Source organism: Muntiacus reevesi, chromosome 13 (genome assembly GCF_963930625.1).
Source record: "Muntiacus reevesi chromosome 13, mMunRee1.1, whole genome shotgun sequence".
Taxonomy (NCBI): domain Eukaryota; kingdom Metazoa; phylum Chordata; class Mammalia; order Artiodactyla; family Cervidae; genus Muntiacus; species Muntiacus reevesi.
Genome location: NC_089261.1, coordinates 7,364,365 through 7,479,103, shown reverse-complemented (window position 1 = coordinate 7,479,103; position 114,739 = coordinate 7,364,365). Strand labels below are relative to the sequence as shown.

Genomic DNA, 114,739 nt, shown 5'->3' with positions numbered 1-114,739 from the left:
CCTTCTCCTCCCGCCTTCAATCCTTCCCAGCATCAGGGTCTTTTCCAATGAATCAGTTCTTTGCATCAGGTGGCCCAAAGTATTGGAGTTTCAGCTTCAGCATCAGTCCTTCCAATGAATATTCAGGAATGATTTCCTTTAGGACAGACTGGTTGGATCTCCTTGCTGTTCAAGAGACTCTCAAGATCTTCTCCAACACCACAGTTCAAAAGCATCAATTCTTCAGCGCTCAGCTTTCTTTATAGTCCAACTCTCACATCCATACACGACTACTAGAAAAATCATAGCTTTGGCTAGATGGGCCTTTGTTGGCAAAGTAATGTCTCTGCTTTTTAATATGCTGTCTAGGTTGGTCATAACTTTTCTTCTAAGGAGCAAGCATCTTTTAATTTTATGGCTTCAGTCACCATAAACCGTGATTTTGGAGCCCAAAAAAATAAAGTCTGTCACTATTTCCATTGTTTCTCCACCTACTTGCCATGAAGTGATGGGACTGGATGCCAAGATCTTAGTTTTCTGAATGTTGAGTTTTAAGCCAACTTTTTCACTCTCCTCTTTCACTTTCATCAAGAGGCTCTTTGGTTCTTCTTCACTTTCTGCCATAAGGGAGGTATCATCTTCATATCTGAGGTTGTTGATATTTCTCCCAGCAGATTCCAGCTTGTGTTTCATCCAGCCCAGCATTTCTCATGATGTACTCTGCATATAAGTTAAATAAGCAGGGTGACAATATATAGCTTTGATGTACTCCTTTCCCGATTTGGAACCAGTCTCTTGTTCCATGTCTAGTTCTGTTTCTTCTTGACCTGCATATAGATTTCTCAGGAGGCAGGTCAGGTGATCTGGTATTCCCATCTCTTGAAGAATTTTCCACAGTTTGTTGTGACCCACACAGTCAAAGGCTTTGGTACAGTCAATAAAGCAGAAGTAGATATTTTTCTGGAACTCTTTTGCTTTTTCAATGATCCAACAGATGTTGGCCATTTGATCTCTGGTTCCTCTGCCTTTTCTAAAACCAGTTTGAACATCTGGAAGTTCACTGCTCATGTATTGTTGAAGCCTGACTTGGAGAATTTTGAGCATTACTTTGCTGGCGTGTGAGATGAGTTCAATTGTGCAGTAGTTGGAACATTCTTTGGCATTGCCTTTCTTAGGGATTGGAATGAAAACCAACCTTTTCCAGTCCTGTGGTCACTGCTGAGTTTTCCAAATTTGTTAGCATATTGAGTACAGCACTTTAACAGCATCATCTTTTAGCATTTGAAATAACTCAAGTGGAATTGCATCACCTCCATTAGCTTTGTTCATAGAAATGCTTCCTAAAGCCCACTTGACTTCACATTCCAGGATGTCTGGCTCTAGGTGAGTGATCACACCATCGTGTTAATCTGGGTCATTAAGATCTTTTTTGTACAGTTCTTCTGTGTATTCTTACCACCTCTTCTTAATATCTTCTGCTTCCATTAGGTCCACACCATTTCTGTCCTTTATTGAGCCCATCTTTGCATGAAATGTTCCCTTGATATCTCTAATTTTCTTGAAGAGATATCTAATCTTTCCCATTCTATTGTTTTCCTCTATTTCTTTGCACTGATCCCTGAGGAAGGCTTTCTTACCTCTCCTTCCTATTCTTTGGAACTCTGCATTCAGATGGGTTTATCTTTCCTTTTTTCCATTGCCTTTCGCTTTTCTTCTTTCCATAGCTGTTTGTAAGGCCTCCTCAGACAACCATTTTGCTTTTTTGCATTTCTTTTTCTTGCGGATGGGCTTGATCACTACCTCCTGTAGAATGTCACAAACCTCCATCCATAATTCTTCAGGCACTCTATCAGATCTAATCCCTTGAATCTATTTGTCACTTCCACTGTATAATCATAAGGGATTTGATTTAGGTCATACCTCAATGCTAGTGGTTTTCCCTACTTTCTTCTATTTAAGTCTGAATTTGGCAATAAGGAATTCATGATCTGAGCCACAGTCAGCTCCCGGTCTTGTTTTTGCTGATTGTATAGAGCTTCTCCATCTTTGGATGCAAAGAATATAATCCATCGGATTTCGGTGTTGACCATCTGGTGATGTCCATGTGTAGAGTCTTCTCTTGTGTTGTTGGAAGAGGGTGTTTGCTATGACCAGTGCGTTCTCTTGGCAAAACTTTATTAGCCTCTGCCCTGCTTCATTCTGTACTCCAAGGCCAAATTTGCCTGTTACTCCAGGTGTTTCTTGACTTACTACTTTTGCATTTCAGTCCCCTATAATGAAAAGGACATCTTTTGGGGGTGTTAGTTCTAGAACGTCTTGTAGGTCTTCATAGAACTGTTCAACTTCAGCTTCGGCATTAGTGGTCAGGGCATAGACTTGGATTACTGTGATATTGAATGGTTTGCCTTGGAAACAAACAGAGATCATTCTGTTGTTTTTGAGATTGCATCCAAGTACTGCATTTCGGACTCTTTTGTTGACTATGATGGCTACTCCTTTTCTTCTAAGGGATTCTTGCCCACAATAGTAGATATAATGGTCATCTGGGTTAAATTCACCCATTCCAGTCCATTTTAGTTCGCTGATTCCTAAAATGTCGATGTTCACTCTTGCCATCTCCTGTTTGACCACTTCCAATTTGCCTCGATTCATGGACCTAACATTCCAGGTTCCTATGCAATATTCCTCTTTACAGCATCAGACCTTGCTTCTATCACCAGTCACATCCACAACTGGGTGGTGTTTTTGCTTTGGCTCCATCCCTTCATTCTTTCTGGAGTTATTTCTCCACTGATCTCCAGTAGCATATTGGGCACCTATCGACCTGGGGAGTTCATCTTTCAGTATCCTATCTTTTTGCCATTTCATACTGTTTATGGTGTTCTCAAGGCAAGAATACTGAAGTGGCTTGCCATTCCCTTCTCCAGTAAATACCCAAGAGGCATTGTTAATGTATACACAGAACAATGGCCTTAGAGTCAAAAGATGTGGGTCTGAATTCCCACGGTCCTGAATTAAACGAGAACCCATAGGAAGCCAATTACTTGGGCAAGGGGTCTGTGTCTCTGTATCCCCAGTGACATGTCTTGTCCATGTGCCTGACAGATAGATACCACATAGTATGCACTCAGGAAAGGATCTAGAAAGTGAGGTTTTAGTAGAGGAGAAGGCCAGAAGGAGCAAGTCTTAGAGACTGAAGGTCCACTATGGAGTAGAGTGAGGGAAACACGGAGACAAGATAAACCATTTTGAGCCTGGGTCTGAAGACGTACGTGCCTCTGTTTATAGGTCAAAGCCAAAAATAAACTTAAGCCCGGCTTCTCTGTAGCCATGCCCATCGCTTTACAGCATGAAATGAATGTGTGAATCTGTAGTTCTTTGAATCTGTAGTTACTTTGATCTCAAGGGATTGAAGCTAGTTGATTTACTTCAACAAATGGACCCTACCTCGTGGCTTCTGGAGAAGGAAACTTTGTGGATGGTCGTGGGGTCAATTGAGAATACAGGCTCTGATCAAGTGATCAGAGTGTGTGTGTCCCTTAGAATGGGGCAAATGGAAATCTTCAATAGGATGTCCTGAGAAGATCGAAGCATCAACCCTGTGATTTCTGCCAAGGTGCATAACCTCAATGGACCCATGAGGATACGTAAGACAAACTCCAGTAAGGGGATTTGTATAAAACAACGGGTCTGGGGCTTCCCTGGTGGTCCAGTGGTAAAGCATCCGCCTGCCAATGCAGGAGACACTGGTTCGATCCCTAGTCCTGATCCAGGAAGATCCCCCGTGTCGTGGAGCAACTAAGCCCTTCCTTGGCATCACAACTGCTCAGCCTGGGCTCTCGAGCCTGGGAGCCACAACCACTTAAGCCCACGATCCCCAGAGCCTGTGCTCCAGAACAAGAGAAGTCATGGAAAGCAGAAGCCAGCGCGCCTCAGAGTAGCCCCCACTCTCTACAACATGAGAAAAGCCCTTGCAGCAAAGACCCAGCACAGTCAAAAGTAAATAAATTTTTGATAAAAACTGGTCTGCAATCTCCAAAAGTGCCAAGGCAGTGGAAGGTAAAGAAAAACCCTAGAATGTTCCAGACCAAAGGAGACTGAAGAGACATGACTACTGAAGGCAACAGATGATTCTGAACTGGATCTTTTTGTGATAAAGGAAGTTACCGGGTCAGCTGTCAGAACCTCAGTGGGGTCTGAGGGTTCCACGGTGGTGATGTGTCCATGTTCATTTCTTGTGATGATTGTCCTCTGGTTACCGTGGAGAATGTCTTTGTTATCTGGACATACTAGAGTATTTAGGGAGTGATAGGACATCACGTAGGCAACTTATTCTCAAACGATGAAAAAAAATGTTTTATCCCTGAATATTCATTGGAAGGACTGGTGCTGAAGCTCTAATATTTTGGCAACCTGATGGGAAGAGCCAACTCAAAGGAAAAGACCTTGATGCTGGGAAAGATGGAGGGCAGGAGAAGGGGGTGACAGAGGACGAGATGGTTGGATGGCATCATCGACTCAATGGACATGAGTCTGAGCAAAATCCGGGAGATGGTGAAGGACAGGGAAGCCTGGCGCGCTGCAGTCCATGGGGTCGCGAAGAGTCGGACACGACTGACTGACTGAACAACAATGCACTTAGAATTTTTTTTTAACTGAAGGTTCTGGAGTAAAACTTCAAGGACCCAAGTAATATCCACTTTGCTTCTTCTTAGACCTGGGCAGGTTGTTTCACTTCTCTACACCTGTTTCCCATCTCTATTGGCATATTATTTTTGTTTGGCTGGATAGCAAGTAGGATCTTAGTTCCTTGACCAGGGATCGAACCCGCACCCACTGCAGTGTAAGCACAAAGTCTTAATCACTGGACTACCAGGGAAGTCCCTCCCATCTCTAAAATAGGGATAAAGCCAGTACTACTCTGAAAGGCGGTCCCAGGGCCAAAATAAAAAGCGGGAGGGAGCAAATTAATGCATGTAAAAAGCTCCTGGCTCAGTCAGATCTACTTTGATTTAGAAGACTCTGTCTCGTATCTCTGCATGGAAGGTCTCGAGCCTCAAGGACGAGTGGTTTTTCCAGATTTTTGGACTCAAGTGCACAGCCTTCGGAAAAGCCAGGAGGGAGGTGGCCAGAGGTTCAGTTTCACGATTCTCAGACCCAGCCTGGTCTCCCAGAATTCCCCAGATAAAACCCTTCATTTGGGACCCAGGGGCCTCCAGGCCCATGTCTAGATTCCCAATGAGGTGCTCAGACACGTAGCCTTCCCAGGAGGGGTTGCCAGGCAACAAGGTTCCCCAGCAGAAGCCTGGCAGGGCTCTCGGACACTCATTGGTCCATTTCTTCCCTTTTCACAGAAGAGGCGGCCACGCCGCAGGGGAGGTACCAGGGTCACGCAGGGCGTTTAAGGGCGGTGCCGCACGAGTGCTTTCTCCGCTACACCATGCCTGCCCCATCCCACATCAATTCTGTCCACTTACTTGAGCAAATAACGTATAGAGTGACTCCCGTCTGCTCAGGGTCACAAAGAAAAAAAGGTCTGCATATGTCATCTCTTCAATTCCTCAACCTTCCATGGTAGTTTCTGTAATACTTCCCCGGGGTCCACACTCCTGCTCACCCGCTTAGGCCCCTCACACCACACAGCACTGTTTCTGTATTGCCTTCAAAAGATTTGGTGGGGAAAAAAATCCCGAGTTATAACTTTAAATAGGTTGGTACCATAGAAACAATCTGTAAGCGGCATTTCAAAGATGATATATTTAAAGTCTAGCACAAGTCCTTTTTCTGGGACACTGACATTCTACAGTGGCACATGGCTGAGTCTTAATTTGAGTTCTGTCACAAAAATATATGTCATGTCCTGAGCTTGGCAGAACCGAAGACCCAGATGAGCTGAGACTAGCAAATATGGTTTCCTTTTAAGTGTCTCTTACAGATGGTTTCTCCCCTACTTATCTTTCAAGAATCTGTGAACACTGTCCTTAGATAGCTGAGAGGAGGTTCTGCAGGCCTGGGGCGTTCCTGTATAGCAAGCATCCTCAAAAGGTGATACAGGTGAGGTGAGGGGACATGGCACTGCTCCAGTTCCAGTTATGTCCCTCAAGTGCGTGGCACCTGCTGGCGGAGGTAGGGGGTGGAGGCAGCTGTCATGTAAGAAGTCCGGCTATTCTGAGACCACCATGCCCCAAGGAAGCCCAGGCTGGCACGTGGAGAGGGTATCTGATAGTGACGCCTGCAGATGATCCAAACACCTGAGCCCAGGCACCAGGCTCTCTAATGCAGGAGCCTACAGTGGACCATCTGACAAGGGTGACAAGCCCCAGCCACCATTGGGCTATGAGGACCACCGGGGTCACTCTAGTTGACCCCCAGAACTGAGAGGTTGCACAAGGCATGGTTTTAAGTCCCGAAGCCGGGGGCCGGTTAGTCACACAGGGATGGATGGGTGGAACCATGAACGAGCCTGGATGCCTTCCGGGATGCTGACACTCCACAGCGGCACATGGCTTAGTCTTATTTTTGGTTTTTGTCACAACACGTATCATGGCCTGAGCTTGCCAGAACGGAAGATCCAGACCAGCCTGAGATGAGCAAAAAGGAGCTGAGATCACGCCCCTCGAGGGTCATGAGCTTCCTGCGTCTACGATTCCGGCAGCAGCCCATTCCACTGCCGTTTCAAGACCAGGAAGACCAGAAGCTTCCCTCTGCGAGCTCATCACTCACCAGGCAACACACCCACCTCACCCACCAGCCCCTCCCAATCAACCCAGGAAGTTCTAACTTCCCCCTTTTACAGATGAAGAAACAGGGGCACAAGCCACATAGCTGGTACTCTGGCCTGACTCCAAAAAGCCATCCCCCACGCCACCGTGAGTCACTGCCTTCCCGAAGCCTCACTACCATCATGGGAATGAAGGCAAGGGGGTGTGGGTAAAATATGTAACCCTTAAAGATAAGAAAGTATTCTAAGCCTGGCTGATCCCTAAGCATCTGGGGGGGATTGCCGAGCCAAGGACCAACTCAGCAGGTTTGGAGAGAGTTCCAACGCTGCAGATGACAAAGGACGGGACCAACTCCTGGGAGCTCGCCTCCTGGCATGTCCTTTACTAAAAGGAGTGTCTTTGGATACCTAAGACCCCAGCCCACAGCAGCCCGGAGAGTCTATGTTAATCCTGTGATCTATGGGGGAGGGTCTTGGGTCATGCTGTTATCATTTGGCCTCTGGAAGGGCTGGAGACAAGAGTAACTAAAGGTCAGTTGCCCCGTACCCTCGTGACTGACGCTCAGTAAAAAACAGCTGGCCACCGAGGTTCGGGTGAGCCTTCCTGGCCGGCAACACTTCACACATGCCACCACATATCCTTGGAGGGAGGAGTGAGCGCGTTCGCTACGACTCCACTAGGAGACGGCATCTGAGAGCTTGTGTGTAGGCTCTCCTGGACTCCGACCTCTGCGCCTTTTCCCCCTTTGCTGATTTTAGTTTTGAGTATTTATTTGGCCGTGTCAGGCCTTCATTGCAGAGTGCAGGATCTTTCATTGCAGTGCCAGGCTCTAGAGCACGCAGGCTCAGTAGCTGCTCTGAGATATGTGGGATCTTGAGTTCTGAGGGATCCAACCTGCCTTCCCTGCATCCCAAGGCAGATTCCTAACCACTGGACCACCAGGGAAGTCCCTCCCTTACTGACTTTAATCCACATCCTTTTACTGTAATAAACCGGTAACTGTGAGCCGACCAGGTTTGCTGAATTCCCTGAGTCCTTCTAGCCAACTGCGGAACCCGAGGGTGGCCGTGGGATCCCCTGACACGGGAGTCCAGCTGTGCCCTTGCGTGGACCTATTCTCGAGCTTTTGCTCTTCATCAATGCACCTGACAAAACTCAGAGGGGAAAAAAAATCTGTTCACTCTGTAAAGTAAGTGTTAAAGTCGCTCAGTCATGTCCGACTCTTTGCGACCCCATGGAGGTAGCCCGCCAGGCTCCTCTGTCCATGGGATTTCCCAGGCAAGAATACTCGAGTGGGTCTCCATTCCCTTCTCCATGGGACCTTCCCGACCCAGGGAGGGAAGGCGGGTCCCCTGCATTGGCAGGCGGATTCCTGACCACCAGAGCCACGAGGGAAGCTCGCTGTAAATAGGGCACAGACAGATGAGTCCTTGTTCAGTTTATTCAAATAATATATATATATATAATCTTTTTTCCTCTGTGAAACTGAGTAGAACCAAGGAAGGATAAAAGAAAGCCTCATATATTAAAATTCTTAAATAGATTCTTTGACTTCAAAAGTAAGGGTCAACAGGAGAGGCACAGGCGGTAGGCCCCGACCCAGACACAAGCCACCACAGCCGTCCTGCAAATTGAGGAGGACGGCAAATCCATTTCTTAAAAAACAAAAAAAGTTCTCGAGGGGAAAAATATAAAATAACCTAAGTTTCAAAAGCAGGACCACTTTCACACTCTTGGTTCTCTACCCCGCACTGTCCTAAGACAGAGTATCTCAAGGTTAAGTTTCCAATGACTCAGCTTTTGCAAACATATATGCAAAGACGTTCCTCGTGAGCAGTCCTGTTTTGGCGGTTAATAGCAAGCAATATGCTTGGATTAGAGGTCCGATTTCCACTCGAATGCAGTTTCTCCTCTTCTGGCAAACAAAGCCATGTGCCGAGATCTGAAAGAGGAAAAACAAAAAAACGGGCATTAGGCCCCAGAGTCACGATTCCAAAATAGCTCTTGTATATTTACACGTGTGACGGCTGGACGGATGGTCTGCGTGTACTCACATAAGCCTGTGGGATTTTCCAATAGCATCCCAGATGGCCGGAGAGAATCTACATTTAAAAATGTATCCTGGGTTCTTACGCACAGCTCAGCCTGCTGCCTCTCGACCTCGAAGGTACACTTTCCTGACTTAATGAAGAGCAAATGGCAGCAATGAAAAGTGCCAGTGAATTTCTGGAGGCCAGGGAGGCCTGTATTTAAGGGCAACTCCCTCCCGGGAATTAGCTAAAGCACCCTGTCTCTGGTACCTCTTCTGAACAGTAAAGCGGGGGAACGGATCTGCCTTTTATCAAAGGTTCAGGATTCTACTAAGGAACCCGCAGAAAGAGAGTGAGGGGAATCGAGTTAGGGAGAAACACGGAAAAGGCTGCTTTTAACTTGAGGCTTCTTAGGAATGAAGCGCAAGTCCTGGATTTAGCACAGCTCAAAATGGGAACCCTGGTAACGATGGGGACTTAAGTGTCTCTCCAGCCTTGGGGGCTGGTGCAAAGGGGACTTCAAGAAAAACAAAAAAATATGCTGATTATTTAAAAAGAAGGCAAGGACTAAAAATAGGCTTGAGGCTAGAAGCTCTGTTACAGTTTAAAAGCAGTAGCAGAATAAATACCCAGGCAACTTGGTCCTGGCCTCCCTGAGACCCTAGGTCTCCTTGAGCCTGATCAGAGAAGCTGAGCCATGTAAGGAAGCGAGTTCAGTGGCTGGAGCCTTAGCGCCAGGGCCTAGCATTCCCACCGGGGCCAGCTCACGTCAACTCACAACCACCCTTGGAAGAGGAACAGGGGCCAATCCCCATTCTCCAGATAGGGAAAACAGAGGCCGGCAGGAGTCCAACCTGGAGTGAGTTCTGAGATATTTAGATATTTAGATAAATATCTTCCTAAGATCAGAACCTGTTTTCCCGCCCCTCTGGGCAAAACACGGATGGATAAAAATGCACTTAAAATCATCTGTTAAAAACAAACTCTGAAAAAAAAAAAACAAAACACAAACTCTGGGGGAGATGACTTTTGGTGGCTGTGTGACCTTGAGCAAGTCAAAGCCCTTCTCTGGGCTTTGGTTTTTCTCCTCCGTAAAATCCGGGACCTACCTCCCAGGGATGCTAAGAGTAAGAGGAGTAATGGCCAGGACCACTTGGGCCAGTGCAATGGGGGCTAATGTTAGACCAGAGCCCCCGGTGCCTGTTATTAGAACCTTAATTGCTTTGGGCCAACCTGATGCTGTTTATAGAAGCCAGGCCTGTCCAAATCAGTCTAGAGTCCCCCCATCACACTGGTACTCTGTACCCCCTTGCCCAACGACAGAGCAACCTGTTTCTTTTTGGTTCACCATTGATGCCTACCCCCACCCAGATCCAGAGCGAGGAGACCAAGCCTTGATTCTATAAATAGCTCCCCAAGCCATCACCATGGAAACCTAGAGGGCTGGGTCAGTCCACCTTGGTAGCCTCTCCCCCACCCAGGGAGGCTCAGGAAGGAGCAAGCTTTTCAGAGAAGTGGCTCCTGGTCTCAGAAGTGGTGGGAGGCCCCAGGGAAGTCCAGAGGCCTACCTGGAAATCACGAGCTTCCTAGGTGGGAGGAGGTGCTGTTCGGGTTCACCTGGAAGAAGACAACACACAGGAAGGTCACGGCCAGGCAGGGGTGCCAGGGGCTCGCGACACACCCCCTCACTGAGCTGCTGTCAACAGGACCGGTTGTTCGGCCGCTCAGTCATGTCCAACTCTTTGGGACCCCATGGGCCGCAGCACGCCAGGCTCCCCTGTCCTTCACCATCTCCAGAAGGTGGCTCAAACTCATGTCCATTTAGCTGGTGATGCCATCCAACCATCTCGTTTCCTGTCGTCCCCTTCTCCTCCTGCCTTCAGTCTTCCCCAGCATCACAGAACACGACATGACAGACCCCCTTCTATTCCCCTGCGCCTCACATTCTAGTCTGTAAGGAATTAAGTCCAGGCAACACAGCGGGCTGATATGAGTGACGGGTGCTGAGGCACCTTCAAAGTGATTCACAGAGGCCCCTGCAGAGGGATGACGTTTAAGGCGTAGTGTAATGAAAGATCTGGGCTTCCCAGGCAGTGCTAGTGATAAAGAACATGCAAGCAGGCATGAGAGACACGGGTTCCATCCCTGGGTGGGGAAGATCCCCTGGAGGAGGGCACCGCAACGCACTGCAGTATCCTTGCCTGGAGAATCCCATGGACAGAGGAGCCTGGCGGGCACGGAGTAGGACACCACTAAAGCGACTTAGCAGGTGTGTACATAATAACAAACTTACATCTGATCTTTACCCTGGTCCAGACAGCAAGCCCGAGAATCTTGCAATCTCCCTAGTGATAAAAAGCATCTTTTGTCTGCAAATGAGACGCCTGGGTGGCTGGGGCCCCCGAGCTTCAGGATGGGGGCTTGGTCACCCATGATTAAGGGGCTGGAAATTTCAGTGCCCGCCACCCCTACCCAAACCTCTGGAGAGCAATGAATAACAAACAGTCAACGATTTAATCAACCATGCCTACTTAATGCATGCATGTTCAGTTGTGTCTGACTCTTTGCAACCTCATAGACTGTAGCCCTCCAAGCTCCTTTGTCCATGGAATTTTTCAGGCAAGAATACTGGAGTGGGTTGCCATTTCCTCCGCCAGGGGAATCTTCCCGACCTAGGGATGAAACCCACATCTCCCATGTCTCCTGCACTGGCAGGTAGATTTCTTACCCCTGCGCCACCTGGGGAGCCCACGTGCCTACTGCTTAATAAAACCTCAGAAACATCCCTAAAGGATGAGGCTCAGAGAGCTTCAGGGCTGGTGGACAAGTGACAGAAAGGTGGGTCGTCTGGGCATCTGAAGAGGGGGCACTCCTGTGGGGCGAGGGCCCTTAACCTGGGGGGTTAGAGGCTATGTCTGGAAATCAGTGTCAGAATTGAACTGCATTGTGCAACAGCTAGCTGGCATCTGGACAGTCAGGTTGTTGGTGTTGGAAATCACCCTGTGAGCAAAGATCTAGATGATGAAACGAGGCCAGCCATGCACGGGCGTGGGTAGCAGAGCATTTCCGGCAGAGGGAACAGTGAAGCCCTGGGAAGGAGAGGGTGTGTGAACTTCAGGAACTGTGGACTCATTTTTTTGCAGGAGCTACAATTCTGATGTGTGAGCTGCTTTGGTTTGCTGGCTTCCTATTTTCCCATTTTTTCTGTTGCACAAGGACATTCTGGATGGCTACATAGTATTCTAGTGTTCAGTATAATGCACACACCACACTGTTGCCTAAGATTGTTTCCAAGTGTTACAGTATGCTGCATGAGGTCATGTGTGTATGGGTGCAGGGACCGTGGAGGAGAAGAGGGCAGGAGGTAGGAATTTGAAATAACTCGCGGAGTAGCTCTCCTGAGGGCGGGACTGCTCATGATGACAAAGCATATGCCATCCCTTCATTTTTGTTCCTAATAGAGCAAAAATAGTCCCACACAGTGCAAGTAAACTGGTCCAGCCCTTTTGTAAGACAATTTCAGCCTTGTGGTTCAATAGTCTTAAAAGGACCCTCCCAGGGTCCTCAACCCTGGCAGTCCAGTGGTTAAGACTTCGCCTTCCAATGGTGCAGGTTTCATCACTGGTTGAGGAGCTAACATCAAATGCCTTGCAGCCAAAAAAAACCCTAACCATAAAAGAGAAGCAACATTGTAACAAAATTCAATAAAGACTCTAAAAACGGTCCACCCATTCCACTCCCTAAAAATGTATTCTAAGGGAATGAGTCCATAGAGCCCTGCACCACTCACCCCACAGGACAGAGGCAAAACCAGGCGGACAGGTGCATGACACCACTCAAAATATTACAAAAATTACAAACCATCTTAGGGCAACAGTTAAGTAATTGGCGGCAGAGAATGCCTTCCAGAGGAAAATATGGAGTCACCCAAAATGGCCACAGTGAAAACCCCAGGATGGAAAAACACTAAGACAGCAAAACAAAGCAGCTCATCCCATGCAATCGCAAGGAATACAAAAACAAATATCCTGGTGGGCCAAAAAAAAAACACAACACTATATGTAAAAACGGAAAGAGTTCAGATTGTGGTTAATCCCCCTCAGCCCACTTCTGTGTGTTGTTCTTGTTACATCTTCTTTGGGTTAAAACAAATAACAAATTAGTACTGACTAATTCTGGCAACATTTCTTTTCACAGTGGCATGAGATGGCTTTCTGGTTCCCATGCAGGGAGCATCGGACTCAACGCCAGAGGGTCAACATGTGCGGGACCCGGGCAGTGAGAATGTGTGAGTTTGATAACTGAAGTGGAAATTGGTACAGGGTGTTTCACCTTTTATTGGCCAACACACACATACACACGCACCAACTAAAACTACTGATTTTAGCATCAGGACAATTCATTAAAGAAAGAAGCACTTTTGGGACGTCCCTGGCATTCCCACGGTTAACACTCCGCACTCTCATGGCAGAAGGCTCAGGTTAGATCCCTGGTCTAGGAACTGAGATCTCACATGTGTTGGCACAACCAAGAATCAATTAATTAAAAAAAAATTTTTTTCTTTTTAAAGGAACACCTGAGCACCAAAAGGAGAATGGCTTAACGTCAGTCCCAGGAGTGGTTTTTTCTGACAAGGTCCAGGGACAGACTCCCCGGACAGATGTAGGGAAGGCCAGGTATGGGGGACGCGTGTGGGGACCCAGGACTGTATCACGTCCACATCTGCACACACACCCGCATCATGGGACTCTCGTTTTTGGGCAGACTGATGAAATTTTTGCTCTGGGTTGTGGCTGTGTTTGGAAAAGGCCACTTAAAATTAAGCTGAATTTAAGACTGGAGGCATTAAGTTTGACAGAAAGTCCCCACCAAATCCCTTTAGCTGCATTCAAGCCAGGGGGGCAAGGGGAAGGGCAGGGCTCAGGTAGAAGGGCTGCTGAGATGTGGCCCGGGGTGGGTCAGACACTCAAGCGCCCCTGAGCGGCTCCCCACCTCCACCCAGCTACTTGAGGGGAAAACCATCGGCTGTACGAGAGCAGTGATGTGTCTGAGGACACAGAGCAAGCAGGTGGGGCTGCAGAATTCCCCCTGGGGTTTCTGACCTGAAAATAGCCTTTCAGATTGGCTGGTGTTTTATAGTCCCCTTTCAAGACCTAGAAAAGAGAAAAAAAAATCACTGTTGTTAGAAATGATCAAAAAATAAAATTTAGCCCATCACTTCCACACCCACCCACCTACCCACCCACCCTCCCAACTAACCATTTTTCCATCCTTTCAGCCTTTCCATCCATCGATTCATCCATCCACCCACCCCCCCAGCCACCCATCCACCCTCTCATGCATATACCTATCCATCCACCTACCCTCCACCCCCATCCACCTACCACCCATCCAACCATCTATCCACCAAACGCACCCATCCACTTATTCACCTGCTCATCTATGCACCCCTCCAACAAACATTTATTAATAGGCTTCTCCTAAGCATTTATTAACAATCCTCCGGACATTAGTCTAAGCTCTGGGGTTGGCGGTGGGGCTGTGCAGGGGTTTTACACCATTAACAAGACAAATTAAAATCCCCATTCTCCTGCAGCTTCCATTCTAGACTAGGGAAGGCCAGAGAATCCACAAGTAACAACAGAACACAAGGAAAGAACAGATCAAACCATGGGAAGCGCCACGTGGAAGGCAGGAGGGGTGACTGCGAGTGCCCGGGGGGCTTCTCCTGAGGGAGTGGTCCAACAGGGCCTCTCGGGACAGAGGGCCTCTGAGCTGAGCCCGGCGTTCCAAGGAAGCCCTGCCAGGCTAAGCTCTGAAGGAGAAGCTTTCAGACGGAGTACACAGCAGGGCAGAGGCCCTGCGGTGGGAACCAGAAAGTTCCAGGCCTTCCCACTGCTCTCTGGAAATACAAGGCACTGGAGAGACCAGCGCTGTAAAATAGAACAGAATGTGCACAACCCTGTAATTTTAAATATTTCAGTAGCCACAGTAGTTAAATGAAAAAAAAAAAAAAGTGAAATTATTTCCAGTGGGTTTTTTTTGGGGGGGTGGTGGTGGCAGGGGCCAGGGTTTGTGGGATCGCAGTCCCCTGACCAGGAATCGAAGTCACACCCTCAGCAGGGACAGCGCAAATTCCTAACCTCTGGGCTGCCAGGGAATTCCCTCTAGTGGTGTTTTTGTTTTTTTTTTAACTTAACCGGATACATCCAAAAATTAATACTTCAGCATGTAATTGATGAGGTTCAGGTTAGGTCTCCCCCAAATGCACCACTCTGGCATATTCACTGTTTTGAATTAAAATTATTTAAGAAACAGTCATGCTGGAGAAGACTCTTCAGAGTCCCTAGTACTGCGAGGAGATGAAACCAGTCAACCCTAAAGGAAATCAACCCTGAATATTCATTGGAAGGACTGATGCTGAAGCTCCAATACTTTGGCTGCCTGGTGCGAAGAGCTGGCTCATTGGAAAATAACCCGACGCTGGGAAAGACTGAAGGCAGGAGGATGAGATGGTTCGATGGCATCACTGATTCAACAGACATGAGTCTGAGCAAGCTCTAGGAGACAGTGAAGGAGAGGGAAGCCTGGCGTGCTGTGGTCCACGGGGTTGCAAAGAGCCGGACACGACTGAGGGACTAAACGGCAACAACAGTGGCAGAAGGACACTCTGACCCTCCTCTGAGCCCCTGGGAGCAGGAAATAAATCTCGCAAGTGAAAGATGCCCTCCTATCCCCAGGAGGTACAGAGACATCTTTATCACCAGACAAGGAGAATCTGGGGCCCAGAAGGCTGTGTGAACAAACCTTGTTTCTTCTTCGCTAACTTACTCCCCCAAGCCCAAGTGTCTCTGCCTTGTCAGTTCTCCACAAATGTATTGTTTCTTTGCCTAAAAGGAATGAAGGACGCCTGCTATGGCCCCTTCCTGTGAATCTCCTATTTTTATGAGCCCTTGTATGTATGATATTAAATTTGTTTTCTCTCCTATTAATCTGTCTTATGTCAATTTCATTATCAGGCCAGCCAAAGAGCCTAGAAGAGAAAAAGGGAAAAGTTTTCCTCCCCTACATAGTCAATATAAAAATGATTAGTGAGAAATTCTACATGCTTTGTGGAGGGGGGTATGAGTCCGTCTAGTCAAGGCTATGGTTTTTCCAGTGGTCATGTACAGCTGTGAGAGTTGGACTATAAGGAAAGCTGAGCGCCGAAGAATTGGTGGTTTTGAACTGTAGTGTTGGAGAAGACTCTTGAGAATCCCTTGCACTGCAAGGAGAGCCAACCAGTCCATCCTAAAGGAGATCAGTCCTGGGTGTTCACTGGAAGGACTGATGCTAAAGCTGAAACTCCAATACTTTGGCCATCTGATGCAAAGAACCAACTCACTGGAAAAGACCCTGATGCTGGGAAAGATTGAAGGCAGGAGGAGAAGGGGGGCGACAGAGGATGAGATGGTTGGACGGCATCACCAACTTGATGGACATGAGTTTGAGCAAGCTTTGGGACTTGGTGATGGACAGGGAGGCCTGGCGTGCTGCAGTCCATGGGGTTGCAAAGAGGTGGACATGATTGAGCAACTGAACTGAACTGATGAGGACCTCAAATCCAGTGTGAGTTTCACACTTACATAGCACCCTTTCCATATGGACTTGTCACATTTCAATGGCCACACAAGCCTAGCGGCTGTAATGGACGGCACAGATATAGATGGTCTCATTAGCACTGGGGTCCTTTCAGAACTGAGTGTACTGCCAGATCCCAGGACAGGAACATTCTGTGCCTTCAGTATCCACACACGCGCACACATACACACACACACACACACACACACACACACACACACACACACACACACACACGGCTTTCAACGACCGGATTTATCTTCACAGCCACAGAAAAACCACTCTAAGGACTAAATGAGGTGTCTGGCACTGGTCAAGACTTATGAAACCCCAAGGAGTAATGGGCTTCCCTGGTGGCTCAGATGGTAAAGAATCTGCCTGCAATGCAGGAGACCCGGGTTCAATCCCTGGGTTGGGAAGATGCCCTGGAGAAGGGCATGGCAACCCACTCCAGTATTCTTGCCTGGAGAATTCTACGGACAGAGGAGCCTGGTGGGCTACAGGCCATGGGGTCGCCAAGAGTCGGACATGACTCAGCTACGAACACGGTCAACATGTTCGGGGAATACACCTCTTTGTGTTTTTGTTTTTAGCCATCTTGATTATATTTTAAAAGTACACAAGGTCACAAGACTAGAGCAAGATTTTGGCTTTTTTAATTTTTTTAACCTAATTCTGTTCTTACATCAAAATCTGCACCATTAGATATGTAAGTCAGAAACTTAAAAAAAAAAAATTTGAAACTGACCCATTCAACTCTCTACTTGCATATGTGAAGGGTCAAAATATTTCTTCTTAGAAGCACAAATGTATCTGTCACAAAAATTGACATTACAAATGAGGTGAAGTCAATCAGTGAATTGTGGTTTTCGTAACACTTGTGTCATTAACTAAGTTCATAGAAAACAAGAGTTCTTCTTTGGGGAGTCAACCTCTTTGGAAGAGATCTAGAGAACCTTCTCTATTTTAAACACACAAACAGCAGAGCTCCAAAGAGCTGATCTTAACCATCACTGCTCATCAACATCTTTTTATACAACACCCAAGGTCAGGTTTGACTCTGGGAGCTTCTGGCCCACAGTCTGGGACCTGCCAGGGGGCTCTGCCTTCTAAAGAGACTCCAGAGAAGCTGCTGCTGCGCCCCTGGCTAAGAATGCAAAAAAGGAGGGGCCAGCTTTCTCTGAGGCCCTCGTCCCATCCCGCCACCTCTCCCTCCGGAGAAGCACTTGGGGGCTGGATTTCAAGGTCACCACCAGCTTCTTTTTAATCCCTTAATGACTTCTGTATTATGAAATATACATATATACAGGAAAGTATCTAAAATACCTAAGTACAGTGTAAAGCATAATAACTATGGTTAAATAGTAAACGTTAAAATGAATAATAAATATCAAACCAAAAATAATAACATAGTGATAATCAGCCGTATCCAGGTTGCCAACGCCCACTCTCTCCATGCAGTCTGGGTGTCTACCTCGGATCTCTGAGTGTTTCCACAAGTTTACAGAATCAGCCGATGTCAGGGGATGAAGAAGTAAGGAAATCAATAGATGGGCTTACACTTCAAGGACAAGGGCAGAGCTGCCAACTCGCAGTGAGAGGAAATTCTCTCTCTTCCCCAGTTGGGAAACTAAGGTCCTGCATGCCACACAGCACAACCGGAAATGAATGAATAAACAGAAACGAAAACTACGGGTGCAATAAAGGGACCCATCCTTGGTTTACTCACACCCCGCCTCAGCAAAGACTTGAAGGGCTTTACAAAGAGATGAACTGCCAGCCAGGGAAGGAGAGGGGAAAGGACAAGGCCGAGCGGAGAAACAGGATGAAATCAGCACAGACGGACCCGCCAGGAGATGCCACGGAGTGAGAGGCAGAATACCCACTGGCTTTGAGCTTCCTGGTGGCCCAAGCGAAAATGCGAATGCAAGCAGCCATTTGAAGACAGACACAAGCCAGCTGCCCAGGAATCAAGGGACTGAGTGTCCTCCCGGGCAGCAGGAGCCCCCGCCCCGGCCGCGTCTCCCCGTGAGCAGTGCACTCACCCGGTGTGTGTTGTTGATGACAATGGGGTCGGGGTTGCCGTAGTTGGGCGGGTTTGCATAGGGGTCATAGCCGAGCCGGGCCAGCATGGGGGCGATCTGGGCCATGTCCCTCAGCACATCCCCAGGGATGTGGCCAGTCCACTTGGAGAGAGCTTCCAGGTTCACGGGCTTGATGACCTGGTCTGTGGATCGTTCAATCCTGGGGAGAGAGGGCGGGCTGGATGGGGTGTGGGCAGACCCGGGTGGCACTGGGGCAGCAGGGAAGGTGGCGGGGGGGGGGGGGGGGGCGGACCTGGTACTTGGGACCCACTCGGCTCCCCTCAACTGTAAGAAGGTGGGCGAGTCATCTGGCCTCAGCATACCTGCTCTGTACAGTGGGTTTACGGGTACAGAGTGGAAAGCTGGCAGAGAAGTGCTAGGCAGTGTACAGCATTTCAGCACTCAGATGCTGCTTCCTTGACCTCATCACTTTTTAAAGATGATTTTTTATTTACGTGACTAAGATGGACTAAGATTTTGTTCTTGAGGAGTAATTATAAAACACTAACAGTAAGGCGAAGCGTCCCTGTGCTCACCACTCCAGGTGCATCCGCCGCCTGCAGGGACCGGACCATAGCATTCTGGAGGGCACCTCTTCATTCGATCTTAAACGTAGAGTGGCCAGAGGGCCAAACGGCCTGGGGCGGGTGCCAGCTGTGTGACCCTGGCAGAGTGACTGAACCCCTCTGGGCTCGGTGTCCTCACTTGTCAAAAGGGAGTCATTAACAGTACCGACCTTGCTGGGCTGTTCTGAGAATAAGGAGGTGAATAATGAGAGTGTCGGGGACATTTTAAGGTCTCAGTGTTAGCATGCACTCTCTCTCTCCCACGTATATACATAGAAAATCTATGGTTTTGCTTGCAGATTTAAAAACAGAAGTTGTATGCTATATATAGTACTGCTTTGCAGGCTTTTCTTTTTTTCCACTCACTCAATACCTCCTTCTTTTTCCATTCCCCCAAAGATGAACCTGTAGGTTGTTTTCAGTTTGCTGTTAGGATGAAAATGCCATCGTCTTACAGTGCTTTCTCGGTCTCCGAGATAACAGGGTTATCACTTCATCCAATCATGATGGTCTTACTGATTATAGCTGAGGGGCTTCACAAGATGTAGGGTGGGGAAGGATCAGGACCTATTTCTAGATGCTTCCACCCCAACCAAGAGATAACTTGGGAACGAAGAACACTACAAAAAGATGGAGCAAAAGGAACTGGGATGGGGAGGGAGGGAAGCACTGTGGGCTGGCTGGGGGCGGGGGTGTGGAGCTGGAGGCTGCAGACCCGGATTGAAGTCTCAACTCTAGCCAGGCTGTCAAAGATCTCAAACACCATATAAACATCTCTGCCGCAAGCAGTCTCGCCCCATGACGATCACCCACAAGGCTGTTTTACCATAAAAGATAAAATCACAGGCTGATAGTTACATGACAAGAGAAAATGACAACGTATTAGTTTCTGCAGGTCCTTCCTTGGGTGAGCTAATCTAAGCCAGATTCCGTTAGAATTTTCACTGTGTTCAAGACATATCAGGAATCAAGTAACCATCCCTTTTTTGGGGATAAAAGGAGCCTGATTCTTCTTTTGCCTCTTTTTTTTTTTCTAATTGAAGTATAGTTGATTTACAATGTTGTGTTAGTTTCTGGCATACAGCAAAGTGATTCACTTATATGTATATGTTATGTAATATTCTTTTTCATATTCTTTTACTATGGTTTACTACAGGATATTGAATATAGTTCCCTGTGCTATACAGTAGATATATACTACAGGTATAAGGCCTGTTGCTTATTTTATATATAGTAGTTTGTTTCTGCTAATCCCAAACTCTTAAGTTATCCTTCCCGTTTCCCTTTTGGTAATCATGCTTATTTTCTACGACTGTGAGTCTGTTTCTGTTTCCCAGGTTCATCTGTGTCATAGTTTAGATTCCACATACACGTGATATCCTACGATGTTTGTCTTTCTCTGTCTGACTTACTTCACTTACTATGATCATATCTACGTCTAACTGGGTTGCTGCAAATGGCATCATTTCATTCTTTTTTATGGCTGAGTAGTATTCCACTGTATACATGTACCACATCTTTTTCATCCATCCATCTATTGACGGACACTTAAGTTGCCTGCACGTCTTGGCTACTGTGAACGGCGCTACTGTGAACGTGTCCCCCAGTGTCCAATACTATGATAAATCTGGTAAAGATGGCAGGAGGAAGCAAACCACTGTATCTAAACTAGCTAAAGACCCATCGTTAACGCTCTCAAAGGCTGCTATGAATCAGCAGCTGCCGCTTTCCTATGAGCCATGGCTCAGTACCCTTTTGGTTTTGACAGGTGGGAGGGACGACTGCTCAAGAGGATCTGCAGAAACTGATATGTTATCATTTCCTAGTATAATGAAACCAAAACTGTCAATCAACCAGTTATTTCATCTTTTACAGCAGAATACTTGCTGCAGAGATGTTTATGGCAAAGAAACCCAACCTGATTAAACATGTGTCTGGCCTCTGCCACAACCCTCGTGCCTCCAGGACTTTATGGGACAATCACATAGATGTATCCCAGAACAGGGATGGGAGCCATGCTTAACACGAGTCAGTAAGCAAAGTGTCCCAGAATGGGAGATGTTAAACAGAGTATGGTGACTTTGTGGTGGAATATTATACAGCCATCCAAAGTGATGTTACTGCAGAGTGCTGGGGGCTCATGGCCAAGCGTCCCAGATACAAGGTGAAAAAAGTTTTCAAAGGAACCTGCCGAGCAGGCCTCTGGTTTTATTGCCTGACCAAGCAGGCCACAGATCCAAACCTGGGGTGGAGGGGTGGGGGGGTGGATTATGGGTGGCTTTCCTTTCCTGTTTTAGGTATGTTCCCAACTTCCTGCCATTAGGATGTGTTCCTTCGGTCATCTGATGTTGTGTCAGGATGATGTACAAAATCCCAGCTCCAGCACCAGCTGGCCAGGGTATCCAGTCTGTGGGCACTTCGCTGCCAGGGAGAGAGCTGCTGAGCTCTGCTCAGGGCTCCGGAGCTCCTGGGGACAGGGCCTGGGAGGGCCCGGAAGTCAGAGAAACAGGAGGCGTCGTCCCAGGAAGAACCGCTCTTCCACTGGGCTTTTATGGATGCTTGCACCTGAGCAGGATAGAGGCATGGGAATGGCACACTCTGGCCCTGCTCTGTCCCAGGGTCTCAGGAGACGGAAGAGGGTCCCAGTCACAGAGAGCTTGAGAGAACGCCCTGGAGTCCAACCGGCGTGACTCTGAACCCTGGCATCACCTCTTGCTGGGCCAGTAACTTTCCTGAGATTCCGCTGCTTGATCTACGAAATGCAGTTAAGAGCAGTTCCTATGTCTGAGTTTGCTGTGAAGATGAGGGCGATAGTGATGGCTGGGGGCTTAACTCAGTGTTGGCCACACAGCAGGTGCTCAATAAGAGAGCAAAGGCGAGGCCAGTGGGGATGCCACAAAAGCGAGATCAACACTAAAAGGAAGATGATGGGGATAACAGCACCTAAGAGGTACCACCCCATCTGATGTTCACACTGAACATAGGTGGACGGATTCTGTCTGCCCCCACTACCGACGAGGAAATGGAAGCACAGAGGTTGAATCCCCTGCTCAAGGCCACACAGCTAAAAAGGCTTGAACCCAGACGGCCCGGGCCCAGAATCTGTCCTCTCAACCTTTACCGACAATAGCTGACTACACAAAGCCCATGGACATGGGGAGGAGGGACTGCCCCCTTTTGGAGGGGGGATAATAAAACTGAGGTTTCAGAGAGGACCAGCAACTTGCTCAACGCAACAGAGCTACCGGGAGGGAGATGGAGTTCAAAGCTCTGCTCTTAACCACTGGTCGTCTCAGATCTCTGTTACAACAGAGAAGGCTCAGAGAGGCATAGCGACCAGCCCCAGGCCACACAGCAGAAGTCAGGGGCTCCACTCACTTGGACAGAGAGACGCCGCCCGGCTTGCCGATGAGGTCCTCATGGTGGAGGACAGCGTCACTCCAGGCGATGCCCAGGAAGTCGAGGATGAGCTTGAGGGAGCGCCGGGGGTGCAGCACCAGCTGCTCGTAGTACACGGGCAGGCACTTCTCCTTGCCCACCTCCATGCACTGCGCGTACATCACCTCGATGGCCTTGTTCCACTTGGTGAGGCAGTCGCGGTAGCTGCTGAGGTCGAAGCCAGCGATGGTGACCTTGCGGGTGATCATGGAGTGCACGGAGGCCCGGCCATCGCGCACCATGAGCAGGAACTTGGAGTTGGGGAAGAGGCGCGACAGGTAGACGGAAGACTTGAGCGTGAAGGGGTCCTTGTTGCAGAGGACGCGGGCCGGCTCCCCGTGCTTGGCGATCACCTCCAGGATGAAGGCCTGCATGGCGGCGTCCAGCACCTCGTCCGTCACGCCCGCCTCGTCCAGCCGCAGCTTCTCCCGGCCCGACTTGGACCAGGCCTGGCGCATGGCCAGCACGCGCGGGATGATGCGGGTCTCCTCGCCGCAGCGCACCTCGGGGTGCGCGTCCAGCATGGCCCGCATCAGCGTGGTGCCGCTCCGGGGCACGCCCCCGACGAAGATGAGCGGCATGGCCTTGCCGTAGCGGTACTCCACGTGGTCCGCGCCCACCATCACCAGGTCCTCCTGCTCCGGCCGCATGGTCCGCCGGGGGCCCCGCGGGCCCCCCAGCACGGCCCGGCACTCCAGCACCCGCTGCCCCAGGTGGACGGCCAGCACCAGGGCCAGGGCCAGGCCGGCTGCCAGCAGCGCCCTCCGCACGGACAGGCGCATGCTGGGCCCGGGGCGGGGGGCGCGCTTCAGGGGCAGGCGGGCGGGAGCCGCGCGGAGCTCACATCTGCGGAGACAGAGGGACACGGGGGGCTGGGGTGCCGGCGCTTCGCCATCCAGACCCCGGCAACAGCCCGCGAGGATGCCGACACCCACAGCGGGGCAGTCTGATGAGCCCGGCACTGCGCCGGCAGGCCCTCCCTCTTAACTCCCGAGATCCAACAACCCTCAGGGGAGTCTCTATTATTACCCCAACCCGAGTCCTGGGTTCAAATCCCTCCTCCCCACTTCCTAGCTGGGGGACCCTGCCCAGTCCCGGTAACCATTCAAGGGCCTCAGTTTCCCCATCTGATAAGTGGCAAGTGAGTGACAGTCGCTGGGTCCTACCGGACTCTTTGCAACCCCACCTACTATAGCCTGGCAGGTTCCTCTGTCCATGGGATTCTCCGGGCAAGAACAAATGGAAAGAGGAATCATTCTTTTAAAAATGGACTTTCTTGAAAGACATTTACATGAAATTCTTCAAAATGTGAAAATAATAAAAGCACTAGAATATCACATTTCAGGAGCACAGTCATTTGATAAGGAAGATTCCGGGTTTGCCTGTTTTTACTCACAGCTGTCTTCTCAGCCCCTAGAGCAGTGCCTGGCTCCTAGTGGGTGCCCAGTAAGTATTCATGGAACGTGCCTGGGTGGAATGAGCAGGGCCGGAGTAGAGTGAGTGATAGGAAGCGGTATCAGTAGAGACAGGAGGAAGCCAAGGTACGGAGGGGTTATTCACAGACACCCGGCTGCGAAGCGGCCAAGCTGCAGCCCATGATCGAGACCCAGGGCAGGGGTTAGGAGCCGGGTCTGTGTCTGCTCTGAGCGACCGCGTCTGCCTGTGCAGGAGATGCTTTTCAGAAGCTGCAAAATATCCTGGGGCCTGGGCTTCTTCCAGAATCGCTGTCCATTCACTCAGCCTTCCCTCAGTCAATGCTTAGGAAACAATGAAAGGTGCCAGGCTAGAGGCCGGAGACAGGACAGTGGACGAGAAGGCAGGGCCTCTGGCCTCAAGGGGCCTATGTCCTAGCTGTGGATGGAGATGATTCACAAGCTCCAGCCAGACTATGATACCGGCTTGCAAGGAAGTGAGCTGGACACCATGAGAGGGATCAAGAAGGGGCAGGAGGAGGAGGTCAAGGAGGACTTCTTGGAGGAAGTGACATTCAAGCTGAGACCCAGATGAGCAGCTGGCTATGTGAAGATGTGGGGGTGGGGAGGCTCCAGGCAGAGGGAACAGAGAGAGCAAAACTCCAGGATGGGGGAGGATTTAGGGTGCTCAAGAACCTATGAGAGGAGGCTGCTGGGGCCGGAGGGGAAGGAGGGAGGAGATGGGGAAGGAGCTGGACTTACTCTCAGGGCAACCCCTGCGGAGAGGACCTGCAGGGGTGAGAACGGAGACTGGGAGGTCAGTCAGGAGGGCCCTGTCCGCATTCCGGGGAGACTCAGGGACGTGTAGACTGTGGGGCTGATGTGGGAACAGGGGTAGGGAATGATATGGGACCTGAACCTAGCTCCTTACCCCTTGTAAATGTCACTATGAAAGTTGATCAGACCCAGTGCCGACTCTTTAGGTTAGGCACTGGTCTTGAGAAGAAGGGGTCCACCCAGCCCAGTCCCTCCCCCTTCTCCAGCCACTCAAATGTCACATCTACCCTCCTCCCCCGTTCACTCTCAAGGTCCTTTGATTATGCAACCTCAGCAAAAAAGGTGCAGACTCAGATGCTGGAGAGACAGCCTTTCTCCAGCCAGCCCAGCTCTTCTCTGCATCGCCCCCACTGGGTTTCAGAGCCTCTGTTTCCTCCCTCACCTCTTTCTAGAATCCAAGTGAAGCTGGAGGCCTCTGGGCATTCGAGGAATCAGACAGACCTGGGTTCAGATCCCAGCTCTGCCACTTCCCCTGTGGCTGTGTGAGCTTGGGCAACAGACTCCACCTCTCTGAGCCTCATCTGTAAAATGGGTCTAAGAGCGTCCACCTCGAAGGGCTGAACACTAAACAGCCTCTAAGAACTTAAGAATGTGCCCAGCACACAGGGAGCATTTGAAAGCGTATTAGCCATGATCACTGGTTATTCATTCATTCCAACATTTCATGAGTTCCTACTGTGTGCAGGAGTCGGGCTACGGAGCCAAGAGACACAGACCCAGCTCTTCAAGTCTACTTGGACTACGGACTCACATCAGGTAGGGGGTGATGGGTGTAGGTGTGGGAGGGCTGCCTATAGGAGGCAGCCTTCCTGCCGAGTTAAGAGCAGTGGACAGGTGGTGTTTTGAATAGCTGGGTGGAGAAGAGAGAGAAAGGAGCAGCTAGGGCAAAGTCACAGGCAGGAGAGAATCTGCTATGACGGGAGGTGGGGTGGGGTTTGGGGCGGGTGCTCAGCCAAAACCACTGAAGGCCCGGTGTGCAGCTGGACCAATCCTCCCACAAGGGCTTGGATTACCTGGGGCCCCTCAGGCCGGAGCAGGTGGAAAACAAACATCAAAACTGAAAAAAAAACACACCATTTCAGGCCTGGGGTCGAAACTGCTGAGAGGCCCTGGCATTTCCTGGCCATGTGGCTTTGGGAGAGTCACTTCCCCCATCTAAGCCACAGTTTCCTCAGCTGCAGAGAGGGGTGGGTCCGCTGACCTCAAAGGCTGCCGTGAGGTTCTAGAAGCAACTGACAAAGTGAAGATGAGTCTCATCTGGGGGTCACTGGCTTCACTGAGCACTGGAAAATAGCTGGGGACCCTCTTCCAAGAAACATGAGCCTGCCGGAAATTGCTGGCAGTTCATGGGTACACTGGATTCAGAGTTGGGGTAGGGAAATCTAATGCCAGGGCTACTTTCTGGGCAGATGCAGGCTGGATAGGACACAAAGTCACTCAGAAATCCCTCCGAGGTGCCCTCAGCTTCATTAAGTGCTCAGTGAAATTCTCCCTGTAGCCCTGAGACTAGAAATCTGCCAGAGATGATTACTTCAGTGTCAATCACATTTTAGCTAGAATTAGTGCAACCACTTTTTCTTCCCGACACTTGGTGGGGAGGGACAGACTGAAGCTTTGGGGAACAGAAGAGGGGGCGATTTAGGAAAGTGGTTTCCAGAAAAGACAGACACAGTGTGCCTGCCACTGTGAGTGTGTGTTTGTGTGTGTGCATGCATGCATATGTGTGCATGTGTGTCCTCTTGAGCTTACGGGTGGAGTTGGAAGTGATCTGGATACTAAATACCAGGGAGGAAGCCTGTATGAAGGGACAGACAGAATTTTTAAATTGTTATCAACTCCCAAGCTTTGCTTAATGCTGAGCATTCATCCGGCTATAGTGCTTTAAAACAAAGCCCTGAGTTGTGTATTTTTTACACTTACTGAGCACATCCTCAGCTAAAGTTTATTCCATGCATCACCTAGAGGGATCCCCTCTGCCACCTCTGGGCTGAGCAAGCCTCCTGCTCGGCAAGCAGCTCAGAAAGGGGAGGCCACTTGCCTGAGACGGGTCAGGGTCAGATCAGGCGCTGAGGCCGAGCTGTTCACGGTCCTCAGAGAGGACCCAGCAAGGGGCTCGTCTCTGGGCTCGTCTCTGCCACCGGGAGAAAACAGCTCAAAGCAGGCAGGTTAGACATGAGCAGGAGACAGCAAAGACCAGCCGGGCAGCTTGAGAAGCAAAGGCAGGGCGACTTGGCAGAAAGAAAGTCGCTGGGAACCTAAGAGCAGGAGGTAGCTTCCTAACCACCCAGAACCACAGACCCCATCCACTCCAGGAGGGGCCAGGAGGCCCAGCCCAGGGACCCAGGCCTGCCCTCCACCCCCCACCACGCAGCCAAACTCCATCGAGGGCAGTGAAGTTGGTGGCTAAGAGCCTCAGACTTGGAGTCCTGCAGCCCCGGGTTCAAATCCAGCCCCTGCCACTTGGAGCTGGACAGCCGGATGAGGGACCTCAGCCCTCTGAGCTTCGGCTTTCTCCTCCAGCAAAGGCAGGCTGATAAGAACCTTTTCTCGGGGAGCTATTATGAGATGTGGGGAGCTTTTGTGTGAGGGGGTGAGAAAGCACGCCAAGAATGCTGGTGGGGTGCAGTGGGTGGGTGTTTAGATTCTGGCCGTGCCGTGAACTGGCTCAGTGATGCCGGGTAAGTCCCGGCCCGCCCAGCAGTAAAAAGTTCCCTAAGCAATGAGGCCTGCCCTCTCCACTCTGCCTGGTCAGGCACTGGGTTTCTGACAGACAGTGACCTGGTGGAGTCTGATCAGCTGCCCGATCATGGAGGCTGGGCTGTGGGGGTGGCCGAGGGTTTTCTCAGGGGAAGCCGGGACTCTGGGGGCCCTTGGGGGAGCACTCACCTTCCCTGGACACACTCATCCCTGGGCTCTGCTGCTCGTGGCTGCTCGCCAGGAGGGTCCACCAGCTGAGCCCTGTGGAAGCAGAGGAGATGCTGCATTAGGCGTGTGTGCTACGGGGAGGGGCTGGGCCCCCCAGAGGGGCGGAGGAAGGGTGCTGGGCTTCACCCCACAGTGATCTGGGGCAGCGGGGAAGTACCCTGGCAAATGAGCAGTAGAGCAGGGACAGGCCCCCTTAGGCCAAGATGTTGAAGGTGTCTAAATTCACCAATTCAGCTAGGGAATGAACTGGCCCACTTCTCAGGCAGCAAGGTGTGGGCTGAGAATCTGAGCAGCAGTGGGTCTCTGCCTATCAGGCCCTCCCTTCTTCCGGCCCAGGGGCCTTGGACTTCAGGAAAAGTAGATGTCACAAGATGCAACCACTGACACCACTATCCTACCTCTAATCACCACGTGGGGCTGCTGGGTACGGTCGAACAGGTTGTGCACTGCCCAACTCCACAGGGCACTGCGTGCCCAGGCTACGATGCGGCGCCCCCTGGAGTTGAACAATGCTTTGCTCTCTTGTGCCCAACTCTGCGATCCTGTGATCCTACGCGGTACCTTGTGCCATTTAATCCCCCAACGAGGGGGGATTGATGCTCCCAAACAAATCATGCTCCCAGAGTTGGGAAGATGATGCTCCCAACTTTGTAAAGTGAGAAAATGACAGCCAGAGCAAGAGCAACTGACTCGGGGAAACAGGGTCACCATCCAGGTCTCTGAGACTCTGACGCCCAGCTCTTAACTACATTAAAGGAATAGGGCCATGAACTCCATGGGGGTCTGGGGTGAAGCCTGGCTGACATGGAAACAGGGGAAGCCTGTTTTACAACTCACTGCTGTATCATTTGGGGGGGCAGGGGGGAGGCAGATTGTTAGTCCAATTCTCACCTCCTCCCATTTTACAGATGGGAAAACTGAGGCTTGGGAGCAGCTATTACTTCATAGACTCACTTCTCTCCACTTAGTCCCATCCCAGGAGGCGGGGGCGGAGGGAAGAGGGTTGGTAGTGGTTAAGGACCCAGCTCTGGAGTTGGATGACTCTCTGACTAGGTAGACTGCTGTTTTTCTGAGCCTCAGTTTTCCTTTTCTGTAAAATGGGCTGTTCGGAGGTTCAAACAGGGTAATAGCAAATACTCAAAAACCTCAGCAATTATTAAAACACTGGGAGTAGGCTGTTACTCTGTTCTAGGGGTCCTATCTCTCTTCCTATTCACTTACACTTTGGTTCTACATTTTTTTTTTCTTATCCCTGAAACACCAACCTGATTAGTGTATCTAAACCCAGGAGGAGGGTTCCCAGCCCTTGCCCCTCCTCCCAGCTACTGAACACACAGGCCTGGTGTTCCCGAGGCATGGAGGGTCAGTGAAGAGAGGCCTGGCTCTTGGAACAACAACAACAAAAACACCATTAGGGACCAGGGCCCTTGAAGCTCTTCCGGAGACCAGATGGCTCCGGCCCAGCTGCCCTCAGGCAGCCCTTGAAATGCCAAGAGAGCTTGAGAGACCTGCCGGGAGGGCAGCTCCCACGGCCCCCTTCAGGGTGGGGGGACGGGCCGTCAGGGCCTGAAGAGCTGCGGCTCCAACATGACGCTCTAGCCACGGGTCAGGATTTAAGTTAAAATTAAATAAAATTTAAAATTCAGCTCCTTATTGACACTGATCACATTTCCAGAGCCCAGAGGCCCCCTGGGGGCTACCGTACTGGCCACAGCGATTTAGGATGGGGTCAACACGTGGTGACCCTTGAGCCAAATCTACCCATCAGCCTGTTTTGTGAGGCCTGTGAGCAAGGAGTGGATTTTGACTTTTTTTTTTTAAGGGAAAGAGGAGGAAGAGGATGAGTTAGGAGGGAAAAGCAGCAGCAGCAGCAACAAGAAAAACTGTTCTGCAAAACCTGGAATACTTACTATCTGGTCATTTTTAAAAAAGGGCTTCCCAGGTGGTGCAAGTGGTAAGGAACCCGCCTGCCAAGGCAGAAGACCTAAGAGACGTGTGTTCGATCCCTGGGTTGGGAAGAGCCCCTGGAGGAGGGCAAGGCAACCCACTCCAGTATTCTTGCCTGGAGAATCCCATGGACAGGGAGCCTGGGGGGCTACAGTCCATGGAGCTGCAAAGAGCTGGACACGACTGAAGTGACTTGCACGCACGCACACACGCATTTATAGAAACAGCTTGCAGGTCCCTGAGCTAGACTACTCTTATCATTCACCCAAAGTCAGTCCCCTACCCATAAATGAGTTCCATTCCCAGTATGCAATCAAAAGCCCAACAAAGTTAGCCTAGGTATCCCAACTCACAATCAGCTATACCACTGCTGCTTTTCTGCTTGCGTCCAGACACCCTGGGCTTGAAATAAAGATGCTGCACCCGTGTACTCCGGACAGTACTGAACAGTGAAGTAAACATAAGCACCACCACTCCTAAAGGATGCACACACGCGTCAACGTGCGCCAGACACCAACTTAAGCAGCTGGATACGCGAACACAGATCACATCGCTGAAAGCGTGCAGCGTGGAAGTTCGGCTGTAGCGGACTTGCCGTTGGAATGCAGACTCAGGGGACACAGTGAGGGCTTCCTTGGTGGCTCAGCGGTAAAGAATCCGCCCGCCAGTGCAGGAGACAGAGGTTCTGATCCCGGAAGATCCCACATGCTGCGGAGCAACTAAGTCCGTGGGCCACAACTACTGAGCCTGTGCTCTAGGGCCCACGTGCTGCAACTACGGAGGTCGTGTGTCTAGAGCCTGTGCTCCTCAACAAAAAAGCCACCGTGATGAGAAGCCTGCGCCCCGCAAGGAAGGGTGGCCCCCGCTCACCGCAACTAAAGAAAAGCCCTCGCAGCAGCAAAGACCCAGCAGAGCCAAAGATAAATAAATAAAATTATATATATATATAAAGAAGACACATGAGAGGGATGGGGAGGAGTCAATGAGCCCTCCTTTTCTTGTAGGAAGAACATCAGAATTTATTGAGCGCCACTGTATACCTAACACCAGACCAAGGGCTTTCCACGCCTCTACCTCATTTTGGCCTCACAACAGCTCAGTGGCAGGGTGGAGCGGGGAGGGGGTTCTCCAATTTATGATGCCAAAGGCCCATGGGGGCGCAAGGTAAGTGCAACCACAGCAAAAAGCAAATCCGCCAAATCAATCGAACCAATGAGCAAACACCAACTCCGGGTAAGAACACGGGGGTGGTAGGCGATCCTGTCTTTCCCCGAACACACACTTCCATGGTCTTGTTCTATGGTCTTGATCTACAGAATAATAAAACAACCAGTGTTTTCTTGAATCCTAATCCAGCCACAGTAGCGGGTCAGATTGAAGGGGATCCAATCCTGGCCCCACTGGTTACTAGTGGTGTGACCTTGGCCAGTCACTTAACGTCTCTGAGCCTCAGTTTCCTCATCTGTAAAATGGGAACAGCAACAAGACCTCCTAGGAGGCTCACGTGAGGCACCCGGGCCCTTGAAAAGTGGCCAGTGTAAACGTGGAAGTAGCCTCACAGGAGTCCTGGGAGGTATAAATAAGTTAGAAAATGTTAGAACAGGAGCTGGCACATAGTCTGGCACATAGAAAGTGCGCTTTACGACGAGGGAAAGCCAGTTTCTAAATCTGGCTCTGTCTTCACGATGGGCTCACAAGACGGGGCAGCAGTGAGGATGCCTGCACATCTCTCCTTCCACTGACCCATGGGCTGCCCTGAGTGGCCGCCGGAAGCAAGGGGAGGGGGCGGTGATGCACCATCTTCAAGACGCCCTCAGACCTGGACTCATTCACCCCACAAATGTTTACTGAGCACCCACTGTGCTGGAAGTAGACACATCAGGGCGGCACCCCAGGGCCCCTGCCCTCACGGAGGTGATGTTTTGGCAGGAGCCAGGAAACCAGCAAGCCGGATAACTACATCTGTGATTGTGATAAACGGTCAGAAGGTAATACCTGAGGTTGGGAGGGGGAGACGTGCCCTAAGGCGCCAGACTCAGCAGGACTTCACCAAAGCTCAGCAGATCAAGAGGTTCCCAAACTGGGGGAGGTGGGAGGGCTGGAGCACCGGACGCCAGCGCAGGGGGCAGGTCATGGCACTTGTAAGAGGAGACGTGGAGGGGTACCTGGTACCCCCGTGCCGGAGCTCAGCCATCATCCTTGCAAGCCCTCTCTGTGGGAACCAGCTCCCAAGCATTCCATCACCATGGAGACCACCTACCCCTCTGGGGCCCACTGACCTCGCCACCCCAAGCCTCCAGGGAGATTCGGGGAGATTGGGGAGGGGTTCCCCCTTCAGGATCCCTGGGGATCAGAGACCTCTGACCTGTTCTGAATGGAAGCCAGTCAAGAAGAGCCTGCCAGAATCCAGTGGGGTGAGAGCAAGAGGCAAAAAGGGTAATTCTGAGACTTCAAGGGGTGAGGCTTGAGCGTTAGAAACACAAGGGGTGATTCAAGAGAGAAGAAAAGGCAGGCAGGTGAGCAGCCTTAGAAATATCAGCTCATACTTCTCAAGCCCTTACTGTACGCCAGGTATTGAGCTGAGAGCTCTACATATATCACGGAGTTTTGTCCTCACTAGCCCTGTCCATGAGCCCATCTGACTCTCCTGTATTAACCATCTCTTCACTGATCCTCAGAGAGGTGAGTTCATCTGCCCAAGCCACACAGCTGGTTAGCATAGGAGCTAACAGGAAAACCCAGAGCTCTCTCCAGAGCCCATGCTTCTAGACCCGAGTTTCCTCGTTCATTCCACAAATGTTTACTAAAGCTTTGCATTTTTTTTTTTAACCTTAAACGATCAAAGCAGGGCCCACGCCTGCCACCCTGCCTCAAACCTGGAGGTCCACTTCAGCACCCCGTTGGCACAAGCTCAGGGTGGGGGTCACATCCCGGCTCTTGCACTCAGAGGTCGGGGGTCCTGGGTTGATCCAGCTTGTGGAGCCTCACTACTGCCATCTGAGAAATGGGGGTTAACACCTGGAATGAACATCACCGCACCCAGCACGCATGTACAAAAACGCTAGCACTGACTATGATCGCTGTCATCACAGCACGGGTAGGAAGACTAGAAGGAACCTGAAGAAAAACAGACCGGTGGTTTGGCAAGGAGGGGTCGGCAAACTTCTGTGAAGGGCCAGGAAAGCCAATGATTTCGGCCCCGTGGGCCAGAGGGTCTGTCAGGGCTTGACAGACCACTCGGCCTCTGCACTATGAAAGCAGCCAGCAGGATACACGTGGCTGGGCTCCAGGCGAGGCTATTTACAGCATCAGGCGGCGACCTTGATGTGCCCCTCAGGCGATCGTGTGCGAAGGCCCGGCTCTGTCTGAACTCCCAGGGAACTGGGACAAAAAACACAAAACGCAGATGCAGTGGGTCACCGTGGAAGTTGGTGTATCTTTGGGCTGGAACGGCCAGCGGGAGGACTCAGGCAGCCGGCCTCTGGTGAGAAAAATGGGCAACGCCGGAAAATATTTTATTTTTTAAAAAGAAATGCATGCACGTATATGGGGTCATCCGCTGTCTGGTCTGTTGCCAAGTAAAGATTTAAGGAGAGAGACCTGTGTGTGCCTGGCCCTTCGATGTGCATTTTGCCTCTAACAACAACCTGGAGAGTTGAGGGAGGCACTCTTATTAGCTCCAGTCGACAGAGGGGGAACCTGAGGCTCAGAGAGGTGAAGAGCTCAGGCAAAGGTCACACAGAGAGCAACGAGCTCAGCCTGCAGTGGAACCACCTCTGTCTGGTCCCAGAGGCCAAGCTTTTTAACCATCACCCCCAAAGCCCTACCCTGCTCAACACCCAGATGGGGACCAGGCGCGTCCACGGTCAGCTGCCTGGGGCAGTGACGGGCTCGGCCTCCCGGCTCCAGGGCTGCAGCCTTGCCTCCAGCTTCTGGGGCGGCCTGGGCTCGGTTCTGTGCTTCCTGCTGGGGAACACCCGGCCCCGGCCTGATAAAGAGTATAAACAGGAAAGGGCCGGGGTGACCTTGCAGGGCCCAGGGCTTCCTGCGCCCGCGCCGCACACACACCTACACACCCACACCCAATCCTGTCTCCACTGCTCTGCCTGGAAGCGTCCAGAAGTAGGGGTGGGGAGCGGGAGGATGAGCACGCCCGGTTCTGTGTCCTGGCTCTGGTGACTGCTAGCAATGCAGGGCTGGCTGGAGCAGAGGAAGCAGACAGCGGTTTACGTAACTGAGGCCTCAACTGGGCCTCAGCGGGCTCATCTGTGAACTGGGGATGCTGACACCCGCGCTGAGGATTAAACAAATGAGCCCACGGCTCTGCGCTGTGTTACTGTACCACTGTTATTTCCTCCCTTTAAGGTGGCTCAAAACTTCCACGCATCAGAATTACCTGAAATTGTTAAAAGACAGGCTTCTGGGGCCTGGCCCCAAATAATCTGATTTGCAAGTTACAGAGTTCTCGAGCTCTGCCCCTCCCCCAGCTCTACAAAACATTACATGGGGTGCTGGATTCGGCGTTTGAGGACTGTTGACTGGCCGGGCACTGGAATGGGCCGTGTGGGGGCCAAGAGGCAGGCAGGGCCAGGAGCAATCCAGGCTCACTTAGGAACCACGTGTGGAGGAGTACACGGAAACCATCATAGTGAGTCTGGCTAAGAAGACAAGGATGAAGATCAGTGACGCAGTCACCTGCCCGGCGCAGTCAAATTAAATAAACAAACACAAATATTTTAAAAAAATTTTTAAAGAACATGATAACATAAAAAAAAAAAAAAGTGGGTGGAGGACAGTCAGAGAGCAGAGAGGGGATGACTTTGGCGCACACGCCCAGGGAAGCAGAACAAGGTGTCTACATCTCCCAACACCCTAGGGGTGCACCTGCCTCTGCTCCGGGCCCCTAGGGGTGTCCCCTCCTCTCCCCAGCTCTCAGTTTTCTCATCTGTAAAATGGGTCCAGCAACTCTCACCAGCAAGGGCTGCGGTGCAGACTGAAGTGAGACGGAGGCTTACCCGTGAGAAGATAAGAGCGGGTGATGCTGGCACCTTTCGGTAATCATGGGTCCCATGCAAATCTGAGAGAAGGAAGTAGCCACGGAGGGGGTGGGGGTGCGGGTGAGGGGGGGTGGGTGGGCAGGAGGTTGGGGAAAGGAGGTCAGCAGGCTCCAAGCAGGCCAAGCAAGGAGCCTGGGGTTTATCCTGAGGGCAGCGGGAAGTGGGGAGTGCTGACGGGATTGAGGTCTGGGAGGGGGCAAGTGTAGGATGGCTTAGAAGGTGAGGGTGGGAGACCAGGTGAGAAGTGCTGGGGGACCCAGGGACCACCTCAGAGGAGACGTGATGGAGAACAAAGTGGAGGAGGAGGCCCAGAGGCCAGGTGGTCTCGGCCGGAGGAGGTGACTTGGAGACCCCAGTCTAGCCTCAGGCCAGGCAAACAGCTCATAGCCTTTCTTGCCCTGGGCCTCATCGGCCTCTCTGTCAAATGAGAGCAAGAGGTCTGCATGGTAGGTAGGGTGGGGTGATGAGACCAGCGAGCCAGTTCCCTGGGCTGCAAAATTTACAGGGTCGTCCCCCAAACTCACTATTCAGGATTGATAATGCTTAAATGCAACATTTACAAATGCCAGCCATATGCAGAGACGTGGATGGACTGAGGGACTGATATACAGAGAGAGCACAAGTAAGACAGGAAGAGAGAGACATTAACACGTGCATGTGGGATCTAGAAAAACGGTACAGACGATCTTATTTGCAAAGCAGAAATAGACGCAGACGTAGAGAACAGATGTATGGACACCAAGGGGGGAGGAGGAGTGGGATGAACTGGGAGACTGGAAGGGACATATCCACGCGCGTGCTCAGTTATGTCTGACTCTGCGGCCCCGAGGACTGCAGCCCACCACGCTCCTCTGTCCACGGGATTTCCCAGGCAAGAGTACTTGCAGTGGGTTGTCATTTCCTTCTCTAGGGGATCTTTCAGACCCAGGAATCAAACCCACGACTCCTGCGACGCCTCACTGGCAGAGGGATTCTTTAGCACTGAGCCACACTACTATGTATAAGAGAGATAACCACGGAGAATACTGTGCAGCGCAGGGAACTCTATTCAGAGCTCTGAGGCGTCCTAAGCGGGAAGGAAATCCACAAAAGTGGGGACATGTGCACGTGTGTGGTGGATCCACTTTTCTATACGGCAGGAATTACCACAACACTCTAAAGTAACCATACTCCAAGTAAAAAAAAAACTGCCAGAAAAACACAATGACAAACAAAACACATTTTAAAATAGGATAAATAATGGTGCTATGCTGAGGTGTATTAGAGCCTGAGGCAGAAGGAAAACAAATCAGGAATACTAATCCTGTCTTTATTTAAAATGTTGACATGTTGTTCATCATGGAGATTTTTAATCAATTTAGAGTTTTTGGGGGGAGGGATGTAATAGCTTTACAGAGATTGAATTCACGTATCATACAACTCACCTATTTAAAGTGTATAATTCAACAGGCTTTAGTGCATTTACAGAGTCACACAAACACCTCCACAATAAATTTTCGAGTATCTTCATCAGCCCAAGGGGAAGCCCTGCTCTCAAGCTGCACCCCCAACCCCGTCCTCCCCCCAGCCCCTGGCAGCCGCTCTTGACTTTTCCTCTTCTGAACCTTTCAGATAAGCAGAAAGACATACTATAGGGTCTTTAGCTGCTTTACATTTTGCATAATGTTTTCAAGGTTCACCCATTAGTCTAGGTTTTTAAAATCTGCATTAAAACAGTACTTATCTTGATTGCTGAGCTTTGGGGCACTTCCTTAAATCTCACATGCTTAATCTCAGACCTGGGTTTAGGGGATCCCTCCAGACCAAACCCAGGTTTCTGCAAACCCCAAGCTGAGAGCACAGTTCTGTCCACAAAGCCCCCAGCCTGGACAGCAGAGGCTGCGAGGCGCCCCTTGAGGGAATCCACGTGGAATGGCGGAGTGGCTCCATTAAGCCACACTCCCCTGGCGCAACTCTAACTCCACTTGCCCCGAGAAACTCCACTGCGACGTCTGCTCTCAGAGGAGCATTTACTGAACTCCGGCTGTATGCAGCACAGGTCACCTCCCCACACACCGGGTTCGGCTGGCAGCCCCTTCATTCCCTTTCCTTGGACAGTCATGGTGCACCCCCCTCAACGAAACAGGGCCTCTGAGAACACGGGCCGCGAGGCACATGGCAGGGTGGCACAGGGGATAAAGGCCTGGGTGGAGAGCTGGGAAGGGCCTGGGGCCATGTCCGGCTCTGCCAAGGACAGGCCAGGAGATATGGGACAGGTTAACGTCAATAGCCTCAGTTTTCCCATCTGTAAAATGGGGCTGAACTGCCTGCCTCAGAGGGTTGCTGTGACAACCACTGAGGCAAGTGCTTCAGGCAAGACCTGGCAGCAGGAGGATTTAAGTAAATGCCAGCTCTTAATTTGTCATCATCTCATCATCCCTAATTAGACACTAATTAAACATCCCACAGTACAACCATAACAGAAATGTATACGACCGTAAGAAAGAAGGATTCGTTATCCTGCAGGTGATCTGGGACATGATGTTCGGTGATAAAAAAGTTTATCTGATTCTATTCTGATAAGTATTTATGTTGAAAAAATACTCCAGAAGAAACGTATGCCCTAAACTGCTAAGTGGAGCTTCATTTATTTCTCCTTTTCTCCCCTCTGAATTTTCTAACTATTCTACAGCAGATATATATTAATGGTGTGATATAAAAGAATGGAAAAATGAAACTGGGGTGATTTCTAGGTTTACTGCATAATATTGAGATTTTGAGCCTTGGAATGCCAAGCTGGCCTTGGAGAAAGTCCAGGGAAAGCCCAGAGAGGAGAGTCTGGCCAAGGTCACAACGCAAGGTCATGGGGCAGCCAGGCCTGTGTCTTGCTTTCCAGACACCCTGAGCCAGGCTCTTCTCTGCTGACTTCAGTCAGTTCAGTTCAGTTGCTCAGTCGTGTCCAACTCTTTGCAACCCCGTGGACCGCAGCACGCCAGGCCTCCCTGTCCATCACCACCTCCGGGAGTTTACTCAAACTCCTGTCCATTGAGTCAGTGATGCCATCCAACCATCTCATCCTCCGTCGTCCCCTTCTCCTCCCCGCCTTCAATCTTTGCCAGCATCAGGGTCTTTTCAAGTGAGTCAGTTCTTTGAATCAGGTGGCCAAAGTATTGGAGTTTCAGCTTCAGCATCAGTCCTTCCAATGAGCATTCAGGACTGATTTCCTTTAGGTTTGACTGGTTGGATCTCCTTGCAGTCTAAGGGACTGTCAAGAGTCTTCTCCAACACCACAGTTCAAAAGCATCAATTCTTCGGCGCTCAAGCTTTCTTTATAGTCCAACTCTCACATCCATACATGACTACTGGAAAAACCATAGCTTTGACTAGAAGGACCTTTGTTGGCAAAGTAATGTCTCTGCTTTTCAAAATGCTGTCTAGGTTGGTCATAACTTTTCTTCCAAGGAGCTGGTTCATTCTCCTGTAAGAGGAGGCAGGCTGGACCCCTGGTAAGCAGTCTGGCCCTGGGGCTTCCCTGATGGCTCAGGAGGACATGGGTTCGATCCCTGATCCAGGAAGATCCCACCTGCAACTAAGCCTGTGTATGCCACGACTTCTGAGCCTGTGCTCTCGAGCACGGGAACTGCAACTACTGAAGCCCATGTGCCTTGGGGTCCGTGATCTGCAGCAGGAGGGGCCCCCACAATACGAAGCCAGGTACCACAACTACAGAGCAGCCCCCGCTCAAAGCCAACTAGAGAAAAAGCCCACGCAGCAACAGAGACCCAGCACAGCCAGATGTAAAAATAAATAAATTAACTTTTCTTTTTTCCAAAAAGAGGCTAGTTCTGGAGTCAGGCTGCAGATCCTAGTGGTGCCATGAGCTACGTGACCTGGGGCAAGACACTTAACTTTCAAGAGCATCAGTCTCCTCCTCTATAGGATACGGCTCAGACATGCAGCAGTACCAAAGGGCTTTTGTAAAGAGTTAAAAAAGATAAGGCGAGTAAAGTACGTTTTACCAAACAGTAGGTACTCTAGGCCTTATTATTGCTATTACTATTACCAGTATTTGTCTTTGGACTCTAGCAGTGTCACCGAGACTCTACTGCAGGGCATGGAATGCTAACTCAACAGGTGCAGGAAGGAAATTTCAACTTGGGCACTAGGGAGCCATGGCAGGTGTTGGAGCAGGAGAGGAGCACGGGGCTGGCGGCCAGCGCCCACCTAGAGGGACCGTCTCTGCCAAGGGCCTCCATCGCGGGCTCCACGACCGTGGCAGTCCTCCCGGAGCTGCTCGGCCAAACCACAACAACTCCCACTGGCTACAGTCTTGCCGCCTCCAGCCGTGCCCACTTCCTGGGGCCAGCTGGGCTGGTGAACACCAAGTGATCAACAAGTTGGGGGGTGTGAGACAGCGCACACAGCCTCGTGTGTGGTGACCAGGAGGCCCAGAAGCCTGGAAGGGGCCACAGGGTGGCAGAGAAGGGCCCCTATATCACCGCCATGAAGACTGATTTCCAGTCAAGCCTAGCCCCTACTCTGCTGTGTGACCTTGGAAAAGTCCCTTTCCATCTCGGAGCTCAAGTGTGCCCATGTGCAAAGAAGATCCTAACTGCCCCGTACGCTCAGGGGCTGCCAGGGGCATGCCACACAATAAATCAGCGGTGGTTTCCTCTCTGTCTGCTTCAGGTGGGCACTCTCACTAACTCCTTGCAACCCCGGAAGTGGGTCCTTGGACTATTCCTGTTTTTTAAGTTGACTTCATTACTCAGGTCAAAGTTACAACCTCTGTATTTAAAAATAACAGAGAATGGGACTTCCCTGATGGCCCAGTGGCTGACTCCACACTCCCAATGCAGGGAGCCCGAGTTCGATCCTTGGTTGGGGAATTAGATCTTGCATGTCACAACGAAGACTGGTGCAGTCAAATAAATAAAATAAATAATAAGAAAAAAATACTAGAGGATTAAGTCTCCTGGGAGCGAAATCTCCAATCCCGTCCTCTTCCCTCTTTAAAGAGGTAAACGCTGTCCATCACTGTGGTGAGGAACTCCCCCCACACACGCCTGCTTTCTGTGAGGCTACAGCCAGAGTCATATCTGAATGGAAACCACACGGGGCCTGTCCCCCACCCTCCCAGACACCCATCCTTTCATGCTTCCATTCCCCTCTCCCTCCTTCCAGCCACACACTGTCCGACTGCACCGGTGGATCTCAGCTGGGGCTGATTTTGAGGGACCCAACAGCAATGTCTGGAGACAGAGTCTGGGCTGTCACAGCTGGGGTCATCGGACGCGTAGAGGCCAGGGGTGCTCCGATGCCCAGCCCCAAGCGTCAGTAAAGCCAGGGCTGAGAGGCCCTGGATCACACGTATCCTGACGCTGGCTCGGGTCACCCCACCCCAGGTCGGGGAGACCCTCCCGCGTCAGCGTACGGAGTCTGTCATTCAGTAAACCCTGCCTGCACACCCACTGTGCGCCCGGCCCGGCTCTAGTCCGGGGCCACAGGTTAATGACACAGGCGGAACCCCGGCACTCAAAGAGGCGGCTGCCATCCTCCCGGGAGACAGACACAGCAACGTGCAGGACCCCGAGAGGTCTCCCTCCTTTTAGCTGCTCCAGCGCATCCTGGGCAGGGATGGCTGACCGTTCATTACGCCAAAACCTTCCTGATGGACACGGAGGCTGCTTTCACCTTAGACACAATGCACCCCATCACAAAAGAACGTGCCTCCCTTGCCTGTGACCGAGAGGCACCCCAACGCATCAGCAGGGTCCCCTGGAAGCCTGCTATTCCCACCCCAGAGGTGCAGAATCAGAGTCTGCATCTTATCCAGCCCCCAGGCATCCCGGGGCTTACCAGGTGGCGCGGGACCCGCCTGCTAATGCAGGAGATGGGGGTTCGATCCCTGGGTCGGGAAGATCCCCTGGAAAAGGAAATGGCAACCCACTCCAGTACTCTTGCCTGGGAAATCCCACGGACAGAGGAGCCCTGTGGGCTACAGGCTCACACAGAGCCAGACACGACTGATGTGAGCGCGCGCACACACACACACACACACACACACACACACACACACACACACGCAGGTATCCCTATGCATACTCAAACCTAAGAAGCACGGCTCCACATTAAGCAGTTACATAAAAGCAGTCAGCTGGCTTGGGAGCCACACATCCTGTTTCAGCAGAACGTGCCCTCCAGAGACCCTCCCACCAACGGTCTGAGATCCACCTGACATACCCTGATGCGTCTGTACCAACTTTGTATTGTCAGATGTTGCTGTTTTCCCTGAGCTGATGACTCTTCCCATTTTCCAGACGTGAAGACTGAGACTACACGACCAGAACCCAGAGGGGGATGTGGCTGATGATTTCTAAGGCCTCCCCCCACCTCCGGCTTTTAGGATCTGGCCACATCCTGGGCATGTTCTGTGCCAGCTTCCCGCCCAAGCGCTCTGGCTTTCAGGAAGCGAAGCTGCTCACCTGGAAAAAGACGATGTCCTGCGGGAGGGAAGTGGCTCTGGAAATGGGGGCGGGCGTGTCTGGAAGCACCACAGGGGAGGCTGCCATGTCCCCATTCATGTCCAGTCATCCAGGACAAAGGACCAGCTGGATCCTGGGGTCAGCCTGCCCTTTATGCACAGGAGGTGACTCCAGGGCTCTGGGACAAGAGCAACGACGGGGGCGGGCAAAGAGACAAGGAGTTGGGGGGAGGGGGGCCCAGCCTTGCTCTCACTGGCTGCACACCTTAGCCTCAGTGTCCTCTCCTGAAAAATGGGCTCATGCCCCTCACCGCAGAGAGCTGCCAGGAGGACGTGCAGACGCCACGTGGAGCCCTGTCTTGGGTGGGTGCTGCACCGCTGCATTCAACTACCTACCTCCTCATCCCCCTCCCCATTTGACAGATGAGGAGACTGAGGCTCGGAGAGGTGCCGCCCCGCCTGCCCTTCTCTGACACTGAGCTGTGACCATGGGAGCCTTAAACCTCACAGGATGTCAGATGCTTCGTCGAAATCCTGCCTCTGCCGCCCTTGTGTGACCCCAGGCAAGCTGCTTCGCCTCTCTGAGCCTCAGTTTCCAAAGCTGTGAAATGGGGATGCGATGCAGGGATCGGAGATGGGAAGCTGCTTTGCAAACTGCGGAACATACTGGACACTCCCTCCCCACCCCGGGCTCCAGGCTGTCCTCCCCAGGAAGGCCTGTCACCCGTGGGCAGCTCCCTTCTCTCCTACGCTCTCCGTACGACACGGGCGAGGCCAGCAAAGCTGCCGATCCCCCCGGGAGGGAAAGCCACTTGCTCGCGGTCACACAGACGGTGCGCAGTGGAGAGCAGGGCCAGGCAGCACGGTGCAAGCGGTGCGGGGCTGGGGGGGGCAGTCAGGGGGTGTCCGACCTGAGTGTGGAGCGCAGGTGGCGGCCGGGCTGGGGCTGCCGGGCGCCCAGAGCCATGGCCACCGGGAGCAGGAGCACCCGAACTGGCTGAGGCCCCCCCTCCGGCTCTCAGCGCTGAGGCCCCTGTGAAGGGTTGGTCACTCCCGGGATGTCCCCGCCTCTCCCTCCTTCGGGGCCCAGCCTGGCCACCCACCCGGGGGTCGGCAGCGGACACTACCTGTCTGGGATGGCACGGCTTCTCTCTGCGGCCAGAGCTCAGGTCTTCCCGGCTATGCGGTCTCCCTACGGCTGGTCTTGTCCCGTCCTCTGGAATCTTCCCTCCCCACCTGTGGCTGGCAGGCGGAGCTGCCACGGAAACCTGACCACGTCACCCCCTTGTCTAAACTCTTCCGTGAGCCCTCAGGCCCAGCCAGCTCCTCCCCGCGGCTTATAACAGCAACATCCAGTAAAAGGTCAAGGTCGGCCACATATGGAAGTCAACTTTCCAGCAGTCACACATCAGAAAGGTAAAAAGATAAAGGTGACCTTACACTTCATGGTAAATTTCATTTCACCTAGTGTATCCGAAAACATTATTAATCAATAAAAAACATGATTAATGAGACTATTGACTTCCTTCTTTTCCTTAGTACCAATTCTTTGAAATCAGGGGGTATATCTTCCATTATTCCTGGAGAAGGAAACGGCAACCCACTCCAGTATTCTTGCCTAGAAAATCCCACGGACGGAGGAGCTTGGTACATTATTAGCACACCTCAATTTGGATGATAAATTGTCAGGAGAAACATCCGATCTGCAACTAAAGGTCATCCTAGTTTCATCTGGAAAAATTTACATCCATGCCCCCAAAGAGTTCTACACACATTTACAAAGTTTCCCAAGACATGGAATAGAGTATTTGTTTTGAAATCTACATTTCAATTATATCAATACAAAAAATTCTGTGCCTCAGCTGCACGAGCCACGTTTCAAGGGCTCCATGGCCACACGTGGCTCCCGGCGCGGGCGTGCGGTTCAGTCCCTCGGTGTCTGGTCCCCATAGCCCTCTCACGCCTCCTTTCCTGGCCTGTCCTGGACATGAGTGGGATCTCCACGCAGCTCCCAGCTCCATGATTCATCCAGGTCCTTCCCCAGCATCTCCACTTTCTGCCAGTTCCCACTCCTTCCTCCTAGATACAGCTCCAGGTTCCTTCCTCCAGGAAGCCTTCTCTGACATCCCCCGCACGACACACTCCTGGTCCTTCTGCTCACTCCCCTTGTTATAATGTCACACGGCGTCGGCACTGTCCACCTCCAGGTTCCCCGACCTCAGCGCTACCGACATCTGTGCCGGGTGATTCTTGTTGTGGGGCTGTCCTGTGCATTGTTTAGCAGCATCCTTGGTCTCAACTTACTAAATATCAGTAGCGTTCCCTCCCCAAGGGGTGATGGCCAAAAATATCTCCAAGAGTCCCCTGGGAACACAACTGCTCTTGGCTGGGAACTGGTGCCTGTACAGAGAAGGCACTCAAACATGCACCTAAAGAAGAAGAGGCTTTACCAAGCATACTGCACTAAGAAGCGTGCCTTCTCCAGGAAGCTTTCCGTGATGCCTCCAGTCTAGTTAGTGTTCTCGTGGGCACCCAAAGCCCCCTGTACTCACCCCAGGGCAACTTCCTCCAAGGGTTGGAACTGGGTCTTCTTCACCACTGTATTTTCAATCCCTAGCTTGGCAACTGGTACAAAGTAGATGCGTAACAGATATTTATAGAACTGGCCTGAGAAACAGGGATGACTTAGGTTGAAAAGTCCCCACAGGGCTAGTTTTTGCCTGTTTTAGTTCAGGGCTCTTTCATTCCTGCAGAGGTGCCAATGACAGTCCCTGCTCCATTTATACACGAAGCACTAGGCTAAATACTCTGTGGAGTTGAGAGGGAAACTGAGGTTCAGGCAGGTGACAGCTTGACCTGTGTTCAAGTCAACGCCTTGGAGGCTCAAAACTTCTGGTTCCTCCTCCTACTGATCAAAAAACGTTACACATGGGAGAAGATATTTGCAATACATATGGCAAACAAGATATTTGTATTCAGAATATGCAAAGAGCTCTGGGAAATCAGTAAGAACAGGACAGGCAACCCATTCAGAAAAGGGGCAAATCTGAAGAGATACTTCATTTAAGAAGTTATCTAAATAGTCAATAAGCATTTGAAAAGGTGCACCACCTCAGCAGGGAAATAAATGCAAAATAAAAATACAACTTGGGGCCATATACATCTGAATGGTTAAAACGGAAAAAAAAAAAAAGAGGGTAATACCAAGTGTTATCAAGGATGTGACACAATCAGAAGTTCCGTGCTCCATGGGTGGGAGAGGAAGCTGGCACAATCGCTTTGGAAAAATTCTTTGGCATAAGAGACAAAAGCTGAATCTGCACCTTCTCTGGCTGTTGCTGCTGTGGAGCCACTGAGTTGTGTCCGACTCTTTTGCGATCCCAGGACTGAAGCCCACAGGCTCCTCTGTGCATGGGATTTCCCAGGCAAGAACACTGGAGTGAGTGGCTATTTTCCTCTCCAGGGGCTCTTCCCCACCCAGGGATCGAACCCGCATTTCCTGCATTGACAGGCTTATTCTTTACCGCTGAGCCACCAGGGAAGCCCTGGACCTTCTCTATGACCCCGCAATCCCACTGTTAAGTATGTATCATCAGAAATGCATCTGACTCTTCCCCCAAAGGATACATATTGACCTGTTCCCTGCACCAACACCTGTAACCACCCCCAACTGGAAACTACTCCAATGCTCATAAACAAGCAGATGGATAAACAAGTAAATACAAATAAATCCATGCATGCCGGACAGCCAGGAGAGAGGACAAGCCAAAACTTCACATGCTATGGGTGAATCTCTCAAGACAGCATGCTGAGACAGGAGCTCCCAAAAGCCAATACAAAAGAGAATATATGTTTGTGCGCATGTAAAGCACTTTATATGTACATAAAGTACAAAGACAGGCGAAATTAATCTCCAGTAGGAGATTCTGGGACAGCAACCACTCTTTGCAAGGAGGCATGCCGGACGGGGGCACAGGTATCTTGGGGTGGGGGTAGGGGGTGCTGGGCATGTGCTTTTCTTGATCTGGGTACTGTCACACACGCGAGCACGATTATCTTTTGAAAACTCATTGAGCAGTCTATTTATGATGTGTGCACCTTTCCATACGTCTGACTGATTCCAATAAAAACAGCCTTAGAGAATCACACTTTGCCAAACACCGCTGGGCATCCTCCCACCCACACACCTTTCCCGCAGTCCCAGAGGAACACACAGGACTCCATTCACTCACTCAACCACCGCTGGCTGCCGGGCGCTCTCCCGAGGCCAGGCTCGGTGCCAGGTGCCGGGACATGAAAGTGGATTGAGCCTCAGCACCGGATTGTGCCACCCCCACCCCGGTGCCTGGCACACACACCTGCCCCCGCTGCACAAACCCACATGCCAGAAATGAGCCGCCAAGGCTGGGGCGGCTTCTGATCAGAGGCCAAGGAGGTGATGTCGGCTTGTTTTCCCCTCTCTCTCCCGGACTTGGTGCAAGAAAGTCTGAGACTTTTTTCCTTACGCTGGGCCGATCCCAGCCATTCTGGCAGAGGCAGCAAGGGTTTCACACTCTGCTACACGTCTGCCGCTGTCTCTGCCACTTCACTCACCCACTTTCCTCTGCTCCCCACAGGCTGGTGACTTCTGGGCTGTCATCGCCAGCCCAAATCTCTCTCCCTGACCCCAGACTTGGCCATCGACTGTGTCCACGTCACCTCTGCATGCGTCAAGCTGGGACCTCAAATTTAACGCGCCCAAAGCTCATCTCTTGGTTTCTCCCCCTAACTCACCCTACTCCAGCTGTGGGCAGCTCAAGACGCTCGTGCCGAAAGCCTTGGGAGGTAGCCGGAACCTCCGACTTCTCTCTGTCTCTCCCACCCCAACCTGACCCGGCCGCCAAACCTGCCAACTGCGCCTTCGAAATAGAAGCAGGCGATGATTTCTTGGATCTGACACCAAAGGCATAGGTAATAAAAGAAACAAAAACTGGACTTCATGAAAATTAAAATATTTTGTGCTTCACAAGGCACTATCCACAGAGTAATAAGGCAAGCCATAGAATGGGAAAACTTATGTGCAAATCACAGAGCTGATAAGAGGTTCATATCCAGAATCTACAGGGAACCCCTAAAACTCACCGACTGGCTAAAAAATGGGCAAAGAATCTGAAAGCACATTTATCCAAAGACAGACAGACAAATGGGCAACAAGTACGTGAAAAGATGCTCAACCTCAGAAATCATCAGGCAAACGCGTATCAAAAATACAGTGAGTTGCCACCTTACACCGATTAGGATGGCCAGTATAAAACAAAACAAAACACAACAAAAAACAATCCCCCAAACAAACAAAACCCCAGAAAAACAGAAAATGGCAAGTGCTGGCCAGGATGTCAAAAACTGAACCTTTGTATACTTGCTGGGGATGTAAAATGGTACAGTCACTGTGAAAAACAGTAAGGAGGCTCTGCAAAAAATTAAAAACAAAGAATTAGCATATGACCCACGCTAACTTCATGTCTGGGTATCTACCCAGAAGAACTGAATGCAGGGTCTCAAAGAGGTATTTTTACATCTACGTTCACAGCAGCATTACTCGCAATAGCTAAAGTGTGGAAGCCACCCCAGGGTTCATGGATAGAGGTACACCATGGGGGGGTGTTTACACCATGGGGGGTGTTTACACCATGGGGGGTATTTACACCATGTGGGGTATTTACACCATGGGGGGTATTTACACAACGGAATATTACTCAGTGTTAACAAGGAAGGCGATCCTGATATATGTTAGTTACAACAGGGATGAACTTTGAGGGCATTATCCTAAGTGAAATTAGCCAGTCAGAAAAAGACAAATACTGTACAACGGCATTTACATGAGGTATTTATTCAGAGTGGTCAAAATCATAAAGACAGAAACTAAATGTGGCTGCCAGAGGCTATGGCAGGGAGGATGGGGCATCAGGGTTTGATGGGTCCTGCAGTCTTTAAGAACAATTTTTTTTTCTAGTCCCAACCTTAACACAGAGCTTGGCACTGCCCCAGGCATTCGTATTTTATTTTCTGAGCTCTCTTTGCAGATTACTAAGTTTCCCCAGGTATCAGGGAGCCATGAACACATGGCCTTTGCAGAAAGACAGAGCTGAGTTTGAATTTTCCACCTGTCAGCTTTGTGACCTCAGGAGAGTCACTTAACCTCTCTGAGCCTCATCTCCTTATCTGTGGAAGAGAGCAGTTAAATACACATAAAGGCCTCCATGCCATATCGGAGCAGATAGAAGGCTCCATTAAGGGCAGCGGCTGCTTCCACTGTCTCCTCCAGGACATAAACCCTGCCTTCCCTTTGTCCTGTCTGCTCCACCACTGGTGTTATGGGCATCTGTCTGCTGGGATGCAAGCATTCTCCATCCTTGTAACTGGGACAGGGGCCGACCCCGCACCCAAGACCAGTGACTGAGGTCTGGTCAACAAAAGGATACAGACACTCATGGACGGGCACGAGACTCCAGGCAGGTGAAGAGGAATCAATCCTAGGGCTCACGAGAAGAATCAGAAAACCAGTTCTCTTAGAGCTAAATGAGCAGGACGGATGACTGGAGACGTGAAACGGGAAAGCAGGCCCGAGCATGAAGCCACCACAGAAAAAGGCCATCGGTGAGACAGAGAACGGATGACACCGTGTCAGGCTTCCACGGTGGCTCAGCGGTAAAGAACCCACCTGCCAGGACAGGAGACACGGGTTCGATCCCTGCTGCGGGACGATCCCACAAGTCACGGAACAACGAAGCCCGTGAGTCCCGACAACAGAGCCTGTGCTGTAGAGCCTGGGAGCCGCGAGTGCTGAGCCCATGTGCTGCAACTACCGAAGTCCAGGCACCCGAGAGCCTGCGCTCTGCGACGGGAGGAGCCCCGCGAAGAGGAGCCCGCACACCACCATCAGACAGCAGCCTCCACTCGCTGCCCCCGGAGAAAGGGCCACGCAGCGACCAAGACCCAGCACGGCCAAACGTAAATAAATAAATAACATTTTAAAAAGAGAGAGCATGTCCTACAAGGGTGAGGCACCTGAACACAGTCACACTCGAAGGCAATCTACTTTCTGACTTAACCATTTATCTAAGTCAATAAATCCCCCTCCCCCCCGCCAACCTTTAACTATTTTAAACCAGGATTCAACCGCTCACAACCAACTCTGATACAGACACATCAGAGGACCTTTGGGACCTTGGCACACTCACCACTCACGTGGTCTTCTCCCAGACCCCAGCATGATTTTTTTTTTAAATTGTTTTGATAAAACCAAGCAAAACTGATTCCCAAAGTCGCATGGGAAGACTCACAGCGATGGCTGGACCCAGCTAACTGCTCTCACTTCTGCCCCCAAGGGTGTGTGGATCAGAGTTTTCCTCATGGGAAGCCAACCCGGAGACTATCCTTACCCAAAGGTCAGAAGGCTGTTCTCCTACTTTACGCTTAGAAAAGTCCTTGACGAACTTCCCCCTTCCCCTTAATTGTAGTTTATGGTTTTTCTGATTGCATGTCTTCGCTGTGGAAATTTTGCCGTGGCCAACAGCCAGAAAGGTAGAAAGGCTTGACGAGGAACAAAGCAAGCAGGTCACAAATACTTCCTGATGGAAGTTCCCAGATAAGAAGAGTCTTTTGCCCAAGTGATCTTTGGGGTATCTGAGCAGGGCGGACAGGGGTGAGGTCTGTTTTTTAATTTCTGGCTGTGCTGGGTCTTCACTGCTGCGCAGAGGCTTCTTGTCGCAGGGGCTTCTCTTGTTACCGAGGACGGGCTGCGGGGCGCATGGGCTCAGTGCTGGCACATGGCCTCAGCACTCGCGGCTCACGGGCTTAGTTGCCTCGAAGTGTGAGGAATCCTCCCGGACCAGGGACCGAACCCGTGTCCCCTGCATTGGCAGGCAGATTCTTAACTACGGGACCACCAGGGCAATCCCTGGGTGGGGGTTTTAAGAGAACCATTTGCAGGCAGCACATCCCCGGGAATCTCGTTTTACCCAGGACATCAACCTGCCCACCTGCTTCCCTCATGGACAAACACAGTCCAGGACTAGGAGACCCTCCTTCCTCTTGCTTGCTCCCAAAGCAGACAGAAGGGGAAGAATTTCAAAGAGCTGCAAGAGCTGCTCAGAACAAGAACACTTTAAAAATCAGAGGGAGGAACCCATGAGGAGAATCGTCTCCTCACGGTGCACTGACTTCTGGGGGGGCCAGATTCAGTTGAGTGAATGGCCTTTCCTTAAAGAAAAATGGTTTGGGGCTCTGAAGGGGCCTGGGACTTCATTGGAGAGTATTTGCATCTGCAGACTTACCCAGGCATCACCAGAAACAGACTCAGGGAGTGTGCTGCTGTGGGGGAGAGTCCCTGAACATCTCTGAGCCTCAGTTTCCTCATCTGTAAAATGGGTAAACAACACAATCCAGATTGCTATGAATTACTGAGCACTTCAATGCACCAGGCACCACACAAACTCACATATCATCCTGCCAGAAACCCAAGAGACAGTCACTAATGGGATTTCCATTTTACAGGAATGGAAACTGAGAACCAGAGAAGAGAAGGGGTTGGCCCAAGGTTACACCGCTTGTGAACAAGTTAACTCAAGTGTGTCTGACCCATAACTGGATGCGCTAAAATCCTGCAATAAATCTCCTCTTAAAAAAAAACATTGCCCAACCCAGTCCATCGAGATTAACCACCAATCCCTTCTTTTCTTTTTTATACTAATAAAAATCGAGGTATACTGTGAAGATTCTAAAGTCAGAGTGAGACAGCACCTATAAAAATAACAACAAAAATACATCTACGTATATACTGGGTTGGCCAAAAAGTTCATTTGCAGAACCATATAGGGGTGGACAGAAATGACAATGGTAATAAAGGTAACAACAGTAACTGTAATAACAGCAAACACAACTATACTGCTTACTCCAGGCCTGGGCACAGTGCTAGGCGCCTTACACGTATTAGTTCCTTTAATCCTCACAGCTAATCTATGAAAACAGTGCTGTCATTATCCCATTTGACAGACGAGGAAGCCGGCGCACAGAGGTAAAGGCCTTGCCTCAGAACTCTCGGCAGGTACCTGGTGGAGCAGAATCTTGAGCCTACACTGCTGCACACATTTTATTTTCCTGGGCTCCAAAATCACTGCAGATGGTGACTGTGGCCATGAAATTAAGACGCTTAGTCTTTGTTAGAAAAGCTACGGCAAACCTAAACAGCGTATTAAAACGCAGAGACATCTCTTTGCCCACAAAGGTCTGTCTGGCCAAAGCAGAAGCTGGGAACGTGTGAGCAATGCAAACTCTTGGGCCCCTTCCAGACCTGCTGGGTGGGGGTTCTGGGCGTGGGGTGCAGCCGGCTGTGGAGGACAAGCCCTCGGGGGTTGGGGGGGTGCTCCCACCTACCTTCTCAGGACGGGAGGGGAGGCAGGAGTTGGGGCAGGGGTGGATCCCCCGACACTGGAGTCTCCTGCAAGGAGAGCCCCTTCCCTCCTCGGCAGCGCTGTATCTCTCCCTTCTGGTTTCCCCAGCGAACCCACAGAATGCCTGTGATTACAACAGCATCCTCCGTGCGACCCAAGGGCCGAGAGGGTGACACGTGAACACAGGACTGAGGTTCCCGAGACGGCGGCAGCCGCAGCCCCGGGCTGAAAGCAAGCCCGCGTCAGCCCACTGGGAGGTCAGTGACCTCCGACTCCACAGCTCCAACCGCTTCTGCAAACCTCGGGGCTGCGTGTCATCCCCTGGAGGGTACGGAGGCCCGGGGATCCCCCAGCAGGTGGGCAAGGTGGCCTCAACGCGAGTCTCCCACCTCCTCAGGGATGGTTTCCACCTGACACTGACCCAAGGCCACCAGAACACCCAGCCGCGCTGTCCTGTTGCTGAGGGTGGGGGCCCCGGACGGGGCTCTGGGTCCCAACCTCGATGGCACACTCGAGCAAATTACAAATCACCACCACCCTCCAGACCTCGGTTTCCCTGTGGGTGGAAGGAAGAGGCTGGACTCAGTCTCTGATCTGGCCCTCCTCCCCCAAACTCTCACACACCCTGCCGGCCTACTGTGTGCTGGAAGGGAGGGGGACACGCCGCGTGGTGCCTGCCCGGGGCGGGGGGCGGGGGGGGGCATGGCCTCTGCGGGGCCAAGGGGACCAGCCTTGGATGCACACCTCTGCTTGGGAGCCAGGGTAACAACACCCTCGCCGCCCCAGGGGACGGAGCTCCAGCCCAAATGAAGCCCACAGCGGCATTCCGGCCTCGGGCCGTGGACTCAAGCTTCCTCTTCCTCCCTGCAGCCCTGGGTCAGCTGGGCGGGGTGCGGGCCCCCGCCCCGGGGCTGGGGGTGGAGGGCGGACTGCAAACCCCGGGCAGCAGCCTCGGCCGCCCTCCTGACCTCCCTGTCTTCACCCGGCCAACACGGCCCACGCCAAGGCTCCCGCCCCTCCACGGGCAAGTGTGGTTGGTCCCCGGGCGGGGGTTCTGATGGGCCCTGAGGCAGGATGTCAGTCGCGGCTGAAGGAAGTGGGACAGAGGGGAGCGAGGAAGAGCGCATCGGGGTGTGTGCAGGGGGGAGGGGAAGGGGAAGTAGCCCACGCGGGGGAGGGAGAGGACAGACAGACGGACAGGGCGGGTGTGGGGGGGATGGGGGGATGCGGAGGGACAGAGATGGGCCTGAGACGGGGCGGGGCGCGAGAGAGGGATGAGGGGAGACAGAGTCAGGGGAGAGACCCAAACCAAGAGGGAGACAGGGATGGGAAAGAGAGGGCACGGCAGAAATACAGACCCAGACAGCCGGCGGCCGGCGGGGAGTCAGAGCAACGGGGAGCAGCCTGGAGCAGGATCTCGGCTCCCCAGCGACGACCAGGGACGCACACCCCACACCATCACGGCTAAAGGGCTCCTTCCCCGCCCCTACCCTCAGCGCCAGCTCCTGGGACTCAGGGAAAGAAGAGACCATCAGGAGGAAGGCTGCTGGGTCTGGCCCCCTCCCCACGTCCCCCAACCCCTGCCACGGGGCTCCCCCGCCAAATCCCCACCTGCCGAGGGCCACCCTGCCGACAACAGCTACACTCCAAACCCCCTTGGCTGTCGTCTACTTGAGACTTTGGTTCAATGAATTCAGTATCGTTAAAAGCATTTTCAAAGGAAACTGCCCCCTCACACCCTCAGTTAACAACACACCCTAATTAAAAGGTGACTGCAAAGAAGACACGGAAAGGAAGCGATCCTCTGCCTGCCGGTTGAGGCTGCCGCCAGCCCAAGGACCACCCCACACAGCCCACCCCCGGGAGCCCAGAGGGGGCTCTGCTCCGTGCTCATCCACAGGACTCCCTGGAGACAAGCACTGAGTTAGCACCCACAGCAGACTCTGTCCAGGAAGTCATCAGAAGGTGGAGGGGCACTTGGAGAGGAAAAATCTTTTTCCTTCTTCAGGGTAAACCCAGGTTTTCTGACACAGCCAATTTTTAACATTCTCTCATCCCCAACATACACACACAGACAGAAAAAAGTCTGTGTTGTGAGCCATACCAAACCAACAAGGCCAGTTTTGTGTCTGTGGTTCCCTTCCCCTAGAAAACCTTTCCTGCCCTCCTCTACTCAACTAACTCCTACTGGTACAGTCTGTACCCCCTCCTCCAGGAAGTATTCCTCGACTGCCTCCCAAGCCCGTGTCAGGTCCCTCCAGGTGCTTAGCAGCCGTCCTGGCCTCTCTGGCTCACTGCCTCCTCCACTGGAAAGCACAGGGCTGGGCATTTCCCACATCCCCTCGACACTGGGGGTCAGCAAGGCCCCCCAACTCCCTGCACCAGCTGCATGAACTGTCGACTCGGTGGGAGAACAAAGAAGTGAGGGCATCCAAGTGCCCTCGGATGGGCTGAAATCAAAAACAAAACCTTCTCTGTGCTTCATGAAGATTTTCCAGGCAGAAGCTCTGAAGTAACAAGAATGTACTGACCTGGCACCAGCTGGCCTTGCCCACTTCCTGGCCCCCCAGACTCTGCACTGGCTACCCAGTCACTAGGAGCCTCATTTTGTCTCATCTATAAAATGGATATAATAGCAAACTACCCGTAAAGAGCTAAGTACCCAGGAGGGCCTCAAGCGTTAGCTGCAATCATTCTTTTTATTACAAACTTTACATTCACCAAATCACAAAACATTATTGCCTGAAGGAACCCAAGAGATGAGTAGATGGAGGCTGCGAGACTACCTGCAAAGGGCCCAATAATTGTCATTTTCAGGGCTTCCCTGGTAGTCCAGTGGTTAAGATTTCACCTTTCAGCGCAGGGGCTGTGAGTTCTATCCCTGGTCAGGGAGCTAAGATTCCCCCATGCTTCCCACCAAAAAGCCAGAACATAAACAACAGAAGCAACATTGAAACAAATTCAACAGACTTTTTAAAAAAATTATTTTCAGTTCTGTGGACTATTAGGTTTCTGTGGGAACTACTGGACTCCGCTGTGGTAGGCGGAAGGAGCCACAGACAAATGTGAATAAAAGTGTGGCTCTGTTTCAATAAAACTTTATTTATAAAACCAAGCTGTGGGCCAGAGTTGGCCCATGGCTGTAGTTTCCTGACCTCTGCCCTAGGCTGTCACTGCTTCAAGTGTGGTCTTTAGATAACAGCACTGGAGTCCCCTGAGAGCTGGCCCTGCCCCCAACCTGCTCAGTCAGCGTCTGCGCTTTGGCGAGACCTCTAGGGGATTCGTGAAAGTGTTCAAGTCTGAGGTGTGTGTGCTCAGCCACGTAGTCATGTCCGATTCTTTGCAACCCCATGGACTGCAGCCCACCAGGCTCCTCTGCCCACAGGATTCTCCAGGCAAGAATACCGGAGTGGACCGTCATTCCCTTCTCCAGAGGATCTTGCTGACCCAAGGATGGAACCCGCGTCTCCTGTGTCTCCTGCATTAGCAGGCAGATTCTTTATCGCTGAGCCACCCTGGGAAGCCCCAGTTTCCCAGTTTGGCACCTCAGGTCAGAGATGTCATTTTCTCTTTTTCTTTTTGCCGCCTCTACCGGAACATGTGCTCCGGGAAAGCCGGGCCCTGGTGGCCTTCTGAATGCTGCATCCCAGCATATAGCTGAGGACTTGCCATGTGTCCTTATTTAGCAAGTTACCGAGGGCCCGGTGTGGCCCAGGGCCGGGGGCAGGGGGCAGGGGTCACGGCACTGACTGTAGACGTCGCCCCGTGGCTCTCCGCGTGGTGATGGGTGGATGGATGACCCGCCACGGCAGCCACTGGAGTGGGGGAGAGTGGGTTAGCACCCTGGTGCTGTCACCTCAGATCTGTGTGACTTCAGGAAAGTGGCTGGAGCCTCAGTTTCTGGGAAATGAAGCTGTCAATAAGAGAAATGTCTCCCTGGTACCCTGTGAGGGCAGGGAGAGGCTATGGGATGGTGTTCCGGCAGCTGTGGGGTGGCGTGGATGCGCTGGGACAGACACACTCGCCAGTCCTCACGGCAGACGGACCTCCGTCAATCGTGTCCGACTCTTTGCCACCCCATGGACTGTAGCCGGCCAGGCTCCTCTATCCATGGGATTTCCCCGGCAAGAATACTGGAGTGACTTGCCATTTCCTCCTCCAGGGGATCTTCCCAACCCAGGGATCAAACTCACATCTCCGGCATTGGCAGGCAGATTCTTTACCGCTGAGCCCCCTGGGAAGCCCTAGAGGGAACTTACCTGGCCCCCAAACAACCCTGTGGGCTAGTCAGGGACCTGGGCCAGGTAAGCCCGGACCCTGGGACCCAGAGAGGGACTGCGGGATGAGGACAAGGCTGTGTTAAAAGCCTTGAGGGGACTCTCCTGGTGGCCCAGAGGCTAAAACTCCACGCTCCCCACGCAGAGCTCAGGCTCGATCCCTGGTCAGGGAGCTAGATCGCACATGCCGCAACTAGAGATCCTGCAAGCCTCCACTAAGATCTGGAGCAGCCACATTAAAAAAAAAAAAGCCTTGAAGGTTTACAGTTGCAGAAGGGGTAAGAGGCGTCAGACAGTCTCTGATGACCTACAAAAGCAGCGCTGGAAGAACTTCTGGAGAACACTGAAACCAGTGGTTTAAAATATATATTCGTATTTAAAGCCACAGATCTGCTCATTCAGATGACACCCAGGCCCCTGGGGTCCTCAGAGCCGGGAAGGTGTGCACTCGGCCAGGGACCCTCAGGGCTGGGGCACAGTGGGAAGAAAGCAGGCGAGCCCAAGCCGCTGACGGGGCAGCTTCAGGCCGCTCTAGTTTGGCCCAAGCTCCTGAGTTTCCCTAAGAAGGGAGGCTCTGGCATTATTCTCTAAAAACATTAGAATGTTTTCTCCTTTTAAAATAAAACATCGTGGGAGTATACAAGGGCCACCCTGTGGGGCAAAGCTGTTGACTGGCAGCTTGTCACAGCCCTACCTACCCATTTCACAGGTGGGGAAACTGAGTCACACAGCAATCTGGAGGCAGAGCTGGGACTCAGCTGCCTCTGAGCTCTTGCCCAGCCCCCAGGTGCTCATGAGACTGGGGGGAGTAGAGGGACTCCGGGGTGGGAAGGAGAAATCTAGACCTCACAAGCCAAAAGCCCTGCTCGTTCTGTCCATCCGGGAAGCAGTGTGGACAGAAGGGCAGGAAAAGGGATGAACAATTATTAATAACATACGGTAATTTTGTGATAAATTTTATGATAAAATACCTAAGAATAATTCTATAATAATGTAACAAGAGCAACTGAGATTTTCTGTATGCTAGGCATGAAGACAGGGTATCCAGAGGCAGGTAAGATTGTAATTAACAGTGTAGACCCTGGGGGCTTCCCTGGGGGCTCAGTGGTAAAGAATCCTCCTGCCAATGCAGGAGACTTGGGTTCGATCCCCATCTGGGAAGATCCCACCTGCCTCGGAGCAGTGAAGCCCATAAGACACAACTACAGAGCCTGTGGCTCTAGAGCCCGAAATCCTGTGCTCCACCACGAGAAGTCTGCACATCCAGACAGAGAAGCCGCCACTCTGCAACTAGAGAAAAGCCTGCGTAGCAATCAACACCCAGCGCAAAAATGAACAAATAAAAGTATGAAAAAAAAAAAGCGTGTAGACTCTGGATTCAAACCCTGTCTCTCCCCACTTTCTAGCTGGGTGACCTTGTGCAAGTGACTTTGCCCCTCTGTGCCTCTGCGTGTACACATCGGAGGGCGGTGGGAGAATTAAGTGAGTTCAAGCACAAAGTACCTAGAAGATTGCCTGGCACTCAGCGAGCCCCATTGACACTGTATTTAAATCACTGCCTCTGGACAGACGCAGAAGCTGGTCTCACAAAGCAACACGTTCAGGTATCTCTGAAGAGCCCGTCTGAGCCCATGGGCCTGGCGTTTCCCCTGGTAGCAGGGTGGGCACTTTACCCCCGACCCCTCCCGTCAACACCCGCAGCGAGTAGGTCCCAGTTGCGCCTGTATTCTGCAGATGAGAAAAGTGAGGCATCGGGGAGTCAGCCAGGGAACACCTCGCCCTCGAGTGGAACTGGCCAGATTCCAAAACAGGCCCAGGCCCTCAAGGTTGCTATGGCCCAGCCCACTCTCTGGCCTGGGTCAGTTGTCAAAAGTCTGGTCGATGCGGGAATTCACTTGGCGGCTCACACATTCTCCTCGGGGCTGTGGAAGCCCGGGGTGGAGGAGACCCGAGCAGGGGGCGTGGGAAGGGGCAGGTACCCCAGAACCTACCCTGGAACCAGACAGAGCAGATGTGTCTGCAGAGAGCGAGGAGCTTTGCAGGCAGCTAGGACAGGTGGCGAGTGGGGAGGCCAGGAGCCTGCTACCCAGACAGGTCTCCACTCCGCCGCCTGGCAGATCAAAGCCACGCCGGCCACACCTGGGCTTCTGGGCCAATATCAGCCGCTTAGAGCGGCCAGTCTTGCTACAAATTGATCCACATGAACTCCTGCTACAAACTGATCCATGAAGTCATGTCCATAACGCACCTGAGTGCTTTACAGATTCCAAGGTGCTACTGCATTCAGTCCACGCCCATTCCCCAGCGGGATACCCTGACGCCTGGCAAGGGGCAACCCCTTGCCTAGCCAGGACAGCCCTGTTTCCATTTGCCCAGGCTGCCTTCTCCATGCACAGAATTCAGGATTTTTAAAAGGCCAAGGGAGGGAAAGGATGTACAAGTGAACAAAAGCGGGAGGGACCGCACACGGCCACCAGGACGCCGGGGCCCCACGGCCCTTCCCGGGAGCAGCTGCCGGGTGGGACGAGGCCGGCGGCTAGGACCCGGGGATGCACGGCCCGACGCCAGCTGAGGTTCCTGAACCAGCGGATTACAGGCTGAACCTCAGAAGGAACTGGTGACCTTCAAGCCCCCTTGTGCTCTCAAGACACCAGCACCCTCTGACCTGGGCTCTTCCTGGGCAGCCCTGTCTTATTTAAAGACAAAGCGTGTGAGGGACGCGGTGGGCATCCCAGGTGTGGGGGCGATGACTGACAGAAGGGACAGGGTGGTTGTCGCTCAGGACTGCTGGCCTCAGGCCCAGGGGGGCGTCTCTGGAAATAAGCAGTGGCCCACTCAGGGTATATCTAACTTCTCCAACAGCTCAAGCAGTCAAGAATCTGCCTGCAGGGCAGGTAACTCCAGATTCTCGAGTTCAATACCTGACTCAGAAGATCCCCTGGAGGAGGAAATGGCAACCTACTCCAGTATTCTTGCCTGGAAAATCCCATGGACAGAGGAGCCTGGCAGGCTACAGTCCACGTGGTTGCAAAGAGTCAGACACGAGTAAGCATGAATGCAAGATAAGGGAACCTCGTGGCTTATCTCGCCACGAGGTCTCGGGGGTATGGGGTGGAGCACAGGCACGACCAGACTCCACTTCCGAGCCTCGGGGTCACAGTCTAGGAAACCCGCCAGGCTCTCCCTGGCGTCCACATGGAGCCTTAGCTGTCAAGGGACTCCTGCTGGCCTAGGGTGGGAAGGTCTGAGTCATCCCCTTTCCTTTCACCCCATGCCGAGGTCCCTGACAGCACCACCTGATCGTGTGCTGGGTCCTGGGGTGGACACAGCAAGCCCCAGGATTCCTTTCCTCATGGCCTCCCCTGGTCCTGCTCAGGATCTGGCAGGAGGGACCTCAGCAAATAATTTCTCACTGTTACAGGAGGACATTGTGCACATGTTCCTCAGCTAGCTGCCCCAGGCTTGATCTGTTTCCCTTCCTCAGAGCACCCAGGAGTTCCCAGTCACTCTAAGGAAGAGCTTAATTTCCTGCCCTTCAGTTTCACCTGTGTAAATTTCATGTGCGTTAATTTCACCTGTGTTCCTTTCTCACTAGCAGGGGTCAAAGCCAGTGATTTCCAAGATTTCAGCTGCTGAAGCCTAAATTTGTTTAAGAGCATTAGAACCCTCATCTGCTACTGATGGGACTGTAAAACAGAGAAGCTGCTTTGGAAAATGGTTTGGTGGGACCTCAAAAGGTGGAACGAATTACCATGTGACCCCACAATTCCACTCCTAGGGTTGTACCCCAGATAATTGAAAACATACACCCACACAAAGATTTGTACAAGAATGTTTCACAGCAGCACCATTCATAATAGTCCCAAGGTGGCAACAACCCAAATGTCCATCCACTAATAAACAGATAAATATGATACATTCAATGCAATGGAATATTACTCAGCCAAAAAAAAAAAGTAATGAGCTACTAAAATAGGGGCTTCCTTGGTGGTCCAGTGGCTAAGACTCCACGCTCCCATTGCAGGGGTCTTGGGTTCAATCCCTCATCAGGGAACTAGATCCCACATGTCGCAACTAAAGATCTTGCTGAAACGAAGACTGAAGATCCCACAACTAAGACCCCGCGCAGCCAAATAAGTATATTTTTTTAATGATAAAATAAACAAGTAATAAAGAACCGCATACTAGCACGTGGAAGAATCTTGTAAACGTTCTAAGTGAAAAGCACCAATCACAAAAGGCCATAGTGCATGATTCCCTTTATAGGAAATGTCCAGAATAGGCAAATCCATAGAGAAGAAAAGTAGATTAGTGGTTGCCAGGGGCTGGGGGAAGGAGGGATTGGCACTGACCGCTGATGGGCCCAGGGTTTCTTTACGGGCAGTTAAAATGTCCTAGAATTAGACACTGGTGACGGTTGCACAACTCTGTGACTATCTCAAAAACCACTAAATTGAATACTTTAAATGGGTGGATTGTACGGTATGTGAGTTATATCTCAATAAGGCTATGATTAAAAAAATTACATGAGATTTAAAAAAAAAATAAGGTGATATAAACACATATATTAAATAAATAATAGTACAATTGGGAGTCAGTGGGTTAAAATGGTTCACAAGTGACACAATAAACCCAATTTCACAGTCATGGAAACTGAGGCTGAGTGCAGGGGAATGACTCGCCCAGGCCACATCACTACTAAACCAGAGTGAGTCATACCAAGATTTGTCCAAACCCAGAAGCCTGGACTAACCATTAAGCCACCCAGCTAAATGAAAGCATGTGAGATGGAGTAGAGGGAAAAGTGTTCACAGCCCAGAACGGAGATTGACCTGCAAAAAAAAAAGGTCAATAAGCAAGGACCAGTTAACTCTGTGGGATACCAAATAGGAAGGCCCAAGGACGCCTGTGAAGTGCCAGGGAAGGCTTCCAGGAGGAGGGGCTGCTCAAGGAGGCTTCTGAAGGATGAGTGGGAGTCTACCAGCTGCCCCACCCCCACCCCAACAACTCTACAAGATACACAGAGTCAGGGGGCCTGAGGCTGTTTCAGCTCTGAGACATCCTAGCTGTGGGATCTAGGGCCGAGGCCACAAGACCTTTCTGAGCCTCAGTTTCCCCATCTGTAAAAGGGGAAGAAGGCAAAGTGATCAGCCCTTCTAACTACTGCACTCAATCGGATGGTTCCCACACTTCCTCCCGAGGCGGCGGGCCTCTGAAGTGGGAAAGCTAGACCTCGACCTCTGCCCCACATAATAATAACAGACTCCGCCAGGTCCGGCGTGCCCAACCTTAGTGACCATGACCCCTTTCCCTGGTCACCACTCCCAGTCCTAGCTTTACGAGGCATCTCCCATTCAGCTCACTCCTCCGAGAGCAGGAGGTTACGGGGCAGTGGGATCCTCTGGTCAAACTCCACCCCACTCTTAGTGGGTGACCCCCAGGTTCACCAGGACGGACCCCTTATTTCATGCTCTCGGCGCCCCCCCTCCCCGCTCCAGGCAACTATTTCCTTCCCCTAATCCCTCCACTTGAGACACGCCTCGCAAATCCACGGCGGCTGCAAGTTAACTTCCACCCGCCCCCCCGCGCGTCTCGGCGCCCGCGTGGGGGTCCCCGCGCGCGCCGGGGAGGGGCCGGTGGCTCCGACAGCGGAGACACGCTGCTTCCCCCCCACCAACACACACACACACACAGACGCTGAGCACCTCCCGGTTCACCGCGGGATCCGGGTCACGGGGACCGGGTCTCCGCCGCATCCCGCGGAGAGCGCACGGAGCGCACACGGATCCGCCAGCCGCCCGCCAGCCGCCCGCCAGCGCCGCCTTCCTCACAGCACCCAGCCCCGGAGCCCGGAGCAGCCGGGCCGGGCCAGGGAAGAAGCCGCGAGGGCCGAGGGCTCCCCGGCGCTCGAGGCCGACCCGCAGGCGGCCTCCCGCCGGCAGCTGCAGCCCAGGCCCCCCCACCGCGCGCCGCCCCGGGACCACCTACCGTGAGAGGCGCGCCGCCGCAGCCCCGCGCGCCCAGCGACTCCCAGCTCGCCAGCCGCCCCGGCCGGGGGAGGCGTGGCCGCGGCGCCGTGACGTCGCGCGGGGGCGTGCCTGGGACGTGGTCCCGCCCCTTTCAGGCCCGCCCACGGCCGCTCCCCATCACCCCTGTCCCGCCTCCAGACCGCGCGGTGGGGCGGGGCGTCCCAGAGAGACGTCCCGGAGAAACCCTGGTCCGCAAGCTGGCGTACCCCCAGGCCCAGGCAGCTCACCACTTTTCCTCCCACCGGCAGCTCTGTTTAAGAGAATTTCCCTCTGTCCGTATGCAGGGGAGTGGAATGATCGCCAGGAAGTGGTGTGAGAGAAGAAAACCAGAGCCTGAGCAGAGTGTTTTAAATGCTGTTTGTGTAAAAACAAGAGACGAGAGGGAAGGGCTGTCCTACAGTTCGTGTACATCAATGGTTCTCAAAGGGTGTGATTTCGCTCTCTTGCGGGCCGCCCCGCTCCCAGGAAGACATTTAGGAAAGTCTGAAGACATTTTTGATTGTCGCCGCTGGGGGGTGGGGGGAGCGCTGAGGGTGGGAGTATGTTTCTACTGGAATCTAGTCGGTGGAGGCCTGGGACGCTGCTAAATAGCCTACAATGGAGGGGAGGAGGGCTGACCTCCTTCCCCCCAAACCAAGAGCCATCCAGCCTAAAATGTCAGCAGTGCGGGGTGGAGAATCCCTGATAGACAAGACGAAAACTCCAGGTTTGGAGGTCTCGTCTCAGTCTAACTTCTCTGTGCCTCCGTTTCTCCATCTGTAAAACAGAAGATAATAGACCGATCTGTGCGTTACATGCATATGCGTTGAATATCTGAAGGAAGGGGAGGAAGGGGTACAGGCTTACTTTTCACTGTGAGCCTTTGATCTTTTTCCGTTTGAATTGGAAGTCCGGTAGGCTACAATCCATGGGGTCACAAAGACTGAGCGACTTCACTTTCACTTTCTTTTATATATTACCTATTTAAAATAATTTCTATAATAGTTATCACCACAACTACACACACACACACATATTGTTGTTGTTTGTACATGTGCCCAGTTGTATCCCACTCTTTGCACCCCCATGGACTGTAGCCTGTCAGGTTCCTCTGTCCATGGGATTTCCCAGGCAAGAATGATGGAGCGGGTTGACACTTCCTCCTCCAGGGGATCTTCCTGACCCAGGGATCCAACCCAGGTCTCTTACATCTAATGCATTGGCAGGTGGGCTCTTTACCACTAGCCCCACCAAGGAAGCTCATATACATATACAATTACCTTTCTATAAGTAATATAATTACATACTATTTAGGCATGGCTCTAAGCAGTCTCTATTCATACATTTAAACCTTTAATAACCTTGTCAGAGGTCTATTATCATCCCCATCTTACAGATAAGAAAAAGATGACATATAGACATTAAGTAATCTGTCCATGTCCAGTCATGTGTTTATTTGTAGCTCATTCATTAATTCATTCATATGTCCAATAAGTAGGAACTGCCTGCTGGAACTGGCAAAATGAAACCCCCTGCTTCCATGGAACCAGCTGCTACTGAGTAATGTTATATAGTGTTTATTGTGCCCACAGCACAGGCTTGGTGTGACTCCCTGCATGGTAACCCTGCTAGGTGTTTTAGAATGCCCCTTTCCAGGTAGAGAAATGGAGATCAAAGGAAGAGAGGTCTGACTGTAGTGACATGCATTTCCTGAGCACCCCGTGACCCTGTGCTGGGCATGAGAGTCAGCAAGTAACACAAGAGCAAGGGTCCTGCATCCAGGTGGGGAATCTGGACCCTCCAACAAGCATTTTGTACGTGCGTGCCTGCTCAGTTGCTCAGACTCCGACTCTTTGCAACCCCGTGGACTGTAGCCTTCCAGGCTTCTCTGTCCACGGGATTTTCCAGGCAAGAATACTGGTGTGGATTGCCGTTTCCTCCTCCAGAGACCTTCCTGGCCCCAGGATAGAACCTACATCTCCTGTGTCTGCTGCAGCTCCCAACCAGCATTAGGGAGCTGGAAAGAGGGTGATCAACCTGGTCCAAGGAGGGAGGGCTGGGGTGTTTACACTGAAGCCTGAAACACGGTTCAGGGGTCATAGGAGATTGTCAGTCACAGGGACCCACAGGTATAAACACTCAGCAGGAAGGACTGTTGTCATGAAGTGCAAAGTGGACAGGATGTGGGGTGGGTAAGAGGAGGTCAGGGAGGTCTGCAGTGGTGGATGCATCAGGGCTTTGTGGGCTAGAAGAAGGAGTCTGGTAGAGATGGAAAGATATGGAAGGCGGGAAACCGAGGAAGAAGGGGCCAGCTTTGCTTTCTGCAAAGATCCTCTGGCTGTTGTGCAGAAGAGGACAGGCAGGGAGACTGTTTTGGAGGCTGTTGAGATACTCCGGGGGAAGCCGGTCAACCCAGCAGGACTGGGGGCATGGAGGGCATGTTTGGGTGCTAGAAATGTCTGGAAGATAAAACTGGTAGATCTCGGTAGTGGCGCTAAAGAAGGGGACCAGAATGATTGCCTGGTTTCTAGGTTAGACCTCTTCTCTCAGCTCCCCAACTCAGAAAACCCCTTCAGGTCTCAAGCTGACTGTCTCCTCCTTGAGGAAGCCTAAGCCTACCCCCGACCCCGACCCCTCTGCCCCCGGCAAATGTCCTGATGAGATGGACGCTGGACAAGGCAGCCTGGGAAACTGTTGTGACTTTGAAAGTGTAGATGAATGAGTTTATTCCTGTTTGCTCCTCTAGCCTGTGAACAACTGGGACGGGGCATTTTCAGTCTTCCCCAACCTGTCTCCCCAGCATCTAGACAAAGCCGGGCACACAGGAGCCCCTCTGTCAATGGTCACCGAAAGTAGGAAGAATAAATGTGGTACAAAGCATGTGGATTCTAAACCCCTTTGCTGAAATTCAAGAAGATGATGATTCAGATGCCTGCTCTGCTCTAAGCACCTTATAAAAAAGACATTCAAGCTAATGATTTACTCCTTCCAACAACCTCTAAGGTTTTATTATCATTACTCCCATTTTACAGATGAGGAAACAGAGGTTCCATCAGGTAACTGGGCTTGATCAAGGACAATAGCTAGTACATGTCAGAGCTGAGATGCAAACTCAGGATGGTGGCGGAGGGGTGGGAGGGGGGAGGCTGAAGCGGGAATGGGAAGTGACCCAGCAGTGGGCAGGAAGCTAGGACAGAGGGACAGGTTCGCTTCTCTTGCTGGAAGGATGTGGGATTACCCTAACTAGCTGGGTACCCAGGCTTCACAGAGGACTTTGATCTTGGGTATCGGATCCAGGTGACTGGCTGTCATGGCAACGTGGCCCTAAAAAGATGCTGATCTCTCTAGAAGCTCCGCAGGGCACTCTAGCAACGTGCCCTTTCCCCAAAACTCAGTTGCACCATCTGGCCCTGGCACAGGAGAGATGATGCCTCGGTGGTGCTCCCACCCACGTCCTGCCCCCTGCACACACACACATCGCTGACTTTGTACCGATGTCCCAATGTTCAAAATGCTGTGTACTGCCTCAGTCACTGTGGATGGGAGATGGTCTTCCCAAAGGTGTGAGACTCAAAGATTCATGAGCTGGGATCTAGCAGAAACACAGCGTCGTCCCAGCTTGCTGAAGCACTGTATCCTGAAGCCGGAGTTTACAGCAAAACTCATGCAGAATCCAGAATCCAGAGCAGCGCTGGGAAGCCCTCGAGAAGGCTGTGGGCACCGTGGCCACGCGGCCAAGTTCAGCTCCACTGGTGCCCCCAGTATCGTGCCCATGATCGCTTTTGCTGAGCACCTGATGAAGCAGAAACTGAAAGTTTCTTTTTCAAATGCAAAAATGTGACATCTGTGAGTTCTGAAACCCTGTTCCAGGTGGTGAGATGCTCACATTTCAAGAGACACGTAGGAACTAGGACCCAAGGGAGGAACAATAATATGTTTATAACTGTCATGTCACCCTCACTCCTGGCCTTTTTAGACGTTCTTTTCTTTTCCTTGTTTCATTTTATCCTGTTACTTATTTTTGCTTGAACTTTTTATTGGTTCTCTGTTTTTTGTTACCACATTTTGTTTATTCATAAATTCAGTAGCAAAATTTAAACATATTGATAAAAACAAATTAAATATAAAATAATTAGTTTGTTATTTTCTTCCAAGTTTTTTCAACTGTTTTTGCCAAGTGTATATATTATGCATCAGCGATGCTAACGTGCACATTTTTTTAATATAACACCTGTGGGAAAATAAAAACATCACCCAACCGAAAAATGGGCCAAAGAACTAAACAGACATTTCTCCAAAGAAGACATACAGATGGCTAACAAACACATGAAAAGATGCTCAACATCACTCATTATCAGAGAAATGCAAATCAAAACCACAATGAGGTACCATTACACGCCAGTCAGGATGGCTGCTATCCAAAAGTCTACAAGCAATAAATGCTGGAGAGGGTGTGGAGACAAGGGAATCCTCTTACACTGTTGGTGGGAATGCAAACTAGTACAGCCACTATGGAGAACAGTGTGGAGATTTCTTTAAAAACTGGAATTAGAACTGCCATATGACCCAGCAATACCTCTTCTGGGCATATACACCGAGGAAACCAGATCTGAAAGAGACACGTGCACCCCAATGTTCATCACAGTACTGTTTATAATAGCCAGGACATGGAAGCAACCTAGATGTCCATCAGCAGATGAATGGATAAGGAAGCTGTGGTACATATACACCATGGAATATTACTCAGCCATTAAAAAGAATTCATTTGAATCAGTTCTAATGAGATGGATGAAACTGGAGCCCATTATACAGAGTGAAGTAAGCCAGAAAGATAAAGACCAATACAGTATACTAACATATATATATGGGATTTAGAAAGATGGTAATGATAACCCTATATGCAAAACAGAAAAAGAGACACAGATGTACAGAACAGACTTTTGGACTCTGTGGGAGAAGGGGAGGGTGGGATGATCTGAGAGAACAGCATCGAAACATGTATATTATCTAGGGTGAAACAGATCACCAGCCCAGGTTGGATGCATGAGACAAGTGCTCAGGCCTGGTGCACTGGGAGGACCCAGAGAAATTGGATAGAGAGGGAGGTGGGAGGGGGGATCGGGATGGGGAATACATGTAAATCCATGGCTGATTCATGTCAATGTATGACAAAAACCACTACAATATTGTAAAGTAATTAGCCTCTAACTAATAAAAATAAATGGAAAAAAAAAGAAAATAAAAACATCAACAGCTTTAAGTGGAAAGCAATCTGGAAGGTTTACACTATAAATGCAAAGAAATTTAAAGACTCACTTTACTGATGGATTTCCAGCTTGTTCTCTTTTTATGGGATTCACAAAATTGACATGCTGAAAAAGTTTTGCCTAAATATTAATAAATTTAAATATATATTTATATATAAAGGTTGAAGTAGTTCTTTCAATAAGTATGAAATAACAATTCTAAGTGATTAGAAGGTAACTGTTATATTCGAATGGATAGTATTTCTCTTTGTGTTTCTTGGATCACAAGATCGTGTGGCATCTTGCCTTTGAAGAGGTCTAAGCACTGAAGAAATATGAAAGTTGGGTCTGCGTGGCTCATACAATTCCACTACAGCAGAGTTTCAGAGCTGTACTCACACACCTTAGGAACTGAGAATGGGCATCTATGTAGCTTGATACTGGGCTCCAAGGACTGTGGACACTTAGAGATGCATTACAGAATCATTGAGAATCACGGAACTTTGGAAACACAGAGTCCCAGCATCAGAATCTTGAGGCTGGATGGACTTGTTTAAGGTGGCATTTTACAGATGGCAAGAATGAGTCTCTGGGTACAGAAGCAATTTGCCCAACATTTGGTAGCTCCTAGCAGTAGAATAGGACTGACACCCATATCTCCTGATTCTTACCCAGGGCTCCTACCTTCTGGTCCAAGACAAGACAGCCTGACTTCAAACACAAGAGGTTGGTCAAATTGGAGGGTGGGAGAACTAGGGTGGGAGGAAGAAGGAAAATGCATGTCCCAGAGGGGAAGATCTTCAGCTTTGAAGCTCAGCAAAACCACAGAGTGGGGTGTCATGAGGCCCCACTTTTCTTTCCGGCTTCCTCTTTGCCGCACTCTGCATTCCTTTCTCACCCCCGACCTCCGCCCACTCAACCACCAAGCTACTCCTCCCACTTTAATAAGCGTCACTTGGACCCACCACAAGCTCTCTCCACCTCTGTGTCTTTGCCCATGGTGCTCCACAGCTGCCAAGGACAGCTGTGCAGGTTGAGCACTGCACAAGGGTACCATACTGACATCATAGACATCACAGATTTATACCGATACTTTCTGGCAGATGGCAGTCAGATGTCTTCATTTGTTTGTTTTATTTGGCTGCATTGGGTCTGAGTTGCAGCATGCGGGATCTTTTCCTTAGGACACACGGGTTCCCTAGTTGTGGTGCACAGGTTTAGTTGTTCTGTGGCGTGTGGGATCTTAGTTCCCCAACCGGGGATCAAACCCATGTCCCCCGCATTGCAAGGAGGGTTCTTAACCACTGGACCACAATGGAAGTCCTGGCGGTCAAATGTCTTGAGGAAGAAGTATCTTTTTATCATTTGCACAAAGGTGCCATGTAGGGTAGCAGGGACCCTGCGTTTGCTCTGCCTGGAATGCCTTCATTTACCACCAAGTAAGCTCCTGATTCATCCTTCAAGGCCCCCTTCAAATACCCTCTCCTCCAGGAAGATATCCATGGCAACACATCCCCCAGGCTTCCCGCAGAGATTAATGATTCATAACATCGGTCAAAGCTACTTGTTGATCCAGGAGTCATACTGCCTGATGTAGATTTCCAGCATGGGGCATGTGCCGTCTGTAGCGGGAGAGATGATGCTAGGTGGAACTTGGACCCAGGACTAAATCGGACACAAGAAAATAACCCTCTTTTGACTCATGTTTGATTAAATCAGAGAGAAACAGCTCAGTTTGGGCAAGTGCTTCTTTCAGACCTCCCTCTGACACTTGCTGATCACCCATTTCATCAAAGAGTGAGCAGGCTGCAGGCTAAAGCTTAAGCAAGTAGTGGTGTCTGCTGATAACGCAATGCTTGGCCTTCTTTACATTATATTTACTTAAATGACTGCTTCCTATCTATGGCATAGGATGCCAGTTTTCCATATCCTGTAGTGTTATCAAGTTTTACTTACAAATCAATGCATTTAAGCACACAATGCTATCTATTTAAACAAAAATGTTAAGTAACAAAACAGGTGGTAAGAAGAGACGGCAAAAAAAAAAAAAAAAGTCAGAAGAGTAGTACCTGAAGGAGTAGAATTTGAAAACACAGATTTTTTTTTTAAGACTGTGACTCTGGAACCTGACTGGGTTCAAATCTTGATTTGACAGCTGTGTGACCTTAGACAAGTCACTTTCCCTCTCTGGCCTTCAATTTCCTCACTTGTTAAATAGGAATAATTATATAATACTGGCCTCCTAGAGTCATCCAAATGCTGATGCTGAAACTCCAATACTTTGGCCACCTGATGCGAAGAACTGACTCATTTGAAAAGACCCTGAGGCTGGGAAAGATTGAAGGTGGGAGGAGAAGGGGACGACAGAGGATGAGACAGTTGGATGGCATCACCGACACAATGGACATGAGTTTGAGTAAACTCAGGGAGTTGGTGATGGACAGGGAGGCCTGGTGTGTTGCGGTCCATGGGGTCACAAAGAGTCGGACACGACTGAGTAACTGAACTGAAGAGTTGTCCAAATGATATACAAAGAGAATGCAAAGAACTTAGTGGTACTTGCTGGGTTCTTTTTTGTTTTTTGTTTTTTTGAGTTGTGGTTTTTTAAACTTAAAACAAAATTGTTTGATTTATTTGGCTGTATCAGGTCTCAGCTGCAGCGTGCGTGATCTGTGTTATATCATGTGGGATGTTTTGCTGTGGCGCATGGGCTCTCTAATCAAGGTGTGAGGGTGCAGCTGCCCCACAGCGTGTGGAATCTTAGTTCCCTGACCAAGGATTGAACTCGCGTCCTCTGCATTGCAAGGTGGTCTCAACCACTGGTCCACCAGGGAAGTCCTGTGCTTGCTGTTTTGATTATTACGATACTTATCAAGATGGAGGAAGTGGCGTGCCAACACTGAGGCCTGCATCTGTTCATAGACCCAGGAGACAGCTTGGCTTCAGGAATTTTTATTTGCATGGGGCAGGTGGGGATGATAAGCCTGCAGCAGGGCGGGCCGCACGAGCGGCGCGTGGACTCACTTGGGCGGCTCGGCGGCCAGGACGGGGAAGCAGCCTTCGCGATGCCACTGCCGGTCACGCAGGCGGCGCACGGCCTGCATCTGTGGCTGGAAGGCCCCCCACTCGTTCCAGTGCCGGAAGTCGCCAGGCTCCAGGAGGTACTGGTACCCACGGTAGCCGGGATACTGGTAGCCGACCCAGCTGGGGGGAAAGCAAGAAGGATGGTGTGGAGGCAGCCTGTCTCACTACCTGGCACCTGGATGCCCCCCTGGACCAGCCGGTCCTCCATCCAACCCGGCAGCCTGCTCTCCACCCCTCACCTGTCCTCGCTGGCTGGGGGCACCCGGGGCTCCTCTGGGCGGGCTTGGCCCCTTCCTACTGGCTCTGGGCAGTGATCTCACCTCTCTGACAGATCTCGACTTCCTCCTCTAAGTGAAGCGGGGATGGTCATGGGAGCTGGTTTATGAGGGTTTGGGGGGCCAAAGGGGAAAATGAATCAAAGTACTTTGCTAAGTGGATTGCGGATACATGGTAGGGAAACTAATATACATTCCACTGAAAGTGATGACCTGGAGCTCAGAGAACAGGATCCAAGGGAGTGAAGACAGGGCTTGGGGACTGGTTAGCAACAAGAAGGGGCACTCTTGTTTCAAAAAGTAGTTTTCTTTGTTGGAAAGTGAATTTGTGTGAAGTGGCTGGGAACACACCTTCTGGTGTGTTCAGACAGCCAGTTCAAATCCTAGCTCTGCCATTTCCTAGGTAGGTGACTTATTAGAACCCCAGCTTGCTATCTGTGAAATGGAGATGATGACAAACCTGCCTCATGGGTGTACTGTAAAGACTCAATGACTATTCATTGAAAGAAGTTAGGATGGTGCTCGGTCCATTGTAAGCACTTAATACAAGTTATTATCCATGATTAATTTCTAATTATGCCATTGCCTCTGCTGGGAGGGTCTTTCCAGGTCTCTCTCAGACCCCCTGCTCATCTTTCAAAGTCTGGCTTAAGTTCCAGCCTCCTCAGGTAAACCTTGGACCTGCCCTCCACTCCAGCGCAGAGAACCCAGTCCCAGAAACCTTTCTTCTCCCTCTTACCTCCATCTCTTATCTATTATTGCTGGACATCATCTCACAGGTGTACTGACATCTCCCTGCTAGATGAATAAGCCTCTGAAGGTAGGAGCTAAGCCTTCTTCACCTCTGCCTCCTGCTGTGTGCCGAGCACAGAGCCTGACTTATTGACAATGTTTGGTAAATTTCAGATGGCTTACATATTGGAATACTGGGTCTCAGGGAAGGACAAAAAAGCAAGAAAAAGACCACAGCGCTGATGGTGTTATAGAAACTCAGAAAAGCATCTGGGGTGGAGAGTTGGATGCTTTCCACGTGCCTCGAGTGATCAGGGGTGTCTCGTGTCTCGTATGGTTCTTTGGAGGCAGGGTTATGGATAAAGTGACCTCTTTTGGGTATCCGGCCCTTCCCTGAGTGCTCACGGACGTGGGGTGGGGGTGGGGGCCTCTGTTTCGAAAGCTTCAAATCCTAGAGTTCAGAGCAGAAAAATCCTCTGGGATTAAGACCTCTGATATGCCCATTGTATAGAGGACAACACTGAGACTCCGAGAGGGCTTGTGGCTCACCCAGGTGTCACAGAGCATCAGTGACAGGGTCAAAGCCCTTTCGTTACAGTCTCACCTCTCAGATGTCTCTCTGCTCATGCCCCCCAATCTCCCTGGATATTTCTGTTTCCTTGACCCACACAGACTGGTCTACTCACATCCACTCTGCTCCTCCTCGCTTCACTATTTCTCCAACCCAAACACAGGGCTAGAAGCCCCTACTCGCTCCATCTTCCCACTTCTTAGGACAATTGCTAGCGTTGTTTACACCAACATGTAATTCATCAACACATGACTCCACCCCCGCCCCCTAAGGCAATGACACTCTCTTGGCAGAATCCAGGCCTCCGGACTTTCCTGCACATCTGATGTCGCATCCTGTCCGGGCGGGCCCGGGGTGGGGGTGGGGGTGGGGGGGTGCCCTCCCAGCCTGCCTGAGCTTGAAATGAAGCAGGGGGTGAGGGCCCACAGGAGCAGGGCTTACGTTCCGCTGGAGACCTTCACACTGCCCACGCGGTCACAGAAGCCGTAAACCCAAAGGCTGGGCACGTCATCCTCCTGGATCTCCATGGTGTTGCCCTTGAAGTTGGCCCCTTCGAACAGGCAGAGCTTGTGCTCCTGGGCGTCCTGGGAAAGGAGAGAGGGGGTCAGGGGTGTGAAGGGTGAATGGGGCCTCCTGGGCGTGGAGAGAGAGAGAGCTGAGCCTGCTCAGGCCATCACGGGACTGACCCCGGATTGTCAAGATCCAGCTTCGAAGCGCCCTTCTCATCCGGAAATATGAGGATGTCAGCCTCTACTTCACTGAGCTAATCCATAGAGAACACTTAGCATGATGCCTGGCATACACCAAGTGCTCCAGACAAATTTACTCAATATTTTTATTACGCTGATCAGGGGTGCAGAGGCTCAGAGACGTTAAGCTTCTTGACGGGCGTCACACAGCCAGCCAGGGGCAGAACCCTCCAGAGAAGCGTGTCCCTGCTCCCATCCCCTCTTGCATCCTGCTCCCCGCCACTGCTTCTGCTGCAGCCACACCAGTCCCCCCTTTTAGCTCCTTGTTCCACCCAGCCCGTCTTCACTCCAGGAACCCTGCCCCCACCGTCCCCCGGAAGGCTGTGCCCACGGCTGACTCGGCGCCCATCCTTTGGGAGCTCTCTCCTCAGATCACCCCCAGCCACTCCCACCCCTCCTCTTCCCCAACACCAGAGCCTCGGTTTCCTCTTCCCCTCTCTGAGCACGCGCTGCATGGCCCCGTGCAGTAAGCACCACGGCTGTTTGCCGTTACAGGTGGACTTCTGTGATTAGGTTTTCAATAGCTGCCTCCCACGGGGGCAGGCACACTTGCACATCCAGAGCCTACGACAGAGCCTGGCAGAAACACATCCACGTGTCTGTGGTGGAATGAATGACTGCATGTGGGGGAAGGTCGAGACAGAGATCCCTCTAACATCCCAGGAGAGAGGGCTGGAAAGGACCCAGGGAAGCCAGCTGGGAGAAAGTTGGAGGTAAGAGAGAAAATGGGCCACACAGGACAGTGGCAGGGCTACAGGGAAGGGACTAGACCAGTGGCTCTTAGTCCTGGCTACCCAGAGACCTCAGAGGCATGGAAAGAAACCAGTGCCTGCGAATGAGCCCCAGAGATCTGGATTCAGTTGGTCTGGAGTGGGGTCCTGGCATTGGGACTTTTTTCTAATTATATATTTTATTTAAGCAAATATGTCTAAATTATGCTAATTTCAATAGGCAGACAACACAGCAATACTAATGAGGTCTTTTAAAAAATTTTTTTGGTTGTGCCATGTGGCATGTGGGATCTTAGTTCCCAGACCAGGGATTGAACCAGCGCCCCTGAGTTGGAAGTGTGAAGTCTTAACCACTGGGCCACCAGGGGAGTCCCTAATGAGGTATTTTACATTCTTATTTTTTCGTTTTTGCTATGTATTCAAAGCTTGCCATGCATGTCACACATCTCCATTCAGACTAGCCAAGATTCTCATGTTTAAGAGCCACATGTGGCTACTATATTGGACACAGCAAAGCTCAAGAAGCTACTGGAAGTGGCCCAGCTGATTGCTGTATCAAACAACTGTATGTTGACCTAGACTGCCTTATAAGGACCATTGATTGGGAGAAGAATCCATGAATTCTCGCAAAGCGTCCGTTGTTAAGGCTGATAATTCAGCCTCAGATTCTGAGAACATGATCAGATTGGATAACCCATTCACATAGATCTGGTGAGGCCAAACAACTGGCTCTGGGCACCTGATAGTCTCAAATGGGCATGCATGAAAACTCTTTACGAAAATTCCCACCACGGAAAGCAGAAGTTGTTACCACCATCAGAAACTGACCTTGGTGAGTGCAGACGTGGCTGGTTAATGAATCGCCATCAACATAATTCTGAAAAAAATACCTGTGAATGGCTTGGGGATAACATAATTCTGAAAAAAATACCTGTGAATGGCTTGGGGATAACTCCAACCTATTTCAGCTTTGAATCTTCTTGAAGTTATGTTACTTACTTTGGTTAAACATTACCAAGGGGCTAATTCAGTGTATAGTCTTATTGTCAGGGAGTTCACTGTGCCTTTCTGCAAGATCCCTCTTTGCAGCCATCATGTAAACTTCAACCTGCATGTCTGGCGCTTTGGGTGGGCTTTGAGACTTTTCAAAACTCCCCAGGAGGCTCAGTGATAGTCTGCCTGCCAGCGCAGGAGACACGGGCTCCATCCCTGACCTGGGAGACCCCACATGCCCGGAAGCAGCTGAGCCCGAGCCCCCCCACTGCTGAGCCTGCGCTATAGAGGCTGGGAGCTGCCACGACTGAAGCCTCTGTCCCCTGGAGCCTGCGCTCCAGGAGAGAAGTCACAACTAGAGAGCAGCTTGTGCGCTGAGACGAAGGGCAGCCCCCGCTCTCCGCAACCAGAGAAAAGCCTGCGGGCAAATGGAAACCCAGCAAAGCCAAAGAGAAAGAAATGAAACTACATTTAACAACAAAACCGGCTTCCAGAGCCCTGGGCCCCTGGTGATGAGGGTATCACGGGTGCCTCGTGAAGTGACCAGCATAGAGCCTCTGCCCCTGGATGAGCTCGGAGGTCACCGCCCCGCATTCCTCCTTCACTTCTCCTGCTCATCTGACGCCGTGGCTGTCCGGCCGTCACACCCCAGGCTTGCTCCTGCCCTCCCCAGAATCCTCCCCCGTCCCGAGCCCGGCCCACGGGCCACTCACCATCCGGACGGGCCGGAAGGACATGAGCCGGTCGCTGCGGTAGCTGCTGGACCACGTGTCCCAGCGCGGGTACTCGCCTTTCTCCAGGACGAACATCTCCCCCCGGAAGTTGGACTGCTCAAAGGCGACCCAGCTGGACGGGGAGAGAGGTGGGCAGGGTGGGGAGAGTCAGGAGGGGCGGAGGCAGAGGGGAGAAGCCATCATGGGCAGAACCCTCTCCCCCCACTCGCCTTCCCATCTTTACCTTGCAACACAGCCCCAAGGCTGGAGGTGGGGAGAGGTTGATCCCAGGCTGATCCCACTGACTGACGGGGAGGCTATGGGCAAGACGCTTCACTTCTCTGCGCCTCGGTTTCCTCATCTAACTTGCCTATTTTCTTGAAGTTGGTGCAGGATTAAATGAGATGGTGTGTATAATTACAGAAGCCAAATATCTCCCGAGATGTAGGATTTACACATAATTTTAGCACTGTGAGGACTTGGGGGAAATAACATATCAGAAAACATTTTTAAAAAACCCCAAAGACTCTTGAAAGTCCCTTGGACTGCAAGGAGATACAACCAGTCCATCCTAAAGGAAATCAACCCTGAATACTCATTGGAAGGACTGGTGCTGAAGCTGAAGCTCCAATACTTTGACCACCAGATGCAAAGAACTGACTCGCTGGAAAAGACCTTAAGGCTGGGAAAGATTGAGGGCAGGAGGAGAAGGAGAAGGGGGCGGTAAGATGATGAGATGGTTAGATAGCATCACTGACTCAATGGACAGGAATTTGAGTCAACTCCAGAAGACAGTGAAGGACCGAGGACCCTGGCGTGCTGCAGTCCATGGAGTCGCAAAGAGTGGGGCATGACTTAGTGACTGAACAACAACAATAATTTATCTTTGGATAAGGAAGAACAGGACACCAACCAGAGCCTTCAGCAGGCTATTATACTGTGTTCACAGTAGGAATCTTTTCCACAGAAACCTTTTACTTACGCAGGTGATACTATCTTTCCATTTGTAAAAATGATGCAAAAAGTTCTTTTGATATATATTTATTTGTGTCAAAAAAGGGTCATTTTAAAATGAAGTAGGGACTTCCCTGGTGGTCCAGTGGCTAAGACTCCACGCTCCCAACGTAGGGGACCCGGGTTTGATCCTTGGCCGGGGAACTAGACCCCACAGGCTGCAACTAAGAGTTTGCATGCCAAAGCTAAAAGATCCTACGTGCCACAACTAAGGCCCAGGGCAGGCAAATAAATAGACATTATTTTAAAAAATCAAATAAGCATATTAAACAAATAATATTCCTGGAGGTATGGGGGTAGGGAAAAATTGATACAGGTGCTTGAATCATGTTTGATGAAGACTGGCCTAGCACACAGAATACAGTAATCAGAACAGGGGCAGTGGAAGGGGAAATGAGAGTAATATTTGCCTCTCAGATACCTATGAGAATTACATGTGATTGTGCACATGTAGGTGTTCAGTTCTCTAAAAGGGCCAATTACAAGCTTGACGTCGGATGGGGGCTTTCTCAGCGCAGCCTGATTGAGGAAGGGAAGTGAGCTTTTGTTAAAAGGATCAGGGATTCTGGGGGAGATAAGATGATGCCCATTTCATAGATGAGAAGGCTGTGATGAAGGAGCCCCTTAAACTTTCCTCACTGTGTTCCGGAGTTCTCAGGGAACAAGAGAGGGCTGGGGGATGCTGACATTAGTCTCATCTCCCTGATGGGGGCTGGGACGCTCCTCTACCCAGAATGAGAGGGGGAAGATGGGGGCAGGGGAGGCTACTACCACGGACTGAAATAGAATGTGTCCAAGGAGCCTCAGGTCTCATCTGAGGAAGGCGCCAACCCACACAGCAGAGTGACAGAAGTGATGATGCAGATTTATTCTTCCAGAATAGAGGTGAATCTGCTTCAGCCCCACAGAGGCTAGAATATATGAGAAAAGGATGGCAGATGGATGGGCAGGTGGATGGATGGATGGATGGAGGAACTGATGGTTGAATGAACGGGCAGATGGGTGGATGGACAGGTAGGTAGCCGGGTAGATGGCTAGATCTATGGATGTATGGAGGATGGCTGGCTGGATGCATGATGGAGAATGGATGGATGGAGGGAGTGCTGAATAGAGGGATAAATAAATGGATGGAGAATGAACATATAGATGGATGGATGAACTAATCTGTAGATGGATGAGTGGGTGCATGGGAAGCCTGTAGATGGATGAGTGGGAGCCTTGGAAGATGGAGCCATGCAAGAGTTAAGAGGACAGATTTTGGCAACAGACAGACCCCAGTTCTAATCCCAGTTTAGCCATTTATTTTCTGTGTGACTCTGGGCAAGTCACTTTAGCTCATTAAGCCTCCGTCAAGGAGAAGAAAGGATTGCATCTACCTTGTCAGGAGGTGATGAGGGTCTAAAGCGAAAACACAAGCAGCAAGATCATTCATGATTAAAGAGGAAGGGAAGCTGGAGATCTGAGCTTATGGGAAGACAGACACTGATGTGGTCTTGCCACCCTGAAACCCTCTCCTAAAACTGTCTTATTCAGGAGGCACAGTGCCCAGTGAGGACCTGGTATATGAGTGAGGAGTTGTCTATATTAGTGCCTTTTCTCATCTCCTGTGGCTCATATGAGCAAGGAGAGAGGTAGGGCAGGAATCTCAATTCACAGATATGGGAAACTGCGGCTCAGAGGGGCTAAGTCACCAGTCTAAAGTCACACGGTGGTGGTGGCGGGTGTCTGCTGACGCCTCCTAGGTTTCAGGCGGGCTTGCCTCCCCTCCCCACCTATGTGAGGGCACACCTCTCCTCCCCTCCCCTGCCCACCCCATCCCCTCCATCGCTTTCTCCACCACTGTTTCTCCCAGGGCCCTGCTGGTCCTGACATGGGCCCAAGGTCCTGGGACACAGGACCTTATCTCTCCCACCAGTCGCAGTCCCAGAGCACACACCAAAGACCAGCTGCATCTTTGTTGGAGGAGAAATACTCTGGGTTTGAGTCACTGATAATGAAAAAAGCCTGAAAACCCAAACTGGCCACATCCGGCAGCTCCTCTTCTCAGCTGGGCTTTGACTCTGTGGGTGGGGCTGAGGTTACCAGCCTACCCCGGCCCACAGTAACATGGCTAAACACACAGAGCATCAGGAAGCGGCAATAATCTTCGTGACCACCAGCTAACGTCTGGGCACCCACAGAATGCCAGTCCCATGCTGCATTATTGTCTTCAGACTTGAGGACAATCTAGCAGGAGGGAGTGGGGACCATTACTCTGCCCATTTCAGAGATGAGGAAACTGAGGCTCAGACACTTTACAAGGTAAACAGGAGAGTTGGGACTCACACCCAGGCCTGTCTGACCTCAAAGCCTATCTCTGCCCTCTGTACCACCCAGAGCCCCAGGATGCTGGGCGTACAGGCTGATCACACCCCTTGGGGGCTTTTTGGCTGGAGAGAGGAGGCAAACGGGCCCAGTGTGTCTTGTCCAGCGGTTGGGCCTGTGCCCTGAGCGTAGTCCACAGGGGTTGAAGTTGGCACAACCACTATATCCAAGGGACAGTTATTCCTGCCTTAGGCCCAGAGAGTCAGGGGCAGCCTGTGGAGCAGGATGATATAAGCACTGTGAGTGAAACTTGTCAACCTGAGTCAAACCCAGGCTCTGCCACTCACCCTTTGAGCCTTGGTTTCCCCATCCGTCAAATGGGAATTAGGAGCCACCCCTCCCCCACTCAACACTGTAGGATCATCTAGGTAGAGTCCTCAGTAGGTGCCCAGAAGTACCTCCTGGGTACTCAACAGAAGGCCATTACTATCCTAAAGACTACAAGCTGCCCAGGAGAGGGGCCAGCTAGTGGACACCCGGCCCTTTGCCCTCCTCCTGCCATCAGTGATGGGTTCTGCTGCAGAAACAACATTTCTTTAGAGCCTGGAATCATGCCTTATTGTCAGTGTGACCTTAAGCTTATCAGATCACCTCTCTGAGCTTCAGTTTCCTCATCTGTAAAATGGGAAGGAGAATCATACCTCCCTTTCCTCCCTCTTGGGTTTGAAACAAGCCCTAGAAATAATACACAGTTGGCCCCAGTACAGAGGGTCCTGCATCTGTGAATGCAGAGGTCAGGCTGGACTATGCCATCTTATACCAGGTACTTGAGCACTGGCAGATTTCAGTATCTGCTGGGGGTCCTGGAACCAGTCCGTGGAGGGTACTGAGGGATGACCCTGTGCGGCCCTGCTAGCACAGGGGAAGGCAGTAAAGGGCAGCTATGGTTGTTTCAGTATTCCTATTTTACTAAGGCTGTGGAAGTGCCCCTCCCCCGCCCAAACACTCACGGTCCGGAGGTGACAATGAGGCTGCGCACTCGTTCGAAGCCACGGTCTCCCAGGTTCAAGCACTCCCCGGAGAATTCCACCCGCCGGCCCTGGAAGTTCTCCTGCTCAAAGACCACGAGCTGCAGGAGAGAAGCCCCCGTACCCAGGAAGCAGAGTGAGGGGGGGAGTACCTCCAAAGCGGAGAGGCTCCAGGGCAAACATGCATTAAGTACCTATGTACCGAAGAGCAGGCCGTGCCCAGATCACCCGAGAGCTTGCTGGGAGCCAAGGTCTGTGAAATAACACTGTCCTGCGTTCCCTCCACTTCTGAACTTAGTATCTGTACCGTCTTTAGGAACTGATGGATATTCCTTCAAGGCCTTTATCTGTGCTGTTCCTTTTGCCTGGAATGCCCTCTCCACCACACACCCCAATCCGGGAGTTCATGTCCCCTGTCCTGTTCTAGGTTCAGATGTCACCTCCTCCAGGAAGCCCTCCCTGATACCCTTTCCCTGAGTGAACTTGGTCGAGTGGCCCCTCCCCCCCACTGTGCTCATCCCATCAGCAGCACAGGTAACACACACACAGTCACTGCTGGTTTGCTTCCGGGTCTCTAGGTACCCCTCTCCCCTTTCACTCACCCCTTCCAAAGACCAATGGGGTGGATCTATTTCTGTATCGCCCAGCCCCAGCTTCTGCCACAGAGCTGATGCTCAGGAAACATTCATAAGTCTACCCATCAAACCACAAGGGAGGCCAGAAGCAGGGGCCACTGTGTTTATGTGGGTTAATACCCTCCTCTCACTAAGCATCCAATTTTGGTTTTTGTCTGCTCGTGGTCCCCAGCTGGGACAACCGATGCCATTCCCTTGAACCGAGGCAAACGTGTGCCTTCTCCCAGCCCGTTTCCCCAGCTGTAAAAGGGAGAGAGGTTCAACATACCCATGACCCAACCCTTCCACTCCTACACTTATCCGCCCAAGAGAAGCTCCTGCAGGTGACATGGCTAAGAACACCCTGACCACATTGTTTATGACAGCACAGCTAGCACCCACCCCATGGTCGTCAGGAGTGATGGACACCCTCTGAAACATCACACCGCAGCCACAACAAATGACCCACAGCAATGCGCGGCAGTATCAGCAGCTGCTAGAAATCTCATAGGAAGTACAAAAGAAAAATGAAAACCCCGGAACGGTTACATACAGTATGTTTCAGTAAGTTAAAAACAAATGAAGTGTAAATATATACTTTTAAAGGAATAATGCATCAAAGCACATAAAACAGCAAGCAAGCAGGTGAGGGGGCGGGGTGAGGATGGCAGTTCCCTCGCCCAGGGGAGGGAGGTGGGTTCCCGGGAGGGTGTGGGGGGCGCGTAGGAGGAGTGGAGGGGCGGGGAAGGGACACTTTGAATTAGATAGAGGCTGTCTACGAAGTCCTGGCTTTTCGTGTAATTAGCGGGTTTGCAGATGCGTATTGTTTTCATGAAAAATTAAATTGAAATTAAACCATTAAATAAGGGACCGTATAAGTAAAAACCGGCCAGGGAGGGTGGACCGCCTGACAGCGTGTCATGACCCAGTTCTGAACACCCGCGGGTGCAACCCAACCCGGTCCCAGGGGACCGGATGCCTGGCTCTCCGGGAGCCCTTTCAGCTTGACCGGCCGCTTGGAAACACTTTTCAGGAGGAGCCGAGGGAAGCCTTCTGCCCGAGAGGACCTTCTGGGACAGCTGTTTCCTGATGCTAACTAAGCCAGCCCGCTTTCTTTCCTTCTGTTTCTTGCTTTCGACAAACTCGAAAGCAGGTGCAAGCCTGTTGGGCATCCTGGCGGGGCCGCGGTGGGGCAGGTGGGGAGGGAGAGGCGGGGAGGGGCGGGGTCGGGGGGCGGGGTCGGAGGTCGGGGCGGGGCGGGGCGGGGCGTGGTCGGGGCGGGGCGCGCAGGCGCGGGGGTGCAGCCCACCCCCCCCACCGCCCCGCCCCCAGGCCCGCGCTCACCTTGTAGCTGCCGGGAGGCAGGTCCCCTTTGGCCGCGGGCGCCGGCTGGGCAGGGGCCGGGGCGGGGCCGGAGCCCGGGGCGGGGCCTGGGGGCGGGGCCGCCTTCCCCTTCCCGTCGGGCCCCGGGTTCACGGCGGCGGTGGCCGAGGCCTTGGCCGCGGGCTGAGACATGGTTGCCGCCTGCGGAAGTTTTGTCAAGAGAACCCTTCGGCCCGGGTTCAGACCGGCCCGGCAACCCCCAGGCTGCCTCCCTGCGTCTCGTCCCCCCATCCGCGTGTATGCTCAGCCTTCTCCAAACTCACCTCCTCTCTTTCTCCTTCTAAAACGGAAGCCTGGAGAGCTGTCTGTCCCCATCTCCTCCTTGGCCTTCAAGGGTTTCCCGTCTGGGGGGACCCCCTCACTCCTAGCTGCCTGCGCCCCGCTGGCTGCCGTGTCCTTCCTCTCTACCCCCTGGAGTCACCTCTCACGCTCCCATCACTTAGCACGCTTCTTGGCTTAGGGCAGCTACGATGTGCACCAGCAGATTTCATAGCAAGAATGTCCCACTTGGGGAAGCCCCGGAGATAGGAACCTCAAGAATGAACGCATCCTTCCCTCAGGATAACCTCGGATCTCCTCGTAGCAATCTGAGGCTCAGAGAGGGGAGAGGGCCTGCCAGCGGCCCCCCAGCTGCCAACTGGGGGGACTCCAGTTTTAATGCCAGCAGACAAACCCAGCTACGCGGCTTTGCCACCTACTTATTCTGATCGACTCATCCTTCCACCCTCGGTGCCTGGCTCAGCACTTGGCACATAGGAGATGCTCACTTAACACCTGTCCGGAGACTGCATGAATGCCTCTTCCCCTCTCTTTTTTCTGAAACAGTGTCTCTGGCATTGCCTGGGAACGGGTGTGTGGGTGCAGACACAGGCCTGGGCTGCGGGAGGCTTCTGACACGGGAGGCTCAGGAGACGCCTGTCAGGGTTCTAAAAGAAGGGCTGTGGCCGTGTGGGCGTCGGGTGGAGAGACCGTTGGTCAGTTCCAGAGGTTCCTCCTTACTTTGGGGTCTGGGCGCCTTGAGTGTTTGGAGAACGCCTTGTCTTTGTCCCCGGAGGGGGGGAAATGCCCCCTTTAACTTTGGAGACCGTTCATTCCCAGGGACTCCAGGAACCCCCGTAACAGCTCAGATCAAGAGTCCCTGGCCGCAGCTTCCTGAATACTTTCTGTGAAGAAGAGCTAGCTTGGGGCAAGCAGACCCCTCCCTGGGCCGCTCTTGAGAAAGGCTGTCATGACCCTGGGTGCTCTGCCCACCGTGGGGAGGCCAGACAGCTGGGCCACATCTGTGGCTTCCAGGCTCCTGCTTACCCCGCCCCCTGCCCGCCCCGCCCCCAAAGTCAGGCTCTGAATATCAACAGGCCCCTGGGGGCCACTGGGTTCCCTCCTCCCTGGAGAGGTGCTCTTGCCTTCCGCATCCCCTGCCCCCCACCCCAATCCCTCTCTCTATGCGTCGCGCCCTTCCTCCTCCCCTCCCCCTCCCCCTGTTTTCCCGGTTTTCCCCTCCTCTCTGTGCCTGCCCTTCTGTCTCTTTCCGCTTCTCTCTGCCCCAGTGTCTTGCCCTGTTTATACCTCTGCACCCATCTGGTCTCTTCCTTCTCTTTCTTTTCTTCCCTCCCTCTCTTCCTCTCTCTGCCCCCTCTCTCTCCCCACCTGGCTCCTGATGACCCCCTTCTGTCTGACTCTCTATTCCTGCTCTGTCTCCCTTGCTCACTCCCCTCCCCTCCCCTGGGGCTCTTGGCCGAGGGTGGGTCCCCTCTTACCTGGGGCCCTGCTATTTGCTGCTGGAGGACAGGCAGGCGGGCAGGCTTGGTGCAGTGGGTGACCAGGGGCCGACCCCCCATTTTATAGTCTGGCAGACACCAGATCCTGTCTTCTGTGGCACAAAGCGGTAGCTGGCTCAGCAGGCCCCGGGCAGAGAGTCGGGGGGGCCTCGGAGCCCTGGCCCTGCTGGGTTCCTGCGGAGGGCAGCACTTTCCATTGTGAGCCCGGCACGCACAGCAGAAACCCTGGCCAGCAGCCACATGGCCTTGCCTCTGCCGGGCCCCTGCCCCGAAGCCGCTCTCACAAACACCCGTTGGGGATGGGCTTGTGATGGGTCCCACTAGCTGCCAATCCAGGGAAAGGGGGAGCCTCCAGAAGGTCGGTTGGAGACCTGGGTTTGAATCCAGGCTCAGCCAGTCTGCGCCACGTGGCCTTAGCAAAGTCTACCCCTTGGGGCCCCTGCGTCTGCGGTTGCAAGTGGCTCAGGTGTCCCTGTGGGGTTGCCTCACAGGAAGGCAGGGGACAAGGTGTAGCACTAACGCATTACCCCTGCCATCTGGGTCAGTCCCCAGGACAATCCACCTTATGGGCACTTTCATTATACCCATTTGGCAGATGAGCAAAACTAAGGCGCAGAGAGATCAGAGTCAGGAATGGGCTGGGTGCAGGGGGAGCCGGGGAAACCAGCTGGGAGAGAGAACAGGGACTCGGGTTGGGCAAGTGGAGAGTGACAGAGAAAGAGGGATGATGCAGACGGAAATACGGAAGGGTGATGGCAACAGAGATGGACAGACAGACAGAGACAGATGTCAAACAGAGCAACAAAGAGTCGGAACAAGGGAACAGATGCCAGAAATCTCCTCATCCAATCTCCTCATTTCATACTTGGAGAAACCGAGGCCCGGGGGTGAACCATGGGTTTCCACACGGCCACACGGGATGAGTTGACAATCGAGCCAGGGCTGGGGGACTGCGGGGTGCTGCCGGGTCATGCCGGCCTGCAATCTGCCTCCCTGACCCCTGGTGCTGGTGATGGGCTGGGGGAGAATGGGATTCTCCTGAGGTTCTTGTTTCTTCTGTGGGGGTCCAGGGTCCCAGACTCCCCACGGAGCCCAGTTCCGCCTTGCGATCAGCGTGGCCCATGGGCAGCTCCGCCGTCTGCCCACCCCCCACCTCGCATCCCCTCCCTTCCCAGTCTCCTCCCTCTCCCCGCAGCCTTTCATCCTGGGCCAAGGCCTTGGTTGGGGGTGGGCAGCAACCGCAGGACGGGGCAGCCACTGGAACGGGGGCCAAGATGCCTGTGGTGGGGGCCACCCACAGGTCTGGGCTTCGAGGCCAAGACGTCTGGGGCAGTTCCGTGTCCCCAATGGCAATGGGTGGTCAGCCAAACAGTGCGGGCGGAGGTGGGGGGCCCCTCCCATGCCCCCCTCTCCTACCCCCCATCCTGGGCGGCTCCACTCTGAGCCTCTGACGGACGTGCTTCCTGTAATCCTCATTGTTTCGGTGGGGGCGCTGGGATCGGTCCTCTTCGCAGATGAGGAAACCGAAGCAAATCCCTTCACCCTCTCTCAGCCCATTTCCTCATCTGTAAAACGGAATTGGAAGTCACGTGTTTTGAACTCCTGAACCCAAGCTCTTAAAAGCCATGCCCTCTTGCTTTCATGCAAGTATTTTCAAGTAATTAAGCCTAATCATTAAGTATTTAATAGACATTTAAGAGGAATCATTTCCCCCAGCTTTACTGAAATATAACTGGCAACCAACAGAGGGTAAAGGTGTGTTGTATGTTGACTTGATACATTTACAAATTGCAAAGTGATTGCCACCTCCCTGCCTTCACACAGTTACTATTTGTGTTCTTGTGGGGAGAACAGGTAAGATCTGTTCCCTAAGCAGCATTTGAGTATGCATTACATTATTAGCTATAATCACCGTGCTGTACATTATTTCCCCAAACTCGTTAACCTTATAACTGGAAGTTTATGATCTGTGAGCATTGTCTCCCTGTCTCCTCCACCTCCCAGCTCCCGGTACCCTCAAAATCAGCAACTTCCCTGATTTTGTCTTTTTATGGTTCCATATGTAAGTGAGATCACACAGTGTTTGTCTTTCTCTGATTTATTTCACTTAGCATAACGCCTTCGGAGGTCTATCCGTGTTGTCAAGAACGGCAGGGTTTTCTTCTTTCTCAAGGCTGAATAATATTCCATTATATGTCTACATATCACATCTTTTTTATCCACTCATTGGATAAAGAGTGAATGGGTAATTAGGTTATTTCAGTTATCCACTACTGATGGATAGTTAGGTTATTTTCACATCCTGGCTATTGTGCATAATGCTGCAATAATCATGGAAGTGCAAATGTGTCAATAGTAATTTTTTTAAATTAGCCGCAGTGATGCCAGTGACCATGGAGACACGTGGTGAATGTCAGGTTCCAGGAGCAGTTCCAGAAGAGCGATGCTGTTCGTGTATAATTCATGTTTCCCCTCACAATACCTCATCTCTGAGGCTGAACCCAGTTTACCTGTATACCCAATTTACATATGAGGAAACTGAGGCTCGGAGAGACGAAGTAACAGGCTCAAGGTTACCCAGCCACCAAGAGTGGGACACAAACCCGGGCCGTCTGGCTACGGAGGCTGCATCCTTGGCCTTTAACCTTCCTGGCAACCTGATGTCCAAGTTGTACCTTGGATAGGGCTGCCTGTCACCCGCCCAGGAGGGCACTAGTGTTGCCTTCTCAGCTCACCCGGAGGGATCTGGTTTCCACCCACGCTCTTCCCTCTGCCGTGAGAGGTCCCTCTCGGGCCAATTTCAGAGGGTGGGAGTGGGGGGAGACGTGTGCACGGAGCGACGTCTCCAAGCCCCGGGTGTTGGGCGGTGCGGCACAGTTTGTAAAGCATGTCCAGGCAACCAGCGCCTTCCTCTGTCCACGGAGCCAGCTGGGCTCCTCTCTGGGCTTTGTGGGCCCTGGACGCCCTGACCCAGCCACCCGTCCTGCCTGCGTCCCTCTGCGCTCCTTCAGCCCCATCGGGCCACCAGCCCCAGATTCCCACCTCTGCGCTCTTGCCTAGCAAAAGCATCTCGCTCCGCTATAAATCCTCCACACCTTCAGAGCCGAGTTTCAATGCCACCTCTGCCATGAAGTCCACCCTGATTGCCCCCAGCTGAGGAAGACGGGACTTGGGAGAGGGGAAAGGGATGGGTGTTTGTTGAATGCCTGTGCCACGCATGTGACATACTCTCATGCCATTTTACAGTTCATCCTCGCTCCATTTTACAGGAAGAAATAGGGGGGAGGACCCGCCCCGGGTCACACGGCTAGGAAGGCTGAGGTTTTTGGACTCTTGGTCCATCGCTGGATCAGGGTGGACCTTCTTCCTCTTGCCTCCTTCACGGGTGATCCCCGAGGGGGCACCCTGGGCTCTCCCTCCCAGCCGAGGCCAATGGTGCTGACACCTCTCCATTCGAGCCACAAGCAGGGCTGGCTTTTGTTCCTGTCACTCACTTGCTGAGTCAGGGCTCTGTCCCCCGAGGGGCCCTCTCTCCTCCCTGCCTATAAGAGCCTGACCTCGGCCGTTCCCGGGTCTGGCATGTTCTCTGGGTCCGTCTCGGTAAGTCCCTGGGTTGGAGAAGGGGTGGGATTCGAGCTCTGGGTGAGTCTCCTGGGAGGCAGGGGAGTCCCTGGTCCCCAGTCCTGGGGGGATACCACTGAGTCATCCCGAATGCCATCCTCATCGAACCAGGCTCCAGACCTCGAGACCAGTACCTGCGACCGCCGTTTAAAACCCAAATGATTCCTGTAATCTTGCTGCCTCAACTTCCGCTCTTAGAGCCTGCTTTCTGGGTCAGGTGCTGTCTTTGGGAGGCTCTCAAGCTGATCACCTTGGCGCTTGCCAGGGGCACAGCATCCACCCACCCGCAGCCGCGGAAATTCCCCCTACTGAGTAGGTAAAACAGCACAGAGTGGGGTGTAGAGGAATGGGTACATTTTGAGACAGAGAAAGGATGGAAGAAAAGAAGGTATTGGAAAGTGGAGGAGGAGACTGCCCAAAGCCGCACTTTGCCCTTCATCTTGGGCACTTCTGGACCCCACCTGGGTACCCATCTGCCCAAACCAGACTTCAGCTTCAAGGAGGGGAGCAGAGTCGGGGTGGAAGCTTCCTCATCTTCTTCTGCCGCCTAGGAAACGAGCGGCATGTCTCTGCAGTGCACCAAGTCGGCGGGACACTGGAAGGTAGGGAGAGGCGCTGGGTCTGGGGAGGGGGAGGGCACACACAGGTCAGGCCCAGGTCCTGCGGACCCCTGCCCCACCTTCTCTGAATCCCCACCGCACCCCTGGAGCGGGGCAGTAATGAGGGCCCATTTCACGGAGGATGTAGTCGAGGCTCCGAGAGGGAGAGGGTCTTGCCCAAGGTCACACACAGAGGTTCTTGATTTGAACTTGGGACTTCTGGTCCTCGAATTTAACCATCTCTCTGGCAGAAAGCGACAGGTCTTCCCTGTAGTTCAAACAGTGAAGAGTCTGCCTGGAACGCAGGAGACCCGGGTCCGATCCTGGGTTGGGAAGATCCCCTGGAGAAGGGAATGGCAACCCACTCCAGTATTCTTGCCTGGAGAATCCCATGGACGGAGGAGCCTGGCGGGCTACAGTCCATGGAATCACAAAGAGTAGGACTCGACTGAGGAACCAACATCACTATTACTGGCAGAAAAGGCAAACTGGTGATGTTGCACAGTCTCTGGGCATGATTCCTTTGGTTTCCTCTGTGTTAAAAAAAAAAAAAAAAAAAAACCTAAAACCTCTGAATTTGTCTTCAGCGTTTGAAGACCGGGAGAGTTCACAGAGAAGTTCTGGAAGAGGGGTTGACTTGGGGAAATTGGGCTGTTGGTTGCATTACCATGTGGCAGCAATAGGTGGCGCTGAGCAGGGCCTGTGCTCCCGGGGTCTCAGCTCTCACCGTCCCCTCCCTGGACCCTGGAGGCATCTGAGTTTGCCGTCCCAGCATTACCTGGGCTGCCCCACACTGAGTCCTGGGGTGCATCCCTAACCCCTCACCGCCCCGCATTCCCCCCAGCTGCCCAGTACTCTGATGTGGGTCCCCACCTTTTCTCTCCGGCATAGATCGTGGTGTGGGATGAGGAGGGCTTCCAGGGCCGGCGGCATGAGTTCACGGCTGAGTGCCCCAGCGTGCTGGAGCTTGGCTTCGAGACTGTTCGATCTTTGAAAGTGCTGAGTGGCGCGTGAGTCCAGGGGGATCAGAGCTGGGGTTGGGGAGACAGGAAGGTGTCTAGAGAGGGGCGCTGGGACTTATAGGCATTCTAGGTCCTATCTTCCCAGGCTCTAACTGTACTGGTGTGCCTCCGTGGGTCTGAGATGCTGGGGAGCATAAAGGATGGCAGCGTAAGGTTGCACGGGTTGTGCACTGCCCAAATGTAGCTGCGCTGGGGAGGGGCGCCATTCACACAGGGTCTGCCCACTGTATGAGGCAGCCTTGTGGGGGCAGACCTTCAGAATCCAGTGTTGGGTCTGAAATGTCCCTGTTAGGCACAAATCAACAGTCAATATCACTCACCAAGAGTGGAAGGTAACTAGAAATACAGTGAAAAATAATGCTAGTAATTTTTAGTTAACCGTTGCTGCCTGACTGAGGTCTGAGCATGAGATATGTTTTATTTAAAAAGAGGGAGAGAGAGGACTTCCCTGGTGGTCCAGTGGTAAAGAATCTGCCTGTGAAGGCGGGAGATAGGAGTTCGATCCCTGATTGGGGAAGATTCCACATGCTTTGAGGTAGCTAAGTCCACGGGCCACAACTACTGAAGCCCACGCCCTAGGGCCTGTGCTCCAAAACAAGAGAAGCCACCGCAATAAGGAGCCTGCACACCGCAACTAGAGGCCGCTCCTGCCCTCTGCAACTAGAGAAAAGCCCGCAGCAGCAGCGGAGACCCAGCGCAGCCAAACATAAAATAAATTTGAAAAAATTAAAAAGAGAGACGGAGATGAATGAGATGGCCAAGGCTGAAGTCAGCGTATGCTTGAGTCTCATCTACGTGGCCCAGGGGGACAGGTGCGAGGGTGGCAGGTACCTGCAAGGGGCAGGATGCACAGTGGGGCAGTGGGCTTCTCCACGTCGGCACTGTGGATGTTTGGGGTCAGGTAATTCCGTGCTGGGGGCTGCCCAGGGCATGGGAGGACGTTTAGCAGCGTCCCCAGCCTCTACTCACAAATGCCAGTTGCAAATCTCTCTCCTCCTGACTCCCAGCAAGACAACTAACAATGCCTGCAGACATTTTCACTGCCTCCTTGGGTGGGGTGGGGGCCATAGTCACCCCTGCATGACAACCACTGGCCTAGAACTCAGGGTCGGGGCCTCCTAACCTCTCGCACCCTCTCCCCTCTGCCGGCAGGTGGGTGGGTTTTGAGCACGCCGGCTTCCAAGGGCAGCAGTATGTGCTGGAGCGGGGCGAGTACCCATCCTGGGACGCCTGGAGCGGCAACACGTCCTACCCCGCCGAGCGGCTGACCTCCTTCCGGCCCGTGGCCTGCGCCGTGAGTCCCCTGGTCCTTGAGGGCGGGGGTGGGGCGCTGAGCCCCTCCAGGGGGGCTTGGGAATTGGGTGTCCAGAGTTCAGATGCTCGTGTCACTGCTTCAAGCTGTGGCAGTCCCTCCCCTCTCCGAGCCTCAGTGTCTTCATCTTGAAATGGGGCCATAGTACTTAAGTTCTGGGGAGAAAAATGTACACATGGACAGAGCCCACCACAGACATTCCGCCCGTCGGAACTCTGGTTGTGATGTGAACTCCTTCCTGTTTTCTGTCCTTTTCCTTTTTCCGGCCATGCTGTGTGACCTTTGGGATCTTAGTGCCCTGATCGGGGACTGAGCCTGCGCCCTCTGTGTTGGGAGCGTGGAGTCTTAACCTCTGGACCACCAGAGAAGTCCTTGTGTCTCTCTTTTCATGACTCCGGGACCACTGGGAGAGGCTGGGTACCAGAGATGGCAGGGCGACGTGAGAAAGGAGGGTCCTATTTCTTATTCCTAATTCATTGTCAGTGTTCCTGATTTTATATTTTAGCTACTGTTTACAGAGTATGGGTAGAGGTGAGTACTATTACCCCCGTTTTACAGGTGAAAAAACTGAGGCTCAAAAAGGTGTATTTTTCTCCTTCAAAAACAATTTTAATGAATTTTAAATAACTGCAGCACATGTATTTATCTCCTAAAGTTCAGGGAAAAACCCAATATGGCTGAATAAGAAAATAAAAGTCACTTATACCCACACTTCTGAGATAGAAGCCTACTGTTATCAGTACTTGAGATTTCCTTGGTTTCTGTGCTACCCACAGATTCTATCTGCAGTGATTGATGTCCGTATCAATGTCTAGATCTGTGTATCTATACCATCTATAGCTATATATCTACGTATGCACATCATTTGGTTATACAAACTGAATCATAATGAACCTAAAGCTTGGAAACCAGCCTTACCCGCTCTGCAAATATATGCCGGTCACCCTTCGGGTGATTAAATCTCACCTGTGACATTTTCCATGGTGACCTGCCTGGTAACCGTGTTATGGTTGTTCACTGCTCCACAGACAGCCCAGCCACTGCGCCCGCGTGGGGACCTGCGTGGACTCCCCCAGACGCGATCCCTGCCTTTTCCTGGTTTACGAGTTCTGCAGAAGTAGATGTGGTTAATTTCATTTTATAGATGAGGAAACAGGCTCAGAAATGCTGTGGGGCAGGTTTTTTGTCTGTTTAAACTTTTTATTTTGTGTTGGGGTATAGCCGATTTAACAAGGTTGCCATAGTTTCAGATGGACAGGAAGGGACTCGGCCACACATATACATGGATCCATCCTCCCCTAAACTCCCCTCCCATCCAGGCTGCCGCAGGACATGGAGCAGAGTTCCGTGTGCTCTACAGTAGGACCTTGGTGGTTATCCATTTTGAATATGGCAGTGTGTACATGTCCACCCCAAACTCCCTAACGATCCCATCCCTCCGTCTTTCCCCTCTGGCAAGCATGAAGTTCGTTCTCTAAGTCTGTGAGTCTCTTCCTGTTTTGTAAGATAAGTTCATTGGCATCGTTTCTTCTTTGATTCCACATATAAGGAATGTTACATTGCATTTCCTCCTCTGTCTGACTTACTTCACTCAGTATGACGCTCTCCAGGTCCATTCGTGTTGCTGCAAATGGCATTACTTCCTTCTTTTTAATGGCTGAGTAATATTCCACCGTATATATGTGGGGCATGTTTTTAAGCTCAGTCAGCTGACATGTGGAGAACCAGGATTTGAACCCAGATCTCCACACCCTTCTCTTAACCCTAGTGTAACACTCCAGCTTACTCCCTGATCCCCTGCTGCGGGCTGTCACATTGATTTTTTTGATTCTTTTCTTTTTTTCTTTTATCACCAAGGCTTGTTGTCCTTGTTTATTTTGTGTGAATTTCTGGAAGCTTTTGTCTCTTGTAAGGTTTCCAGTGCCTGTTGCCTTATTGTCCTTCCAGAGGGCTGGTGAGGAAGGCTGGTTTTTGGAGACGAGAGCCGGGGTGCTGGGGCCGGCTGGGGCTTCCGGCTGGCACCCTGATGCTCCGACTCTGTTCCCTGTGCCTGCAGAACCACCGTGACTCGAGGCTGACCATCTTCGAGCAGGAGAACTTCCTGGGCAGGAAAGGAGAGCTGAGTGATGACTACCCCTCCCTCCAGGCCATGGGCTGGGATGGCAATGAAGTGGGCTCCTTCCACGTCCACTCGGGGGCGTAAGTGGATCGAGGCAGGGACGGAGAGGAGGTTGAGTGGGCGGGGGGACACCTCCTGAGGAACCTACAAAGGTCCAATGAGGGACCATGGCCTAATCTGGAGGAGATGTCAGACCGCCCCCTTTGCAGTGAAGATTGGGCTGAGACCTGGACGATAAATTTTAAGTCGACCAGGCAAAGAAGGGCTGGAGCGGTGTTGCTGGCAGGCGGAAGCGCATGATCAAAAAGATTCCAGTGGCGGGCAGAGCAGGGCGTGTTCTGGGCAGGAGCGCCCGGGGGACTGGCATGTGCTCGCAGCCTCGGGGCCCCCTGGGTCTGCTGTGGTCGCCAAGCTGGTGCCTCTCGAAAGGTAACGGTCTGCCCCTTCCCCTTTCCAGCTGGGTCTGCTCCCAGTTTCCTGGCTATCGAGGCTTTCAGTACGTGCTCGAGTGTGACCACCACTCAGGCGACTATAAGCACTTCCGGGAGTGGGGCTCTCACGCCCAGACCTTCCAGGTGCAGAGCATCCGAAGGATCCAGCAGTGAGCAGGGGGTCGGCGCTGAGCGGGGGACGCGCGCTTGTCTGCAACAGAGGGACCGCGGACGCTGCTGCCTGCTCTCCCCTCTGCCGGCCCGTCACCCGTATGCACCCAGTTAACCCCGTGGGCCAGTCCACGCACAGTCAGCACGAAAAACTAAAAGTGATACTAAAATAAAAGGTCTAGTGTTACCCTGTGGTTTTCCATTTTGTGAATCCTTTCAGAGGATCCAAGGGTAGCTTTGTTGATTTTCTCGGTCGTTCGTCTGTGTTTCATTTCACTGAGTTTTGCTCTTATCCTTCCTGGTTTTCATCTTATATTATTTTGGGTTTACTTTATTCATCTGTGGTCTAGCTTTTAAAGGCAGACCCTTGAGTCATTAATTATGGCCCCTCCCCCCATATGGGTTTCCCTGGTGGCTCAGATGGTAAGGAATCTGCCCACAGTGCAGGAGACCTGGGTTCCATCCCTGGGTTGGGAAGATCCCCGGAGAAGGGAATGGCTACCCACCCACTCCAGTATTCTTGCCTGGAGAATCTCAGGGACGGAGGAGCCTGGCGGGCTACGGCCCAGCGTCGCAGAGTCAGACACGGCTGAGTGACTAACTCACACACACCACATAGTGAACCTTCCCGGGTGGCTCAGCGGTAAAGGATCTGCCTGCGATGCAGGAGCCTCAGGTTGGATCTCTGGGTGGCGAGGCTCTCTGGAGGAGGGCACGGCAACCCACTCCTGTATTCTTGCCTGGAGAATCCCGTGGGCAGAGGAGCCTGGCGGGCTGCAGTCCATGGGTTTGAGAAGAGTCAGACGCTGCTGAAGCGACTTAGCACGCACCCGCGCACGCTCGCCCATATAGTCAGAGTTAAGACTCTCCCTACGACCACTGCATTACCTGCTTCTCGGGAATTGTGATTTGATGTGTTTCCATTGTCACTCAGTTTGATATTTTCCCGTCTCCCTTATGAGTTCTTCTTTGATCCATGGGTTACTTAGGGATATGCTATCTGAATATTAGGGATTTCCTACATATTTTATTGTTATTGGTTTGTTAATTGTGATCAGAGAACATACTCAAGATGTCAATATTCTAATGAAACTTATTTCATGGCCCAGATTATGGTCTATTTCTGATAGACTTGAAAACTTTAAAATCTTGCCATCGTTAGGTATAGTGTTCTATAAATGTGGACTAGGTCAAGTTGGTTCACAACTTTGATAGGATTTTTCTATATCCTTGCCAATTGTTTCAAAATTAGTTTTGTTTTTTCTTTTAATCAATCACTCAGAAAGGGCTGTAAATATCTCCTACAATGATTTGGGCTTTATCTGCTTCTATCTTTAGTTTTGTTCATTTTTGTCTCCTGATTTTTTTTCCTTCAAGAACCTAGCTGCTGTTTACTGAAAGTGAAAGTCACTTAGTTGTGTCCGATTCTTGGCGACCCCATGGACTATACAGTCCATGGAATTCTGCAGGCCAGAATTCTGGACTGCATAGCCTATCCTTTCTCCAGTGGATCTTCCCAACCCAGGGATCGAACCTAGGTCTCTGGCGTGGCAGGAGGATTCGTTACCTGCTGAGTTACCAGGGAAGGTGCACGTACATTTATTTATTTTTAAATGTTTTATTTTATATTGGGATGTAGTAGATTAACAATGTGATAGTTCCAGGTGGGCAGTCCTAAGGGACTCGGTCATACATATACAGGTATCCGTTCTCCCACCAAACTCAGGTGCACGTTCAGGTTGCTCTCTTCCCAACAAACTGTCCTAAGCGTGTGTTATTTTTAAAGCCATGCATGGAGGGAGCCAGTCCTCTCCCCTAAAGCTTCATACCTTCCTTTTTTCTCTCCCCAGTTCTTTCTCACGCATACTACCCTGGAGTCACATTTAACACCTTCCTCCTTAAAGGTTTTTAAAACAAGGAAAGGAACGCCCCATTCCTTTTGCAGCCCGAGCGGCCAGATCTGTACTCACACTTCCTCGCCCCAGCCTGCCCCGCCCTTACTCTTTCTCCTGGCTCTTTGTATACGGATTGTCTTAACAATCATAAGCCATCTGGTTATTTTCCGGACTGTCTTCCTCTGTCATAAGTAAGTCTGATAGAGTCAGGAAGGGGTGGGGTTCTGAACCGCCTGTTGGAAAAGATAACATTATCTGGCTCCGGAAGGGGAGGACAGTGTTTGGGAACACCGGCACTTTTAGTCATTTTTTTAACCCCTCTTTGTGGTATCCCGATCATTCAAACAGCCACGTGCCTGGGACCTCCTGGGCCCCCAGGCCCTGGCAAACGGTAAACAAGAGACACAAAACCGTTTCTCTCACGCAGTTGGGTGGGGAAGGCAGACAAGTGCCCAGTGGACCACGACCTCCTGGGATGGGTGCTGTGATGGGAGGTTCGGGCGTGCAGGGCACATAAGCAAGGACCTCAGTCCCTGATGGGAGAGGGCTGGCAGGCAGTTCTTCCCTGGAGTTTACGCTGCTCTGACCTCTCCTCCGGACTCCATCCCTGGGTACCAGTTCCCTCCTCGACACCTCCACGCGGATGCCTGATGTACATCCCAAACAGAATCCATCCACAACCCAAGCCACACGGTTCCAGCTGTGTGGGCCCAGACCTTCGGAATAATCCAAACTCTCTCACACCCCACAGTCCAATGCCTGGCAAATCCTGGTGTCTGCACCTTCAGCATGTACTAGAACCCAAGCCCGAGTCGCCATCTCTGTTGCTCCGACGTTGGTCCAAGCCCTTCTCCCTCCCTCCCCCTCAGTCTCCCAGGTCCCACTTTGCCTCCGAACAACCTGTTCTCCAGGCTTCCCTGGTAGCTCAGTGGTCGAGAATCTGCCTGCAATGCAGGAGATGCAGGTTCGATCCCTGGGTTGGAAAGATCCCCTGGAGATGGGAATGGCTACCCACTCCAGTATTTTTGCCTGGGAAATCCCACGGACAGAGGAGCCTGGCGGGCCGCAGTCCATGGGGTTCGAGAAGAGTCAGACACGACTTAGTGACTGCATAACAACAATCTCTTCTCCACCCCGCAGCCAGGGTGGTCCCGTTAAACACGTAACGTGGGCGACTCCCTGGCAGCCCAGTGCTTAAGACTCTGTGCTCTCAGAGCAGGCAGCGTGGGTTCAATCCCCGGTTGAGGAATTATGATCCCACAGGCTGCAAGTGTGGCAAAAAGAAAGAAATGTAAGCTTGACCTTTGTTCCCCTGCTAAAACCCTGCCACACTTCCCACCCCACCCCAAGAACAAAACAAATCAGTATTTCCTAGTCCGACGAGGCTGGCCGTGGTCTGCCTCCCCCGGGGTCTCTCTGACCTCATGTCGCTGTAGTGATGCCTTCCTTAAACATCCCAGGTGTATTCATTTGCTACGTTTGCCAAAACCAGGTAGCACAGACTGGGGTGCTCTAGACAACAGAAATCTACTTTCTCACGGTTCTGGAGGCCGGAAGTTGATGATCAGGGTGCCACCGGCTGGTCTCTGGGGAGGGCTCTCTCCTGGGCTTGCAGACAGCCGCCTTCTCCCTGTGTCCTCACGAGGACATTCCTCTGTGTGTGAACCCCTGGTGCTTCTTCCTCCTCTTATGAGGACCCCAGTCTTCTTGGATGAAAGCCCCACCCTAACAGCCTGACTTAATGATCTCTTGACACACCTTTTCTCCAAATATCCTTATATTCTGGGGTCTTGGGGGTTGGACTTCAACTTGTGAATTTTGAGAGGAAGCGTTTCAGTCCAGGAGACCAGGTTTGTTCCCACCTGTGGGTTTGGGTTCAGTTTTTTAAAATTTATTTGACGGCTCCAGGTCTTAGTTGAGGCACATGGGATGTAGCTCCCTGACCAGGGGTGGAAGCTGGGCCCCCTGCCCTCCCGCTGACCCTTTCACTTAGAATCACGTGTTCATAGACTTTCAGACTCGGAAGGAACTTCTCTTATCAAGTCAGTGTTTCTCAAGCTTTTCTCCATTATTGCTCCCCCTCAGTCTTTTCAGACATTGTTTCCAAACTGCTTCCTCTTTTGCCAATGGAATCTTAATACCACAGGTATTAATATAATGATATTATATTATGTTATATTAATATTATATTAATATAGTGATATTATATTAATATAATGATAATATATTAATATCCATGTTCATCATATATGTATATCTGTGCTTCATACATAAAAATAATAATGTTTGGGGTTTTTTTGGTTTCATTTGCTCCTCAAGTACCCATTTTCACTTCTCTGGGGGTACTATTGCCCCCATTCTACTGAACAAGTGCTCAGTTGTGTCTGATTCTTTGTGACCACCTGGATTGCAGCCCACCAGGCTCCTCTGTCCATGGAATTCTCCAGGCAAGAATACTGGAGTGGGCTGCTACTTCTCCAGGGCATCTTCCCAACCTAGGGATTGAATATGCATCTCCTACATTGCAGGAGGATTCTTTACCTGCTGAACCATTGGGGAAGCCCCGTTTCCAATGTATAACATAGTCACGTCTCTTTTTATTATTAAATTAAATTTATTTATTTAGTTTTTTTGGCCATACCACGTGGCTTGTGGGATCTTGGTTTTAAGACCAGGGACTGAACCCGGGCCCTCAGTTAGGATTTATCAATGACTGTTTTACAGGTATTGTTACTTTGTTCCTTGAAAAAAAAATTATGTCCTGTAGCTTTGGGTACTGTTGGTGTCTACAGGGCATAAATACTCACAGCTGGCCAGAGTTTAATGTGAATTCTGACTCTCTCAGTCCATGGGGTTGCAGAGAGTCCAGCATGGCTGAGTGACTGAACAACAATAGCAAATGACTCTCTGGGAGAATATTCAGAGTTTTTCAAAAGTGCCTAACACACAACTATTATTATCTTTTATTTTTTTTTTTTTGGTGGAGCATCTTGCGTCATGAATGACTTGAGGAATATAGTGGGAAATGGGGCAGTTAAGTGTGATAGTCATTCACAGCCTAGTATGAATTAGCTTGGAGTGTTTAGGTCCCAGCATTCAGCAGGACTTTAGGAAGCGCACTGCGGAGATGCTAAGTGTTGTTATGGGGGCAGGCGTACTGTCCAGGACGTGGTCTCATGGTCAGTCCTAGGGAAAGGGCACTAGGAAGACACGGGGATGAGGACAACTTAGAGAGAGGGCCTGAAGTCAGTCTCTGCGGATTCTGAGGTTTTGCTAAGGCTTTGGATGGGGGTTGGGTCTGGTCGCCATTTTCCAACTAGAAATGTCTCCACACTGAGCCCCTAGAAAGCTCTGGATGTAGGGAAGTCGTACCCCTAAAGCTGTACCTTCCACAGGGGTGACTGTCTGACCCTGATAGTTCTGAGTTGGTACCACGCCTGGGGACAGAGGCCATCACAGCTGTGGACACGCATCCTGGGCTCACCAGCTTGTCACCTCAGTCTTCTCGTCTGTTAGCTGGGGAAACACAAGGCCCACCCCTTTGCTTGTGAAAAGTTAAAGGACATATTATATATGCCTGTGCCCAGAACACACACAAGGTACTCGATAAGCTCTCAGGAAAACTTGGTGGAAGTTGTTGGTATCATTTTCAGTATTGTTATTAGTATTACTTTAACTTTCTCTTTCTTTTGGCTGATAGTCCTCTATCTTCACCCCAACCCCCTTAACAACCTTCCTCATAACAATGACAATGATGATAATATTGATGATATATTTCTTTCATCTGGGATATAATTTAAACCTCACAGTAACTCCTTGACATTATCATTATCCCCATAAAACTCATCAAGAACTTGAGGCTCAGAGGCTCAGAGAGGTCAAGCAACTTGCCTGAGGTTACCCAGCCCTCAAGAGCATTGAGCTCACTGTGGGTTGTATAAAGCTTCATGGAGCGTTAAAGAGATACTAGGCACAATGGAATTTGTAAACAGTAAATTAATTGCTAGGTTCATGTCCTTCTTTGAAATAGTTAAGAAAGTAACCCCTCACACTTTAGTATGAATAACCGGGGAGGGGAACTTCTCATCTATCCTAGGTAAGCTGTGTGTCCCTAGGGGTCAAAGCAGGCCATATTTGCTGACTGAAAGAATGGGGGGGAGCCTCACTGGAATTTGATGGCAGCCCTACTAAAAGCCAGTCCCAGTCAGAGCCAGAGTGAGGCTGGCAACTATAAAAAATGGAACCCCAGATGTGAGATGACGGCTGGAGTGACAGGCAATAAAGAGACAATTTGTCAGGGGTGATCATGGGAGGGGAGGAAAGGGAGCATGAAATTATTTTTCCTATCTTGCCAGAAGACCAATTCTCCTAGGTTATAAAGGAAGGGGCACTTGAATTATTGATGCTGTTTGTTCAGAAGTGACTGTTAGCACAGAGCACCCGTCATGCAGATCCCCACGCGTGGTGCATGTGACCCACCACCAGGTCTGGGACTGCGGGTCTCGCCAGCATCCTCTTGGCCCAGAGAGGGGAAGGGACTTGTCTAAGGCCCCGCAGCAAGCACCATCCACGAGGCTGCTCCGAAGCCTCCTGCCTGCCTGTCTGGTGCTTCCTCTGGTCTACAGGCTCCTCACCCTTAATGAGTCACTTTCTTCCCCACCCCCCACCCTGGGAGCACAGAGGCCCTGACACAGATGACGGTGGGAAAGGTCAGACAGAAAGTAAAGAAACCACCCAGAATGAAAGGAGGTGAGAAGTGGAAGATCTGACACGTCTTGGGTGTGTTTCTGAGAGGGAGGGAAGGAGGGAGAGCGAAGAAAGAAGGGAGAGGAGGGAGCTTTTTTCCTGAATCCTGCCAGAAGCGGCTGCGTGGAACACCTATTCATCAACCAGAGCAGTGATGGCTACAGTAACGGAGCTCATCACCGCAGGCCTTTGTTAAGAAACGGCATCTACTGAGGTCTGCTTCTAGCTGGTCACAGGGCCAGACTCTCAACCGCCGCCCCCTCCCCACCCCCCAGGCCATCGCCCCTCCAGGCCATCGCCCCCCCAGCTCACTAACCGAGGGACTTGAGCCCAGAAGCCCCCACTCCACCCCACGTGCCTCACTGCGGCGGGGAGCCGAGTCTGGCACAAGCCCCCACGGTGGGTGGTGGCCCCCGATCCCTACTTCCTAGGGCTGTTTGCCCGTCGCCTATCTACAAGACTGGTGGAGGGGAAATATCGCAGGGCGAGGAGGCTCTTTTCCTGCCTGTCTTCCTCTCTGGGCCGAGTCCGCGGAGGACTCGCCTGATTCCAGAGGTGAGAACACCGGCGGTCCAGGTAATAGTCACCGTGATTGGTCCAAGGGATGGGCGTGTGATCCAGGGGAGCCAATGAGAGGCTGCTCTGGAACTTTGGTTGGAACCATGTGGAAGGAGACGCTTTCTGCACGCTAGGCTTGTGAAGTGACAGGTGTAAGACTGGGACTTGCCTTCGAAGGCAATATGAAAGCAAAACCAGGCAGGGGAAGCCCTAGCGGCGAGAAATGAGTCCCACCATCCTGTTATGCAAATACACCCTGTGCTTTTTATCACATGAACCGAAAAACACCTTCTCCCTGTGTGTTTTTTCTTTTTTTAAGATGTTTTAAGATGGGTTTGTCATCGACAGTTGAACAGGTCCTGGCTCTTTGAACTCCCCTAAACCCATGAGAAGAAACAGAAGAGCTGACCACTTCCTCCCTTGCCCCTAATCGGGGGCCCCTGTGGCTTTTCTTTTGGGCCCCCTTTTTTCTCACCTGTGTCTTAGGAGCTCTTGTTCTTTCACCCCTCCTGGCTGTTCTTGACCTTAGTGACCACGATCTCTCCAACGCTGGCTCAGTCTCCTCTTCCCCAGCAAAGGCGTTATCAACCCCTTGTTCGGGTAAGAAGACAAGCGGATCCGTGCAGGTGAACGTGCTCTTTTGCGCAGAGAATGGGAAGCAGGGCTGAGACTCAAACCAGGGACTCGCGACACTCTGGCCAGGGTTCTTCCTCCTTCCTCTACGAGGAAGCAGGGCAGTCTGACCTAGCCCGAGACCGATTTCTTCACTGAGGTTCAACCGAAAGTTCCACACTAGTTCACCGAGGTAGCTCAGGCGCTTCCCGGCCCCTCCAGCCCACCGGGCCACCGTGGGAATCTAACTTCCACCCGAGACCTGCGCCGCACCGCCATCTGGTGGTCACATGTGAAAACACACCTCCTAGAGGCTGCCAGGGGATGGTTCTACCCTGGGGCGGGTGGAGGGGAGGGAAGGGGCGGTGGAATAGGGATTGGTGGGACAATGTCTAGGAATTTTGGAATCTGAGACTTCATTAGGGGCCTGATGGTCCTCCTCTGTTTCTCTGCCACAGCTGTGTCTCTAGCTTCCTTTCTCCTTGTAGTCCTTGGATACCTTTGGAAGGAACTGCATTCCCTCCTCTCCTTTACTGCCAGGATGCTCGGGACCAAAGTACAATCCACCCTTAGCAACTAGGCAGTACCAGGTGGCAAGCGTTTGGAGGAGGAGCTTAATCCCTGACTCCATTTTCCTTTCTTTGAGCCGCATTTTCTCTATTGTATATTTAGTTCTCTGCCTGGGCTTGAGGGCATCCTTAATCTTTTTTAAAAAATATTTTTAAATTAAAAAAAAATCTATTTATTTTTTGGCTGTGGTGGGCCTTCATTGTGTCACAAGGGCGTTCTCTACTTGCAGCGAGCAGGGGCTACCCTTCATTGCAGGGCAGAGGCTTCTCATTGCAATGGTGTCTCTTGCTGTGGAACACGGGCAATAAGGGGCGCAGGCTTCAGCAATCGCGGTGTGTGGGCTCAGCAGTTGTGTCGCACAGGCTTAGCTACTGCCCGGCATTTGGGATCTTCCCAGATCAGGAATTGAAATTGTGTCCCCTGCATCGAAAGGCAGATTCTTAAACACTGGACCGCCAGGGAGGCCCCTGAGGGTTTGCTTATAAGCCACCTTGCGTGTGTGTGTGTGTGTGTGTGTGTGTTAGTCACTCAGTCGTGTCTTTGCGACTTTACGACCCCATGGACTGTAGCCCACCAGGCTCCTCTGTCCATGGAATACTCCAGGCAAAAATACTGGAGTAGGTAGGCATTCCATTCTGCAGGGGACCTTCCTGACCCAGGGATCGAACCCAGGTCTCCTGCATTGCAGGCAGATTCTTTACCATCTGAGCCATCAGGGAAGCCCAATAAACCACTTTAATTTCCTTCTTTGCGGGTGACAGGGCTGACAAAGCAGGGTTAAAAATTCAGAAAGAGCTTCCTACCTTCTACAGGCCTTGGTTCCCCCCTATAAAGTGGGCACAAGAACCCCTGCCCTGTAGGGTTCTGTGGGCGTTTGCGGAGATGCCCGTGCCTGCCCCGTTTCCCATCTCGGCACCTGCACCCCGCACCGGGCTCTCTGCTGCTTGCCTGGGGCAGGCCGGGATGCAGAGAGGACCCAGGGCTCAGATCACGGGGCCTCCACTCCCACTCCGTGCTCTGCAGACCCACTGGGCACCTGCTGGAGCCTGGTGCCCTGAGCCCCGCCCCTGTCTACCTCCTGGAGGACTTCTGGCCTCCAGAACTTTCTGCCTCCTGTTTGCAGATGCCACCGCATTCCCAGCTGATCTGCGGAGAGTCCAGATGCATCTCATAAATAAAGAATGTGCTGTTCCTGCAGAATGGCTGCGGCGTGGCCGCGCGGGTGTGGGGAGGTGGGTGGACGGGGCTGAGGGAGGCAGGGAGGACTGCATGGGCTGCTGGTCCCAGACCAGTGGGGGGGTCAGTCTGAGAGCCTGGGAAGGTGTAATGGGGCCGGATCTGGACGCAGACTGCTGGGGCTGAATCTTGGCTCAGACACCTCCTAGCTGTGTCCCTCAGCTTCAATTTCCTTGTCTATAAAATGGGGATAATATCAGTACTGGTGCCATGGGCTGTTACGGCTATTGCACTTCAAGCGTTTAGCCCAGGAGCTGGAACACAGTAAATGCTATTATTTGTCCCCAATTTCCTTAGTCTTCTTCTTCAAGAGCTTTGCATTTGCGTCTGCTCTGGGGATCGGTGAGGATGGGGTTCACACTGCGTCTGAGTCAGGGGAGGAGATGACAGGCTGTAGGAGAGGGTGGACCCAGGGAGAGGGGCTCGGGGCGACAGCAGTAGTTGTTTGGAGCGAGGGATGAGGACACAGCCACTAACTCGCAAAGGCAGACAAGTTCTGGCAAAAGGGGACAGCATCTCTGCAGCCGCTTCAGCGTGGGCGCTTGAGCTGTGTGATTGGCTTCTGAAGGAGAGGGTGACCTTTGGAAGGCAGACACGGGTTATACCATCAGCATGGCCGCATTGCAACAGAGCCTTGGGTGAGTCACTTTCCTTCTGTGGGTCTCTGTTCGTCCATCTATAAAATGGTTTCTGAGACACTTTCCAGAACTGCAGTATTTACACTGGGAGGTTTAGGCGTTTTTTTGACCAGCATACGTGGAGGGCCACCTGTGAGTCAGACCCCAGGCCAAGCTCTGGTGATGTAATGGTGGAAAAACAGCACGTTCCCCCCATAAAGGATCTCACGAGCTGGGGTGTGTGTGTGTGTGTGTGTGTGTGTGTGTGTGTGTGTGCACACAGACAAACAAATAGCTATGTAATCTCAAACTAAAGGCAGCCCTGAAGGAGCGGGACATCGTCAATCAAGGAATGCGTGTAACTAATGGCCTCGACTTTGACCGGGAGGCTGGAGAAGCTTTCACCCCTTCTCCAAGTGTCCTTGTCCCAGACAAGGGCACTAGGGCGGGGCCGGGGGGGCGGGTGGCACGTGGAGCAGGAGTGTGGTGAGGGGGGGACGTGGGGCCGTCAGCAGGAGTCAGTCAAGGCAAGGCCTTGCTGGGAAGGCAAGGTGCTTACTCTTCATCCTGCGACCCCGAAGGGCTGTGGGCTGGGGGAGTGATGAGGTCAGCTTTGCATTTTGAGAATCTTCTGGCCGGAGTGAGAGGAGCAGACTGGAGGGAAGCCGAAAGTCCCAGGCAGGGGTGATGGAGGCAGAGACCCTGGCGGCAGTGGGTGGGGTGAGGAGGGTTTGGTGAAACGTGCAGAGCATGCACTGATGGGGCTGTGGGCGCAAGGGGTCCGGGAGGGAGGCTCTGCAGGGAACGTCTCCCCCTTTCCAGTTCCTTCCGGCCCCTCCCTGGCTCTGCCAGCATCTGCCCTTACAGGAAAAGAGATGGGCCTGGAGGGGCGGGCAGGACGGGGAGAGGCTGGCTGGCTGCAGCACCTGCTGGGGCGGCTGGGGAGGCCGGGGAGCAGGTGCGGGGCATCTGTTTGCAGACGGATCGCGAGATGGGCTGGGTAAGAATGGCGCACACGCTGCCCGCCTCCTCTGTTGTCTGGACACAAAGACGCAGACAAAGGAGCCGCAGGGACACAGGACGCACAGAGACAGGCACACACACGCACACGCACACATGCACACACACGCGCACGCACGCACGCACATGTGCACACGCACACACGTGCACACACACATGCACACGCGCGTGCACATGCACACACACACGTGCGCGCACACACACACGCACCTGGACAAAGGGGAGCGGGGCAGGGGCTGGCCCTCGCAGAACAAGGAGCGAGGTGGGGATGGGGGAGGCTCGTATGACCTCAGACAAGGCCGCTTGGTCTCTGAGCCTCGCTCTGGGCACCGCAAACAAAGACGCTGGGGGACACTAGTGAAGCCCGAACCTTGCTGGTCCGATGGTCTTCCTTAAAGGATAACTGATTGGGGGGTCCATAAAGTCAAGGGTACGCCTTCAGGTCCTGTGGGTAGTGATGACAAGGAAGGCGACCACGAGTGTGGTGTGGGGTCCTCACCAACCTATACTGAGTTAAACCAACAGCTTGGACGCGCACGTGTAAAAGAGCAAATGAGCTGTGGACAGGACTTGCTACTTACATGCCCTGCAGACAGGGCTGATGTCTGTGGAGTTTCTGAGACCGTTTATAATAATTTCTCGGGACTAAGAACTCCGGGTCTTAGCTAGGCTCTAATGGTTCTTCAGGAGAGAGAGAGAGAGAGAGAGAGAGAGAGAGAGAGAGATATGGGGCAGGGGGATGTTTACTGACCATGCCATGTGTCTTCGGCAGTCAAATCCCTTAATTGTTCTGAAAGCCCCGCAAGACAGGTGGTGTTGTTCCCATTTTACAGAAGAGGAAACTGAGGCCCAGAGTGATGTCACATCGCGAGTAAAGTGCAGATTCCAACTCACGTCCGCCTGACTCCCGCATCCATGTCTTGGCTACCGATCGAGCTGAGAGGAAGGTAGAGAAAAGAAGTAAAGAGCCAGGAGGCAGAGAGCCTGGCAGTGCCTGGAGAGCGCCTCCTCACTGCTGGAGAAAGAGGGACGCCTGGTAATGCTGCCTGGACGCCTGGATACAGCTGTGCCTGAAACAGTTACAGCGCCGGACTTATTTTTCTGTCACTTGAAACTGAAAAGATTCTGAAAAGGAATAGTTATACTTCCTGTGACTTTCAGTTCTCGGTTCCCGGTACAGTGTCTGGCACTCAGTAGGCCTTTTATTGACCTCAAGACGAGTTGGGTCTTTATTATATAAATTCTCCCAAGTCCCCTGAACTTTCGTCATGATGGCATTGCTCCAGTGACTTCTGCTCACTCCCTGACTAGGTGGGAGCTTCAAGGAGGTGGGGGGGCTCTGTGTTACTCACCAGCATATGCTGGCTTGGCACCCAGAGGGTGGAAGCTTCTCAAACTGGGGAGACCTTGGATTCGTGGAGGGCAGGGTGGGTTCTGCTGGGTAGGATTGGGCAGTGGCGGGTGATGGGAGTAGGCAGGACACCCCATGGCGTGTCCCCGGGACCCTCACTGTGCCCAGGCACCCCAGCGGCTTCGTGCTGCGGGCCCCGTGACTCCCCGCTGACTGCTGTCTCTGGCCAAGCGCACGTGTTGGGCGTGAGCCCGGGGCAGCCTGGAGGTGGCGAGGGGTTGATGCGCGGGGAGCGTCCTTCAACCACGACAGGTGAGAGTTGGGGGCAGGTGCCCTGATTCCCTGGACCTCACGTGGGACAGCTCAGGCGGGCCCCACCTGTCAGAGCACCTCAGCAGGGCAGCTGCCACAGCCACTTGCTTCTTGTTACAGACTGGAGTGTGTCTCCCTAAACTCACAGGTGGAATTGAGTATGACCCCAGTGCGACTGTATCTGGAGATAGGGCCCTTATGGAGGTCATGGAGATTAAGTGAGGCCAGAGAGTGGGGCCCTGATCCCATAGGACTGGGTTCAGATAAGACCAGGGGTGTACAAACAGACGAACGGCCGGGTGGGGACACAGGGAGAAGGTGGCCTTCTGCAAGCCTCAGGGAGAGGCCTGGGAGACACCAGCCCTGCTGGCACCTTGACCGTGGCCTTCCAGCCTCCAGAGATGTGAGAAGATAAGTTCCTGCGGCTGAATTCCTCCCTGTCTGTGACATTCTGTTCCGGCAGCCCTTGCAGAGCGATGCCCTCACTGACCCACCCAGTCTGGCTCTTTGGTCTTCTCGTCTTCCTCCATTAGTCCACTCTCCAACTCATCTGCTTCACTTCCTGGGATCAGCTTCCAAGTCAACCACGAGCTGTGAATCCTTGTCTCAGTCTGTATCTTGGACAGTCCAGGCTCATACTCCTGTCCACGCTTTACCTAGTGGGACTGCTGGCCTTTGCGCTTGAAGGCAGCTCCTGAGGGCAGAACAGAGGCAAGGCTGGAAAACATGGGACTCTACTCATCTGTGGCAATGATGCTGAGCCAATGATGTCCCTCCTGGACTGAGGGAGAGATTAACCACCACTGTGCACACCCAAGGCAGGGCGGTGGATGGACCCCAGAGCACCCCTAGCAAGGTGGTGGCGTCCAGCTGACCGTGGTCTGGTGCATCCTTTCTAGGGGAAGGACTGGGTGAGTGTGAATGCAGGTGGTATTTTTCAGTGATTCTGAGCGCAGCTTTTGGAAACAGTGCTGAGCCTGAATCTCTGCTTCAGCACTTTCTAGCTGGCTGACCCGGGGTAAATCACGCCCCCTCTCTGAGCCTCGCTCTCTTTATCAGATGAAGATGATATTGACATTTCCTCAGAGGATGCTGGGGGTGGGGGATGTGGGTAAAGCCCTTGAACAGTGTCAAGTTAGCGGGGTGGGGTAAGGTGATGATGGCGGGTAGGGGGGCGGAGAGGGAGGTTGCTGGGAACATTGAAGGGCATATGCTTTTTGGGGGCCATGCCACACATGGCTCTCCTCTGCGGTATGAGCACTTTCCCCTGAATTTGGGGAGCTCCACCCTCACCCCAGCAAGGATAGCTGCTTTGATGAGTCAAAATGCAATTTCTATCTGAGTGAGCCTGGGAGCTGAGCTGCTGGCTCGGGGAACAGCTGTCAGAGAGAAGCTCCCCTGAGGCCTGGATGGAGGCACACAGGCTCTGTTAATAGCTTGGCTGGAGGGCAGATGAAATCTGGCTCTTCCCGGAGGATACGGCAGGTGTGGCCAGGCAGAGAGGCAGCACTGGGGGAGGAGGGTTTGTGTGACTAGTTTAGGCAACAAGGTGGTGAAGCCCACCTCACACCCTCTCCAGGACGCCCTGACCAGTTGCAGGGTCTGGGGGGAGTCAGGTGCAGGGTCAGGGGGTCAGGTGCAGGGTCAGGGGGTCAGGTGCAGGGTCTGGGGTCAGGTGCAGGGTCAGGGGGTCAGGTGCAGGGTTGGGGGGTCAGGTGCAGGGTCGGGGGGGTCAGGTGCAGCGTTGGGCGGGTCAGGTGCAGGGTTGGGGGGTAATGTACAGGGTCGGGGGGTCAGGTGTAGGGTCGGGGGGTCATGTACAGGGTCGGGGGGTCGGGTGCAGGGTCGGGGGGGTCAGGTGCAGCGTTGGGGGTGTCAGGTGCAGGGTTGGGGGGGTCATGTACAGGGTCGGGGGGTCGGGTGCAGGGTCGGGGGGGTCAGGTGCAGCGTTGGGGGTGTCAGGTGCAGGGTTGGGGGGGTCAGGTGCAGGGTCGGGGGGTTGGGTGCAGGGTCGGGGGGTCAGGTGCAGCATTGGGGGGCGTCAGGTGCAGGGTCGGGGGTCAGGTGCAGGGTCGGGGGGTCAGGTGCAGGGTCGGGGGTCAGGTGCAGGGTTGGGGGGGTCATGTACAGAGTCGGGGGGTCAGGTGCAGGGTTGGGGGGGTCAGGTGCAGGGTTGGGGGGTGTCAGGTTCAGGGTCGGGGGGTCAGGTGCAGGGTCGGGGGGGACAGGTCCAGGGTTGGGGGGTCAGGTGCAGGGTCGGGGGGTCAGGTGCAGTGTTCAGGGTCAGGTACAGTGTTCAGGGTCAGGTGCAGGGTCCGGGGGTCAGGTACAGTGTTCAGGGTCAGGTGCAGGGTTGGGGGGTCAGGTGCAGGGTCGGGGGGTCAGGTGCAGGGTTGGGGGGTCAGGTACAGTGTTCAGGGTCAGGTGCAGGGTTGGGGGGTGAGGTGCAGGGTCAGGGGGTCAGGTGCAGGGTCGGGGGGGTCAGGTGCAGGGTTGGGGGGTGAGGTGCAAGGTCGGGGGGTCAGGTGCAGGGTTGGGGGGTCAGGTGCAGGGTCGGGGGGTCAGGTGCAGTGTTGGGGGGTGTCAGGTGCAGGGTTGGGGGTCAGGGGTGTCAGGTGCAGGGTCGGTGGGTCAGGTACAGTGTTTGGGGTCAGGTACAGGGTTGGGGGGTCAGGTGCAGCATTGGGGGAGGGTATAGAAGAAAACAAGCGGCAGAGAAGCATGTACCCAAAAGGCTTGGACAGAGGGACTCAGACTGTCTATACATGTTCACAGCATCATCCACAATTGCCGAAAGGTGGAAATAACCCACATGTCCATCAACGGACGGATGGGCACACAGATTATGGTGTAGCCATGCAATGGAATATGATTTGGCCATATCAAGAAACCCAGTGCTGGTATGTGTGACAACGTGGATAAACCTCAAAAACCTTATGCTGGGTGAAATAAGCCGGAACCTAAAGGACACATATCTTATGCTTCCATTTATTTGAAATAACAAGAAAAGGCACACCCATAAGAGACAGGACATGGATTCAGGGTTGCCAGGGCCTGGGGCAGTGGGGAGGGTGGGGAGGAACTGCTTAATGCGTGGGGGGTGTTACTTGGAGGGGATGAACATGGTTTGGAACTAGATAGGGGCGGTCGTTGCACAACACTGGGAATGTGCTGAATGCCACTGAATTGGACTTCCCTGGAGGCTCAGTGGTAAAGATTCCATCTGCCAGTGCAGGAGACACGGGTTCGATCCCTGGCCCGGGAAGATCCCACACGCCGTGAGCAATTAAGCCCGGGCACCACAGCCAGAGTTGGTGCCGTAGAGCCACTACTCCCCAGCTAGAGGGGCCAGCACAACAAACAGTAGCCCCTGCTAGCCACAGCCAGTGAGAGCCTGCAGGCAGCAGTGAAGACCCAGCACAGCCAAAAATAAAGGATAAATGCCACTGAACTGCTTGCTTTAAAGTGATCGGATTTAGCTATGTGAAATTCACCCAATTTTTTTTTTTAGGTGCAGCCACTATGGAAAACAGTATGGAGGTTTCTGAAAAAAACTAAAAATAGGGTTGCCATATGATCCAGCAACCCCATTCCTGGGCATACACCCAGACAAAACTATAATTCAAAAAGATACACACACCCCTATGATCACAGCAGCACTGTCCACAAGAGCCAAGACCTGAAGCAACTTAAGGGTCCATCAACAGATGCACGGTTAAAGATGCGGTACATATTTAAATGCAATATTACTCAGCCACAAAAAAGAAATAATGCTATTTGCAGCAACATGCATAGACCTAGAGATGACCATATTAAGTGAAATAAGTCAAACAGAGAAAGACAAACATATATGATATCACTTATATATGGAATCTAAAATACGACATAAATGAACATAGTTATGAACCAAAAACAGACTCACAGTCACAGAGAACAGACTTATGTTTGACAAGGGATGGGAGGGGAGGATTGGGAGCCTGAGATTAGTAGATGCAAACTAGTATATATAGGATGGATAAACAACCAAGTCCTATTGTACAGCATGTGAGACTAGATTCGATATGATAAACCGTAGCAGAAAAAATACAAAAAAGAATGTTTAGATCTAGAACTAAGTCACTTTGCCGGACAGCAGAAATTAACCCAACATTGCAAATAAACTATGCTTCAATAAAATAATTTTTTTTTTAATTTAAAAGGAGGTACAGTAGGGTGAGTACCCAGAGGCACCAGGCAGGTTGATGATAGAGTTGGAATTGGAACCCTGGCCACCTGGGCCAGCTGAGTTTCTCCAGGGAAAGAGAAATCAGAGTTTTTCCTGGACACATTACCCCTGTCAGAATTCCTGGGATATCTTGGACTGTGGGGTGGGGGGGTGGGGGTGAAGGCACGATGAGCCCCAAACTACCTAGCTCACAGAGACTCATGAAAACAGGTGAGGCAACCACCTGGGCCAGCTTACAGGAGGCAACTATATGCTGAAATGCATCTCTGGGATGATGGCAACTCTTCCTGTTGCCATGGCGACCAGCACTTCGTTCTAAGCCGCTCAAGCCACTTTCGAGGGAGGCAGAAGACACTGACACTTCCTTCTGGGGAGCCATCCGCTGCTCTTATCTGCCTGTGGGCCCCCCGGGGGCCCAGGGTAACACTGGAAATGTCCCCTGGAGGCTGGGGTTCTTGGCGAGTTGTGGTGAGAATGACATTCTACCATTTTGGGGGTGGACCCTGCCACGTCCTGGGTCTACCTGCAGGATACGGTGAGGGTCAGAGACAAGAAGGATGCCAGCTCCCCACAGACATCAGACTAGATGTGGGCCCCAGAGAGGGTGGGGGCAGTACCTGGAGCATTAAAGGAGATGATGGAGGCTACTGTGGGTCCCACCCCTTCCCAGGATAATGGCGAATTTGAGGGAAGTTTTTGTTCACCGCAAAGGTGCTCTGTGGGTGGACAGAGAAAAGGCAAGGGACCAACGGAATCCCCCAGGAGAGCCAGTTTGAGCTATCTGAGATAAAGAAATCAGAGAACCAGGGGCCAAGGGCAGCAGGCAGGACCACGCCTCGTGGATTCCTGCATCTGCTGGACACGGGGTCTGTCCTCTTCGGCATCACTCAGTCTACGGCTCACGCTGAACCCACCTCACTTAGACACAGTCTTCCCAGTGAGCCCACAGCAGCTTCTGATTATTTCTCTTGCTCCCCTCTTCCTCCCACTGTCCTCCTGGAAAAGTTATCCCTGGAAACAAAGTTGCTTGGAAATGGAATCACGGACCCCTTATCATTCATCTCTGGGAAGGCCCAGGAAACAGGAGAAGCATCGAAAATTTGAGAGTGGCAAGTGTCAATTTTTCCCCCCAAATGGATATTGGAAATGATGGGTGGATCCTCAGGAGAATTTGGGAACTGATAATGGAATAGGTGGTGCTTGGGAATACTATTTTTTTTTAAAAGAGTGACCCCTATGCATCCCCTGTGTTCGTTTAGAGCTAGTCATGCTAAAGCTCATTTCCTCTTTTGTGTGTGGTCCGGTGATGCAGGGCAAAGTTGTAGACCTGTAATGACAGGGGTTTGGCTGTGGACTCTGGGGCCATGCTGTGCCCGGACGCCCATCATGACTTCTCTCTAACAGCTCCACATGAGTCTTGCTTATGTGGTGGGGCTGCTGGCTCAGTTGGGGTGAAGGCAGAATCTGGGTCCCGCTGTGGCATCTGCATAGTTCCTGCAGTGGCCTTGGCTGTGCACATTGGAAATGTGCTCTAGGTTTTGTTGAGTTGGGTCTGGATTTTCTGAAGAAAAGAGATGGGTAGTGTAGTTAATCGCTAATAAACCTGGGACCTGAGCTGGTGGGTTCAAATCCCACCTGGATCTCTTACCAGGAACCTGGGCTGCTCTTGTTGCCTCTCTGAGCCTTAATGTCCTTTTCAGAGCCATGGAGATGATAAATAATATACGCAGAGGTGTGAAAATGAAAGGAGATGTCATAAAATGCGTTTTGAGTGTTTTGAGTCCTTACTAAGTGCCAGGCAGTCCTAAGCTTCTCTCCCTACAGGTATTCCTGCACTTAACCCCCACGACCCTTTGAGGTGAGCTCCAAAATTACCTCTACTTCCTAGTCTAGGAAACTGAGTCTCAGAAAGGGAGTGATTTGTCTCGGGTCATCCACCAAGGGGCATGGATAGAGCTGACCCAGGATAGCTGGCTGTAGAGGCCACTGGAATGGCCTGGCACAGTGGTTCTCAAGCATCAGCATCCCCTGGAGGGTTTGTTAAAACACGGATCTCTGGGCCCCCATGCCTGCGTCTTTGATCCAGTAGCTCTGCAGAGAGGCAGAGAATCTCCATTGCTAACGCGTTTCCAGGTGATGTAATGGCGCTTCCCTAGGACCTGGTCTCCAGCGACTGCTCTGGGACCATTTTCTAACTCTTGCTGGTGCTTAGTCGCTAAGTCACGTCCAACACTTTTGTGACCCCGTGGACTGTAGCCCGCCAGCCTCCTCTGTCCACGGGGTTTCCCAGGCAAGAATACTGGAGTGGGTTGTCATTTCCTTCTCCAGGGACTCTTCCCCACCCAGGAATCGAACTCGAGTCTCCCGCATTGCCGCAGATTCTTACACCTCTAGAGAAAAATAGTAGGTAGGAAGGAGAGGGCAGGCGGGGGGAAAAAGCCACACCTCTAAGTTGTTAGGCCAAGTGGTGTAGTGGCACGAACAAGCCTGTGAGGTCTCAGACCGGGGTTCAGGTCTTGACTCCACCACGACCACGGGCAGGGTTAATAGAGAGGCGCACACCCAGGCCGTGCAGGTTATTGGAGAGGCGCTCCGCCCCCTCCCCCCGCCCCGGCTCCAGGCGTCTACTCCCCCGGTCCGCAGTCGCGCGCCGCTCGCCTCTCCATCCCTGGTCCAGTTCACCCTGGCAAGCGTTGCCATGGCAGCGCCGCGGGCCGGGATGCGGGAGGCCGAGCGCGCTACCCAGCTCGCCTCTTTGTGCCGCGGGGGTGTCGGTGCGCTCCCCCCGCACCCGGCCGCGCCCGCCGCTCAGACCCCGACCCCCGGGACGGGGTGAAGGGTAGGGTGTGGGGTTGCAGGGGTGCGGGGAGGCGGGAGGAGCGCCGAGGGGAGGGTCGGGGGTGGGGCGCCTCCGCCCGCCAGCCGCTCCCGCATTAAAATTTCATGGGCGCTGCAGCAGCTACAAAGACGACGCCGGCTGCGCTCGGGGGACCAGAGGGAGGGAGGCTGCGGACGAGGGCGGGGAGGAGTTTGCGATGGGAGGCGCCTGCAGGGGCTCCCCCAGTTCTGCGCTGTGAGCCGGGGCACAAAGAGCCCTCTGCACTGGAGCCGCAGGACCGCGGACCCGAGGTAAGCCGCCGCCCCGTTCTAACAGCCCTCCCTGCCCAAGCACCCTTGTCTGCGCGCCGGGAACACCCTAATTTCCCCGAGGCTGGCGTCGAGGGTAGGTCCCAGGGTCCCAGGCTGGGACAAACCTTGCCTGGGGCGGCAAACCTTGCCTGAAGCTGCCCTCATTTGTTGGACGAAGAGCCTCACCAGTCCGCTGTTGTCAAATGCACCCGACCCCAGCCTGGGTGGGGCAGGGGAAGAAGAGAGGAGTTTGCAATGCGAGTCTAGCGCCCATGGGGGTCTTGCAGTCATGATTTGAGGGGGAAACAAAGACCCTCCCTTCCCCCCGCTACCGGACGGAACAGGAGAAGCCGGCCCCCCTGAACCTTTTCCGCCCACCAGAACCAGCTAAGCCTTGAAGGCCCCTCCGTGGTCTCAGAACTGGAGGTGGGGGATGGGAGGGTGGAGCAGGGTTCTTGAGCCCCCCACCCCCGTTGTCTCGTACCAGGCTCCCCCCCAACCCCCCAGCCTGGCACCTGCCAATTCTCCACTTCGGGACTCAAATGCCAGATGTCCAGTGTCCAAGGGGATGCAGGGGGCCGGAAAACCTCTTCACTGAGGAGAATAACGGCATCGATAATGATAATAATACATGAGGTTGAGGAGAGCTTAGTGCGTTGCGTGCATGTTCACAACAGTCCCCGGAGGTGGTAAGCGTCCCATTTTAAAGATGAGGAAACTGAGCTCCAGAGAAGGTTAGCGACAGGTCCAAGGTCACACAGCCAGGGATTTTTGAATTCAGATAGGTGCCACTCTAAAGCCCACGTTGTATCCTTAAATGGGTCTGCAGAGCCCCCGAGCCCCCAGCTCCTCGCCTACATCTCTCCCGTACATTCTCTAGGGAGGCTGCGGATTTGGGAGGGAGGGGGCCGATCTCTGCTCTCCCCCACTGGAGGACCCTCAGCTAGTGACACTGCTTCTCGTCTGTGAAAAATGGGAGGCTGGGGGCTCCGTATTCCCCACGCTCATCCTCCGGGGCTCCAGACCGGTGGCTGTCCTGCGCCCGGGCTTCTGGCGCGCTCACCCCACTGCAGTGCCGGCGCGGGGAAACCGCCCCCACCTGCTGCTGGGGGAGGAGGGGGGAGGTGGTAGTGCGGGGAAGGGCGGGGAGAGAACGGCTTTGTTTTTCTCGGTGCTCAGCCTCAGACTGAGTGAGACCCGGGGCCCAGCGGCTCCTTCGGGCAACCGACAGCGCGGTCCCCACCTGGGAGAGCCGGGGAGCTTCGCGATTGCCGGGCCTGGTGGGGGAGGGGAGGGATGAGTAATTCCACTGGACAGAAGGGAAACCTGAGGACAGCGGTTCTCAGACTTCAGGGGCATTGCTTCAGGTAGGGCAGATGTCCGGGCCACGTGGCCAGGGGATGAGTCAGCAGGGCTAGGGTGGGGCTGGGCATCTGGAGGTTTACTCAGAGCCCCTCCTCCTCTTCATCGTGCAGATGGTCAGACCTCTCCCCTCACCCCCGGCCCAGAACCACTCTAGGTAAAAAGGTATCCCCGGGGACACTTGGGCAGAGGTTAGCGTTGGGTGGCCTCAAGCTCATCCCACAGTGAGGTTGGTTAATTTCATGTTGAAAGAATTTTGAGGGAACCAACTCTTTGCGACCCCATGGACTGTGTAGCCCGCCAGGCTCCTCTGTCCATGAAATTCTTCAGGCAAGAATACTGGAGTGTGGGTTGCCATTCCTTTCTCCAGGGGATCTTCCTGACCCATTTCCAACCCGAGGACCAAATTCCTGACCCAAGTATTGAATTCTCCACCCAGGGATCGAACCCCAGGTCTCCTGCATTGCAGGCATATTCTTTACTGTCTGAGCCACCAGCGAAGCCCGTTTTATGGGTAACATTCCTATGGCTCCCTTGCCCACCTATTTTGTTCTTTAATGATGCTGGCCATTGAGGAAGTCACTGAAATCTACCTTACACCTTCTTGCTGCATTTTAGGTCCATCTCTCCACTCCTTCAGGAAGGAGGGAGGTGAATTCTTTGGAGTCCCTCAAAGGAACTGTAACTTCCCATGAGATTTAGAAGGACCACTCTCTCCACTGGTATTCAAAATGAATTCAAACATAAAATTTTTTTGATGACCTTTAAGATGAATATAGTAAGTTTAAAAGAATGCATGATTTGAAAAACACTGAAAACAAAAGGGATGAAAAGTCCAAAATTTTGTCATCCAAGAATAACTACTCTATCATTTTTACGTATTTCCCTGCGGTACATTTTCTGTTCTTGAAAATACTAAGTGAATTTGTGCTCTGTGTATAATGCTTTTAAAAGGTTTCATCAGAGGAGTTTCTCCATATTTTTATGCCCTCGGCAGAAATCACTGTTAACAGGGTTGGTGTCTCCTTATTATCTGTCTTGCCAGTTGTTTTTTAAAATCTTCTTCTTAAGGATCCTTTCCCTGGACCTCATCCTTGCTTCTGCCCAGGGCAGGATTCTGTTTTTTTGAGTTGATCCCTCTTCCAGGCAGCCTGCTGCTGCTGCTAAGTCACTTCAGTCGTGTCCGACTCTGTGCGACCCCATAGATGGCAGACCACCAGGCTCCCTCCTCCCTGGGATTCTCCAGGCAAGAACACTGGAGTGGGTTGCCATTTCCTTCTCCAATGCATGAAAGTGAAAAATGAAAGTGAAGTCGCTCAGTCGTGTCCAACTCTTAGCAACCTCATGGACTGCAGCCTACCAGGCTCCTCCGTCCATTGGATTTTCCAGGCAAGAGTGCTGGAGTGGGGCGCCATTGCCTTCTCCACCAGGCAGCCTAGCGTGGTAGAAATAGAAGGCACCGAGTTATAGGGGTCTTTGTCGAATCCTACCCCCACCTTACGCTCTGTGTCAGTTTCAGGAGGAAGTCATTTCCCTTCTCTGAGCCTCAGTCTCCTCATCTGCAAAATGGGAATCATAATACTTGCCTGTAAAAGCAATTGTGAGGCTCTGAACCTGTGCGTGAAAAGTGTCCAACACCTAGTACAGACTTGGCTGCTTTAGTGCATCCACTCTCAGCTCAGGTCACTTTTACTGCCCCTGAATCTTGTAGAGACATCTAGTTATTTGCTTTCATTTGTATTGGGCTTGTTGGTTTCTCTCCTGGGTGGACCTCAGGCTGTTTGAACAGTGGTGTTTCTGGGGCATTGGGGCCATTGTGC

The 114,739-nt window shown here is 52.2% G+C and overlaps 3 protein-coding genes across 4 annotated transcripts; 1 reads left to right on the top strand and 2 right to left on the bottom strand.

Moving 5' to 3' along the window:
• Positions 1 to 8,124: 8,124 nt before the first annotated feature.
• On the bottom strand, positions 8,125 to 60,864 carry TPST2 (tyrosylprotein sulfotransferase 2). 2 transcript variants are annotated; one of them, XM_065904747.1, is made up of 7 exons: positions 60,777 to 60,864; positions 27,575 to 27,646; positions 22,380 to 23,285; positions 18,397 to 18,595; positions 13,834 to 13,884; positions 10,300 to 10,348; positions 8,125 to 8,643 (listed from the first exon to the last, which is right to left on the bottom strand). In XM_065904747.1, the coding sequence occupies exons 3-6, from the start codon at positions 23,219 to 23,221 to the stop codon at positions 10,307 to 10,309; spliced, it is 1,134 nt and encodes a 377-aa protein (XP_065760819.1). In that variant the 5' UTR covers positions 23,222 to 23,285; positions 27,575 to 27,646; positions 60,777 to 60,864; the 3' UTR covers positions 8,125 to 8,643; positions 10,300 to 10,306. The 2 variants fall into 2 exon arrangements, with proteins under 2 accessions (XP_065760819.1, XP_065760817.1); XM_065904745.1 differs by lacking the exon at positions 60,777 to 60,864 and adding an exon at positions 42,208 to 42,261.
• Positions 60,865 to 68,988: 8,124 nt separating this feature from the next.
• CRYBB1 (crystallin beta B1) lies at positions 68,989 to 82,092 on the bottom strand. The gene is made up of 6 exons (XM_065904613.1): positions 81,991 to 82,092; positions 80,195 to 80,374; positions 78,219 to 78,337; positions 73,891 to 74,023; positions 71,146 to 71,288; positions 68,989 to 69,246 (listed from the first exon to the last, which is right to left on the bottom strand). Exons 1-6 carry the CDS (start codon positions 82,069 to 82,071, stop codon positions 69,063 to 69,065), a joined length of 840 nt encoding a protein of 279 aa, XP_065760685.1. The 5' UTR covers positions 82,072 to 82,092; the 3' UTR covers positions 68,989 to 69,062.
• Positions 82,093 to 85,590: 3,498 nt separating this feature from the next.
• On the top strand, positions 85,591 to 91,289 carry CRYBA4 (crystallin beta A4). The gene is made up of 6 exons (XM_065904857.1): positions 85,591 to 85,611; positions 86,184 to 86,234; positions 87,123 to 87,241; positions 88,406 to 88,547; positions 90,622 to 90,764; positions 91,142 to 91,289. The coding sequence occupies exons 1-6, from the start codon at positions 85,591 to 85,593 to the stop codon at positions 91,287 to 91,289; spliced, it is 624 nt and encodes a 207-aa protein (XP_065760929.1).
• Positions 91,290 to 114,739: the final 23,450 nt, after the last annotated feature.

Bases quoted from the DNA above. Each gene is read 5' to 3' on its own strand.
- TPST2 (XM_065904747.1), bottom strand. From the start codon at position 23,221: ATGCGCCTGTCCGTGCGGAGGGCGCTGCTGGCAGCCGGCCTGGCCCTG. The intron at 18,596-22,379 runs GTGAGTGGAGCC...CTCTCTCCCCAG, and splicing joins GGCGGCGTCTCTCTGTCCAA to GATTGAACGATCCACAGACC. The intron at 10,349-13,833 runs GTCAGAAACCCC...GTCTTCTTCCAG, and splicing joins ATCTGAAAGGCTATTTTCAG to GTGAACCCGAACAGCACCTC.
- CRYBB1 (XM_065904613.1), bottom strand. From the start codon at position 82,071: ATGGGGGGTCGGCCCCTGGTCACCCACTGCACCAAGCCTGCCCGCCTG. The intron at 80,375-81,990 runs GTAAGAGGGGAC...AAACTTCCGCAG, and splicing joins AGCAAATAGCAGGGCCCCAG to GCGGCAACCATGTCTCAGCC. The intron at 78,338-80,194 runs GTGAGCGCGGGC...TCTCTCCTGCAG, and splicing joins TGCCTCCCGGCAGCTACAAG to CTCGTGGTCTTTGAGCAGGA.
- CRYBA4 (XM_065904857.1), top strand. From the start codon at position 85,591: ATGTTCTCTGGGTCCGTCTCG. The intron at 87,242-88,405 runs GTGAGTCCAGGG...CTCTGCCGGCAG, and splicing joins TTGAAAGTGCTGAGTGGCGC to GTGGGTGGGTTTTGAGCACG. The intron at 90,765-91,141 runs GTAAGTGGATCG...TCCCCTTTCCAG, and splicing joins TTCCACGTCCACTCGGGGGC to CTGGGTCTGCTCCCAGTTTC.